This window comes from Phaenicophaeus curvirostris, chromosome 20 (assembly GCF_032191515.1).
Source record: "Phaenicophaeus curvirostris isolate KB17595 chromosome 20, BPBGC_Pcur_1.0, whole genome shotgun sequence".
Lineage (NCBI taxonomy): Eukaryota > Metazoa > Chordata > Aves > Cuculiformes > Cuculidae > Phaenicophaeus > Phaenicophaeus curvirostris.
In genome coordinates, this window is record NC_091411.1 from 5,591,456 (window position 1) to 5,735,634 (window position 144,179).

General features: G+C 43.2%; 1 protein-coding gene across 1 annotated transcript; it reads right to left on the reverse strand.

The window, feature by feature from the left end:
- Positions 1–13,333: 13,333 nt before the first annotated feature.
- On the reverse strand, positions 13,334–103,121 carry BRINP1 (BMP/retinoic acid inducible neural specific 1). Its single transcript, XM_069873277.1, has 8 exons — positions 102,897–103,121; positions 73,999–74,266; positions 41,111–41,301; positions 35,800–35,969; positions 34,407–34,512; positions 27,540–27,776; positions 21,469–21,691; positions 13,334–15,096 (listed from the first exon to the last, which is right to left on the reverse strand). The coding sequence occupies exons 2-8, from the start codon at positions 74,214–74,216 to the stop codon at positions 13,956–13,958; spliced, it is 2,286 nt and encodes a 761-aa protein (XP_069729378.1). The 5' UTR covers positions 74,217–74,266; positions 102,897–103,121; the 3' UTR covers positions 13,334–13,955.
- Positions 103,122–144,179: the final 41,058 nt, after the last annotated feature.

The following is a 144,179-nucleotide window of genomic DNA, read 5'->3' on the forward strand; positions in this document are numbered from 1 at the left end:
CCACTCCAGACTATGAGAGGCAAAAATTAACCAGTGTTGAAGAAGACACCAGACCAGCTATGCTGCTCAGGCATCTTGAGGTGCTGGCTCATGCATACAGCAAGGAAAAGCTATAAGTGGAATAAGGTGCAGCAGTTAATCCATATACAATGCAAGTTCTTGTGGTTTGCTGCTCTGTCTACTCTTCCCCCCCCCCCCCCCCCCAATCTGATGAGTCAGTCTTTCCCTGAACACACTTATTCCTCAGACTGTGGACCACAAGGCAAACCAAGCAGTTGCTCAAAAGAGAGCAGATAATATTTTAATCACCTGAAAGGTATTCAGGGACGGTGTACGAGGAGTGTTCATTCCTGTGAGAGATCAGACTGATGTCACACTAAACTGTAAACACAAAGCTCCCTTTTTAGTTCTTCATTTTCCACATGCATCCAATTGAACAGCTATATAACTTAATCAAATTACGCAGTAAAGGAAGAAAGAAAGATTGTTATTTTGTTTAAATACTTGGATGATGTTTGGGAATGGGAGGTCATGAAGGTAAAGAGGCAGGTCAATAAATAGAAAGGAGGAAATTATTTTTAACCGTTGTAGATAAGGTATTTTTAGAGCAATCACCTGAAAGCTCCCTGAACTGCACAGAATGATAAGCACTGCTCAACACAGCAGCAGTAAAGGGAGATGAGCTGCAGCCTGGCTCAGACTCATGCTCCTTGCTTCTTTCAAGTGAATTTTGAGTGTAATGAGTGTAATGACTATTTTTTTCCCCCCTTTTCCTTTTTCTCCCACCCCCTGTCCTTACTGCTATCACTGATTGTGCCTGAGAGGGTCTGGCTCTCATATGGACATTTGAGGAGGTTTCCTGTTGTTGTTAAGTGGGTATTTTTCCCCTTCTTTTGTTTGTTTTTCATCCTTGTCTTTTTGCCCAGTCTCTCACCTTTGCACTCAGTGAAAGAAATGAAGAGCCAGGCCTCCATGGGCAACCACGCATGAGAAGAAACTAGAGGTTGACTTCCAAAAGGGCTAGAGGACCCTGGGGCCAGATGGATACACCTCTAGCTGAAACATCATTGAGGGAGGCCACACACAGGGCAGGAATCAGGAGCATTGCCCCCATCCATCAGAGTCCTAAGCAAGAAAGCTCCATGCAGGAGGTAGCAGACACAGAAAAAGCTGCCTGAGAAGTCTCTGTGTGTTTGTCTGTGGTGAGAGAAGGACATCATTGGACTTTTAATTCCTCTTTTGGCCCTTTTTGCACACTCTCCAACCCAGTTTTACCAAGTACCTATATCACACACTGTCAGCAAGCAGATAGGTATCAACACCTTAATTTTTTTTCACATTCTGGACCATTTTTCAGGCAAATTTAGGTGCAGGAAAATATCTTTGGATCAGCATCAACTTAAACAAAAACAGGCCTCCTACATACATCTCCTACTAATGTTGAAGTCAAAAGAATGGGATGTACTGGCCACAACGGTTTGGTTCTTTTTAAATCTCTGCTCCTCTTAGAAAAGGCCATATCGTCAAGATGGTTCAGCAAAAATCAAGCTGTGCCACAATGCGTATGATATGAATTCAAAACAGGTGTTTTCAAAGGTAAGGGAAGATGTCGGAGTGTCTTTCTCAACCTGAATTAGTATTTTCCCCTCCCAGATGTCAGGCTTTTGAACGTGTCGATATGTTGCCACAGTCTGGAGAGAGCAACAGTTTTGGAACCACCTTCCTATCTGCTATCTTAAGCTTTTTGTCTTACTGTGTCTTCCCTGGCCACTCTATTGAAAATGATGGTGTCTCTGCCTTCGTGGTTTTCCAGAGCAAACATAATAAGAAGGAATTTTTCTTTCATTCAAGGATCAAAGCAAAATATCGAAGATGCCAAATGATAAATATTTGACTTTGAAACATGAAAAAGAAAGGAAGATCAGCATCAAGGGAATAAATCTCTCAGGATGTCCTGCAGTCTGAAAGTACATTTTGTATTGCTAAGACAGGAGTTGTGGATGCAGTGTGTAAAGATGTGGATTTTACAAGAAAACAGAATCAGCCAGGAGACCTCTGGGAAATCACAGATTGTGTGTATGCTTTATGGTTTGTATAACATTAAAAGACTTTTTTTCTTAGAGATATTGATTCTTGTTCTTTTAGTATTATTATTATTTATTTTTTTGCGCTCATTTCATTTTTCATATCTCTGTCTTTCAGGTTCCTTGTTTGAATTGGTCCTATTTATGTGAAACCGGTTGATAACTCATCTCTTCTCTCTCATGCTCTCAGTAATTACAGGTCTCTGAGGAAAGCTGGCCTTCTGTAGAAATTTTGTAAAGGTTTTGAAAGATTCTATTAGAAAAGATTTGGATCCTGCACAATTATCAGTTCTGAAGGGTGCTTTGCCCACCTCCTCCAGTGGAAGTGTTATTGATCATCTCACAAAAGGAAGGCATGTACTTACAGAGAGAAAAGTTGAGGTCTGGTTGTCTTTTCAACATCAATGAAAAAATTGCATCTAATGTTCACCTCATTCACCTCAACTCCACTGGTCTGCACTAATTAAGGTGGAGCAAGCCGTGCTGCTTAATAAAGAACACTGTAATTCAGCTTGTGCTGGCCAGTGATTGCAACAAGAGGAAAAACTCAATAAGTGATTCAAAAGACAGTCTTTGATTAACAGAAATATCTGGGGCTTTTGTTCACTGATTGTACAGCACACACTGCAAAACCCAGCCACTATCAATGCCTTAGATGTAAGACTCAAAATACCTTCTCTCCCTTTTAAGATGGGCTCTGCCTTCTAAAATATTGCAGATGACCATCATATTCTGCCTTATATTTTGTAAAAACACCTTTTTACTTGGCCATACATGCCACTGTCTTGCTCCAAGGTCCTGTCCCCAAGGCAATCACATTCCACACAATAGCTGACTCCTTTTGGAGCAATCACCTTGTTCCCTCCAAGTTAAACATAGTATAGTTACAGAATATTTTTCTTCCTAGGTCTATTTTTGATATCTGTATGTATACAAAGTTTGGATCCCTCTATCTAGGACAGTTCTTTGCCACCATCAGAACAGACTTTGCTCCTTTACATCTCTACCAGCAATCTTCAAGACGTGTCCTGAAATAAGTAGAATATCTTCTGTGCCACACTAGCAGGGCTGCAACACAACTCCTTTGTTACTTCCACCACTTCCAGGAGAAAAACTATAAACACAAAATAATATCCTGGAGCAGCTGGAAGCCATACAAGGGGAAGACCCAATCTGGTTGCTGTGTTATGTTCTGCCATCACGGCTGATTCCCTCTAAGGAGCATTAGGACACCAACTTTTGCAGACTGGCTGGAATATCAAGGTGGGAATTGTAAGCACATGGAGCAAACCCACAGGTTTTTCACCCCGCAGCCCTGTCTGGATCAGCACTTTACAGCTGTGTAGACAAGAGGCAGAGTAATTAAGGATCACTCCTTCTTCCAAGCCCCCCAGGAACAGTAAGGAAGGTCTACATGTACTCAGCAAGGCCAAATTTTCACACCCCATTAGCCCAGATGAGATGAACTTCACTTGTCATAACCAGATCTGCTTTTAAAGCTGACCAATTTTTTTCCCCCAGATGAACAGTTTTCTCTTACAGCAATGCAAATTCAGTAAAATATAATTTTTGTTGACATTTTTAATGGGAAGTTATTGAAACATTTCATTTTTTTTTTAGCATTTGGCCAGTTACGTCTCATCTGGAATGAAGTAATCAAAACCCAGCAAAGAAGCCCTTGCCTTTTTCAATTATTTGCAAGAGTTTCCCTTCAAGAAGACTGTCTTGAGATTCCTAAGCTGAAATATGATGGGATGTTGCTTTTAACTCTAAACTCTGAGAACAGCAATTTAATTTAACTTTAGATTTTCCTCCTCAGAATGAAAATATTCTTCCAGAATGCTGTGTTTCTAGGGAGGAAAGGTGTCGTGTACCAGCTGAATCATAGAAAAGATGATTTGACTCAAGCTTTTTAACAAATTAACAGTTCCTTCAACAGGACTCCCTCTTATGCAGTCAAGGCAGAGCAGAGAGGAGTTGGTACAGGGAGCCCTGCGTGGTTTAGGCTTTTTATAGTGTCAGATTTCTTCACATAATGCATTTTGGGTGAAGTTTCAGGTTTATTTTGTACTTATCTGATGTCAGAAAAGTATATATTAAGTCTTAAAAAAAGGGGGGGGGAGGTTTTTTAATCAGCTTATTACAACCTTCCATGTATAATAAAGCACTTACATGGCAGTAAACCTGAAATCCTACAGGAGTTCGTCGTAAAATGACAGATTCAGGTCAGAGCTGTTAATGAACAGCCAGATTGATGTGTGATGCATAATAATGGGAGAAATGGCATTCTTGTTTTACAGGAGAGTGCAGAGAGGCAGAATATGCCAGGTCCATTAGAACAACTGGATACCCTGGAGTTCAATGCTTTGCCTCTGGCCAATACCTTATCTTTCAGAGAAATTAGAGATATTCCACAACTGGTGAGTAAAGTATCTACACAGTACATGTGGTTTAGGCTCCTTAACTCCCTTCACCCTGGCAGCAAATCCCAAATTTCCCAGCTGACTCTTGCTTCTGTAGGTACAAACTTTGAAGACCACTGATATGGGCAGAGTATGACCAGAGAAGTGCTGCAAGAGATCCATTTATTTTCTTCCTTTGCTTCTGCCACTGAGCAACTATGTGACCATAAGCAACTCTCTCAACATCTACTTCTGGCTTCTTTCTTGTTTTAAACAAATATTTTTTGCAGTACAAGTTTCACATGCCCATGTTATCCAATTGGCTCTTATTCTATTTCTTGTTCTAAATTTGCTAGTCTTTATTTTCATTAACTGGATCCTATAATAAATGTACAAGCAATGCTGACCAGAAGGAAATGCTGCTCATACTATAAAGAATATAAAAGGTAAAAATCTCACTTTACAAATGGAATATGCAGAGTGGCAAAAGCAATGGCTCTTGCTCTACATTTCCTGGGAAGAGAGGGCAGCAAATAAACACCCTAAAACCAGATAAAGGACTGGTTCACCTTTATGGGACTGACCCTCGAAAGCCCATTGGGAACTTTAGCTGGTACCACATGCATCTTCCTCTTAATTAGCACTTTTCCAAGAAGGTTCTTAAAAATCAGATCTCCTTTTTCTTATGTTTCAGTAAAATGCCAGCTACTCTGGGGTCTTGGTGCATGACTGAGGTCCCCCAGTGCTACATCAGAGATATTAATTCTCATTAAGAAATGATGCAACTGATATTCACTTTGGGCATGCATTGTGCACTTCACTGGCTGCTCTAGGGTGCATTGTAAGTGTTCCTCTTGGTCTAAAAGTCTCTGTGTATGCTCCATCACAGCTGTCTAGTCTTATTGAACCCAACCCAGCACCTAAGATTAAAAAATGTAATTCAGGCTAGCAAGTTGTTTCTTGATCTTGGGACTCCTTGGCCTTTAGAGCCCTGAGATCTGGGATTCCCCCAGAGCTCAACACACATTTCCAGTTACTGAGAACTCCGAATTTCAACCAGAAAAATATATAGGCGTGATCTTAACTCATATGATTTTGAACAGTCCCTCTGACTTTCATGCACATGCCACACACGCAGATGCTCAGTACTGCAATCCATTGTGCTCAGCACCTTGCAGGACTGAGCCCTTCACTAATCCTTCTAAACCCAAGCCTATTGACTTTCAAAGTGATCCGTGAGGGTTTCTTATCTACATTTCCTGAACAAGCTGCTTGCTTAGGCTGAGCCTTTTTTGCATTAGTCTTCAACCAGAGTTGATTTTGAGCAATGAACATGATTAGATTTTCATATCAAGAGAGACTGAAAGTACAGAGATAGTTCCAAATATCCTACAGTAAATCATGAGTGAATTCCCTTCATCTAGTAGCTTGTAAAAACACAAGATATCAGAATTAGTACCTAAACCCAACCGAGGCAATATCTGCATTCTGCTTTCTCATCCTGGAAGGAATCCGAAAAAAACCCGAGTCGAAGTGTCTTAGAGAAGTTTGAAAACCAGATCTCAGTAGTTAGATGCATGACATTTGTATAATATGATCCTGTCATCACATTGCAGAACAAGATTCAGTCCTAAATTACACCACAGCCCAACTCAGAGGGAGATGCCACACACTGTCAAGAAGCCTGCCCCAGAAAACAGGCTGAAATAAGGATTGCTTATCTCTAGAATATTTCTATTACAGGCTTCTTTTTGCACCAAAATCAGGTAAAGGCATTTCTTTCAGGCTTGACTTAAACATTTGGGACGTCAGAAGTCTGAAACAAAATCCACATCATGGTAGCACATCATTATCCATCTTTCTCAAGGTCACTATTAAGCCATATGAGAATGGGGGACACAGATAGCACGAAACATCAATGGAAATAAAAGCATATCTCAAATAATAATTCCTGCCCTTCATACATAATAATCTCCTCCTCTTCAGACAATGGTCAGTCTTAACACTGAGACTCAAGACAGACTCTGGTCCCTGTTCTGTGCAGGTTTTGCCATAGCAAGCTAGTCTCTGTCTGTCTTGGGCTTCCCCTTCTCACCTCTAAAAATGAGATTAGCCTTAAAAACTGATTGCGTCTATTTAAATGACAAGCTTGTATTAATTCTTTGTATGCACAGGACCAGAGACAATGAGACTCAGCTTGTAACCGAGATCTCAAAATATAGATTAATTGATAAATTAATAGGTATCTATTAGTAAGTTTAAAGATAACTAATATAAATACATTAAAGGTTAACTAAAGACATACTTGTATCTAAAAATGCAAAAGTTCTAAGTTGTGTTTCTGTCTTCCTGATGTCACATGAAGTTTCTTGGCTTTCTCACTTGAATTTAGCAGCACCATAATCCAGAAGTTCTTTCCTCTGTTCCTGGCAGCATCTTTGAGAACTCTTGATCTTCAGCTTGTCCTTGGCACACCTTGTTCAAGGAGATCTGTGAGTACTTTGGAATATATCACAGTCGAACTTATTTTTCCTATTTAGACAAATCTATGCTCTAGCCAACATGACTGACAGTATTAAAAATAGGGGGGAAGGGAGCAGATCAGGAACTCAAAAAGTAGCATCTATCCCATGTGTTTCAATCAGAAAATCCTGACTTTAAATTTCTCTATTTTTACACCCCTTTAAAATTTCTGTCAAAATAATTCAGTTAGACATTTTCTACTGGAAGCTGTTATGTTGTTAAAAACAGAGGCAGCTCACAAAAAATTATCATTGGCAAAAGCATCTCTGAAAATCCAGAATGAGCCTGTGCACTTTCCCCATTCCTTGTTCCTTCCTTGTTCAGTCCAGTTTGGTTGACTTTTTTAGTGGCATTAAAATATTATTTTAAGCTGCACTTGCGTGACGTGTGTTATATACAATGGGGTAGTTTTGTTCATTACTGAGCCAAAAATTACAAGAGGAGATGATGAGGGACAGAAGGAGCTTGGGGAGTGAAAGGAGCTCTCCCTGAACAGTGAGGTCAGTAATCCAGTTTCTTCTCTGCCTGCTTGTATCTGTTCAGGTTCACCTAAGCAGATCTCGCTCCTCTACAGGTTCTACTGCTGTGATTATTTTTTTCTAGAAATACCTTTTGTAGTTCTCCTGGGGAGGGACCCATGGCCTATTTTTTCTAGGTCTCAACACAAGGTCAAATTTCCTTCTTGTCTGAAAAGTAAGTACTGGAGGCCAACAGGAACCACCTAGTGATTGCATTGCTGTAGAGATAAACACTTAAGATGGACACACAGAATGGTTTACCTGGGACTGTTCCTGTAGATGTCTTCAATAATGCTAAACACTGTTAAGATGTTTAGCTAGGTACACCCCACCTCATGTGTTCTGTTAAACTTAATCCAGCTCAGACAGAAAGATACTCTTATTCTAAGACCCTCTCTCACCACAGTGTCTGGTGGGATCTTTGTCAGAATTCATCTGACATCTGAGAAAGCACAGAATTCATAGAAAAATGGAATCATTTAAGTTGGGAAAGACCTCTAGGATCATCCCGCCCAACCCCACTGTACCTACTAAGCCATGTCCTGAAGCACCACATGTTCATACTTCTTGAACACTTCCAGGGATGGCGGCTCCACCAATTCTCTGGGCAGCCTGTGCCAATGCTTGAGTTGGTGGGCTGAGGAGCACCACTGCTCACCTATTTCTTGTGGTCAGGATTCATGTGGAGAGTCTTGCACGTGAGAAGGTTGTTTTGCACATTCAAGGGGCATAAAGTGATACTGTGTTTTTTCTTACTACGCAAAAAGAAAGTCATATTTGGTGGAACAATATATTTGTACAAAGCACGTCACTACTGTAAATTGAAAATTCAGGAGGAAGGACTGTAATTTCCAATAGACGGGGTTTTTTTAGAGTTTTTAGTCCTCACCATTTTCCATATTTATTTAATTTACAGAAGAAGATTGATCCTGATGACATTAAAGGTAAGATAGTTCTAGATTATGTAAAAAAAGACTACTGGAAGAAATCACCAAGAAAATGTGAAGGGGTGTTAATTGATAGATGGCTTTGAAAAAGTATCTTGGACTAGAAGGTCCATCAAGTCAAATGAATTATTTCAAACTTTCCAGGGTCCAAAGAACATGGAAATGTCTTCTTCATGACCTCCTTATGCCTCATGTCATTTGTCTCCTTTTTGCCTTTCTCTTAACATATTGCTGACCACCCTCCCATCTATTTTCCAACAAGAAACTGCCGCATCTAATCCTTGTGCCATTTTTTTCCCTTTCAAAAAGCACCAAGGTGGATTCATCAATGAAAGCTCTGTAGATGGAGAGAGAAGCACATAGTTTGGATTGCCAGTCATCATTTCTCCTCCAACACTGGCAAGTGAGCAGCCAGGCTGGGAAACCTGTTACACCCTGGTGCAGGAGATGCCATCTGCCAAATGTCCTCCCGAGTGGTGTTTTAGCAAGTGGGCTAAAAAGAACATCCTGTACATGGCAGCTGAAGTCCATCACAGCTGTCACAGGAACATACGCACACAGCCTAGCCTGGAGGTGGATTCTGGCTCTGGAAGATGGCTGGGCAAGTGGCCAATAAGCCTCCCTTACTTGCCCATGATTTCCTCTGGGGAAAGGGATTCCTGGCGTAGCACGGCCAGAGATGGCTCTTGGGAACAGGACAGCACCAGGGAGCACTGGCATTCAGTCATTGCAGCTGCAGCTCTCTCAGAAAGATGCTAACTCCATTAATTGAGTTTGCAAGGGCCTTGTGGCCAGTCTTGATTTCTTTGAGGTCACTGGCATTAGTTCTGCCAGCTCAAAACCAGCAGATCTCATGTTCTTTTATGCAACAGCAAACAGGCTTTCTGGGAAGGGGGAAATAAGTGGGGAAATAATCTCTTACTTATTTCCCTAGCTTCTGCCTACGTTACTCGCTCCCCCTCCAAGAAGACATTCGTCCAAGAAGACATCTATGCTCCAGGATGGTGGTTGTTGGGGTTGGAAAGGATGTCACTGGACCTAACTGCAGGGTCACTGGGGCTGTGCCCTTTGCCTCAGAGGAGGCCAAAGCTGCTGAGGTCCAGATTCTTTCTGATGATTTCATGCAGTAGTTAATTAATGCCCTCCCCATGTTTCCATGGCAACTCCATGCTGTGCTCTTAGCCCTGATCCAAATGGGCATTCTGTACACTTCTGAAGCTGTAGCATCAGCATATTAATAAGACTTGCTGACGTCCTTTGCTTTCTGCCACGACGGCTGGTTAAGTCTAAATTTGAATAACTTATAAAAAGCACATTTCTTAGTAAGCTCCCAATGCATTCTCCTATGTGACTTGTAGCAACTGATCCTAGAAGTCTTCTGCATTTGAAAGGAAGAAGCAGGTAGATCCTGCTGCATCTGCTGGTTTTTGCCATGTTTTGCCTTTGGGACATCTAGTATCTGGTTTTAATTGCAGCAAGGGTTAAGAAACTGCCATGATTTGGGAGGACCATCTCTGTGTTAGCTGGGCTGGACAGTCTTATGGATTGCTCCCTGACTACTTCTTGCACAGAGGAAGGAAGCTGAGTTTCATTCACATACAATCAAAGAATGGTTACTCTTATTTCAAAGAACGAGGGCCCCTTTTATCACTAAATTCTACAACAATACTTACTGATCGTGCACTTTACCAAACCTAGTTTTATGGGTGAAAGTATTCTCTGGACTTGACTTAATCTTCCTTTATCAATTACTCTCCATTCTAGTCATTGTATTGTAAAACAATTTTTTTTGTGACCAAGTGAAGATTTTGATATAATTACCTCAGAAGCCCATTAACACCACTGCTGTGGCCTCTCTAGGGGGATCTGAACTGCTCTTATTGAGACAGAAGTATGCCAGATGCCTCCATATCTTCTATTGCCCTACAGGACAACTAGCCTAAAACAAATCTGTGGGATCTGCTTCTGGATCTGGCTGTCACAGGTTATCCCATTCCCTGGAGAAGGACTTGTGGGACTGAGCAGTGAAAACAGAGCTTGTGCCCTGCTTGTAGCAGACATTTCTTTTCTAGCATCAAAAGCAGAGTCCAAGCCATATTTGATTGGGTTATTTGTTTTGGTTTTCCTTTTTCTCTCTCTGACATAAACTTGCAGCCCAAAATTGTGGCTGAGCAAGGTAGGTTTTCCCCTACCTTGGAGGGCAAGGAAACCTACTAGAGACAGTTTGGCTTCATTCCATCACAAAACATCATCTAGCCATGTTGCAACACGGATCCAGATTGCCATGTTGATGTGTGTTATGTTGATACCCTGGTGCCGTGTTGCACCACCAAGTACTCCCAAGTTAAGTTCCATACTCTGACAGCATATCCACACCAAATTTCCTTCCGTGTCCCTACACTGGTTTTCCATGCTCCAGCTTCTCCATTTGCATCACGGTAGAAGTGCTAGCTCCTGTTAGACAATGCCTCTCTAACTCCACAGCTGTCTACAATTGTTTGAGCTGGACAGGAGCAATTTAATATTCCATCAGTGCCCTATGTCTTGCTTAAGGTTTGTGGTGTTGCCCTCCTTGCTGAAGCCCAAAAACACTGAGGGATGATCATTCCAAAGCATCATTAAAGATACGTGAGAGCAATTTATTTGATCCCTAATTGTCCCACAAATACTGGGCAAGATTTTGCTAATATGTTGCTAGTTACCCACGAGATCTGAGATGTAATTGCAACTTCTTTGGCTTCTAGTCACTAGATCCAGATACTTATCCCACAGGAAAGCAATTTATCGAATTAATTTCAGTTTGTCTTAGTACGCTCACTATTCCCAGCCGTGAACAAATCCCATCATTGAATGCTGACTGTATCTCAGGCCATAGGTTGCTTATAACCAGTATTGAGTATTTTTAGAGCAATAACTACAGTTCTTTTGAGCATTAGCTCTTTGGGTCACACATGTAAATTAAACAGTACATTTCTATTCCCTGCTTGGATGGATGTAACTGTCTGGAACATTATTTTCACTCATAATTACAAATTTGACATTCATTTCCCATGAATCCTCTCTACTATTTGTTTAAAACTAACTTCCATGCATACTGTTGCTGGTGAATTTTCTCTTATCAGAAAGCTTGTGCAGGAATCTTGTAACTATAAAGAAACCTTGTTCAGTGGTGGGGTCTATAAGCATAAACTTCTGCTATACAGCAAAAAGATCAATCAAATGAAAAACAAACAAATGAAGAAACTGGGAAAAGTAGGCAGCCTTACAGACTCCTGCATGAACTGGCCAGTAGAGACAAAAAGAAATCACAGTGCAAGACAGGGAAAACACAATGTTATCACCAACAGAAATTGATGAGCATCCCTAGAATCATCTTTGTTGTTTAATTCAGCCAGGTCTTCCTCAGATACATGCACTTTCCCACTTTTTGTAGACAGAAAGGGAGTGATGCGTGCTTTTGTGGTTAGGATTCCTTTTTGCTTTCTTGCTTACTACCTAAATAGGATCGCATATTCCCCGAGTTGCTAGTTCAGCAGGAAAGATCAGTGAACATATATTTTCTCTAAGATATCTAATTCTTTCTCAGTTTGGATGTATCTCATCCAAACCCACACAAATTAAACTAAACCTGAAGCCAAATTTAATTGTCAAAGCCCCTGGTATCACATGAATAACAGCACAATGCATTTAGCTCTTTCTGGAAGAACTGATGTTATTCTCAGAATCTGAGCCAAAGTCTCCAAATAAGAAGGTCAATATTTCCACAAGACTAATTTGAACTTGACTGAATCAACACAGTAAATCTTGAGCCAGATTTGAATCTTGGACTTAGGATCAGGACTGTCCCTCCTGCTTAGGACTGTTTTCCCCCCAGATACTCCTCCAACTCTAGAAGGCAGCAGGATCAGAGGTTTATTTCTCCCTTCTAGGAGGGCAGAAATCATAGTCTTTCACTACCATTTCTTACAACCAACTTCAACTAAAAAGCAGGAAGATTAAAAGCAACACCCCACTACTCACCTCCCACTGTGTTCAGATTTCATCATCAAGCTCAGCTGATCCTGCATTTGTATACATCATTCAATATATTATTATTTTTAAATCTAATCACGCACTTCACAAAATTTTACCCACCTCTTAGTTATTTTAGTTGTTTTTTTGTTAACACAATCCTTTTTAATTTGGCTTCCTCCTTGCAAATTCAGAGTAGGTTTGGTTATTATTTTCTCCCCTCCCACCCCTCCCTTTTATTATTTTTGCAGATATTTTGATTTTTTTTGCAAAGAAAGTGTAAGTGAAACATGGATATCACTCACAGCCACAGAAAATTAATAAACTAAAAGAGATATATTTTTCCTTCCCCAAAGAACAAAAGTGACTTGTGTACCCTACTGTGTTTCCAAGCTTCCTTGGAAATGTATTTTCTTGCATTGTGCTTTGGTGTTTGTGGTCATGAGGGCTTCCCGCTGTTACTGGAAAACCCAGAACCTGAAGCATAAAGCCAGGTTTGTCTTTAAATCTAGGTTTATCAAAGTGACACATGATTTTGGTTTCTCTGTATAAGGGGCTCCAGTGAAGTACCTTAAAGTTGAGTGAAGATTTACAGGTGCTGATCCTCAAGGGGTTAAGCTCCAACATCACTGAAGACAACAGCAGTCTGAAGCAGGGCTTGAACTCCAGTTCAGCAAAGTAGCTGTAAGAACCTGACATCCCACTCTTCAGCAAGTTCTGAGACTCTCCCTCTGGTTAAAAGTCTTCCAAGGTGGAAATCCCAAAGTGAAGACACCTGAGACCTGCACCCACCCACCCATCCTCCACCTTTTACATGTTTTCTCATCAACAAGCTAGTTTTGCTCCCAAAGGACTGTCATCACCTTCTGGCATCCAGTAAAACTCAGTACAGGCTGTGTGAATAACTCAACATAAAGCTGGCATAAATCTCAACAGAAGAAATATCTTTTATCTTTAACCATTTACTCCCACTATAGGAATAATGGCAGTATATTTTACATTTACATAGAACTTTTGTCTGTTTGTTTGCTTTGATTTTTTTTTTTTGTCTTGTTGTCTTGGCACCTGCATAGCAGAAATCTTTACAGTTCATTACAGACGTTTGCCCCTCTCTCTGCTCCTCCCTTTATTTACTCTGTTGCCCCCGAGGACCAGCAAGCAACACCCCCAAGGTCAAGAGAGAGTAAGGTGTTACCCTTTTATGACGGATTATAGAAATAACAAACATGCCTGACAGTTTTATACAGCTGCTAGAACGGGTTTAGTTTTCAACAAATGAAGATTTTCCTCTTTAGTTTCTCTTTTGTATATTAATTACATCTTACAAATCTTATTTTTCTCCCCTTTCTTTACTTTCCCCCCACTTTTCTTTCTTTTTTTTTTACTTTTTTCTCTTTTTTTTTCTCTTTTATTTTTTTTTTTTTTACAGCAAAAGGATCAATCACCAATATGTCCACTGAAAAGTCCGGGTTAGCAGAGTTTGGCTGTCATCTGGTCTGACTGTTTGAGGATCTCGGTGTTGTACAGGTCTAGAGCGTGGTTCACACGGATGATCTCGCTGTTGGTGAGTTTCAGGCGGTGCTTGAGCATACAAGAGAACAGATCCAGCTGGGGCTTCCCTGGGGCCACAGGAGGCGCCAGTCTATTGATTCGGTCCCGAATATCCAGCAGCAAGAGCATGACGGAGGAAGAAGAATAGAACTGCCCACCTTGCGTGTACGACTGGTTGACCTGCTGCACAGCACTGCGCAGTAGGTCCGCATTAAAACGCAGGCTGTAGCCATACACCTGCACATCTGAGATCTTGATGTAGAATTGACGTTTGGTGGGGTCAGAAAGGTCCACGGGCCCTTGGCCAGTCTCATTACGCAGCAGGGAGGGCAGCCGAGTCCGGCTGCGTAGGTAGATGTGGACGGTCTCGAAAAAGGTTTTCCACCGGTTGCCCAGTAGCAGGGTCCAGTTGTAGCACTGGCTGTTTTGGAGGCGGATTTTCTCCCAGCGTGGGTAGCCGTATTCCCCAAAGGGCATGTTCCAGCCCTCGCTGTGACTCCCGCTGAACGGGTTGACGTAGACAAAGAACATAGGGTCCAGGCTGCTGTTGCGCATCTGGCAGATTCGCATTGAGATCCCAATCACCATGTGGATGAAGTCCATCCGGTTCTTGTTGCTCTTCAAGGTGAGGGACATGCGTTTGCGCCACCTGGGGTCAAAGAAGGTGTCCAGGCGGATCTCGTTGCTGATGAAGGTGGTGTGCACATACAGGCGAGAGTCCATTTTCTGCAGCAGGTACTTTAGCTCTAGGTCCTGGAAGTCCAAGTCTGTCTCAAAGCTAATGAACTGCTCGCTCCGCTCTGAGTCTACGTTCTGAGGCTCGCAGCGACCCCGGTAAAGCTTATAGCCCTTGTTGCATGAGCCACAGAGAGAGATGTTGGCAAGGCTGCACATGGCACAGCTGTTATTACCCCCGATGATGCAGGGGATGGGACGCTGGCACAGGCTGGTGCCACCATGGCAAACGCAGCTCCGTTGGCTTTCTAGAAAGGTCCCCCAGAACCCATTCTCATTGCAGTAGAGCAGGGACTGGACTCGGGTAAGCCACTCCTGTATTGTCCTGCAGGTAGGAAGAAGAAAGCATTAACATTGTAGAGCCTCACAAAGTCTTTGGTGTTGTCATCTTACCGGAGCCACAGTGTTTTCAGGATATATTGGAGGCAGAGCTCTCAGAACACTGATGCCCTGCTGTGGCATCTGGGAGCTACTGAGTCTATTTCTAGACTGAATCTTTCAGCTAATGTTTACTCCTTTAGTGAAGAACAAAAGCCCTCTAAGAAGTAATTATAAGTTGGGACTGGTTATCTGAAGTCTCTCTTTTCATGCTGCTCCAAGAGCTGAGACTGGCACAGTCTCCTACCAAGGACTGCATCAATGTCACTGTAACAAAGTTCAGTCATAGGAACAGAACGGATAAAGCTATGTCACAGGCTGAGGTGCTACCAGACTTGGCTGGTCAGCATAACTCCTAGGTTAGCAGGAGAAATCTCTCTGTATCATTGGCAATTCCCTACACACTCCAAAACCAGACCAGTAATGGGATGAGGCAAAGCTGGTAGTAACCTCTGTTCATGTTGCTGAGTACAATAACAGCAGAAAAGAGAGTGAAAATCAGGGTGCATAGAGACAAAACTGCTAGAGAATCTTCACCTTTAAAAAATCTAATGCTAATTAACCTCCTCTTATAGCCTCTCCCCTTAACAAGCAGCCACACTTGCCCATTCTGAAGCCCCACCACTCCTGTAATTGCTATATCAGCACCCTCACCTCCACGTCCTGCAGCCCTGGAATGACTCGTAATGAACGACACTGTAACCTATGTTTGTTTTTTGTACGCTTGCCATGTTGCCTTGCTGTGCCCATCTTCCCCCCTCCCCACCACCCTGGGAAATCTCAGCACAGCGACTCCTTTCTCAGCAGCCTTCAGCAGGATGCCTTGTTCAGCCGCCTGCTCCCTCCCCTCCGCCTTCCCCCCAGCTAATGAATACTTCATTGTCTCCTCTGGGCAAAAAGTTCTTGGTAGTGCTGCTGTGAGAGGACTGGCTAATGACAAATTAGAATTCAGTCCCTGTAGAATGGGAGGAGTGATTATGGACAGAGGCTCTCAGAGCTGGATTAGTGAAATTCATGGCACCTGCATCGCCTGACCTCCGAATAATCATTAAGCTGTAGGCTGTATCAAAGAAGGCATTAAATGATACAGCAGCAAAGAACAGCAAGATGATTAAGGGGAGGGAGCAAGTGAAGGGATGCGAGTGTGAAACCGAGGAAAGCGCTGGAAGGAAAGAAATCATCAAGCAGAAAGGGTAGGGGAAGAAAGAGGAGGAAAATGTTCAGGTAAAAGGAAAAAATGAGAGAGAAATGCAGTGGGCAGGAGGAATAAGGATGGAGAAAAGAGGAAAACTGAAGTAAAATCAACAACTGAAAGATGGGACAGGCAGGAATGAAAACGAGCAGGGAGAAACTGAGTCAAAGGGAAAAAAAATGAGACAGCGAGGAAAAAGGAAGTGCATTAGCAGGAAATTTCTGAAGCCTTGGATGTGGTGGAGAGACAATTTCCACACTCCTCCTGCGTACAGTGTTGCCAGGGTCTCTTTGCCTTATTCACAGCTAGCAGGAGTTCTACTGCTACTGGAAAAGACAAGGTTGGCTGGAGAGCTTGGGGGCAAAGCAGTGACCTCTATAAATATCTGCTGTAGAGGGAGACAGTGACAGCCCTGGACCCCAGAAAAAGTGCACAGGGCTTCTCCTGGTTTCTATGACAGTTCTGCTTCAAAGGGGAGGGGACGGCACAGCACAGCATGACTGCCAAACATGCTGCTGACAGCAACAAGCATTCTCAAACCATCTGTGGGGACCGAGTCTGTCTTCTGCTCATAGGTGAATTTTTGCTCACTTTTCGAGTAAAACAGATATTTTTTAGCCCATCTGAAGCCTCGCAGCTTCTGTTTGGAAAGCCAGCCAAATGCACTTGAATTTAGCAAGACACCCAGATTCCAAGTTTCAGTCTCCCTAAGGTGCCGTGAGTCCTTCTTGATTCCTCCACCTCCTTGAAAGATTCTTTCTTTGCTTCTAATCCCTAGTCTAAGCACAAAGATGAGGGATGATGAGTAAGTGGATGAACTAAAGCCAAAGCAACCCTCCAGTATACACTCACTGGCTGGCTGGGGTCAGTGAATGGTGAATTGCTTAAGAGAAGTGCAAGGTTCCTGCTTCTTCCCATGATTTGGCTTGATGATGATTGTAAAATCAGAGTTCAGTTTGCAGGGAGTATCACCTGCAGCCCCAAGCTGTGTCCCTAGCTCCCTCTGTAATTTCCACCTAGATAAAGAGAAGCCCAGTAGCATGAAGAATATGAAGGGCTGAGGCAGCAGGCTGGTGGCAGATAAATGCAGCTCCATCCTCTCAGCAGCCCTACCCCAGTCCCTCAGCGGAGGACAGTATTCCCCTGATTTCTGCAGCTCTTTCTACAGTCACATTTGTTGCTTTTTGTGATACCGGGCTCCCAGATGAGGTAGCAACAGTTGCTTATAGGACTAAATGTGGTTTCTGGGGTGGGTTTGATGAGTATCCAGCACTGTCAGAGATATGCCTGCGTTCGCATGCTGCCACCATTTCCATACAGCTGCCAAGAGCCTTGCACAGCTGCATATGCAAACAACAGCCAAACACACGCTGAGCAAGTACCGTGCAAAGATCTCGATTCCAGCTCTGTGCAAGCGAACATGACTCTCCTGCTTTCCTCATTCTTTCACTTGTGCATGGGATTCCCAGTGTACTTGTGGAAGACTGGCCTGATGCTTTACAGAGGTTTTACGTGTCGATAATACCATTGGGTTCATGGGGAAAGAACTGCCTGGCTATACAGTAGTGGACACAATAAAAGCTAGAGTCAGATGACCATACCCTGTTTGCCTTAGATGTGCACTGTCTTAGAGGAAAAAAAAATATATATGCTATCCTTCTCCTACACCAACACTCAGCAAAGCAAAAGAGGAATCCAAACTAGCAATTTTCCTGCTCCCCGGATCAACTTAGTAGAGGAAGGGTGAGAGGAGATCAGGAGAAAGAGGGTTTTCTTTAGTGGGGGGGTGTGTGTATATATTTGGTAGCATTCAGGAAAGACACAAGTAGGACAAAAAAAAAAGGCTCCCCACCATCTGCTGATGGCAGCAATAAAGGACGTAATTAAATGAAAACACAGAATCCTGGGCAGAGCTGGGCATCGGCTACTAACTTGACAAGGGGAAGTGGTATAAATCACCCCATTTTTTCTCACTAGTGGGACAGGATAAAAATATACGCAAGACCAGTCACAGCCCTTCAGCTGATGGGAGGTAACTTCTTCAACACACGCCTGTGATGGCTCAAACTCGTGTGAGCATAACCAAGAGATGTCAGGACACGAGGAAGCTGAAAAGAGCCACTGTTTAAAAGCTGAAAGCCAGTAGCAGAGTACCCATTTGTTTTCATTTTAATTATTTTCCCTTTCATTAAGGGGTCATCCATTTATCTTTCTCCCTCTTCATATCATCACAAAAGTTATTTTGCCTGATGTTTCCTGCGTCTGCCAATTCAAAGTATAAAGTACTACAGCATGTGAAATTAAAAAAAGGAAAACTATGTCTTCAAAGGTCACTTTCAAGCAATTTTACATTCAACTTTAATATCTTATATTCCAAACTAAAATAAAATTAAAAAAAAAAAGTGACATCCAGTCAAAGCTGTGAGTGAGAGTTATTTTGCAGGATTTTCTTGCTAATGCTTGCTGGAGACATGCAGACTCCTGGCAATGCTGGGAATTGGGAGCCAGGTAACCATGCAGAGCTGTTTCACCATTTAAAACCTATCTCGTGTGACAAAATAATGTTTTGCTTGGGCTTTCGGAGCAGAAACAGAGGTCAGGTTATAGAGAAAGGTGATGAAAAATTTTCATTCTTCCTGACTTTTCATCCTTCAGGATTAATCAGGTCTGGGGAGGGGAAGAGGCTGATGGGTGTCCCTTGAGATAAAGATGTGGCTTTGTTGTAGATGGTGTCTGAGATGATTAGAAAACCAAACCATCCCGAAACAAAACCAAAGGACATATGAACCAAACAAAACAATGACAAAAAATGATCAAAACCCCTATCCAGTAGGACAGATTCGGGTTTTTTTTTAATTGCAAGAAAAAACATAGGGATTTAACAAGTTTTCCTTTGCAAACTCACCTTTTGCTTCCCAACCAGCACTAGCTGCTGTGGAGCTACTTTTGGGCTTTCTGTATGGAACAGGGAAGCAAAAAATGCTACTTTTATTCTCAGCAGATGTGAGATATATTCCTAACTAATGACAATTTGGCTGGAGCCCAGAACATGTATCAACCCCCCTCCTCCTTTGGATGTTGTTTATATTTTACATCCAGAGTTTTAAAATGTAGCTATAGGTACTCATTCAGCCTTTCAGCTTTAACAACTAAGAATTTATATATATATACATATTATTTTTTTTAAATCAATAAACTCGCCTGCAAAGATGTGGGGTTTTTTGAGCAAAAGCAGTGTGGAGCAAATATATACATATATTTCCTTCTTAGCTGTTGCAAAAGGTCATGGGGAATCAGCCTAATTGCCAAAACCTCTATGTTTTCTTTCTTTTGGAAACATCACTTCTTCGTTTCCCTGAGGACAATCAATAGCAATCCTATTTCTTTTCTACTTTGCTTTTGAATTTATAAAGTAGGCTTACTATTATGTGTATTAAAGAGAGAGAGGCTTGCTCTTAATAGAACCTTTCTGTCTTTTCAAAACCACTGGTATGCTTGATAAGCATCTGTCGTTCTGTACAGTAACAATTAGAAAATTAGAGCAGTTCCAAGCCCTGTGAAAGGTACAATGAAATGCATACGTCTCCCGCTATCTTCCACTACATATCTGTCTGCCGAGACCCTCCCTTGCCTAGCTACAAATGCAGGATGACAAATAATAAAAGAAATTATAATATGCCTGGTGGTGTTGACTTAAACAGATCAAGCACATCAGTCAGTTAAAAACTCAGCTGCCATCATCCATTTTGTCCTCCTTCCCCCAGATTTTATAATCTTAGTTGGAGGCTCCCTTTCTGCATGGCTGAGTTTTTAAAATAGAAGAAAAATGCTGAAGACATTATTATCTGAAAGCTTTGCTGCAACATGGTTGGCTGGATATTTGCTCGCTGCTGCTTCACTTCGTTGTTGTTGTAGCAAAACTCAAAACACTGCCTGGTTGTGCTTGTGACTCCTCTACCAGTTGGCTTGTTCATGGCAACTCAGCCAACTGGCAGGAACAGGCCAATTCTAGGAAGTTCTCCAAAGACATTTTTTCATCATCTCTTAAACTTATTAGATATTTTTCCTCATCCCTAGTAAATCTATCAAGTCTTTGTCCAGAAACATGAGATTGTTTAGTACTTAAAGAGTTGTTAAGCCCTGGAAGAGTTATCTGAGCTGCACAGTGGTGAAATGAAAACTCAGTGTGCTTAGCAGCCAGCAGGCTCGATGATAACAGGAGATAGCAATCAATCAGTTAATTTGCTCTTGAGACTGAATATTTAGGTAATGAAGGAACTGAAAATCAGTTCCTCTACAAATGTTAACTTCACCTGACTCTTCCAAGAGAAATATGGCAGAAAAGGCATTTAGACTCATTTTCTCCAACATTTTCAGTGTTACTGCACTCCAGACAATGTAGAAAGAAACAGCACGAAATGTTTGTTAAAATCCACAGATGTAAGTCTTGAAAAGTGACTGGAAACAAACTTAAACTCTGAGGGCTGAGCCAGGTCAGGGCTGAAAGGAGCCAGCAGGAGGTGACTATTGGATATCAATAGTTGCTATAGCTGTAATGGAAAATCTACTCTCTCCATCTCTAATGACATTGCTAGGCTCCTGATCAGTGCAGGTTTGCAGATACACTCTGCATTTTGTAGAAGAGATGCAATCTATTCCAAGCGAAATTAAAGCTTCTCCTTCACTCTGGCAATATTCATTGAGAAGCACAACCCAAAAATGGTCTGGAGCATCTTGTGCTCCACTCATCCACTCTAACAGCAACTGGAGGCTTAAAGCACGGCTGTGGTACGTGATGCAAAACTGCTTAAGAAGTAGTTTAGGCTGCCTGGCTTTCTGATATCAGCCCTGTAATATTCTTGCAGAATACTACAGAATAAATGCATGCCCTTCACCTGGGTAGGTAAAACCACAAAAAAAGGATCTGAGTATGCTTAGGTATGTGGTGAAGGTTACTTACACTTCCAGCACTTCGATCCGCACCTAGACTTTACCATTTTCCCCAAAACCTTGACGTTAACACTACATATCCAAACACCTAGGCTGCTGGTTTTAGGTCCAAGCCCAGACTCAGTCCCATCAGTCACCCATCACACCGTACTCATTCACAACGAAGGGTGAAGGTACCTTTCTCTAGGCAGCTGGTGGTTAGGATTGTGCCGACACCGGACACTGAGGCCAAAGAGTTTGCGGGCAGTGCGCTGAATCTTCTGGCGCTGGGCTTCCAGGGAGCTCTGCAGCAGCTTGTAGCGGTTCTGCAGATCCCAGTCGTTCCCCCAGTGCTGGTGGATGCTCCCAATAGTCAGGAAATGGTTGCTAGGTAGCCTTTTCATGAAGGATTTAAACTCATCTGGAACACACAAAGATGTGGAGGAATACAGAGGCTTCTGAACTAGAACAAAGTTACAAAGATTTTCATTAACAGAATGGAGAAAGAGAAATAGCGTATGAGTGTTCTGCTAAAGGGAGGTGATGTCCGTTAACCTGGGAAGCCCACTAATTCCATGGTTGTTGCTGTTTCTAGATGCAAAATAAAAAATGGAGAGTATTAGGGTGAAACAATATGGGTAATGTGTACAAAACAGAGAAAAAGGGATCAGATTCCCTGAAGTATGGGAGTTATCTTAGGGGTTATGAACAAAAAGCAGGGAATTGCAACCACTGGCAGTTAAGGAGTTCTCATTTAAATTGTTTTTTAGCTGTTCCTAGAATGCTGTTTGTTGATGAAGTCAAGTCACTGAAAAAAAGAAAGCGAAAAAAAGAGGGAAAAAAAAAAAAGCTTTAAAAAATCCCCAGAGGAAGAGTTTGGGTTGTGTTAATATGTCCTGCTTTCTCATTTTTTAAAAAGAACATTCTGATTATGTTTTTCTCATTTAACTTCATTTGAAGTTAAAATGAGTTGCTTTATGTAACAATGAAATAACATAAAATTGTTTGCAGGGCTAAAGTCAGAACAAATGTGCCAATTTTAGCCAAAGGAAAAAATCTAATTGATCCAAAAATACATTGTTAAATGTTGTTTTGTGATCACTTCATTTCCATTTGATTTTGTTTGATAATGAAAAAAACATTATGTAGGGTTTTTTTGAGGGTTTTTTCATCACAAAACATCTGATAGTGTTCCTGTTTATGACCACCCCTTTCTTCCTAATGGAGAAGTATAGTTCACTTAGACTCTGATTACCAGGCTGGGACATCCTTGTAGGGAAAAGACAGATGGTTTCAACTTTCTCAGTGGAAAATAACATGATTTTTGATACCAGAAAACTATATTGGACATACTGTGACCTTGAGAAACATGAGGAGTGGGCCAGCAAGAACCATATAAAGTACAATAAAGATCAAAGCTCTTCACCAGGAGAAAACAACCCCACGTATCAATATATGCTTGGAAACAATCACCTAAATAGCAGCTGCTGGAAAGGTCCTGGGGGCTATGGTGGGCATCATGCTGAAGGTGAGTCAACACTGTGTTCTCACTGGAAATAACACAAACTGCATACCAGTACGGTGGGGGAAGTTAACATTCCCCTCTTCTTGGCACTACTAGGGCCACAGCTGCATTTCTCTGCCTAGCTTTAGGGATACCCAGTTAAAGACAGGCTTTGAGAAACTGGGGAGAGCACAGCTGAAGGCTACCAGGGCGGTCAGGGACCTGAAGCAGAAGTCCTGCAAGATCAGGTGGAGGGAGATGCACTTGTTTAATCTGGTGAAGGAGAGGCCAAGGGGCAATCTAATTACAGTCTACAACTGCTCAAAAGTTATGTACGAAGCAGAGAAACTCTTCCTATTAGAGGCAGATGATATTACAAGGAGTAACAGACAGTTTGCAGCTTGAGCATTTCAAATTATTTATTGGGAATCTTCCTCCCTTGGAGGTAATGCAACACTGGAACATACTGCCCAGAGATGCAGAAGAATCACTTGTAGACTCCACTAGACAAAACCATAACCAACCTGATCTAGAGCTGGTGGTAGTCCAGCTTCTAGACAGAGGTTGGACAAAAGCCCTGCCATAAACCCCACAAAGAATCCAATAAGAAAGGTAGCTGTCTTTTCCTGTAAATTATCTACACTATATTTCCTTCCTTCCAAATATTTTTTTTAAACAAAGCAAACAAAAAAAAATCAATCATCCCATTTTCAGAAGAAAAATATGACAATGGCCAAAATAAAGGTAAAAAATGCAAGCATGAAAAAACTGATAACTTTACAAAAAAAAGAAATAATCCCTAGAATTATTGAAGAAAATCAGACCAGATAATTTGCAGCCTATCATACAAAGCTCATATATATTTGCGAAGCAGAATTCCTGTTATTCACCAACTTGCTGTTCATGCTCAACTGCCTAATAAAGAATATCCATGCATTAGTCAGTACCATCATTACATAGACGGTAAATGGATGTTCATGTCCTACTCATCACATGGTGAAACTGAGCACCTCATAAAAATAATTATCATCTTTGCACTATCAAGATCGACAGGACTGCTGCTCATCTCCTTTCTTCCCTAAATGTAACTGTGATTTCCTTTTTTTTTAAAATCCATCTCTCAGGTTTTCCTTCTTGTAAAGCTGCTTTCAGTGCCCTTCTCCTCCCCAAAACTGATCCTCTCCTGTTCAGTGGTCCTCTGAAACTATCATCATGTATAATTGCTTCTGTTGACCATGCTGATTACTCCTGGTACCTTTCAGCAGTAAAAGCCTTGCATTTGCCTCCCGCCCCTTATAAATCAATTTCCTCAAAAGCCTGTTTGTGCAAAAGACCAAGCTCTTTTCCCTCTGATGATGAATGTGCTACATTTTTCATAGAGACGGGTAAGGGAGAAATTTCAGTGCAGTGTGCACATTTTGATACTGCGGTGCAATATTAGGGGAAAAACAAATGAACAAAGAAATCTGGCAAAATAACAGCTGAATGAGGTTGTTTTTTAAAAAAAGGGGGTGGAAAAAAAAATAAAATACTTTCTAAAACGAATAGTTTCTTCATTATTTATTGATAATTGGCCCTGGAGGCTGCAAACAAGACCGTGGCTGCATTGTGTTAAGCCTTGTAGCTTACAGGGAACAGCTAATTCTTAATCCACAGAATTTCTAATTAACTAATAAGGCACTGTTCATTTGGTTTTAATTTATTTGTACAGAAAATGTTGGTGGTGGCTAGAACTACATCTCCCATAATGCAAAACGTCCCCCTTTTTGCAGAGTCCCAAAGTCCCTGCAGGGAGTCCCATGGCAATGACTGATCATCACAGGTGGCACGGGGCACAGGGTCCAGCCTCTGGAGAAGAATGGTGGCATCATAGAGAAATGACTATGTCAAACACCTCTTTCAAAAATGAAGCTTTCATTTTTCCAGTGATTGCCTTTTCAGTTAAAAAAAAAATAATAAAAATTCACATTTTCATTAGAAGCAATAGTACGGAAAAAAAAAATGCAAAAAACCAAACAAACCACCCCATGACTTCTAATCAAAAAGCTGTTTTAAAATCCAGAATCACGATCCTGATGTAGATTTTTTTGCCAGTCATACTAAAATGCCAAGAACAAGGCGGTGTTATTTTTCTCAATTTACACATGAGCAATGAAGCACAGGACAGAGAAAGCTCGTGAGCTCGTTTCAAACAGCATCAATTCACTGCAGCCTCTTCAACTTTGAAGATACTATCCCAAATCACAGCAACTCTCGATTTGCCTCGCGTGATTTTTTTTTTTCAAATTGATGTAGGAATCCAACACAGATCAGAAACACAATATAGATCTTTTAGGCTATCAGCAGCTTCCTGTGCAAATGGTATTTGCTTTCAGAGCACTAGTGTGCCTTTCAGCCCACTTTATTGGAAAAGCCTTCAGATGTCATTAGAGATTTCTTTTCTGCTGCTCGTGATAAAGAAAATCCTCTAGTTATTGGGAATATTTATTAAAACAAAGCAGCAAAACACTAATACTACATTCTTTTGTGATAGCAACTTTCATCTCAAAGGATAAGTTCACGCATGATGCAGCAAAGTGATGAATGAGATGCAGCAGCTTTAAACATAAAGATAATCACTCTGTCTAGCCCTGAAAAGCCTCCAGCCCTGGGTGGAATATGGCTACAGCACAGCAGAGAATTGCACTGCAATGTGTCACTGGTATAGGAAATGAAAAACACCTTCCCCTGTTGAAATCTCAAGGGAAAAGAGACTGAATACAATTATCTACCACAGTCTTTGCTTAGATCAAGTGCAACAGGTACAGAATGTAACAGTAAAACAATCACTGTGGGACTGTAATTCTCTCTCTACAGGGCTCTCACCTTCTAGATGGCTGGGTTGGATCCACTGGGAATGTAAAGGGCTTTCATGAGTGGTGGCCAACATGCAGCTCTTGAGCACCTTGTGTGAAGATCTGATGCCAGAACGAGCAACTAACAACACTGAACTAGTGGCAGAGCTGTGCTGGCAATCCCAGTTTGTATAGAACTTAGCTAGCAGAAGCTTCTGAAATCCACATTTGGGATTTGCCCTAGCGTACCCACGGCATCCACGGAACTATAGAAAATCCAGAAAGCAACTGACTTCTTCTGGAGCTGCCCCAGCTTTGTGACTCCCTATAGTGTATGGGGGGCCTCTTGTCTAGATGGTCATCAGCATTGGACTACTAATTACTACTCTGCCTTTGCTCAGCTAAGCACGAAGTTGACAGTGTGAGTTGGACATAAGAATCTGTGCAACAGCAGACATCAACAAGGTCCACATACTGAAATATGAAGCAGTACTCAGCAGCCTGTTGAGGAAACATAAGCCACTTCATTTTGACCATTAAAGGGATTAAGGTGATTTTCAACGCAAAGAAAGAAGTTGCTGCTGGAAGACTTCTAAAGAATTCTTCGATGCCTTGAATGGAGCTAGATGTTCCCTTCCTATTAGTCTTCTTTCCTAACATGGAGACCTGGACAGTTATGAAAATAACCATTAAAGAATGTGTTGGAAAGTATCCAACTAACACTAATTGGTGAGAGGTAGCACAGGGATAAGAAGTCCTTGGTTAAATTGTACTTAGTGCCTGTGTGGCTACAGGGTAAGCAGACCACTTGCTAAAGGAAAGGATGCAGTTGCACTGATAACATTCCTTTCTTTCCTACCTCAAGCCTTTGAGAGTGATGTTGCACACCTATGGTGGGTGTTACCAGCATCAATGTGGAACTAATTCCACTGACGACCCTAGCATCACAGGGAGAAGAGACATGTTCACACCAGCAGACATCGTCACTGTAGGAGAGAGAAGTCATTTTCCCTTCTCCTCTCTATTTCAAATGAGGTGTCATCTGGCCTGTGCACGCTCTCTGTGAATTGCCTTTCACCAAAGCAGAATAAATCATTCATGCAAATCTGCAAAGCAATTTCTGCATCATTCATATTGTGGAAGTTTCTCTGTAGAACTGTTAAAGAGAGATTCTGAGCTGGTTTAGTATGAAAAACCAGATTTTTAATCAAACAAATTCTTCCATAGAAAATATCCTTTTATACACAAAATTAGGTGTGGTGCGTGTCTTTGTCTGTACATGCATAGAGAAAAAATACACTCCTTCAAGGCTCAGATCATGGTTTTGGGCTCAATATCCTCTATTTTTTATCCAAACTGGAACATTATATTAAGAGAAGAAAGGATTCTTAACTGGTATAATCCAATCATAGAATCACCAGGTTGGAAAAGACCCACTGGATCATTGAGTCAAACCATTCCCATCAAACACTAACCCATGTCCCTCAACACCTCGTCCACCCATCCCTTAAACACCACCAGGGAAGGTGACTCGACCCTCTCCCTGGGCAGCCTGTTCCAGTGACCAATGACCCTTTCCATGAAAATTTTTTTCCTAATGTTCAGCCTGAACCTCCCCTGGTGGAGCTTGAGGCCATTCCCTCTTGTCCTGTCCCCTGTCACTTGGGAGAAGAGCCCAGCTCCCTCCTCTCCACACCCTCCTTTCACGTAGTTGTAGAGGGCAATTAGGTCTCCCCTCAGCCTCCTCTTCTCCAGGCTAAACACCCCCAGCTCCCTCAGCCATTCTCATAAGGCCTGTTCTCCAGCCCCCTCACCAGCTTCGTCGCTTTTCTCTGGACTCGCTCCAGAGCCTCAACATCCTTCTTGAGGTGAGGGGCCAATACGGCTTTATTAAAAATAAATCAATCAGAAAGCGTGTTTTGCTGGGTTACCTGAATTCTCCAGATCTTTATAGGCTTCTGTCCAGGTCTTGGCCATGTTTGCTAGCGTGTACTCCATGATCTGGATGTCAGTGATGGGGCAGTTGCACTGCGGGAACTCCTCCGCGCACTGGCAGCCGCACTGGCTGTTCCGGCAGATGTACTCCCCCTCGCCATTGCACATGATGTAACTCAAGGCAGACTGGACAAACTTCTCCTGCAAATACTGAGGGAAGATGATCTGGAGACCTGGTATAGAAACAAGAGACAAGGATGTGAAAAAAAAAAACATCAAAAAAATTATGAATTCGTCATTTCAGATACCTGTTCTTCTTTTCAAAACCTGTTTCATTAACAGCTTGGGAATGTAATGCCGAGGAATTAAAAGCTGCCAGGATAGTTCTCTCAGAGCTGTCAGGAGTGAGGAAGGTAGAGGGTAAAAATTGCATGTCTCCAGTGCAAGTAGTTAGTTACGTGAAAGCAGAGCCCATCTGCTCTGTGACAGAAGGGTGACAAGTGACTTCCCCCTCCCAACGCCCAGCATACCCCATTCTTCCCAGTCCTGGATCCCAGTCCAGTACAAAGCATCAGAATGGAAAGTACACCGTTCTTCCCAGTCCTGGATCCCACTCCAGTACAAAGCATCTGAATGGAAAGCCTCCCTTACTCCCAGGTTGTGGAGGTTTTATACTTTGCAGTCAAGCGCTAGTTCTGAAGTGATGAGCATGGTGCTGTTCTGTCCTGTTTAGATAGAGACTAAATAGGCTTGGTACCACAGAAACAAGAAAACTACATACTGAAAAAGAAAAGAAAAGAAGGAAAATGGAAAAAAAAGGAAAATAATACAAGCTGAGACTTATAAAAGACCCTTGCAGAGTTAAGTGCCCAGCTCCCACAGTATAAATACAGGAACTGGGTACCTGAGTCTTTTCAGCTTGCTCCCTGCTAGGAAGGCTACTTGCCAAATCCTATAAAAGTGCAAATGGATTTAGTGCCAATGATTTCAGTAGCGTTCTGAAGATTTACATTAGCTGAGAGGATCTATCCCCATTCTTTTTCTCCATAGCAAGTGTTTGTGTATCCATCCGTCTGTGCAGGCACTGGTGTAGGTGCACACTTGCTTAGGCACCAGAGGACACGATAACAGTTTAAGCGTTTGTCTGGTGTACATATTTTTCCATCCTGTCCTTCTCCAGCCCCCGTCTCCAGGCTCCCTACAGATGTCCCTGAGGATTCACAGTTGTTTCCTTCTACCTGGGGAGTCCTGCTTGTCAGACGCTGACAGCATCTGCAGTGCACAGGCAGAGACAACAATAACTCTTTCACAGGAAGCCTGGCCTGATCGCCATCCTCGTAAAAGGCCTAGGGATTTTGGAGTGGCAGATAAAGGAGTTTATGGCCTGAACAGCAGCACTGAACTCTGGTGTAATGAAGGCACGAGGGTCAATTACCCATCTGTTTGTGTTTCTGTTGCACTGAATTACTGTATCCATAGCTGACAGCTCATTGGAGTGGAATGAAAATAAGACAATAATTCAGAGGATGAGAGTATGCAGGAAGAGCAGGAAGGGCTGTGACTCCTTTCAGGGGTTCAGGACCATCTCTCTAATGGGTCATGTCCACCTCAGGCAAGAAAAAAGCAGTGGGCAGTGTCCCTGGGGGCCCCATTAGCCTTTTGCTTTTTGTTCCAGAGACACCTCGGCCTTCATGAGGTCCCTCTGGAAGGCCAAGGTTGGGGGGATCAGGAAGCTGTTGAAGGCACAGGGACCTCTGTTTCCTCCCTCTTTCTGCTAGTGCCAGAGCATGGTCTCCAAGAGCACCATGCCCAGCGGCAGTGGCTGCTTTGTTGTCTGACCCAGCTCGCAGCCCAGAGTGAAGCAATGGCAGGGTGACCACACAGCAGCCTTTAGCTGGACAAGATATTTGTGATGCTTTTACAAGGGAAAGATTTCAAGCCTGGCAGTTGGAGGCACTCTGTGTAGATCCTGCTGCCTTTCTACAGCGCTGCTGCAGCCAAGGGAGGCAACCTGCAAGGAGCTGGTGACATTCTACAGCATCCCTGCAAACACCTCAAAACCAGTCTAACAGGGATCAGCATTTTGAGGTCCCTTTGGTTATTTTCAAGATCTTCCTACATAAAAAGCTCAGTTTTCTTCCTGCTGTCTTCAGGAAGGACTGAAATTCAGTCTCTTTCAGGGTATTTACCTGAAGCAGCCACCACAGAGGAATGGTCCCTTTTCAAACCTTCACACTGACATTAGGGATGGTCTCACCTGCCAGACTCCAAGACTTTTCTTCAGGACAGGAAGAAAGCACAGCACTATTGGAGAAGAAAGAGCTACAAATGGGGCTTGGAAAGCCTGAAGGCTGCTGTATTCACTGAGCTTGCAAGGTCACAGGAGAGGGGAGCTGGGCTTCCTAATGTTCACAGACTCTGTTTATTTGTGGTCCAAGTCGCATGAACAAATCTTTCCACTTTTTATTTCATGGAGGAGCAACCTGCCATGCCTGCGCCTCCAGCCTTTGAATGAGGCCCAAATGCCCACAGGCTCTTTAGCTCACCATATTTTCTCTTTGAACTTTTACTTGGATAAAAGCACTGACAGGCTGTCTGGTCCCAGCTACGAATGATACTGGCTTGGGAGCCATTGCTGGCGTGGAGAGGGGTGAATTTAAGCAATTAAAGTTCAGGGAAAACACTTCCCATCGCTGGGGGCATCCGTTGTGTATCTCAGCACATGCACAAACACTAATACCCTGTGACATCCAAAACACAACATGGTCCCATCTGATATCACAAAGTGCCTCACATGGATGCTTGCTTTTTTGTCCATAAAACTCACGGATTCTAAGAACCATCTCCAGGATAACCTTTCTCTTGTAATAAATAATTTCATGTTTAAGAGGTAATCAGCCCCCCTGCACACTTAGCACCAATTCAACAAAACACTTAACTTTAATCAGGCAAGCGGTTCTGTTGGCATCCATGCAGTTAATTGTAGCATTTAATTAGAAGCACATATTCAAATGTGTGCTCAGACCACAAACACAAGTGACACACGAATCCAGCTACTCATTGAAACACAAGTGTGCATACATCAAACACAGCGCCCTAACTTTGAAACTGCAGACCTGCTGCAGGAATTACATGTGACTCAGATCTTCCAACAGAAATTTCCTTGTGGGAGAAACCTGTTTTAGGGCTAACAAAATATAACCATGCCTGCTTTCAGATTTGTACTTTGACAGCTATATACAAACACCCACACATTTATTATACCCATACAATGGCAAATTCATACTAAAATTTTTAGTTCTGCATTGAACATCCTTGTGACCAGATCCTGTATTTAACAAGATTTGGGCCAATGGCATTTCACTCAGTCCTGGTATCCTCTTCCATCATTCAGATAGTTATTTACCATGCCCAGTGACTAAATATTGCTGAAACTGAGTTGATTAATCATGCTTGTGCTTTATCGATAGCTGTAATAATTTTTAAAGGTAATCTTCACAAATGTGAGATTGCAAGAAGTCCATGCTGATTGAGATCACTGCTCTGGGTGCTTCAGTTGCCACCTTTAAAGCAGCAAAGCTGTAGTCCCAAGGGCTGAAACAGCACATCAGGTTTACAGAGCAGCTTGCAGCCAGCCCTGCTAGCTGGAAGAGACCTTGATAAAACATGCCAAGGTGCTGTTTTGTTCTGCAAGAATTTCTTTGAATATTTCAAACATTAAAAAGAGTAATTTTTTTAGGCTTTCAGTGTTGTCTACTGATAAAGCAACCTCACATCAGCAACCAGGCAAGGGGGTAACTTGGTCTTAAGGGCTGAGATACCAGATCATTTTCATGGGGAAAACACCTTAAACTAAGCCAGGGTGTACAATAAATGGGTGTATCCTCCACAGCAGCCTCAATAGCTGCTAATACATGCAGAAGGCAAGTTTGCTGGTGGCAAATGCAAAGGAGAATATCTTAGTTTTGAAGGTAACTAATTGATCAGAAGGAGGAATTCTGTTACTCTGTAAAACATACGATTTTTCTTTAAAAATTAAAACAGCACAAATTTGCTATAGGTTTGTCTCAGAGAACTACAGGCAGAATATGAAGTGTCTGATAAGGGAACATGTCCTTAATTCACCTAGAAAAACTATTAGAGAAAAATGTTTGGCTTTGGACTGTATATAAAAGGCTTCCTGCATTAAAAGAGGTAAATTTCCCCAGCTCTAAATTAGAGCTATTTGAAACATTTTCCACAGAAGAGTTCTCTGTTGAAAATGCAGTTTCATTGAAGCATTTTCTGAGAGCATGTTGACTCCAAAAGCACTTTTGGAGAATACATTTAGACCTTTCCTTGTCATGCTTCCTCATTTTGTTTCACTGAAAAGCTGAAATGTTTTGTGTTGTCATTACTGCTCAGCCCATCTTGGCAAAGACTTTAATATTAATTGTAATGCAAATGTTAATACCCTCTTGCCATATTTGATGTAAGAAACTACCTAACATGCAATATTTCCTGTTTAATGTTGGAATGTTCAGAACAGCACAGAAGCATTTTACCTTATTGAAATAGTGCCATGTTGCAATATTGGCATATACCGTTACACTGTCCAAAAGGATTCTTGTCTGGAGTTTTACTATCCTGAAAATTTCCAAAGTTTTGCTTTTTCCACCCAAATTTTCAGCTTTCAGCCTAGGACACTTTTCTGGGGAACACAAATTCCTGCTCCCCACCAATCCACTGTGGAGATGTTAGCATCATTCCTTCCCATGCTCTGGTTCTTATTTTCCAGGCGACTCGTGCATCAGCTACACTGGAAGCGTATGCGAGTGATGGACTGGTCCACAATAGGATGCCCCCAATCCCATGAGGGAAGGCTCCCCATGCACAGGGGAGGGAGCCTGTCCCCACGTAGCACTAGGAAAAAGGGAAACCTCCTGAGCTAGTGTGATAAATGTACCTGCATGTATCTAGTGCAGGCATCTGACAAATGTACTAGGTCCACATGGATATTGGTTTATATATTAATGATGCTTTTTTGCCATGTAACCACTGGTGCAGAACGAGACACCTTACACTGTCTAGGTCCTCCCTAAATCTCCAGTCTGGCTGACCTTCCCAAACCCTATGCAGGCATGAAGGTAGCTTAGCTCTGGGTCCCATCCACTGTACCTCCTTAAGGGCATGTCTTTGAAACCACGACTCTCGGGGCTGGGCAGCAGCAAGCAATTTCAGAAACAGAAATTCTTCCTGTCACGAAGATGCTGCTCTTTTATTGAGCCAGCCTTGGAGCCAGAGTGACACAAAGGTAGTAACATGGATTTCTGTCAGCAGCTCATGCACTGCTGCTAATCAGATCAGAGGAGACTTGGTCATGATCCATTACCAACAACCCTGTGACTAATTCCTAATGAGGCCTCTCAGAGCAGAGGAAGGATCCAGGGTAATTATCCCAAGAACCACACTCCAGATTAGGTGCAAAACACTCAGGTACAGCTTTAAAGGTCACTTTGTTCTATTAGGAAGAGTTCTTATCTTCCCTGCTTCCCTTCCCTTGCTGTCTCCCTTGGCTTAGGGCTGTCCTCTCTCTGAGCTGGGTCATTCCATGACGCCCAGGAAACCCATGTGTGATTGACCCCTGAGGTCCTCTGCCTGTTTCCACCACAAATTCCAAACTCATCCATTTGCCCTCTCTCTCCTGATTTTTTTCCCCCTTTTCCTCCATGTCCTTCCCCCTCCCAGGCTTCTTTTTTTTCTCCTGTCTTGTGGGATCACATAGCCAATAGAGATCTATTGATTTACTTACTTACCAGTTTGCCTGCCTATAAATCAAGCTGTCTGCTTATTTAGCTGTTTACCTAGTTATACAATGTGTCATCCTTGGGTTTTCATTACCAGCAGCCACTATCACAGTATATAAAAAGCCTTAAATTGTTTATTGTTAATTAGGTAAGAAAGAGAACAGAACTCAGTGATTTAGATAATCACCTGAGTAGTGAAAACAACCTGCCTATTATTTTTAAGGGCAAATAATAACAACAATAATAATCTATCCACAACATGACTCAGTAAATGAAACCCAGATTCTGTGAAACCAAGATTAAAACAGCACTTGCCAAATTATACTCAAAGCGGAAGATATAATGTAGCCCATTCATCTGAAAAATTAAAATTTGTGCAAGTACAAGGATTCCAGAAATAAAACCATCTGGGCAAATGAGCAATTAAATCCCACATTTCCTTATTTTGTCAAAATCTTGGGAATAACCTTAGTAAATTACATGCCCAGTGAATTTCCTCCTTCTACTGAAGTTGACTTCTTGCTAACCAGCATGTATTTACTTATTAATTCAGTCATGACCTCTATCTGTTGACTTCTGGACTAGCTCCTCAACTGGGACTGAAGCCATAGCTTCTAGCATCCAAATAAAACCTCTGACTTTTCCCCAAGATTACGGTCATTAGAGAGGCCCAAAAGCTGATCTGCAAACCTCTTACAGAAATCAGCAATTTGGGAGGGACAGAGAGAAACGTGAATAGAATGTCTTTTCAACATTAATGGAAAAGGTCACATTTATTTGTACCAGTGTATATAATACAAAGAAGTCCATCAAAATTCAATGGCAGTGGGCACCTAGACACTCCTCTAGGGTCCAGTTCCTTGCACTTTTAGCACGGGCCCTGTCAAATCCCAGCTCTGCTGTGCTGAGCATCATATGATGGAACCAAAAGCTACCAGTCCTGCTTCGGGGAACTTAAAAGAAAAAAACATGATCACAGAGGAAGGAAAAAGGCTAGAAAAACCCCACCGCCCTTCTCTCATTTTGTCCCCCCATTTCATGCCCTGTGTTACCATCTCCCTCATTCCTCTGCCCTACCTTGCAGGTGGAGTTTGCTCTCAGTGCTTTGCAGAAGGACAGAACTCACAGAGTCCAGATTGTCGTAGCTGTTACAGCCCAGGGGGCCAGTCCGAGTTTCTGTTACCTATTGAGGATGTAGAAAAGAAGAGTGTTCTCTTTGACTGCATTATCACATCTTCCCCAGGCAGGTTCAGACCGTGTAATACAAAGACTTCTTGTCACCAGCTGAAGCAATTGAAAACAGAGCTTCCATAAATGGGAAAAATTGCCCCATGCTGGACAAACACAGAATGTTTGGCATTCTCACAAGCTGAAAAAATAGTGAATTGTATCTGCTTTCTCTATGGTACTGCATGTTATTCTGGGCTTGGCAATGAGGTCCTACAGACTGATGTTTCTCATAGAGGATCTCCATTGGAGAACATTAGAAACAAGGAAAGAAATTATTCCCTGGCTTCTCTTATTGGAAAGCAAGATAAAAAGATGGATTGCCAGCCCACAATGGTGCCTACTGCTCCTATAACATATGTGCACACCATCCTTGTGCTAAGGATAGATGGAGGCACAGATGACCTGTGGTGCTGTTGCTGTGGTTGTTGCTGTTGGTTTTCAGCCACACAGGAGAGCTGCCCTTCCTGAATTCACAAAGGGTGATTATCTGCTGTCACTGTTTCAATATCTCAATCCGATTTCCCATCCAGAAGGGAACAGACTCAGCCATGAGACACCACAGAACAATAACAGGAGCTGAAACCTTTCAGAAATGGCTAACAATGATGACTCCATCCTCATCGGCTTCCCTGGAGTGAACTCTGCAACAATAAAATCCCTCCCCAGTATAGGATGATTGCTTTCAGAGAAGGCAGCCTTTGTCTACAAAGCCATTTTCCCTGTTTTGTATGCTCTGAGCAGCTCCCTGTCCTTCCTGCTGCAACCCCCAAGCTGTCTCTCACTCTGTTTCATTCCAGATGCCTCAGTAATGCCGCACTGAGTTTTTCACCTTTTCTTGTAGTACATTCATTTGAGATGTTTGGCAGTCCAAGACCACAAGAGGAGGATACTTCTAGGGTGCACTGGGTTTCACAGACCTGCCTTTCCCTTGCACCTTCCATCATCTATGTAGACTATCCATTCCCTCTCTTCTTTCCAGAGGTCCCTGCCAAATATAGTGAAAGTATCCTATCTTACATAACCATCACACTGACTGCCCACCTCATTCCAGGTATTAATAATCCTGGGAAAATCAATTCTTCAGAAAGGGAACAATTTACCCTGGGAAATCAGCATGGGAACAAAACACCTCATGATCAAAAAAACTCATCACACTGGACTGACAAAGTCCTGCCCCAAATCCTTATAGTATTGGTATGGACACAAAATCAGCTTCTCTTCCCAAGGCAAGATACAGTACCTTGATTGCTCCGGTAGAGATCTGGATCTCATGGAGCCTCCTCATGGTGCCATCACGGTCTACAAAGTAGGAGGATGCAAGCTGGTGCAATGCTTCAACGCTCTGGGTAGCATTTCCCGACTTTCTGTCAAGGCGGCTCTTGTCCATGTACATGGTCAAAGCCTCCTCTCCTGCAGCAGAAAGAGAAGGAGATTTCAGTAAGGCCCAGGAGATTGCTGCGTAGGGTCATTTTAACAGGAACGTATGATGATTGCATGTTGCACCTAAAGGAAAGTATAACACCTAAAGCACTCTTAAACGAACCCACCCTTCCTCACCAGAACCTTAGTGTAGTATGTATGAACCACCTTCTCTAGTCAGTCAGAAAGACCAGATCCACTGTACTTGTAGATACAGTTCACTGTATTGAGTAGCTATCATTTTGGACATTTATTGGCCAGCACATCTTTACCACAGCTGTTGGAATGGATTCAGACCATTTGTCCCACTTAAGGAACTGTCTTCTCTGTAGGCAGTGCCTCTAGAACAACACACACCCAAGGGGAGAAAATGCTGCTTGCATGCAATTCTTTGGACTCATCTCAAGAAGGAAGAAATGATGATTTAAGTTGCAAAACCACCACCATGTTCTTGTTCTTGTTGGGTACAGAAGACAAAAAATTGCTAGTTCTACTTCTCTGACTGAAAGTGATCATGCAAAACAGTAAGGACTAGGGGCTTAGGGAAGGAGGACAATCAGAGAAAAGAGCAAATGAGAATGTTAAGTTAAATCAGTGACCCATTATGCTTTTTTTCCCTTCCCCTTGAGTCTCATTCACTGAATTTAAGCAGAGACAAAAAAATACTGGGCAAGAAAAGAGACAACAGGTGATTTTGAGTGATCAATCACAGAGAATCTGGGAGTGAAGCAGGTAAGTCTCGATGGCACCAAACATCATAAACAGTGACAGAAATCTGAATCTAACCAAAGGTACATGAAGAGGACATGAAGCTGAGAAGTAATATTTACCTAGAAGCTCAATTTGTGCTGTTTGAGCCAGATTAAAATCCAATTCATTCTTAACATAACACTGACATTACAGAAGTACAAAAGTAGAATAACATCCTGCATTCTTAAAGTCTGAAGTTCTGACTTTAATAAATTAAGAGAATATATACCTAGGGTAGGAATGTGCCACTTCTACATAGCTCTCTCCATGAGAGGAATGGTACTTGTTCTGATTTGATAGATGAACCACTGATGAATATATTGCCTCTGGAAATGATAGCATGGTCAAAAAAATGCAGTCCCATTTCTTTAGGCCAAGAAATATTCTGTTCATCATTTTTGCATTTCTAAGAGAACAAGCACTTTTCTTACGAATCCATATTAGCTGAAATAGTTGCATTTTTCCACTAATTTCTTTTCATGCATACACTTAAAAAAAATCCCAAACAACCTAACCCAGTAAGCCCTCCCCCTTGCTTTCTATGGAAACTGCCCAGCTTTTATTTGGAAGCCAAATGCCTGAAAACAAATTACAAATATTCTGGCTGAAAATCAAAATATTTTTATTAGATTTCAGTTTTTCAAGCAATTGATATGATAAGGATTAAGCCTCTGGCTTTGAGATGAAAAATATAAATTTTTGGTGGAAAGTAGATAATTTTTGTCAGAAGAATTTGTCAAAAATCTTTAAAATTAGCTTTATGGGAGCAGAGTAGAATTTGGCATGTAAAGCTTTCCCTCTATAATATTTGGTTAAAAACAACATACCATGATATAAGTCATGGTAATAAAGATATCATCATAGTTACTTCTTACAAAAACACTTTTCTTTGAAAAATGACCAATTTTGATTTTATTTATCATTATTACACACTGGGTGCTGTGCAAAGTTCTTGGCAGGGATTAAGGCTCTGTGACATCAGGCTTCATCCACAGAAACAAAAGAAAGTTGGTTCCTGTCCCAGAGGGTTTAAGACCCATGTTTCTGACAAGACACAAGAAGTGCACAGAGCAAACAGCCCGTAAAACACAAGGTAATAAGATGACTCTGATTAGCACAAGGAACAGTGGTCACTGCACACCAGCTGCCTGGCTGCTGCCAATGCTTTTTCAGGTTTCATCTTCGAGGACAATTTTACAGTTTATTTGAAGGAAGGTCAGACTTTGTGACTACTCATGAGACAATTTGTTTGCCACCAAAAGGACATCTGCACAGGAGTTAGACGAAAGGCTTGGGGAAGATAAGCTGGACTAGAGCAGAAGTATTTTGAGCCAAAAGTTTTGTATCTCTCGTGCAATGGAAACCTTTAACTTTATGGAGACCCAGAGGACATAAATGATGCTTTGCCACCATCTCCCAGTGTTGTGGCCAGAGAGGGAAGACCTAGGAAAATTCTCCCCTTAGCTGCAACTGTCAGATCCCAGCATCAACTCCTCTTCAATGCCACCAGGAACTGGTAAAAAACAGCTGTTTCTGGAAAAGTACCCTTTCCATTAATAGCCAAGGCACAAAAATTAGGACCTTTGCAGTCCACATTAGTTCATTTTAGCTAGAGGAATGCTCAGATTGGAGATGTCTTGGACAGGAAGCAACCAGAAAGCCTGGTCTGAATTGCATCAGGCAGTAACACTGGTTTCAGATCACTAGGAGATGCACCATTAGCTTTCCATCTCTAGACAACACAGAGCAAGCAACAAGCGACTGAGAAAGCTCCCAGGCATCAGAAAGAAGAAACCTATATCTTAGGGCAGTGGAGAGCAATTCCCCCACAAAAGCTGTCATTTTTCCTCCCTGAGGTGTTTGGACTCCTTCACTGGGAGAAAGAGGAAGGAAACAGGAAAGTAAAGCCCATTAGACGCGATGCTTTCCCTGACAGGCAAATACTGTAACCCTAGGAGTGAAAGGTGCTGAGGAGAAATATTGTTGCTGGAAACACATTTTGTGTACATGTGTGCAGACCTGGAAAAGCACAATAACCCCACAGAGTGCACGCATGAGAAAGCAACCTTTACATCAAGAGAGGTTAATAGACTTTTGTTGCATTATTAAGTCTTAATTTCTCGTTTATTAAGCGGATGCTATGTTCAAAGTTGTCTTTCCTTTAGGGCTTTCCCTGCAAATTGGCTCTCAGCTCTGTGTGTTCCATCCCAGTGCAAGGATGCCCTCAAAATGACCCTTCAACAATCCCTTTGACAGAACTAAACTGGAGCAGAGCTAGTTTTTTATTAGGCTCTGGGGGGACCTGGCTGCTCTGTAGGTTGAAAGGCATCAGAGCTACTCCTCAGGTGGCCAGGTGTGAAAATAGCTGCCATATTCAGCCTGACCTGATCCATCACCCAGCCTCCTGGGGTCCTTGCAACAGCTGGCATTTAAAAGCAAAACAATTTCCCATGTGTTTGTCACTCATCTGCAGCGTAATAAGACATCAAGCTAAGTTACAAACCACTGTAGTCCAAAATAGAATTCCTGTAAACTTCCTGAGGAGACCTGAGGTCTTGGGAGAGCAAGGCAGCCAGGACATGCCTGCTTTTATATCCCAGTGGTCTTGTTTAGCCCACAGACTGTGATTAGAGTGTGTCCTCCTTGCATAATGCATGCTCATCTACATTTTCTCTGGGACTGCCATTGCTAAGATAAATCCTTCTTTTCCCCCTCTACCACTGCTCACCGTGCTCCGGGCTGATGGAGCATTTAGCACTCCTCTCCAACACCAGTTCTCGTTACGGGTCTCTGCATATTTAAAATTGTTGTGTTGTAAAACCAAGAGAAGAAATAAGCTACTGTGAATTATTCACAACCTAACCCAGGCAAAATTAAAAATATATTTTACAATCAAAGGTCTTTCTTAGCCTGAGTTTCCACAGATGTGAGCAGCAAGAAGAAAAAAAATGGAAAGAAAAGTAAAACCATAAAAGCACTCTCAACGTTTTACTGGGTTCCTACTTGGCTGGCTTGGGCTCCATAAAATATAGTCCTGAACAGTGATTTCTTCAATAAAAAGGAGTTTATCTTTACACAGACTTCATTAAGGCCCAATGCAGGCAGGCAGTCATACTCTTCAGAGCATGGAAACTTGCTTTCTCTCACATTTCTTGCTGATGGAGCAGATGGTTTGAGTGCCTTGACTGGAAGAGCAGCCTGAGGTTCTTTGAAGGCTATTTGCCACACAAGAGGTCATTTGACTTCAATGGAACCACTCCAATTTACCTAGCACCTAATTTGTGCATGAATCCTGTGCACACATCTAATCTCATCTACGTCTCACCCAAGTGTCTGCAGAATGCTTTGGGGACAGACAGATGGCCAGAAATACCTCGAAGTTCACTACAAACTTTGCAATGTGGCAAGGCTGAAGGTCAGGTACATCAGAAGAAGCAAGAGCAATAAACTCTGTACTAAAATTAAGACCCTTTACCACTGCAGAATCCCTCTTACAGACAGTATTTCTCAAAAGAAAGGCATTTGAATGCACACTCCAAATGTAAAGAACGGTAAAGAATGGTAAAAATCTACAAGGGGGGATGGAGGAGAATGAGCAGTAGGTGTCAAGAGGAATTGTTGATTCTCACCCCTCCTGTTTTCAATAGTAAGTACTCAAGTTGTTTATGCAGCACCAAATCAGTGCAAGCACATGGATTAATGGCCCTATGGTACTCTGTCTCATGTCATCACTGACATTCTGCTTGCACACACAAGCCTCTCTGCCATCTTTGTGTATGCATCTTGAATTTTACTTAACTATTGTTTTTTTCAAACCTCTACTTTTATGTTAACGCTTTCACTTGTGCATTCAGCACAGACTATTCGGAACCATCCCTTCCCCTGCTGCACACATTCTCTGCCCAGGTTCTTGAACTCCCTTTTCCTAGAGCTCTTTAAAATTCTACCAGTTTCTGCAAGAAACGACGGGTTTTTTCCTCCTACATTTGGTTTCATTCTGAAAAAAAAAGAGGGATCAACACAATCTGTTGTCAAATTAAGGACAGGGGCATAGGAATGACAGACAGGCTCCCTAGCTAAACGAAGCATGTTTATCTTGACGCACACGGGTACACACACACCGTTGTCAGAGAAGCACAGGTGCACACCTACCACAGATGCCGAATTCACATGCATCACGTTATGAATTCATTTGCAAAGGCTATTCATACTCTGGGGATTTTCACACCATCTGATGATGAGAAGGGCTTTGGTTGGGGAGCCTGCAGCCTGGCTCTGTGCTACCAGCCAGCCTCCATGTGGCACAGACAAGGTTTGCAGGGCTATCCGGCGCCTTCACCACCCACCACCAACACAAGAAACCAGGCTGAGTTGCCACCTACCTCCCAGGGTGGCAGAGATGAGGATGTGGGTGCCGTATTTTTTGATGATGGTATCAATGAACTGCTGCGTGGTGGGTCTCCTGCCCAGGAGGCGGATGCTTCTCTGAAACTCAGGCATCAGGGGCAGTGGATTGTGGAGCAGGTCCCTCCGCTCGATGGCTGTGTTCCTCACCTTCCAACGGGCAAACTCCCTACGCGACAAGACAGGAACACAACAGGGGTGAGGCTTTGAGTCCAGAGGGGCAGGAAGATCCACTGAGGGCAGGGAAGGATGATGGTGAAGGGGACAATCCTGTTGGACACCCCCACATGGACACAAACGTGAGGCCACAAGGCTAGACAGAAGGGGAGAGGGAGGAGAAGAGGAAAAGCAAGACATTAATGTACAGTAATAACACACTTTGACGATTAGGGTCTGAGCTGATGAGGAGGCAGTCTCAGTCTCCAGAGACATCTGGCAGAGGGCTGCATTTCCCTACAAAGAAAGCAGCACAGTCCTTTCACCCTCACACATTTAGGGGGCCTTTCATCTCTCCATAAAGCATCAAATTCTGGTTTCTGTCACCAAAAGAGCTGGCCAGTTAGACTGTAGAACCAGATCAGTCTGATCGTGGCTGAGTCCATGTCCACAGCCCTTTCTTTTAGCTACTGCTTTTGTAAAGCAAGGCTGAAGGAAACACACTGTCTCCAAACATCTTAATCTTTCAGCACTGGGGAGTACAGCAAAAGATCACTTTGAAAAACAATATGCTTGATAAACCATCTAAAAGGATCGATTCAGATATAAACAGAGGCCAAGATGAAAAGGGAGGTTTTGTTTCTTTCTTTCTTTTTTTTTTTTTTTTAAAAAAAAACCAAACCAACAACATAAAGTGATTTTCAAATCCTTTTCTTTAAACCGATAGTGACTGGGAAAAAATAAAGCTAATATTTGCAAAAGCAGTGCTTTATTGCAGGTATCCATTTTTAAATGACTCAGAAGGGAATGCCTAGAGAAAACCTAGCACATCTGCGATCTAAAATCAGGCATCTGAAATACATCACCAGCTGAGCACCTAAAAGATGAGAAACTTATTAATGTCCTTCAAAAAATATTGAGCAAGGCTTTCTTAAAAGGAAAGTATATTATTTCTAACCACCCTCCTACAATGCACCTGCACTACCTTAAGCCATGTCCCAGATAATTGAGTCACAGGCTTCTCTTGTCACTTTCCATTCACTTATTCCTGTAACTCGGTTTTAAGACAAAAATTTCATTTCAATAATAGGAATGACAATACCTGGCACTGACATGGCACTTTCTATCAAAGTGTGTCAACTAGCACCAGTAATCCCACTTGGCTGGTAGAGAACTTGACATGCAGGCAGATTCAGGAGATGCTGTAAGTCTGTTGCAAAACCAGGATCACAAACCAATTCCTTTTAATCCCAGGTTAATTCTACACTCACTCCACTTTGTGTTAGGTTATTTTACTTAATGCAATTATGCATTTATTTATTTTGATTGTACCCCATCACAACCCCCCAGGGTGCCTAACAACATTTGCATTGATTAAAATAGCAAAGTGCCAGCTTTTTACTTCAAAGTTTCTCCTTATACCTGAGCTAACATCCTCTTTGTGTCTCCTAGGCTTTCACAAGCCAAGTAAACATACCAAAGCAAAACACCACATCTTACCACATCCTAAGTCTCATTAGTTTCAATCTTTGAAACCCACAGAAACACTGGTCTTCCCTAGACAAAACTCTGTCAAAAGGCAAAAAAAACACCCTAAATCCAACCCCAAAACCCCATTGACTAAGGTCTTAATACCACAAGTGGAGAAAACAGACCACTGGCTCTAAAATTGCCTGCAGATAACAAGCACATTAACAGTGTCTATGTATTCACTGTATGGAACACAACATATTTTTTCCCTGCTGTGCAATACTCAATATCTGTGAAAGACATATCTGAGGGGGGTGACACGGTTGCTTTTAATGATAGGCAGAACCTTAAAACTAAAGACAAATAACTTCTCTGACAAAACAGGGAGTTTGCTCTAATCATCCCTGATTAGAGTGGTGATCCCAAATTTGTCTATACAAGGAAAGCCTCTTTGCAAGAAAAAACGATCCCTTCAGGGATCAACAATTAACACTGTATGGGAAGGCACAGCTCTGGATGCTAAAAGACAAGCAAGGTTTTACAATAATAGAGATTCCCATGTTCTTATCATGAAGGTTATAACCAGTAAGCATAAGAAAAATGCCATCTGTGCTTCCTCTCTATAGAGACAATTATTGCTCCTGTAAAACTCAAGCAGGCTTACTCTCAGATTACTGCTTCCTGCAAGCATTATCAATAAAGACAGGAGGGATTGGAGCTCCCCAGAGCAAGCATGTTTTCAGAAAGTGCTGGGGGAATGCTTCATGCTCCCTAAGTTCAGAGAGTTTACTTTTGTTACTGTCAAGTTATCTATTGCAAAGCAAAGACCATGAAGTTGAAATTTGCAGCTGTTCAAGTAGGGCCCTATTGGTGTATCAATACTCAAACCCTAGGAGAGCCTCCATTCAATGTGTGGAGATGGAGAGAGCAAGCAAGATACAATGAGGACCATGCATGGGTAATAGAGGTGGGAGAAAGTAGGAACAGAGAGTGAGAAATTGGTAAACTTTGTTCAAAGGAAAACTGGGTTCGGTTTTTACTTCAGGGCCAACATCAGTTTTTGCATCCTCTCTAACACCACTGACAGGAGGCAAAAGGTGGAATTTAAAAGAAATTATTGCCAGACCAACCTTGCCTGCTGTCAAGGGACAATTCCAGTCACCATTCATGCAGCAGGCAAGCCCTTAGCAGAGTCCACATCTAAAACATCATAGTGAAGGAAACTTTTTCCACTCAGTTCTTATGCATCCCAACCCTCCCCAGGGCTTCCAGTTCCTAGGGCATATCATTGAGGTGAAAACCCAGTTCTATTATACTCTCCAAATGCCTGGATGTGTGGCATTCATAGCTGATGAGAAAAGCTGAGCAAATACGTTATGATGAATAATTTATGCAACTAACTTAGATGTTTATCTTCTGCTCATAGAATATCCATGAGCCAGTTGCAATTCCCTCTAATTTATGCATTATTTGAATTTACTTGGTGACATTTTTCAAGCCTTTTTTTTTTTAATGTGGTTTTGCACAGTGTTTGCCTGTGTTCTCTCTCTGTGTGCTGTTGATTGGTTGGGACTGGTCAAGCAAATGATATGGTATCGTTAAGCCTCCCAATTAACAACCACAAATATATTTTAAACTTCGCTTCCCAAGTTCCACAATATTTTACATTGAATATATTCCAGATGCTAGCAATCTTCCATGCAACCTACAGAACTCTCTGCCATACGATGCATCCAACATCAAGATTATGGTACAATTTTGGAAGATAGATTTCACATTAATGGATATGGCTAGTGAAATCACTTGGAACTGAGGTGATTAAAGAAAAATATATTTGCAGGGAACAGCACAGCTCTAGCCTTAGGGAATCATCCAACCTGTAACTCCTGGACTCTGTGAAGAAACACCTTCAAGAACAGACTTTCTGTTAGTTTTCAATATTGACTTCATTGTATTCTTTGCAGAAGTGGCTACTATCGGCCAAACCTGACTCTATGGCACTGGGCTAGGTAAGCGAACTCTTGTCTGGTTGTCACCACTGAATCCTTGGATCTGTGAATCTTTGGAGGACCTACCAAGGATGTGGATTCATGGATGATGTGTGCAAAATGACACTGAAACCTTTCCTCTCAGAAATTATTCTTGGATGCCATTTCTCTGGTCATTCCTTCTCCAGACCACCATGACAATCTCAATGCCACTGCCTAGAAAGAACAGGTGAGGCCTCTGCAGGTCTCAACACACTTTATAGAGAGAAATATCGCGTCACTGCTTGCTCATTTTGCAGATGAAGAAGTTGCAAAGACTGGACCAGGATTATGATGGCACCCCATGATGTGGTTAGCATTAGCACAGAATCCTCTGACCTTCAGGGAAAATCCCTAGCAAGGGCCTGAACTTCTGCCAGTGGGGAAGCTTTTAAGAGCTTCGGAAAGATAAACTTCTTAGAAAGGAGGAGGGAAAGTCTGTATCCCTGATGCAGATATAGGATAAGGAGAAACTATGACCTAACGTCTAAGTAGTAGGGGGGAGGATGTTGTTTATGCTCTGATGTCTTGCCTGTGTAGACAGCCCATGCTAATGGGGAATGTACCCAGGAAAACGCCTGTCAGGTCAGCAGAGGGGAGCCTGCTCTCTAATGTCTGGCAAAAGCATTGAAGAACTCATTCTTGTAATGGCTGGAAGGGGTAGGAAGTGCTAATGCCTGAAGCGGGAAGGGAGGTGAGATGAAATAGAGGGATGAAGTACTGTCTCAGGGAGGTAGATCTATTTCAGGCCTTCCTCCCTGTCACAGTAAGGGGATGCATTTTATTTGTATACAGCTATATCTGAGAAAACACTCATCCCTTCAGAGTTTGTGTTAATGAGCTCCCCATCAAGGCCATGCATGTCAAAGATAGAGGGAATCACTAGGGATGTCTCGACAATCATTAGTGATATGACCCCTCCAGGAAAACAGAAGAAAAAAAAGGATTAAAATGCTGAATAAGGAGAAAAAAAATTAAAAGCCAGGAATAGGTACATCACCCAGACCCCCACTGCACCAGCAGATAGGCTGGGAGAATCCAAGGGCATGAACTTTTCTACCCAGGAAGAGAAGTCTGAAAGAGAGAGACCGTCAGAGCAAGTTAAATTCCCCATCTTCAAACGGCCAAGACAACCAAAGGATGTAAGTGAAGAAACAAGTTCAGCATAGACCTTGGGGGCTGGCGCTTGCAACCACAATGAAATTAAATGCATTAAACAATCACTGAGACAGAACGTTTGAAAAGGGAAAAGGGCAAAAAAGGAGAGCACAAAGACACTGAACAAAGCGTACAACTGTCATGCTGAGCAGAACACCCCAACACCTCCGGCTGCTGGATATATCGCCCTCAGAGCCTACAGGCCAGTTTGTGCATCCCACTCACAGTGCACATTCAGCAAACAGGACCAGTCCCATCACTCCCTGGAAGCTGGGAGAGAAGGCGGATCAAACTTCTTTGTTTGGCAGTTCTTTATCTTTTTTAGAGATCATAGCTCAAAAGGCATCAACTGATTTGGTGATGAGCAGAAAGAGGCTTTCCAAAGACAACACCCTCTTCAGCAACAGCGAGACACAAACATTTCTTTACATCCTCTACCTGGCATACTGCATACAGCAACTCTGTGATGTCATTAGGATCCCTAGTCAGAAACAGGGAACTTCTAGAGCCTTCTTGCTCTCTTAGATTTTTCATGCATGTATAGTGGCATCTGCCTAGACAGCTCCCTGGCCCTTGTTTTCATCCAAACACTTCATAGTCATTAAGACAGGAATTTTGGACACCTCTATATATGTTGCAGACAAGTGTTATTAGCTCTGAGAACGAGTCTGAACTAAAACAGGTGTATTTTAGACCTTGCCCAGGTAAAAAACAAGTTGTTAGCATCAAGCGCTTAGCCCAGAATCTTCCTAGATACTACTACAACAGAGTTGTTAGTTCGGCAGTTTTGTTTTGTCTTTATTTTTCTCAGTCTAATTGTCCCAGGCACAGGCTGCACAAAGTAATAGTTATCTTCAGTCCTCAGGGTGATAGCTCTTCCAGCTTACTGTGAGCCCTTGACTCCACAAACAATGCCAAGGGGGCAGGATAGGAGCATGACAACAGCACTATAATGCTTATCTTTTACTGCCAGATCTGACTTAATGTGAGTCTGTACAGGATATCTGTGATTGTGGCGGGGTCAGTGATGTTTTATTTCTAGTCTGTGCCCTCAAAATGCCAGACAGCCCCAGGCTGAGCAGTGCAATATTCCTTTAGCAGTTTCCTCTGCAGCTTGGCCTCTTCTCTATCTAGGCCAGCATGAAGAAGTCAGTCTTCAAAGCTCAGCTTTTCAAAGGACCTACAAGAATTAGTTTCCTGTGAGGGTTTGGCACTCGTCCCCCCTAATCTGTTTAAGAAAACTCCAGTCCATCGATTCAAACTAGTTCCAAATTAGACAGAGGATGAAACTCTGCCATAAAAGAGAGAAAAAAATACAAAAATCTAATTCCAGAGCAGTATGAAAAAGAAATCACTAAACCTGAAAGTCTGACAGCATTTTGCATAACAACCAGGCAAGCAGACAGGCTGGCATATGACAGGCGACTAAGATAAATAAATTGACTATTGATCTATTGATAAATACTGTGCTGCCTGCAGCAGTTTTATTCTTACAAGGGCATTTACCTGGGTAGGGCTGAACCCAAGGAGAAGATCCATCAGCATCTGGAACGTTCAAGAGAATCTTATGGAAGAAATAACACAACGCTGTTGGACTGCTCACTCTTTCATCTGTCTCCATAGAAGAATGGAAGAACCTCCCGTTCTTTCCTTAGTCTCTGCTTTGGCCGTATGCTTGGTGTTGCTGAGGTGTCTGAAAACTCAGCTACTCCCCCTTTTCCAAGCAACGATTTCAGCCTGTAGGATTTTCCTGTTACAAGCAGAGCTTTGTTTTCATCTCTGATTTTTTTCTTAAAAACCTTAAATTGTTCCAGGGTTGAAAATGTGGAGGATTATTTGAAGGAGAGGGAGGTAAATAATAGGTCCAGAAAAACATGAAATTAGCAAGAAGTAAAAGGAAAGAAGATTACTTTGAAGTTAGTTGGCTTTCCAGTGACCTTGAAAGCACCTTAGTAAACAGATTGTTCCAGCACTCAATCAAAAACCAATCAGATAGACATGACTGACTCTTGTGTTCTTTCTTAAGATGGGACTATACTCGGGATCTTTTAGAAGGCAACATGTAATTGTTGGGTGCTGAAAAGATCAATGTGTGTGGAAAAAAAAAAAGGAAGCTGGAATAAATTTCGTACTAGAAAATTCAAGCAGGTTGATTCGACACAGGTAAGAACAAGCTAGAAGTTATGTCGTTAAATTTGATCACTACTAAGTTCATTTATTATTGAATTTGATCACAGCCAGGACACGGCTATGATTCCTAGCTCTGACCTCAGATCTAAACATAGTTACCATTAAAACCAGCAATCACAAGCAAGCATAGCAGAGTAGGTTGGTATCCCTTCAGCTGAATGGAGTCACCTCCAAGTTACATGTTTATGTAGATAACACACAGTAATTTCTAAACTTCTTCCACACAGAGCAAACTCACCAGCTACCTTCACCTGTTATCTATTGATCTGTTCCCATATTTCACCCAAGTCAGTTGCTACAAGTCCCTTTCATCACATCCATCAGGTTACACTGCAAAGTCCTTGTGGGACATTTGTTCCACTCAGCTCTCCCCATACAGTTCTTTGTGCAGACTACGTTGCAAACAGCACGCACCTCAGGCACTCGAGATACCCTTTCCAACACCAGCCTACTTAAGCCTTATCTACCCTGGAGACTCGTTTGTAAGTAGTTCCCATTACTGTTAACACCATTTCAGCCGTTTTCAGCATTGGGCTGACAGCGCTTCTTCTAAGCCACTACAATTTACATAGTGGGTGATGCCAGCTGCTAGAAACCAGAGTGACATTCCTACAAGAGCTCCCAGCATTGTTAGAGCCACTGCAGCTTAACTAACATTATCAACAATAGGAAATGTTCTATTCCATTGTTGTTTTCTTCTTAAAAGGTTGCCTAAACCAGACATGGTTTATTAAGCCACTGAAGAAACTATTCTAATAGGCTGCAGGGTCCTGTGCCCCAAGCACCGGAATGGACAGTGGAGACACCTATTCCTTCACTGTGAATTATGATAAAAACCACAAGAGATGCAGCCAGAACAATTCTCCAATAAAATACCTGAGGTAGCCTAGAGAAAATCATCTACAAAACAGGCATTTTGAGTTCTACAGTTATGACTACAACACTGATTTTTTTTTATTTTTTTTTTCATAGCAAGGCCTCCTGGATTTCTGTTTGGTACAATTTTAGGTTCTCTTCTCCACCCTTCTTCCTGTTCCCTTCTTGTACATTCCTTAGCTCAACACAGGATCCCTTTCCAGAGAGCTGATGGCATACATCAACCAATTAGACCTAGTCAGCAACAGGTTGGAAAGGAAACTAAGACACAGAAAGGTGAGACAGTTGACTGAGGCTGTATAGAAGCATGGGGCAGAGATAGGAAAAGGCCCCAGACTGTTCAGTCTTGCACTGTAGCTGCTGAAAATAAGACAACCACCAAGAAACAAAAGAAAGATGTTTTCACATTGAAGTGTTCGTTCAGACTCTAGTAGGTTAGAGGATTAAACTCTTGATGAATTCTCTCACCGTATGGCTGAATAGTACATGAAAATATTTAAATTTGCTACTTTTGAGAGCAAATTTTAAATGGAAGACAGGCAGACATCTTAATTCATAGAGCAGATAACAGATCACCCAAGGGAAGACTGGCCCACACTAAGTCATGGTGAGCTCTTTACCCCATGTAGCCTCAGCCTGATAGACCAGCCCTGCCCCAAAATTCACCAACTAGACTGAGTCAAAATTGCCCACTGGTGTTCCTAAGAGCACAACAGCACAAATCAAAAGCTGTAACAAAAACATAGTTTGGAACAAGTCATTTCATTAAATTGCACTTGCTTCATTTCCTGGAGATACAGGTGCGGGGATTACAGGGGTTTTTTTTCCTAATTTTAGCTGTAGCAAGCTGATAACCTTAGCCCGTGACATCACAGCCCCAAGCTTTGCTCTTCACTTATCATGATTCACAGTTAACTTGGATGAAAAAACTGTGAGAAATGTGGACATGAACCTTAATTTCCCACTCTACAACCTAAGATACCTGGCTACTGCAATACTGGCAACTTAAGCACACCATTTGCCAATACTGGAAAAGCATCAGAAATTCAGTGTTGATGTCCTCTTTTTCTAAAAAAGCCCTTTTTTTTTTTTCCAACACAGCATGCAATCATGTTACACAACTAGAACTCTTAGAAGATGAAGCCATTAACCCCCTCTGGTCAGTTATTCTACTTGCTTGGCAAAAGCTCAAAAAAAAAAGTACCATTTAAATACAAAGTCCCTTCTGCCTCCTACACCCAGCTGTGCTCTGGAGGCATTCTTGGCAGAGCCACCTGGGCACAGCTACCATGCTTGGCTTGCAGGCTCAGCAACAGCAGGCAGTGATGGGAAAGTTGTCCCCTCTCACCCACCCCCTCGCCCCTGAGTCATTCTCAGCTGATGGAAATACTAACTATCATGTAAAGTAGGTGCTGGTGGGCGGCTTGGATGCCTAAAGATGGTCAGTTGGCAAAGACGCCAGTTTACATCAGGGATCTCTTGCTGCAGGCCAGTTGAGATGTTTTTGTCCAGGTTAAGTGAAGTGAATAGGGTCCATACCCTACCCTGCCAGAGAATATCCTTCAGATGGAAGAGAATGCTCCAGGCTGCATGTAGAGAATATGTCAGGAAACCATGACTTGCAGAGATCCAATAGGACAGAGAGACGAAGCACTGTCTGCACCTAAAGGCATACCCAGATCCAACACATTGTCATCAGCTCAGAATAACCCAGGAGATGTGATGAGGGCTGGCATCCTTCATTACCCATGCTGTTGCAAGGGATCTTGCAGAAAGCGTTCACAAGCACATGGAGGAGGTACAAGAGTGCAAGTGAACAAAATTTGTTTTGTCATCATAAAATAAAACCACTCTTCCCTCCCACACTGATCCTTGCTACTTTATTCCTATAGTGTTGTGACATTATTTCCTCCAAAGCTGGTGTAGGAGAAAACACTGGCTCTTTCGCGCAGTTCCTTAGTACACCCATCTCTGTGCCTTCACAGCAAGAGCTGTGGCTCAGCATCCCTTTGGTTTTCAAGCTGTGCTGTTGCGTTCAGGCCACTCGCCAAGGGCTGCTATTTTAATGGTAATATCCATACAAGGTGGCTACATGCCAAGACTTCCCTTTCAACATAGGATTCAGATGTTATCTGGGCATGAAATTACTCGCAAAAACCATAAGGTGAGAGGTGAAGGGCTGAAAACATTAGGCTGCAGACTATAGATGCAGCAAAATTCAAGTCATCCATAATCAGAGACATTTGTGCTTTGTTCAAGATTAAAAAAACTGTCCCCAAAAGGCTGTGACATTTCAGAATTACAGTGAAATTGAAGAAATTTTCTCTAGGAAAAAGGTGACCCATTTCCTCAGACTACATCCCTCTTTAGCAAAAAAAACCCTGAATACAAGCAGTGAGAAAGCCTTGAACATTCCCTGGTTGCTCCAAAATCTCATTTCAAGAAAAATCAGTTTTGATGTATGTAATTTTCATTCCTAGTCATGCCATTTCAAACTCAGACATGTTTTGATGGAGGAAATAAAAAGACTACAATAAAATAAAAATTCACAAAGTCTTGAAGAAAGGCAATCATTTTGCATGCTGCAAAGTGGCCAGAAATAAAAAGACAACCATGCTTTTTATGCAACACATTTCATAAAGGAAAAACTTTATTTTTGTCCTGTCCTATGCAGGGAACAGAGACTGGTGAATGCAAATGTTTTTGTTTCCTTGGATCCGTTTGTGAAGCTTTGAAGTACTTGGTTAATCAGGCACATGCTTAGCAATTTCCCAATCATGAGTCATGTTTCCTTTAGCTGTTATTTGTGACTTTGATACATGGATCTCAAAGCACTTTTAAATAAATGTCTTGCTGTAGAGAGAAAAGCTCAAGCACCAAGAGATGAACAACTTTTCCAAGGAAGACATCTAGTATATAGCACAGCCATGAAGAAAATCAACCCAGATCTGAACAAAGCATTTCAAAGCATGCAGCAATGTAGCAGGCAGCTCATCAGTGCAGAACACATCATCTGAAACCCCTCTTCCTCCCAAGCTCCTCTCTATGTAGGCAATTTATAGGGAAGCTAGCTCAGTTGCTGTATTCAGGAATGGATTCTCTTCAGTAAAGGCTTTAGGTCCCTACCCAGAACTACCTGGCTCTTGCTTCACTCCAGTGCCTTCCTCACCCAGGAAAGCAGCGGTCTCCCTGCCACCCACTGCCTCCATCAGCGGGACTTGTCCTTCCATTGTTCTTTCAACATCACATGCTTAGAAAAGAGCATCTGAACTGCTATAGCTTTAAATTGGAGAGGGGAAGATTTAGATCAGACATTAGGAGGAAATTCTTCACAGTGAGGATGGGGAGGCTCTGGCCCAGGTTGCCCAGAGAAGTGGTGGCTGGCCCATCCCTGGAAGTGTTCAAGAAGAGATTGGGTGGGGCTTGGAGCAGCCTAGTCCAATAGGAGGTGTCCCTGTCCATGATAGAATTAGATGATATTTAAGGTCCCTTCCAACCCAAACCATTCTATGATTCTATGATTTCACAAGCAAGAACTAAAGCAAGTAGAAACAGAACCATTTAGGTTGGAAAAGACCCTTAAAATCACCAAGTCCAACTGTTAACATAACACTATCAGACAGAGGATGTCATGAACAAACTTGCTGCTCTCAGCAGGTGCCCATTATGCCTGTGACAATAAACACTCCTGCCCACTGTCTGCTGCCTGCTCAGGGCTTGGCTCTGCAGGGTACACCACTTCCCACATTCGACTCAATAAGGCTAAGGGTAGCAGCGGCAACATGCAAACACAACCCCACGCTGGCCAGAGGCAGAAGTACATGTCTTATATTCACAATGGCACACAATTTCCCAAATTCTAACCCTTCTGGGAAGAAACAAAAGCCATGCGCTTCAATATATGGAGTGAGCTGGAGTCATACCATGAGGGTGGTGGACCTGTTCTATAGCAAGAGTGATAAGGATCAAATACACGCTCAGGGCATTTATCTTCTACAAAGTAATAGGACCGCAAAGGCTATGAAATCAATCTAATGAAATGCAAACCACTTCCTTCAGGAAGGTTATGTTGATTGCCAACTCTGTTAATGTTCAATTCAGCAAAGAAGAATGTGTTGGACGGTCTAGGGAAGAAGGTTGAAGATCTCTAAGGCTTCCAGCGGTGTTAGTCTGTACCACTTCAGGTTGCGTGTGTCTGTATGCCTGCAATTTTATGACTATACCATAGCCAGCTGGTACAGGAGACAGTTTGAATATAAAAAGGACCACCAGAGTGCTTCCTTAACTCACTGAGCTTCAAGCACACTTAAAATAGCTGAGAGGGGTTGTTATACGCATGCCGTGGGCATAAAATCTGCAGCATGGTGGATGGAAAGAGTTCAGCGAAAGGGCAGTACATGCAAACTGCTAACTGCCCTGCAATGCGCACAGAGCCTCATGACCACCTGTCCACACGAACCATTTAATCCAGCTACAAAGCAGAATCCACTCGCATGCTAAGGTCCAGATGTGAAATTCAGGTCCTGAAGAAGTTAAGAGCAAAATCTCTTTGACTTCAGTATCCAACATCATATGCAAAGGTAGTCTCAAGGCCCAGCACATCTCTGGGCTGTCAGCAACACAATTCAGGGTTTGGAACAGAAGGCTGGTGTTGAGCCTTGCTGCTAAGCAAAGAGCACAATCCCCTTCCCTAAATACAGGGCACTCTCCTGTAGGGCAGTGTAAGGCCAGCTGCAAAGATTTATAGCCTTACCATTCAGGGGCTCTTTAGGGAAAAAGAGAGGTCAGCTGTGCAGGGAGGATTGGGGTTTTCTTGTTTTCAGGAGGAGTGGTTTGGGATTTTTAAAGTTTAATAGGAAGTGAAATACAGAGTGAAAGGGGTTGTTCTTTAGGAAAGCCTCTTAGATCTCATTTTCATTTTGGCTTGGCAGGTATATGATTTGTGCTTTTATTGTGGCTCAGGGATCCTTTGCTGAGTCTGGATGGGAGCTTCTCTGAGACTGGTTCTCCCTCTTTTGCCAGTACCATTTTCTTTCAGGATAGGCTTTTTTTTTGTTTGTGCTAAGTTAAAGTTAGGATCTCTCTGAGGAAACCTAGTCTGGAAGTATCAGATACCACAGAGAAGCAAAAAAGACCTCCCCTCATGGCTGTTTCAGAGGGTGAAGACTGGACCAAGTTAAAGCACATGGTACGCTTGCTAAAACCATACATATGGCTGAATAAGGGATTATGTGCTATTGCACATCTGAGACTCTGCTCAGGAATAATGAACTGGACCCCAGAATTTTGAGGCACATGCATATTTATATATTTATCTGCTGAACAAAACAACAAGATCTGCAATGCTTTTTATTTGCCTTCTGGGTTTTGAGATTTAAAGACTCATATTTTCTGGCTTTTGTTTGCAATCCTTAAAGACAGCATCTTCTTATTTTTTTAAATGGAAGTTAGGAGTTATACCATAACATGACTGAAGCCTGGAGTACTTAAAGAAGACAGGGGGAAAAAGCTTGTATGAGTCCCTCAACTCTTAAAAAACTGGAGGACAAAAATATCTGTGCATTGTGGTAGCGAGCTGGTCCCAAGGTCTCCTACTACTCACTAGAAACCTCACAATTCCCAGTGCCCAAGCACTGGGAAGTAATAAGAGGGATCAAAGTCTCCCTCCTTGACATGAGCTAGGTAGTTATCCCTTAGGGTACAGCTTGACCTGCTCCTGGACTCAGACAAACTGCTGCTCAGTCCAGCAGGATGCTTTTTATCACTCCTTTCCACAATGTGGCACTCGGATTTCTTCTTCCTCCTGCTCTTTGATGGAATTGCTTCCCCTCTTCATGCTTCCCAGCCTCCCTTCTTTGTTTCTCTCCCCCAGCTGCTGCATTGTGCTGGGCAGTACAGATGCAGGGTCCTTCAAACTATATTCCTGTGGCAGGATGGAGAACCTGATTGATGTAAGTTCAGAGCAACGGCTGCTGCAAGCGTGACGGGGGGAGAGGGCAGTCCTGGAACTGCCTACAGTGGGAGGAATCAACGACAGGGCCCTGTGCAAGAGCATCACCCAGAGGCCTCCACAATAAGTGCATGTTTATCTCACTCAATATTGCCTCTGCAGCAGACCTGGTTGTCCCTGCTCCTCTCACTGTTGCTTGCAAAGCCCAGCTGCCTGCGACTTTGCTGATCTCCGCCTATAAGAAGCAGCGACTCCAGATTAAAGTGTCTTTTCACAGCTCTGATATTGCTCCTCTTAAAGCCTGTGTTCAGTTCTGGGCCGCTCACCACAAGAAGGATGTTGAGGCTCTGGAACGAGTCCAGAGAAGAGCAACGAAGCTGGTGAGGGGGCTGGAGAACAGGCCTTATGAGGAACGGCTGAGAGAGCTGGGGGTGTTTAGCCTGGAGAAGAGGAGGCTGAGGGGAGACCTCATTGCTCTCTATAACTACCTGAAAGGAGGTTGTGGAGAGGAGGGAGCTGGGCTCTTCTCCCAAGGGACAGGGGACAGGACGAGAGGGAATGGCCTCAAGCTCCACCAGGGAAGCTTCAGGCTGAACATTAGGAAAAAATTTTCACAGAAAGGGTCATTGGGCACTGTCAGAGGCTGCCCAGGGAGGGGGTTGATTCACCTTCCCTGGAGGGGTTTAAGGCACAGGTGGATGAGGTGCTAAGGGGCATGGTTTAGTGATTGATAGGAATGGTTGGACTCAATGATCTGGTGGGTCTCTTCCAACCTGGTGATTCTATGATTCTATGATTCAGAAGGAGATGCCCTGGGTATTCTCGCTTCCCTGAGCCTCACCCTGCTGCCTGCCCATCTCCCCTTGCCCCCACTCATCCCTGTGTTTGGAAGGGCAGGTGGTGGCTGTATTTAAAGCCTCAGTCTCCCTGGGCGCTGGACCTTTACAAGCAGCGCCCTCATCAACAGTGCTGAGTTTCACCGACTGATTGTTTTCTGATGCTGTTTGGCATTTATACTGGCTGCATAGAAAACTTATTATAAAATCATGTTTGTGTTCCATACATTATATCTGTGTCTCACTGCGGCAGGAGAACGAAGCATGACAGAGTCAGAGGGGCATGGCTGATGAAAGCCTCTGCCAAGGTGACAGGGGCCAAGCTGCAGTGCGGTCGCAGTCTTTGCAGAGATGAAAATAGGAGCCCCTTGATCAGCCCCAGGTTAACCCGAGGGTAGTTTAGCTGTTGCAGTTCTCCTGACCAGATCTGTGCCACACGCCACAAATAAATGTTCTAAACTCAGATTAGTTTTATATCAGATGGCTGCAATGGTCCCTGCTGCTATTAAAAATCTGTTAGTCTTTCCCCTGGATAGCCCCAGGCTAGTGTCTGCCATCAAGTCACACCTGTATCAAATCCAACAGCCTGTGGTAGAACAAGAGAGAATTATTATTTAGGTTTTCAGCTGTTACTTGGGTTCTGGGAGCAGCCAAGGGCTGGGCGATGCGGCCTCATAGAGACCACCTGTACTATCCCAGAGATTCAGGACTGGAATTCTTCAAATGGTAAAACACTGTGTCTAGCTGAGTGGGAGAAGGGAGGCTGTGAACATGGAGGGTCTTTTTAGTCCAACATTCCTTGGGTTGTGGTACCAGGTGCTAAATCCCCCTCTGTCTTTCCATCATCTTCCATGTAAACAAACAAAAAAAAAAAAGGTGTCCTACGTGTCCTAGGTATGGCAGCAGCAGAAGAGACACACTACATTGCATATGCCACAAAAATAAAGCAAATCCTTTTCTAACCATGCTTTTTCCATCATCTACCTAGCTACATTTCCTGAATGCCTCCCAGCAAGGCACAGATCAGTATGCCTGGTGGCATTCAACCTTCCTTCCCTAGGCATCTCTCCTGGGGAGAACTAAACACATTTAGTAGTGTTTTGTCAACTACTTGACACAAACATTCCCAAAACAGGAAAGTTGTCACAGGAAAAGGTCAAGTAGGAAAACAGAGAAAGCATCACCTCTGGAGAAACAGCTAGACATGGTTGGTTGGAATTATAGCCTTCGTCTCTCCAGAGTTGTTTCTGGTATTAAAGAAATGCATTTCAGGAGGGGGCAGTCCTCTCTCAACCCCGTCTCTGAGCACAGACAGATCTGCTGGATTCTCCCACCCACTTCTATTGCTTATTTAAGAGCAAGTGGTCCCCGCTTATTCACGTGTTGTGGATGCTGGTGGTGCAAGAGGCTTCACATCAGTGGGGCTGGCCATCTGTAACAATCTTCATGTATCTCTCCAACTCATCAACTCTGTTCCATTTCAGTCTCAGCTGAAGTTCTATCTTTTTTCTCTCCTCCCTTGCCTGTGACTCTCTCATTTTCTCCCTCTATCTTTGCTGCTATTTATGATTTATTCTCTGTAACTGTCCTATTTAATGCTGCAAAATGGTTGGCAAGATGGTTTCTGTGGATGACGCTGTAGAAAGCAAAGGGATCCTGTCATTTACCCATCACAACGGAGCTAATTAAACACATCCCAGCATCGTGGGAGATGGAAATCTCACACCAGCACCCTGGTTACCAATATAGTCAGGAGGACAGTGTGAAATGGCCATAAAGCGTTGGAGAAGCTGCCAGGGAGGTGCTTACAGGGACTTCCGACTAAAGCAAGCAACCTTCAGGATCACACTTGGGGCTTGTCTCCTCGCAGTGAGCTTGGAGCATCACCTTGCTCCAAAAGGACAGAATGCCCTTTCCTGGAGGAGCAGCTTGGGATGTTACACATGCCATTCATCCAGGGTGCAGCATGCTCTTGAGAGCCCATGAGTCCTACAGCCTCACCGTTCCTGGAAACCCTGGGATCTGCAGGAGTCGGATCAGCAAAACATGATGAGTCTGTGAGGCTTCTTCCTACATTGGGATTTTTTATCACGCAAACACCACTGTGCAGCTGGTTCTGGGAAGGCCTCTGCCCACACACTAAATAAATTCTGGTGCGGCGCACTGCTTCTCTATGGAAACCGTACCCTGCATTTCTCTCTATAGGATTTTTCTCATTTCAGGCTCCATAATAAATTAACGAGAAGATGTTTTCTTTACACCAACCATAGGAGAGACTCTTTTCTGTACTCGATTAATCTTTAGTGATCTATATTAAATATTTATCTGAAGAAACGAGGCCTGTATTGCAGCAACATTTTCTATTATGAGACTTTATCATATCAAAAGATATTTTCCTGGCGCTGACACTTTCGTACATACCCACCCAGAATTTCTGATGCAAGGGCACCCTTTTTTTTTTTTTTCCTTTCTTTCTCTCCCAGTGACCTTTTCCCTTCATAACAAGCTGATGATATGTTAGAATTTACTGGGTTATAAACATTTTTTATCGAGTAGGAGGAAGCTGGGTGATTTGGCATCAGGTTCCCTAATAAAACCCAGGGGAGAGGCTGTGATGTTTGACACCAATAAAGGCATGGAAGAAGTTGCAGCCTTCTGGGATGCTGGTCACGATGACAAAGGGAGTCAGTGAGTGTCAGTCATGTAGTTTTGCTCTGCTGAAGCACTTTTGGAAGGAGGCCAGCTTGCTGGCATGGGAGAGAGAGCTGGGAGGGACCTGGTAAAGAGCCGTTCTGTTCTTTCCCAGTGTTACTGAAATTGTGTGATTTGCTGCATGGAACAGGGAGCTGGGATTCCTAAACCCTCTTTTCCTGCAACCGTGAGGTGAAGAGATGTCAAAAAGTTCAGGTATCTAAGAAGGGATGAGGACCTAGGTATTGAGTTCAGACATTGGTCCTACAAGAACATGGAGAATGCAGATCGTAGTTTGATCTTGAATCAGTGGATGAATTTTCCTGCCTCAGACAGACCTGGCATTGCCTATGGATAAACAGAATTATAACTATTTTTATTGTGGTAGTGTTAAAAGGAACCCAGACACAGGACTCTGCTCGTGGTGCCAGGTGCTGAACAATAATGCAGAAAAAGAGATGGTACAAATTCATCAAGAGCTCGCAACCTAATACGTCTCTGCCTCTCAAGGGAGCACTGATTTAAACTGGTCAATAACTAACTCATTCCACAAAAGCCTGAGTAAATCATCTGATGACTAGATATGCACACATTATAAATGTTTAGTTCTGATAATATACGATGGAGATGTTATTTCGACAAATAGCTGGTGAATAATATATTTGATGAACTGCATAATATTTTACTAATGATTAATTGATTCATTTGAAACAAACAAACAAAACCCAGCCTTTTCCTCAGCTATCACAAGAAACCCTAAGTAATAGCTGCAAAGAGCTTTGAGATCCCTGGATGAGCTGTGTCTGCTATTCCTCCTTTTATCATTGTATATTTCTAGTGATTTATTACCTGGGGTAATAAATCCATGGCTTATGTTACAGACAGCCTCATTTAAGATTGCAACAGATCCTGTTCAAATGATCCTAACTTGATAATGCCTGCTGAAATCTATAGAATTTGCAACTCAGGCAGTTAAGTATCCAAACAAATTGTTAAATAGCTTTTTTAAGTCTGGACTAAGCTTATCTGAAACATCATCTGCTTTTCCTTTCTGGAGCCAGAAGCATTGTGGTTGGGGATAGTTTCATCTGGGCCAGTTATTACAGGGCAGTGGTCTAGAAGATTCAGTTGAGGATTGCCCTGGCTGCAGTTCTCCCTCTCCTTCATCCCATTCAGAAATATAATTTCTGTGAGTTCACAGGGAAGATAAAGGACCAAAGAGCAAGAGCGCTTCCTCAGAGCTTTTCTGCAAAGGCGGACTGATTGATTACAGATTGGATGCTGCTCCAACTTCCTTTCCTAGATGAAAAATTGAGAGCTCTTAAAAATTGAATAAAATATGCCGTTCTAAGAAGGATTTCCACTGGCACGAGCACAATAGGAGGTAGTAGTGAGTTGTTCAATATTTCTGCGTGTACTGGATAATCCTTCACTACTCAGTCCCTTTGCACTCTCCCTGTGGCACCTGATGATAACTCATCTGTAATTGGTAAGGGCTTCAGTTTTGTGTCTCCAGAAAAAGCTTAAATCGCTCATGTTTGGGAGAGCTCCAACTTCAGTTGCAGCTGGAGCCGTCCAGGAGATTATTCCTTTTTGTAGCTATTTTCAGGGCTGCAGAATCTGGCTTTGTTCCATACTGGAAGAATCTGGAACAGCTTGTAATGTTTTCACTAGGCAAAATTTTGTCAAAATAGCTCATTTCTTAGTTCTCTCTCTTTTGCCATAGTCACTAGTAACCAGAGAGAAAAAGGACATCAAACTGTGTTCAATCCAATTCATCAGCCTGAAACACTGTACTACTAAACAAAATAAAGCATTTTGACAAAGCCTTGCTTTGACGAAAATATTTTTATACCTTACTGAGACAATTTTATTACACCTGAAAAACAAGACTTTACCATCCTGTCATTTACCTTCCACCATCCTTGTAGAACTACCACAGGTCTGCTCTACTTTTGGTGCACAAACCCCATGCTATGAGTGAAAATCCCACCCCAGTAGTACGAAGACTTGCCAGACTGACAGAGAGCTGAGCTGCTTCTATTCCAGTTAGCAGACAGCAGTTGTGAATATAAAGCCTTTACTTCTGGATGTTCATCCATGGTTGTACAGAAACAGTCACCAAGGGAGCTGATATGGTCAAGCAGGGAGATAAAGCACAGCCTTTCTAAAAAGATGCGATATAAATATCTCAGTCCCCAGCAGGGAAAACAATAAACTTATTTGTATAACTCTTCTGCAGAAGAAAATTAAGTCCAAATACAGTCTGCAGTTATCCTGTAAGCTTATTATATAGTAGCATTCAGCCTCTTCCACATTCTTGGTTCCTCCTTTGTTATACACTAGAAGAGCTGGTAGGAATTTTTCTGTCCCCTACTATAGAGCCAATTCACAGAGAGGTATTCTTAGGTTTCCTTTAACCCACCATGGACCACACAAGATGCTTCAGCCACCCCAATATCTGTGTGCACCTCAAACATCAATGCTCTTGACTGCACAGAAGCTTTTTGAACAGCTACAAGCATGGTACGCTCTGCTATCTCCTTGCCTCTTTCAGTATGTATGATTCTTATACTGTATGTGGACAGCCTGAGTGAACATCTATGTGGAAGGCAATCCTCCTTCATCTTATCACACCTGCTTCTCTGTCTTTGTGTGTGTGCAAATATTCCAGGAATAAAGTGCTCCTGGGTGGTGCATACATCTGATAGAAATATTGGAACAAGTTGCTTCAACATCTGCAGCCTTTTCTCCCCTTTCAAATCAATTAAGCTCATCTGAGATTATCCAAGGATTAGCAAAACGCCAGTTCTGGCATTGCTGACTTATTCACACGTGTCTGTTCGGTGTGCAATCTTGTGGTGGGATGGAAGACTCTGGAATATATTTCTCTCTGGGTTTGCAATGCTATTGCTCTGTGGCTTGCTTTCCCTGCTTATGCATGCTGACGAGATTTACTATTATGAATTGCCCCACAAAACTACCTTCAAACTCAAATTTAATAACCTAAGTATTATGAAGATCAATATTATGGCTATTCTCATTCATATGATTAGCACTAATATAATTTTGGGAGATATTTATGCTGCAGTAGTGACTAGAGACCTGGATTAAGAGGAGATCCTCAGCATCTATACAGAAAAAAAGACACTGTTCTCTCCAGCTGCGTACTGAAGTGCAATACTCAATCTCTGAGTCTCCATGGGTTTGGATATTTTATGTAAGTTATCTAATAAGATAAAAAAACAGCCTGACAATCCCTACAGCCATATTGGTAACTGTTTGAAAATCATGAGTCAGGCTCCAAAAAAGAATTAAGAGATTGGTTTTAAAATTCATGAGACTTTTAAAATCTGATAAACTTCAGGATTTTTTTCTTATTCTTTTTTGCCTTCTGCTTTCTGAGTATGTAGGAGTCGTATTATCAAGTTTCCCTCTGCAATTATGAGGGCTGTAAACTTACTTTAAAAATTGAGTTGAGACTCTTACACAATCACAGGACTCTAAAAGTGTGGGCTTTGAAGAGACACGAAATAGTCTTGAGATGCAGTTCATCATGTGACTCGGCAACACTCGCCTGCTGAATCGACACAGCACAGATTTCCAATATCAAATATTTCCAAGAAAGAGTCAGAAATCTTTTACTGGTGGGAGGGAGGAACCTGAGACTTTCACAGTCTGCACATGAATGATGGGAAATGAGAGGAAAACAGGAGGAAGAAAGCAAAAAATACAAGGAGGAGAAGAAGACAAAATGTGAAGGTGGTGAGGCCACACCTTGAATCCCGTGTTCAGTTTTGGGTCCCCCCTATACAGGAAAGACATTGAGGTGCTGGAGCATGTCCAGAGGAAGGAAATGGAGCTGGTGAAGGGTATAAAGAATAAGTCTTATGAAAAGTGGCTGAGGGAACTGAAAATGTTTAGCCTGGAGAAGAGGAGGCTGAGGGGAGACCTCATCACCCTCTACAGTTACCTGAAAGGAGGTTGTAGCGAGGTGGTTGCTAGTCTTTTCTCCTAAGTAACAAGCGATAGGATGAGAGGAGATGGCCTCAAGTTGTGCCAGGGGCGGTTTAAATAGTACATTAGGAAAGAATTATATACCAAAAGAGTGGTCAAGCACTGGCAGATGCTGCCCAAGGGCAGCAGTGGTGGAGTCACCATCCCTGGAGGTGTTTGAAACACGTGTAGATGTGATACTTTGTGACATGGTTTAGTAGGCACAGTGGTGTTAGACAAGTGGACAGGGTGATATTATAGGTCTATTCCAACTTTAATAATTCTGTGGTCCTATGAGAAGATATTAGTCTGATGGGAACTATTCATTGAGCTTTAAGCAGGGATGAAGCTGAGAACCTTCTTCTCTTATTCCTGTCTCTCTTGCTTGCTCTTAAATATGCAACATGCAGTTCTCCCTGTGTTACCAAACTCTCTTACTAGCCTTACCCAGGCTATGTGCCTGCACGCCCCAGGGAAAGCCTCAGACATTTTGGAGGGGCATAAAAGGTAATTTTCTTTCTGGGTTTTTGCTCAAGACCTGGAAGCTAATACTGAAATACTTAATGCTGAACACTCAATAGGCAGGTTTCCCTTTGCAGGGAGGAAAACAACCAGTAAAGGGGAAGAAAAGCAAAATGAGGTTGGGTAGGGGTGCACAGATAGCAAAAATATTTTTGCCCTCTTGACAAAATGCTCAGTTTCACCTTGTCCTATCTTTCACACCTCTAGGTAGCTGTGGGGAGGCAGCGTCCCTCACTGGTTAGCATTTGCATGCTCTTCCAAGCTTGAATCCCCCAAGTGCACCATGATGGTCAGCTACCAAAATCAGTGCTTGAATGCAGTTTGTGCTCCAGCAGACCTGCCAGTTGCTGCCAGTCCACAAAACCTTTGTTTGCAGCTTGCAAAGGGGGCACTTTCATTGCAGAAATAACAAGACCTCTAGCTACATCAGCAGGGGGATCAGTGTCAGGATGATTCTATGAGTTATCACCAAGTCACTCAGAGTCCAGAAACTGTGCCCAGCTACAAGTTACAGAGGAACAGCTCTTCCACTGGCTTTTCACAATACTCACTCATGGGAATGAGAGGCGGTTGCAATATCAGACACATTTGAGCCTTGAGACCCTAGTGTGCTGACTGAAAGCATAACCTTAAAATAAGGTTCTTCTTCAATGAACCTTGTCAAAGTTCTGGGAGATGGAGAGCGTCCATAGGCTTCTCCTTAACTGGTCTCTAAAACATCTTGTTTCTCCCTACCCTTACTAAAACTTATGGCAGGAGAAAGAACAGCATGAGATTTCAGGCCAGCTGGTTGCACACCACACAGGCATCACAAAGGAGTTCTCTCAATCTGGGCTAACGAACTCCAGGAGGCACAAAACCTCCTGCTATAATCCCAGATCATTTCCATGTTTCTGCTTAAAAAGTACTGTGCACCATCAGCACAATTCAGCCTGTGGGAACACAGTGGCAGCTCGCTGGCGTTTGCCACCTCTGGATGCTGGCTGGGCACAGGCAGAGGCTGCGTCAGTGTAAAATCTAGCTCTGCCAGGCTGCATGGGAGCGATCTCCAACAACGAAGGGCACGCTGCTGTAATTCTGCCACAGCACAGCTTTTATGGAAACAACCCCTTTCGCCAAGGAAGCACTTTCATTGTGAGCAGAAGCACAAGCAGGACTGACCTGATTGGGAATTTGATGTAATGACTTCCTCTCCCGGCTGCTCACCCCTGTGCTGGGAGCCGTCTGCACATTAAAGCAGATGTTGGTTGCACTTGGGTCATGTTTCCAAGCTTTCTTTTGCAGCCAGAAGAGCTGGAGACTCTTCCCTCCCTCCCCGCACTCGTTTCTTAATTAAAGCTTAAATTCTGATGTCATCACATGACTGTAGGAGCAGAGCCCCAGGCAGGCATTTAGTGCTCTGTGTTGTCAGCGGGACTTTGATTTAGAAGCATAGCAGATACTTTAGAGAATCCCATCCCTTTGCTATGCCCCAGCCTGGCCCTGCTTGCAGCTGCCATTGTCAGACCTCAAGGTTTGCCTTTCAGAGCAGGTCGGAGGTTTTCCCACACCTCAGTATAGGTATATATAGGGAGTAGAGTATAGGGACGATGGGGAGGATCTGTTGGAACAGAGTGGCTGGAGGGCTAGGCAGCTGCAAGAAGTCTGGCAGGGAGGGAGGAGGAGGAGGAGGAGGAGGAGGAGGAGGAGGCAGCATCTGAGAGAGCCTCCAGGCCAGACAGCTCAGCGGATTCCGCTGTTAGCTGCAGTTCCCATTGCTACACCTCTTCTCCCTTCCCTCTCAGTATTTCTCACCTGATGGGATGCACTTAACCAGCAAAAATGACTCCTTGGTGAGGGGAATTTCATTACAGCTTCCTGTAAATCCTCCGTGGTCACTATGGCAGTAGCAGAATGCTGTGAATTACTGAGGATGTGACATTAGGTCTGATCACCTGAAACACAGAACTTCCAGGTTTGGTCACCAGCAAACAGCATCCCTAGAACACAGACCTGGCAGCCTAAATACTGCCTCCACCCCACTCCAAGGAGCAGATCAGGTACCACCTGCCCAGGGCTCTCTGTAGGGGAAGCCAAGGCTGCATCAAGCCACCTGGATGCTGTGTTAGCTCCTTAACCAGATCCATGTGTGCCAACCCAAGCCCTTCTCCTTCCCTGCTAGAGTCAAAGCCAATTCCTATGTTTCTTTTCAGATGTGTCCTTGTGGTTTGCACCTGCACTTAGTAGTTTAACACAGGAAACCATCCTGGATGGCTCCAGCTGCCCCGGTGGGACACATCTTGTTCCATTTACAGAGATTGGTGGGTGGCACTCAGCAAAAAAAAAAAAAAAGTGGAAAAAAAAAACTTTCTGGAACCCAAGGGAAACATTAGAGGGATCCAGAAATAGAAAAACTCCTATAATGGGTACAGTCATGCCATTTCCCAGTGCTACTGGTGCCAGAACAAAATTATTCCATGTATCTAACAGGATGACTTCTTTTTTTTTTTTTTAATGTAACCGCTTCTCTGTTGAAATAAGCATCTGTCTGGTTTAAAAGCAGAATTAATAATCTGCTCAGAAAAAGAGTGAAGTCTTCTCCTTGGCTTGTTAGCCTTTAAAATATGCTCCCAAGCCACTGGACCATGGTCTACTGGTCTGAAGAAATCTGAGATGGACGTGCAGAATCATTGCTTTGCATCATGCTGTGGAGCAGTGTTGGGAAGCCTGCTGGCCAAAGGCCTCTGCTTCTCATGCTGAGGGGAAACGTTCCCCCCAGCCAAGCAAGGTCTCAGAGGGGACTGTGTAGACAGCTCCCTCCTAGCCCAGGAGGATGCAGATCTCTTTGGAAAGGTTCAATGACTAAAAATATTTGTCTCTGCTGCTTCTGGGATTTATTGGGAGCACAGTTAAATATTTCATTCTGGATTTAGGCAGGGAATTTTTGTGCTTGAGCATGCAACCCTGCAGAACTGTGCTAATGCTCAGCTGATCCAGCTAAGAGCTTACCCGGGTCAGCAAGCAGGGCAACCAGTTAGTGATACGCCTTTCTAGGCACACAGTTCACGCGCACGCTTTTCTCCAGAGGAAGTGGCCTGTCCTAACCACAAGCGCCCTATCAGAAGATGAACTTATCAACTGCATTGCTTCTGTGCCATTCCCTACACCCTGCGCATGCGCTGCCACGTCAAGATGAGTGTCTGCCCTTCCCCAAAGCTTGGCCAGATGTTCTGTTTTCATATCTTAGCAGCTAAGAGCATATCAAAGGCTGGTGCCGTTTATATTTCTGTTTGCCCTCTCTTCTCAAGAATATCAAAGAGAAGGAGAGGTGTGTCCTTCTGTCAAGTCCTGCAGCTGCCAGTGATGTTCGCAAACCCTCGCCATCTGAATCCAAACGCAGCCAGAGCAGCTGCTCCTCCAGCCCTGACAAGGGCCAAATTCCTTGTCTGCTCAGCCCAGCACTCCTAGGAGTAAGCACTGCACAGCTCAGCCCAAGCCATTCCCTGCCATCCCCCGCTCCTGCCTTTATTCTGCTTATGCAAATATATTAAAAGCTTCTCATGTGCAGGGAGACACATTATGCAGGGAATGTAACAACACTAGTCCCTGAACTGCATCAGGAATGAAGGTTGTGGCTAAAGGAGAGGCTACGTGATGGAATTGGCTGGTTTATGTCCATCACTGAATGGCTCGTATTTGCCAGGCTGCTCTGTTAGAGCTGGTGAGACAGGAATGTAAATTGTGGCTCTCTTGTAAAGTTGCATAAACTTGTAGTAATGTCATTTTTAGATTAACATTTACATTGAAGAGAACACTAGAAGTCTTCATTGTTTACATGCACTATGGAAATAGATTTAAATTTTTGGTTTACACACATTTATTTACAAGGCATTTCCTGATTACAAACCAATGTACATCACTCGTTTACATGCATAATGTAAACTATGGAGATTTCATATTTTTTGCCATGCAATGCTGTACGGATTTCCATTGCTCATTCCACACAGAGGCAAGAGCCTCCTTTCATCTCAGCTCCCTCTGTCCTTCAATTGCTGCGTTGCCTCTCCTAAACCAGCCTTGCCTCTGACTGGAAAACATAAAAGTTGATGTCCCCTTTAAACAGATAGCATAAAAACCTAATAGGAAAAGCTTGTCAGCAGAACTTCAGCATGACTAAAAAAGCCAAAGCAAAGATTAAAAGCCTACCAGTGCCTATCAATTTGTACCAGTGCAAAACATCACCTTAATGCTGTTTGAAAAGAACCTTCACGGTGCTTTTCTTGGATGCTTCAGGCATCCAAACAACTGGAACAGGACTGAAAACTTGCCAGGATATGTGTGTGAGAAAGGAACTATGACTGCGCTCATGTTGTACAGTTTGGCTCAGCCAGTTGCACCGAAGTCTCAGCATCCAGCTTTGTTTTGAACAAGAATGAACCTTCCCACAGCAAAGCTGCAATCCTACTGCTTGTCTTGGTCGTACCTCTGTTGCCCAGCAGCGCTGGGGAAATTATATTATTTTTCCTTACCCAAAGATGCTAAAAGCTGAACTCAAGTAAAGTCAAAGCTGAACCCTGGGGAAAACTTAGCATGCATTTTCACAACCACTTGAATACAACTTTAATCCATATTGCTGCTGAAAACAGCAGTCTCACCAGTCCCCCTCCTGCCTCTATCCACACTGTCCTGTCCCTCTACTGTCACCTGACCATGCAATGAATGAGACCAGAAGAATTATGTAGTTGAAAATTAGGGGTTTTTTTTTAATTTCTTTTTCCATTATCTTTTGTCTTGCCAGATTATTTTTCTGCCAGATGAGTTCCTCGGTTGTAGAAATCACAGGTCTGTGTGAAACTTGCCTGGAAGGTCTGGTCAGGAAAGGCAAAACTTCCATAGTAGAAGCTGCTAAAAATAGTGAAAGTAACCTCGTATTCATGAGCCAAATTGTCCAAGTCCTGCGCCTGAATGTAGGAGTTGTATTCTGCTTTTGCTGAGAAATAATAAAAGCTCAATGGGGAGGCCCTGGCCCTGGTTTCCCAGAGAAGCTGTGGCTGCCCCATCCCTGGAGATGTTCAAGGCCAGGCTGGATGGAGCTTGGAGCCCCTAATCCAGTGGGGGGTGTCCCTGCCCGTGGCAGGGGGATTGTAACAGGGTGACCTTTAAGGCATCTTCCAACCTAAAACTTTCTATGATTCTGTGATTCATAATGCTCCCAGACAGGGCAGGCAGCTGCATAGATGCCGGTGCTGTGTATGCAGGTCCTGGGGCAGCGGGAGATGCTGGATATGCTTGAACAGGTTCTCCAGCCAATAAATAGGTGAATTTTCCTTGAAGTCAACAGCTTCCCATATTTATGTCACGGAGAATCTGGCTCATTGTTTTTAATTTGTGGCACTATAAAACTTAGGAAGTTTTGTGAGGCAGTTTTGTGAGACCAAATCTTTTTCTCCTTCTTTTATTTTTTTTCCCTCTAAGGGAAAATTTAAGGAGCGAACAGCATATGCATTTCTAAGTCAATTGTAGCCTGTGCTACGTGCACAGCAAAGATCTTCACTTCATGGTAATTCTCTTCCTCCTCACCAAGGGAATGACACATTTAGAGAGCACATAGCCTCTCAGATTTGTGGGTTTTCTAGGACTAAATAAAAACCTCTAGTGCGGCCAAATGCATTCAGCAGTGTGAATCCCTTTATGAGCACCCAGTTTAGTGTCCACTTTGAATTGCAGAAAAAGGGTAATCACAGAAATGTGGGTTAGATGGGACCCTTGGGGTCCCTAAGCCAACCTCTCACTTGAAGCTATCACCAGCTCTTGAGCACATTAGCTGTGGCTTTGTCCAGCCATGCCTTGAAAACCACCAAGGATGGAGCAAAAAAACCCACATCTGTTCTTTTCCCCAGGCACCATCCCAACCAATTTATGGCTAGCTTGTGCAGCCAGTTACTCACAACCTTTCCTGTCTCAAGAGCTATATTTCCTTTTTATATATCCAGGGACCTTACTGTAATAAGCATACATAAGAATCAGTTTTGTCCTGTCACTCTGCAGGCAGTGGGAGAGGACAGGACTGGCTGGTTTGTTGTCACATCCCCCACTAAGTTTTGAATCTGTTGGTGCGTTTTGAGCAGCCTTGGCAGAAGTCTCAGAAGTATTGTGTATTTGCAGGTTTCACGAAATTAGGCATCCTCTAAATGGTCCCACTGCTGGAGAAGTTGCAAGGCGAGCAGATCTCCTTTTTATACCCCAGGGTTTCCTTGCTTTCTTACACAGAGAGCCAGATTTTCTTGTCCCTCCTGTCATTTCAGAAAATGGAATTAAACTCCCACATGTGGAAAATCCACATTTCTCCTTGCACATGCACATTTCCCTTCTAGCCCCGTGTGATCATCCGCTTTATATTGCTGCTGTCCCTTACGTCCAAACACCTTGCAGCATTTAATTAAGTCTGCCCAGCAACGCAGAGCAAACAAACGCCGTCATCTCCCATTCTCAGAGTGGTGGGGAGGGAACTGAGGTACTGAGAAGTGAGCTTACCCACAGCCACATCATGACCCTGGGGCAAAAATACAGATGTTGCCTGCATTACCTCTCTGCCAGTCTAACTCTGAGCCCCTCTTGGCAGAGCAGCATGTCCTGTCCTTGCCTTGCTGTAGGAAAGTTGGCAGTCGTAGCCTGTCCACCTGGCTGGACAAGACCATCTCACAACTTGCCTTTCCTGCCTCCTGTGTCTCACCTCTGATATTGAACAACAAAGCCTCATTATTTTCTAGAAAACATGTGTTTTTCTAGAATTTGCTTAAACTGAGCAGCATCATTAGCACAATGCCTTTGTTTCAGTGCTTCTGCCTGGCTATTTACATAGCGTATCCAAGTGCTCAGTCTACTGTTTCTTTTGCTTTGCCTTGTAGCTAAATAATCAGTTTCTGGGAGAAGAAAAAAAGGACAACACAATAATTTACTTCAAAGACTTGGTCTGAAGCTGCTAAATACTGTCTTCTGGTAACCGGAATGTTTTCTGGTCTGAGCAGTGCCCTAGTCCCAAAGCCAAGCTGAGCTTCATCTGTTTTCCAGCTTTCGTGCAGTACCCAGTACCCAAGGCTCTCATGACTAGGAACAACAACAAGGATAGTGATAATGAATATTCAGACATCCCACAAACCACTCTCAGCATCTGCCATCCTATCTGCATTAGCATCAGAGTGCACAGATAATGATCAAAGCAGCATTTTCCTGCCAGAGGCCCCCCTAAACCAACCTTATTAGTATGAATCAATGATGATTAATGTGCTTCCTTAATGCAATTGTATCTACCCCTACTGTCCATGATTTAATATAAAACATCTCCCCCTGTGCATGCCTTCTTACTAATACCACATGCAAGGTGCAAACCTCAAGTGAGCGTACCAGGAAAACCAGTGGCCCAAGCTTTGTGAGAAAGAGACCTAAGATCTGCTAAAATGTCATAGATAGAAGGAGAGAATAAGTCTTTGGAGACTGCAGTGGTGAACTGCCTTTCTGTGCTAGGATGCCACATCTGGATCCAGGGATCCTATGAAGAGATAGCAGCAGATATGCTGTTCTACAGTAATTCTGCTTATGCAGCACATAAAATAGCATGGCTAACTGGAATGGGTTCTTTGCTTGCTGCTGACAGACTTCTGAACTTCAGCTGTGATGGAAGGAGGAGCATTGCATGTTTTAGTTTGGTGGTGCTTCCTTTGAAAGTCACCTATAAACATGAGAAAATGCTTCATTTCACCTTATACTGCTACATGGCATAGACAGAGGCTTTATCTCTGAGGGTTTTCAATGTAAATGACATGGTCATAAATGTGCTGTGTCCATGCTCCCACACATCAAGGCACTGGGGAAATCACGACTAAATAGGCAACAGTGTTTTAATTAGGGGTGGTGAGGTCCTCTTGCCTGATTTCTACATCCACTCCAAATCCTTCATCACTGTGGCTGGTTTGAGGAGCGCTGGTATGGGCCTCAGGAGAAAGAAAAGTGGTCAGGTGAAACCTCACTCAACAAAATCACAAGCACCCAAAGGAACTGTCTGACTGAGGGACAAAGGACAAACCAGCCAACCAAAAAAATTGTGGGAGAAAGGAAAACTGAAAGAGAAGACTACACAGTAAATTCCCATGCTCCAAATCATCTGCTTTTCTAAGGAAAGGAGTGATATCCTTAATGTAGAATAAGTGCCTCCCTTGGGCTAGTCTAGTGCAAAGAGCAATTGAGAGACATCATTTGGGAGGAAAGAAGCTTCTATGTTGGAATTAAACAGTTGACAAAATCCCAACAGCTTCACAGATTCTCACAGTCAATTTAAGGAGCCCACAAAATGAGATTTTACCCCTGTGGGTTTCAGTAAAATGATATGTTCTGGAGGGTGTGTGTGCTCAGAGTCCACTCTTAACTGGTAGAATTGGCTGTGGTTCTACTAATTCCTCATTGCTAGACTGATTTTGACAATGCTTAGCAAATACATGAGCCCAATTTTTAAGCGACCATTTCTGTCAACAGGGCCAGATATTAAAAATAAACATCCCTTCAGCCATCTAGTAAGTCTCCTATCTAACAGCTTCACCTGCTTTGCTGAAGCACATGAGGATTTCTTCTCCTCCTCAGCTGACATCAAATGGAGTAAAAGTCAGTCCCAGAGAGTGTTTCTAAAGCTCTCAACTCCCAGTGGCCCGTGTCTGGGTTCCCCCAAGCCCCCAGCTTTGTCCTTCAACTTAGTGTATGGTCTCTGGCAATGAGATGCCTCCTTATGGGGCATTTCAGTCTTTCTACATCATCTACGTTCCTACTTCCACTGGACCCTGCTTCACCTCCAGTTTCTTTTGTGAATAACGACTTCTCCAGCATTATGACCAGCTGGCAAGACCCTTCTTAGACACCTCCCCACACTCACGAGCCTCCTGTGCATGCAGAGTGCTGCTGTCCATTTTCTGTCGTGGTGGAAGAAAGAGAACCTTGTGTCCTCCCCTTGCTAGAAGTGTCATTCATAAATACTTCAGCAATATGCAGCAGAAATGGAGAAAAACAAATCCCTTTCTACTTCCCGTGTATACAGTTCATCCTGAACTGAGATAAGCCTCCAAATCCTTAGCAGTTTCCTACAAACCAAATGGGAATTTCTTCCTTACGGCATAGGAGATAAAACTAGAAATTGCTGGCTTCACATACAAGCAAGATTTTAGCCCTGTTACGAAGGTGAGGAAAGCAGAGCTGTGGCACAGGCTGCCTGCTCTGGGTGTGAATTCTCTGTCACGGGAAACTTTTCAGGAAAGGTTATCCACAAACCTCTGTCAAATGTGACACAGGTATGGCTGAGTCTGCCTTGGGGAAGAAGCATGGATTAAATGACCTCTCAAGGTCCTTCCAGACCCATTTCTCTATGATTCTTAGAGACAGGATCCCCGGCTTGATGAATCTCTGGCCTGACCTACAGTGACAGTTCTTAGATGTGTCTGAACACATACATTGCATGCATTTCTCTGCCAGTACAGCCCCTGTAGAGTGCTGCGGTGGCATTCAGGGCTGAATAGCTCTTTAGCAAAGGGCAGAGCCACTGCCAGAGGCATTGCATGGGGCTGAGATCTGCACTCTGGATCAAAGTGTGCATTGTCAGCCAGGGCAGAAGGAGAATTGGGGATATTCATAACCAGGAAGAAAGTCTTATTGAAAAAGGCTTGTTTTCTCCACTCCTCTATGCAAGCAAAGACAGTGAGACATCCTTAGTGGAAGTGTGACAGCATAATTTCTAGTTTTGGGGGTTCTCTTCTCCCTGAGCTGTTTTGAATTGAGAGGACAAGCCAGGACAATATTTTCACCCATGCTAACCTGCCCTTGCTCTGCAGGCTGGTGGAGGGGGGTGGATGCTGCACTCCCTGGAGGCCATGGGACAGGCACAACTCATTTTTCTTCCCCATACATAGATGGTGTCTCGCACATCTCTGTTACTCTGCAAGAGCTTTTGGCTTTTTGCCCATGGGAGAACACCGAACGTTGCCCATCCCCCCATCATCATGTATTTGTATCTGTGTGCATGTTGCCAACAGGCTATTCACTAACCCTTCCCTACCTACTAGTTTGCATAGTTGTGTTTGCAAGTGTCTTTCTGAAACACAACAGGACTATATAATTATGTAAATGCGCACATGTCTGTGAGAGTTTTGCAGTCTCTTTGGGTTTTAGCACAAATCTCATGACATTTGCTGGCTTATTCCCCTTTACTCCGAAGTGATTGCTGCTTTAATAGGAGGCTTATATGAGCACTCCAGCTTTTCATGTTAAAATAAAAAAGGAAGTGTGTTTCTGGATATCACAGCTGGCAAGAAGAGCTTGAAACAAGCAACAGCAAAGGCTTCAAAACCTAGAAGGCAAGGGAAAATTCAGATTCTGCCTATTCTCTGTAATTTTTTAATTAGAAAACTTTTAAACCAAGATCATGGTTCTGGAGACAAGTCCAACTCCTACATGGAGATGATAATCTGCAAAGGTCTGAGGTAGGCAGCACATCATTAAGGCGCACGCACAGCAGTGTGAGAACTGACATACTGATGTGTGTTTTGATATTCTTATATCTATTCTTGCCCGTGTGAACCTTAAGCTATTGGCAATTCACATGAGTTTGGTACAGAAGCTTGGTCTGCCCATAGGTACATTGATTTGAAAAATATGCTCATGAACCTGCGTATGAACTTATCTGTCACCACAGGTGAAGTACACCCACACCCTTGGTTCCTTTTTATCTTGATCTATGTTGTGCACATTGCTCTGGTATCACAGTGCCTTCATATCCCTATCAGAGCATTACATCTCAGTCTTTGAAGCAATTTGCATTGCCAGCTTAGGACCATGAAGAACCAAAGAAGCGTTTCCAGGTGGAACAGGGACAATGATGCATCTCCTGTTGACTACAAGCCTTGAGCCCATGGAAACTGGCTGAGTACCCACCACCTACAACTCATCCAAGCTACAAGTGCTGTAGGAAACCAACGTACCTGTATATTTTATATCTGGTTGTAAATCCTTGACGATGTCTTTCCACAAAGGATAAGTAGCTCCGTGAGTGATGGAAAGGCCCCCTGTCTGAAATAAGCCAATCAAATTCTTTGGAGACATGTTGATTGGTAGCAGCTGGGTCCTGGTGGGAGGGCTGTACTAGTATATGGTCCCATATAAACAGGAGGTAGAGGAACTCAACAAGCCTCCAGTTCATGCTTTTCTGTCTGCCTTTTTCCTCTCATTCTTGCTCCATTCTGTGGAGTCCTGTTGAAAAAGAGAGGGAAGAGGAGGAAGGAAAGAGAGAGAGAGAGAAATGAAGGGGAGGAGAGGGAGAATGGAGAGAAAGACAGAGTTTAAAAATGGGAATCACTTTGATCCTTAGACAACTGTCTGTCAGGGTTAAAATAGATATGAAAAAAACAAGTTTTAAAAGACTCAGTCTGCCTGTGTTACAGCTTAGAGTATTTGGCACTGTTTTATTCATGTACCTAAGTGGTTCCTTTAACCTCCTGAACATATATCACCTTTGAAATAACCAGGTCCTGACCTGAGACATCCTCACCCCAGCTTTTCCATCATTTCCTTCATGAAGTTCTCTGCAGTGCCACAAAGGCGAGTGAAGCTGGGTGCAGAAGGTGGCTGCACTCTAGGCTACAATTACCCCTTTATTTTCCCTTTAATGCTGTGCCAGAGAAATGTGTCTTCTGCTTTCATGTCTCTCTGATGATCTGTAATTCATGCTCCACACAACCTGAGCAATCTATAAAGACCCAGGTCTTACTTTAAAGTGTTGCCAAAAATGAAACAAAACAAAATAATTACCCGGGCTTCAGTGACCAGCACATGCACACACACAGGGACACACACGACTATGAAATCCTGCCAAATGAAAGGAAAAAATCACCTCAGCCTTTCCTGCTGAGGTGTTTGGGAGGGGTGTGCCTGGTGGAGGGAGATGCAGTCTGTTGTGGTAGGACCTCAGGGCTCTTCCCAGGATCAAGGCTCTACAGGGTGACATACTGAACATGTCTAATCAGTACAGGAGATTCACTAAGGGGCTTTAAGGGGTGCTTCACACCACGTGGTGCAGGACACACTGTCACCCACGTGATGGGAGAACGGCTGCCCCACTGCACTCCTCCATCAAATCATGGCTGTGGACAGCCCTGCTATGAGCCAGCTCCTCTCCCCGATGTGTTTAACAGCTAAACAGACAAGACATATGATGAGTGGGAAGGGAAACGGAGGGGTGAAATGCCTTGCCAAAGGTTAGGCAACAAGCCATGGATACAGCTGGAAGAGAGCCCTCATCTCCTGACTCCCATTTCCAGCGTTTCAGCCATTAGATCATCTGCCTCCGCAGTCATACTGTTGGCGAGATGCCCCTCTCTGAACGAAGCCATGTGCTCCGTTGGTGGAAGGTGAGTGGCTCGCTTAGCTGGCATCCTGCACCTGGTGTGCACCCCCTCCCTTTCTGCTTCCTAACTGCAACAGCAGCCCAGCGTGTTGCATTGCGCTCCTCATCGCTGGGAGTTGCTCGTACTGCTCTGGAAAAGTCCTCTGTACGCAGGATGATTTCCTCCTCCCGCTAACCTCCTGTCCATCTGGCTGCCTTGCTGAGTTTTGTGGAAGATGTGCCAACAGGGTGGGTATGCCTAGGCAGGCAGAGTGTTCTTGAGGTTACATCCCCCACCCTGGGAGCACAAACTGGTCCAAAAGTTGTCCTCAGGACAAGTGATACCCACCTGTTTCTGCAGAACACAGTGCAGAGAGACTATAGCTACTGTTCAAAGCAGGAGAAATTAAGCTATGCAGAGCTCTGCTACAGTGAGTTTTAGTGTCAAGGCTTATTTGTACATCTCCAGAATCCTTTCTGGTTTTGAATCTGAGTCCATCATAAACTCACTGACAGTCTGCAGTTCCCAGAGAGAAAAGGTTTTGCTAAAAGAAAGGCCAAACTGAGGTGTGCTAGAGGTGCCAGGCACATACACAGCCCTGTGTGTGAACAGGAGGCTTTGGCTGCTGTGAGCAGCGTAGTATAGACCAGGGGCCATCAGCATTTATGGTCAGCGTGGCCACCTCCATGAGCTTGTCCCAGGAGCACAAAGCTGCAAACCCACAGCAGCAAGCATGCACGTCTTTTTGTGTGGGTGGATTGGACCCAGGAGTGCAATGGGGAGCACAAGTGTCGAGTGCGTGTGCGCGCCGGAGCATGTGGGAGTCTGCACGTGTGCACAGCATGTGTTTGTGGAGCTGCAGTGAGCTCAGCAGCACTTGACAAAGCAGAGTTGTGTAAATCTGGTTAAAAACAACAGTCAGCTGTTGTATTACATGAAGAAATGAAAAAAATTAAGTATGGGCAAGTAAATGTTCACTTTTTCTGTTGGGCACATATAAACTTCTTGCCAATTGTGGACAGAATATTACTGTTATTAAACCTAATGGTACCTGTAGCTGCTGACTGAGGAGGTTGTTCCTGTTTTGTAGGTATATGTTTAGTATTAATTTTTTCCACCGACTCCTACTTCATCCATAAACACGGCAGTTCTTGATACTTCGGTTCCTTGCCCCTCAGAAAGAGATATTTCTACTTTACCTTACAAAACCAGGATTCAGGGTGTTTCCAGCCCCACACTGAGTATATCCCAAGTGGGCTACGGCACAGCTCTGCTTCCGCTCACAGTGGTCATGAACCCAAGGTGACTTCTGGGAAACATTCCCAGCTACATCCCACCCTTGGCATTTCCAAATTCCAGTTTGGGAGTTTATTTCTCCTGCTTCTCCATCCAGGCTACTTCTCTGCCTTGCTGCTCTTTGCAATCTACACCGTTCCATCACAGTAAGCAGCTGCAAACTCAGCATATTTGCCATTAGGAGAGTATGCAGATTTGCTGCTAATAATGATCACTTGTTCTGTACACATTGTCCAAACTCGCTTGGTTGTCTGTTCATTAAACTCATCCATAACTGCTTCCTTCATCAGCCAGTCTGGATCAGTTTTCCTTTAAACATTTCACTTCCTATTGAATTTCTATTGCAAAGAGAGAAAGGAGGCTTTTATGTACCAAAGTGGAGTGGCAGCTCATCTCCAGTGCCCAGAACAGTGCAAGTGCAAACTTAAATATGAGAAGTGCCAAAAGAAATGGGTTTCAGAGAAACCCCAGTGTGTCCTCCCACATGCGAGTGTTGTACATTGGGGAAATATCAGCTTATAAAAGAGATGAGATATTCCTTAATTCCTCCCATGCACCTCTTCATCCATCCTTCCTTTCCTTTTAGGTCAAAGTTAGAGTCAGGATGATTAGACTTGTGATGGTTCTCAACCAAAGGTGAAGACATGGGGAGAACATGCCTTGAGATCACTAGAAGAAATAGGCACATCTCCAATCTGGAAGCTGGCTGTGAGTACCTGTGCTGAGAGCAGGGAATGGTGCCTGAGGCAACAGAGGATGGTAGAATGCATTTGGGTCTAGACAACTATCACACCATCAACTTTAATTTTTTAGTAGTATCTTTTTTCCCCCTGCAGCTGCTGTAGAGATGTTGTTTCACATTAAAGATTAATACACACCACAGGGCTGGTCCCCATGGAAGCTATAAAGCTTACTAAAGTGGGATCATTTTGTGTCTAAGGCAATATTGTGAGGTGCATTCTATCTAACTCCTAACAAGTTTGAATCTGAAATTAATTTGTTGGGTGTCTTTATGGGGATCCATTGATGTGAGGTATGTTCTGAGGATTTTGCAAAAGGTCAGCAGAAGAAAAGGCAGGGAGGTGATGTCTTCATGTACACAGCCCTTGGGTAGGAGACTCCAGGCTAATTAAAAGCTACATCTGGCACAGAAGCCATCTCTGCACTAAAGGGAAAACTTGGGGGAGTCAGACACTGGGTTTTGATTCAGGAATCCGCATTCTGCTCAGTTCTGCCCCAGATACCCTTCATGATCTTGGGCATTGACCTTAAATGCTTTTTTTGCCTCACTTTCCAATTATCAGCATAGAGACACAACAGCATTTGTTTGACTGCTTGAACCAGGAACTTGTTGGAGAGGTCATCGTCTGGGTATAGCACCCAGCAAAATACTGTCCTCACATGTCTCACTAGGTGTTCCTATCCTATGAGAAACTAATGACAACCACCTCAAGATGCCAGCAAATTCTATAATGTAGCAGTTCAAAAAATCCAGACTACAAAGCCCATTGCCACTCAGGAGCACTTCAGAACAACATAGTGATCGGGTCCTTCTGATTCGTGTCAACAAACATGATCATGTCATTGTCACATCTGTTAATAAAGCTGATTGGTGGGTGAGCTAGGAGATAGGTTAGCGTTCACAGTAAGTAAGCACTGGGAGAAGAAATGTGTGATTCTGAGTCGGTTTATAGTCTGTTTCCAGCATTGTCCATCATGAAGGCACATCCATCAGTGCAAATGGAGACTTTGGTTACAATGCCTTTTAGTTTGCTGGGCAGTTTAAGATGGCCTTATTCTAAGCTGCATTGAGCTTGGAATATTAAATGTTCCTTGTCTTATGAGCCTTTAGGATTCTTGGAGGAAAAATAGGCAAGTACTTTCTGAAAAGTGCAAGTTGTATTTGAATGTACACTTAATTTCATCGTGATTGATATCTGTGTGTTAATTATATTCTATTTTAGGCAATACCTTTGCTGTCACAAGGCAGCGCCTTTTATCCAAGGAGTTCAAATTGAATTAGAGACATTAATTAAAGCTCTCAGCACTCTAGTAAGGCAGGCAAGTGCTGTTACTCCCATTGTTTCTTGAAATAAGAAGAAAGGAATAAAGCTCTGTGTCTACTTAGCCACTTAAAATGTAATTTTTATACAGTGAGATAGCTCAGAATGATAGATTTTGCACAAAATGATATTGCAAGGCCTGCTTCCTATAAGGGGGGCTGCACAGCCCTAGATCACTGCAATAAATGGGAAAGCAGAATGCAAGAGCTCTGGTGCTCCATCGCTTGCTATAAACACACCACTACTCCTCTGCCTCCTGGGATTTTCTACCTTTCTTCTAACCCCTGCACCTTTTGTTTATCCTAGCTATTAGATTTAAATTGATTTTGCACACATCCCTTCTGTTTTCTTATGCTCATTGTTGTAAACTATTGCCATCAGAAATGCAGACTCAGGAAGGAGAAATTACTGAACACATTATTTGCAGTAAAGAAATAAGTCCCCTATCTCTTTAAGCTTCATGCACCAATAATTCTTTCTTGTGTCCCACATTTGGTTCTTGGCAGTTTGAGAGAGGTTTCTGCCTGCTGCCATTTACCAGAGGGAAGAGGCTAACAATTGCTGTTTGTATCTGAAACACTTCTGTTCTGCAGCAACTTCACACGCTGCTTTGGGATGCTGATAAATTAGTAAAAGACTAAAGTGTCAAGGGAGAGATGAAACAGCTTATGTTAGTTTAGAGCTCGACCCTGTAAAGTGACAAACGTCTGACCTCATTTCAGCAAATGATTTAAGCATATCCTTAATTTTAAGCACAGGAGACACTCTCTTAGATATTATTCAGCTATCCTCTACAGCCACATACCTGTTAGACAGGTAACTACTGCACTACACCTTTAAGATTAACTCACTTTAGGTCACTGTGTGCAACTGGAGCAATATCATTTATGTCCTGCACCTAATTCAGAGATGGCCCATGAGAGTGCTGGGAGGCAGTTACTGCCTGTGAAGCAGCTTTAACTGGCCTCAGGAAAAGCTGGCCAGCAAGACAACCAAGCTGAAGACATCTTTTGCATGTTAAGGTCAGGGGAAAACAGGGAACGTGGATGGAAAGGTATGGGAGATCCAACCTGTCATGGTTTGTTAAGTCATATGAACTTCTATGGATAAATCTGAGCTCCAGGAAAACAGAATCTGGTCATTTCTGCCTTAGATATCTTTGTAGCTCAAGCTACAGAGGCTGATATCTGACTGGAGTCAGGTATGGAGCTGCAACTCAGCAGTGGCTGTGTCTTTTTGGACGACTATGACATGCAAAGTTGTAAAATCCCCAATTATTGTGAAGCTATTGCTTTAGGGAGATGAGATTTCTCTATTTCAGGCAGCAATGCCTGAAGCCCGCCCCAAATCTTGGCAATTCGGTGCTGATCAATATAAAAATTTGCATTTATCCCTTAACCATTTCAGTTTAAAATATGTATGAATGGTTAGATCTGAGGGACAGCCATCAGCTGAAACAGTTTTGGATGAGGAAAGGCAAAGAGCGAGGTTAAGAAATACCTCTCCAAAAATGCAAACACATTCCACGAATTCACTTCACTTTTGCCAAACTGTTGATGCTGAAAAAAATAATGATTGGGAGATGTCAGTGTTTTGGTTGAGGGATCATCAAGGGGAAATATTTCCAAATCCCCATTTGAAACCCCTAGATCTTTTTCTTTTTCTGCTTTTGATTTGCCTTCCCAGCCCCTTAAGAGAGAACAGTGATAAAAATATCCTGTTTGACCCCAAATGACTTAGAGGAGGAGAGGTTTTCTCCTCTTCAGTTTGTCAACACTTTGTTTACAACTTGTCAGAATATTCAGTGAACCAAAAACACCCCACAAATCCGTTTTTTATTACTGCAGTTCAACCAGCAGCCTAAAGGGAGCAGGTTTTCTGCAGAGAGTCTAATAACTCCCTGCCTATAGAGAGGTGAGAATCACACGGGTAACAACTAGGTATCTGTTTTCAGCTTATTTGTCCCCGCACTTCATCTAATTATAAACTACTAGTTTTAATATGTTGAGGATGAGAGGTGGCTGGTGAGGGGGCTGGAGAACAGGCCTTATGAGGAGCGGCTGAGAGAGCTGGGGGTGTTTAGCCTGGAGAAGAGGAGGCTGAGGGGAGACCTCATTGCTCTCTCCAACTACCTGAAAGGAGGTTGTGGAGAGGAGGGAGCTGGGCTCTTCTCCCAGGTGACAGGGGACAGGACGAGAGGGAATGGCCTCAAGCTCCACCAGAGGAGGTTCAGGCTGAACATTAGGAAAAAAATTTTCACAGAAAGGGTCATTGGGCACTGTCAGAGGCTGCCCAGGGAGGGGGTTGATTCACCTTCCCTGGAGGGGTTTAAGAGACAGGTGGACGAGGCGCTGAGGGACATGGTTTAGTGTTTGATAGGAATGGTTGGACTAGATCCGGTGAGTCTTTTCCAACCCGGTGATTCTATGATTCTATGATACTGAAGAACTTTGGCAGACATACAGCCTCCACCATTCACTATCAGGTGATGCTGGACAGAAGGAATTGAATGTTGCTAGTCCTTATCATAGATCTACTAGCCAAGGTGCCAAAGCCACCGCTCTGTAACCCAGAATCCACAGACACTTGATTCAAGGCTCTGCTTAGAAAGAGGATCCACCTAGCAATGCACAGTAGATTGGGAATTGAATTAAAAGAATCTTCTGCATGTGCACGCAGATAAGTGATGAAGACCTATATTTTGAAGATAGTCATGAAGAATTTGATATCGGAACAATATCGTGCTAGGTGCTGTATAAAAGGAAACCAGCAAGGCGGTCCATGCCCCAAAAAGCTTGCAATCTAATTAGAAGACCAAGGACACCAGATGGCCAGGGACAGATCAGAGAACGCAAGGGAACAGTGAGATAATACCGCTCAGCAGGCTGTGGAGCAGTGGTGTCAGCACACCAGCAGCCCTACTGTTGGCAAGATTTTGATAGCTATTGTCATAAATGAGAGTTATAAATAGGGAGGCTGGATAATGAGCTAGCTTTGTAGATGTTTGTGAGGAACTCCTCTCATTTGTGAAGTGGCAGAGAGAATGAATATAGATGGTAATAATAATGATAAATTGCACGTTTCTGGGCTGCTTATTAAAAAAAAAAAAAAATATGGTGGGTGGTGAGAAGTGATTTCTATTAAACGCCGCCCTGAACCTGAAATTATTCCTACTATTATTAAATTATTGTCCAAGCTAGTCCAGTTCTCCATAATTTCATTCTAAGTTACACAAAAATGCAACTCTGTCTTCTGTCTTCCTCAGTATTTATACACCTCATACCAAAGTCCAGTAATCTCATAAGTGTTTATAGGTCTTTATCCTTGCAGCAGCTTTAGGAGATTGTGAAATGCTACATTTCCCATTCTGCAGAATGGGAATTGAGACACGGGATAGAATAATGCCTTGTCCCAGATCAATTTATAACTGCTTCAGGAATTCAACCCAAATATCTTAAGTCTCAGCTCAATGCTACGTCTCCTTGCAGTACCCTTCCTACGCACCTTCATGCTTCTGTTCCAGAATTAGCTAAGACTTGTCACAGAGCTGTTTAGGATTTTTTTGGATTGCTCATTTTATCTCAGAAAAATGCCAATTCATCAGAAGCAAAACGCTTTGTAGAAATTTGTTGATTTAAGGGGGAAAAAAACAGCATTTTCATAAAGTCAGCTTTTCTTTGGAACAGAATGTGTTGAGTGTTCTGTTTGGAAAGGATCAGTTCAAGATTGTGTTTTGTTTTTCATTACATGTTGAGTAATATACATTAAAAATCAAAATGAAGTGTTTTCTTAAACAGCGTGTTTTGACTGAGCCAAAACAGCTTTTGTAATTTATGCGTAAAAGGAAATGTCCAAATTCATTTTAATACTTTTCTTGCATTTTGGAAGGAGAAGCACCTGCAAACCATACACAATAAACTGAACAAAAATTGTACTATTCGCTACAGATATTACTGGTAGTTTAGGAGAGCGAGTAATCTGAAAACTAAGTTCAAAGAGGCCCATATCAGAGTCCAGAAACCCAGTCCATTCTGTGCTGCCTTTCTAATATATCCCATTGCAACAATTCAGACCTGTAAGTAGACCTTGTAGGAAGCAAAATCAGTGCCAAAATGGTCCTAAAGAGCATTAATGTAACATTCAGTCCAAACAGTCAACAGTTATCCCACACTTGATGCTCTTTGCCATGTTTTTGTTGTTCTGAAGCTCGCTCCTGCACAGGGACGTTACCACCACAGCCACACAGAATGATCCTGCTCCATACAAACTGGGAGAAGTCTGTCTAGAAAGCTGCCTGGAGGAGAGGGACCTGGGGGTGTTGGTTGACAGCGACTGAACATGAGCCAGCAGTGGCCAGGTGGCCAAGAAGGCCAATGGCATCTTGGCTTGGATCAGAAACGGCGTGACCAGCAGGTCCAGGGAGGTTCTTCTCCCTCTGTACTCGGCACTGGGGAGACTGCTCCTCGAATCCTGTGTTCAGTTCTGGGCCCCTCACCACAAGAAGGATGTTGAGGCTCTGGAGCGAGTCCAGAGAAGAGCAACAAAGCTGGTGAAGGGGCTGGAGAACAGGCCTTATGAGGAACGGCTGAGAGAGCTGGGGGTGTTTAGCCTGGAGAAGAGGAGGCTGAGGGGTGACCTCATTGCTCTCTACAACTACCTGAAAGGAGGTTGTGGAGAGGAGGGAGCTGGGCTCTTCTCCCAAGTGACAGGGGACAGGACAAGAGGGAATGGCCTCAAGCTCCGCCAGGGGAGGTTTAGGCTAGACGTTAGGAAAAAATTCTTTACAGAAAGGGTCATTGGGCACTGGCAGAGGCTGCCCAGCAAGGTGGTTGAGTCCCCTTCCCTGGAGGTGTTTAAGGCACGGGTGGACGAGGTGCTGAGGGACATGGTTTAGTGTTTGATGGGAACGGTTGGACTCGATGATCCGGTGGATCTCTTCCAACCTGGTTATTCTGTGATTCTGTGATTCTGTGATTCTGTGATAGGGTTTGGGAAATGCAAGCTAATACTGCATATTTTGGTATGCTAGGAAGCTGAGGTTACCTTATGATCTTTGCAGATAATATATCTTCCTGTTTTTCTTGTCCGTCAGAAAGAAGCTTAGCTTTTGGCCAAGATCTCTTCTGCTCCTCAGCCCTTAGTGAAGGAGCAGAGCGGGTTAAAATCCACAGGCCATTGCCTCTTTGGGTTACAGCTCCTGCTGCTTAGATAATGACAGACCTGCCTGCCAGGACGAAAAGCACCATTTAACTCAGCCTTTCCTATGGGCATCAGGTTCTGCCACCATTCACACTGTTTGAAGCCAAGAGAACCAGGGGCAGCTGAAGAGGGGAGGGAAAAGGGACCCCAAGTCTTGGCAGCTGCAAATTCTGGCTCCAGGCAGATCCTCCTCCATAAAAATCTCCCTGTGGATTCAACCACGCCAGCTCCTGCAGCCACTGCCTTAGAGATGCTCCAAAGACAGGGTGAGACCTCACAAGGATGGCACAGCTCAGGCTTCCGCAGAGGAACAGAGCTGGAACTGGAGCTAGCGTGAGGATAACTGGACGCTGACATGAGTTTGACACCCCTGCCACTGCCTGGTGGATGCACATTGCAAGAGGTGTGTTAAACAAATTCCTGATTTAAATATTTAGGATAGATTCCTTTAGTGCATAAGACACTGGTCTGAGGCTGAAAACGCTCAGGTTCAATTCCTTCTACTGCTCCACCTGCCCACATAGAGGAAATTATATGCACATGAATGCACAGGAGCTTAAATTCAGGCTAGAAGCATGAGCTAGAACATATAATAGCCCAAGATAACACTATTTCATTGACAGCTTCTCAAAGAGAAGCCAGAAATCTTGAGAGTAGGTCTTCTGCTGTTAGCATGCATCTACGCAGGCTCTGCAGTTGCAGGTTGTGCTGGAAGGTCTACTGAAGTCAGTGAGCCTTGGGGTAGATCTCAGTGCAAAAAATATAATCAAATATCATATTAACTCTTAATTTGGAACAGCATATTAAATTAGAGGCTCAAATTAACCTGAAACTGTATTCATATAATAAGAAGATTTAAAATCTGTGCATTAGGAAGGTGGGAGAACTCCTAGCTAAAGCCGTTCTTACCAGGCTTGAATCCCAGAGACAATCTACCTGCAGTGCTGCATTTCAGCCTGTTCCCTAAGCCTGGGATTTCCACTGAAACAGGAGGATGTTTGGAAGATAAAGCCATCTCATATTTAGCAGTATTTATCTGTCAAACACAGAGGGCTGTTACTAGCTAGACCCCAGCCAGTGCCAACTAAAAAATCCCAGAGGATATTGAGAATCTGCACTGACATCTCACCATCACAAATAGCCTCTTCCATCAGTGCACTGATCCTTCAATACAGATTTGCTAAAAACTGAAGGAATTCAGTCCTTTCAAGGATTAAAGTCCGAAACCACTCAGGTCTGAGCATCTCAAACATTAAAGCAGTTTGGTATCCAAGTTTAAGACCACTGCTAGCTGTGAGTTTTATTTATTTCCTTCTTTGAGACTGTTCTGCTCTGTGCTAAATCCATCTTCTGACCACCTGGAGCGTTTGAGAGTCTTGGCTGTGATGCTTGTCTGTTTAGATAGACTGTAAGTAGAGCTGGTCAAAAAATTTTGACAGAACAGTTTTTCACAGGAAAACGCAGTTCTCTTGAAATTGCATGGGAACGTGTCAATTTTGACAAACTTTTTTATGTTTAAAATGTCAAAACAAATCATTTTGATTTTCTCTCTTCATTTCAGTTATACCGAAATGCTTCATTTTGAGGAAATAAACACATTATTTTTGTGTTGTTTCAATTAATTTGTTTTGACATTTTTACCTATTCTGTATTGTATTGATATATGTTTAGAATATACCATATATCACAGCAAATATTTGATGTTGGTCTGTTTATTACATGTGTTATCATAATACAATACTAAATACTTCCCTAGCATTTCAGTGCTTCAGCACCACAGAAACAGAAGATATTGATGCTCTCAAATTATTATTGCTTTCGAATTTTCAGGCTGTAAGAGCTTTGTGGGATCATGATTCTCATTCAAACAGGAGTTTTTTTTAAAAAAAAACAAACAAAACACAACCACAAATCAAAAGGTGAAAATTTCCCAAGGAAACAGTGTGTCCATTTCCCAAGCAGCTCTGTCAGCTCAACAGCTGCAGAGCACAGCTCCGCTCCTCTCTGCAGCAAGAAAACCAACTTCTTTGCTTGCTAAGAAAAAAAAAAAAAAAAGAAAATACAGATTTTCCTGGGTGGAATTTGTGTGTAATGTTTTCATGAGCATCAGGGACTTAAAAATCTGAATACCATTGACCTCCTGGGGCCTTTGGCTTCCATATCACCTATGTATTTTTAAAAGATATATTCCACCTCATTCTTGGAAGTCTACCTGATTTTATTTTTTTTTCTCCTTTTAAACAGTATTTTTGCTCCTCCGTGCACGGCAGGGGGGATTTGCTACCGGTGAATTTGCACCATCAAGTCTGTGTAGGTGGTGGTAACAGTGGATTGAATAAAAAAGGGCAAGGTGAGTGGCAAGAGGGAAGGAGAGAACGGCAGCGCGGAGCAGAGCCTGTAATGAGGCAACTCTATTGATTCTTCATTTCATGGATGAAAATGTCCCCAACGGCTCCTGCGAATTCACTGCAGTTCAATAAGAGATTGAGGGCAGCGGGTCCCAGCTCCGAGGGCTGCGCTCTAGTGCTGCCAGCGCCTGCGTGCGGGGCTGAGCGGCGAGAGGACCGAGAGCCCATTTGAACTGGACGCACAGAGAATAATATAGACAAAGGCAGGACCATAATACGAACCAGGGCACGATGGTGGAAGGAGCATCGCTTTGCACAAACACTCTCATTTCCCTTCTCTTCCTTTTCATTAGACTGAAAAGAAAGTTTAAAAGGTAGGAAGGGCTGATGCTTCCCATTACAAGGCTGCCAGCATTCCTCAGAGCAGGGGGTTGGTCCCCATCACCACGCAGGGGCAACCACGGTGTTTTGTGCAAGGGAAATAAAAAGGAGACGCACCCCTACTCTTTGGAAATTTATTAAAAGTAGAGGGAAGGGGCTTTTCCATCTGCTTTTCCACTTCCAGGGACATGCTTCTACCGCCATGCACTGCAGTTTGAAATCTGAATTCCTGCACACAGCTGCTTGGCGTGTACCTCTGCATGCAGATGCGCCTGGTTGTCTACTGTGGCTCCGGCTGGCCTGTCACTACAGATTACAGCTTTCTGCTAACAGCGAGTACTGCTGCAGTCTGAGACTTCCATTAAAGGCTGATGTTTCTTCCTCCCCGCCCCACAAATGGCTCCATCCCAGCCAGCATTTCAGTACGTGTGGTCTCATCTCCGGGTTGGGAAAGGAGCAAAGTGCCTCAATTTGTTCCCACGTTAGGCAACAATGGAACAAGTTGAAGGTAGAAAAAGATGTAAAAATGTTTGAGGATGATAGATTTTGAAAGTTGTGCATTATTTACTTGAAAGTTGATCTTATCCCTTGTCATCAGCACATCCATAATATTGTAGCCCCATACCTCTGATAGTAGCAGTACAACTGAGCACTGAATTACCCCCTGGAAGAGTCCTTGAGGGACATGCTTCATTACTCCAAGCCACACTGTGGAGTTCCTTTGGAAAGGAGGAATGCTCCTGCAGGGAGAGTTTGCCCATCCATGCCAGACACTGCAAATCATTAGCCCTTCATTGCCAGAGGATTTGAAGGCTGCTGACAGATCAAAAAGAATTGGCGTGGACGCTTGACCTTTCTCCATTGCCAGGAGGAAATCATTGACCAGGAAGAATAGCACATGCTCTACTAGGCTCTGCAAAGGGAAGGAAGAGGGTCTGGAAGAATTCAGGGCTATTTGTAAAGAAAAAAACTTCACTGGTGCTTTCAGCACAACCTGTGCAGTTGGCCAGCATTGCTACCACTGATGGGCATGCCGAAGGGGTGAATTCCAGTTTGGCACATGCCAGGTGCCATCACAACTCCTCCTGCTCCGAAGGGGACATTGAGAATGGGGCTCTGCCCAAAAGATGCTGGAAGATTCCCACCTTTGCTGGCTGGGAACAGGACAGAACACACTAAACTCTAGTTTAGTTTAGTGTCCTGCCAACGGGAGACAGAAGTTCCCTCCACCAGCATGCACACAGATTACTGCTGCTAGATTTTTCCCCGCTGCTTGATAGATACCACACGCCTCCCAAACTGATTCTGTCTGAAAGCAATCCAGAGCAGGCGTCACATTTTGTTTCTTCAACAGCCTGACTCCCCAAAAGACCCCATGTGATCAGCTGGCCAAATCCAAATCTGAAAAAACACCTCCATGACTGGTCATGATTAATTAATTCTACTTCGACATTCCCCAGGGCACCTAGCAGCTAGTCAGAGTTGCTGGAGAAAGAGACACTACTGTGGAAAAGGAACAAGGAGACTTTCCTCAACTGCAGCCATGGAATTAGATAATAAATAGGTAGACAGATAAATAATTTTCCATGAGTGGTAAATCAAATACAGAACAGAAATAGAGTTGGTTGCCTTATCCCTGTGAAATCAAAGGTGTTTGGAAGGAGTTTCCAAAGAAAGAAGAGTATTTGGAGCCTACTGTGCTTATGACAACATAGCCTGAAGTTATCTATCATGTCTAATATGACTTTTTACACTAACAAACAATTCTTAGACATTTTTTTCTTAGTATAATATTCTTGGACCAAAGCAGTTCAAGGAAGCTTTCCCCTAATTTACATTTCTTTTTTTCTCCCTCCTCCTGCCTGAATTGCAGGCTAGACAACATCTTTGTTCCCATAGCATCAACATCATTTTCCCACACCAGCTGTTGTGTGTTTGGCCTGCATCCCTCAGGGAGCTATAGGTATCAGCCTAACGTATGCATTCTTCAACAGCTTCTCCTATCTGTCCCTTAAATGCCTCTCCTCCCTAAATCCATACGTGCTGACAATATTTGTCCACTAACCACACAACAGACTCTCCAGTGGCAAAAATGTTATTCTGCAGGACTTGTGGAAATCGGCAGGAGATCCAGCAGCATCCCAGGTTCAGGTAGGACCCTGTGATGTGCAGATCACCACCAAGCAGATGGCAGTCTAATCCCTGCCAGCACGCGAAGCCCAGTGTGCAAAGAGCACCCGTAACCCCTGTCTGATTGAATATGCATGTTCACATCTGATTTTACTCGAGCATTAGAAGTCCCTGTGCACGAACTCATTGAGATGAATAAAGTGCGAAACACCGAGCTTTGGGGTCCTGTGACAGCAAAGAAGAGAAACCTGCTGATCTCCCTTTGCTGACACATTTCCCAGTCGGTAAGTCTTTGATCTCCATTTGGTCTCTATATTCCTGAAGATAACAGGTGCCACCTTCAGATACTTTTATGCTTTCCTCCTTAGACCTTCAGTTTGGACCCTGTTCCCACCGCAGTGAGGGTTTCGGAGCTTGCAGCTGGTTCTTCTGCCTTCCTGCACACCCTCACCTGGAGTGTGAAATCAGTTCAGATCGTTCCTTTCCCTCCCTCTTTGCTACTCTCCTCCTGCACCCACCTTGCTCCTTCTTTATCCATCACAGCGGGGACAGTCAAGACACATTATTAACACTTGCCACTTTGTCAGTAATCTACGGGAGAAGCAGAGGAGGAGAAAAGAGGAAAGTGTGCAAAAAATGGAGAGTAAGAAAAGTCGAATTAAAGGAAGAGTAACAAAGAATTGAAGGTGTGAATGAGAAAGTGCAGGAGTAGAAGATGTATGAGAAAAATCTAATGGGTGAGAAAGAGATTTATAATTAATCTGCAGTCTAGTGAGAGGGCAGGGGAATGCAAGTCAAGACCATAAGCTTCCCTATATGCTCTGCTACTGATCTACTCTGTGACTTCAGACAAATCCTTTTATTTCCTCTTTTTATCTCCCACTGCTCTGTACCCTTTGAGTATAAGTTATTTGAGGTATGAATTGTCTTTAACTGTGTGTAGCATAAAGGAACTGCAATCACAGGCCCTAAAGAACCAAGACATTATTTTTAACACATACTAAAATTATGCACAAAAAAGTGCTTGGGGATTGACTGACAATGTTTATTAATTCAGGCTGAATCCATTAGATAGTTACTGCAAAAAAAATGGGAAGGGAAAAATTTAAAAGAATCAAAGTAGATGGCTGCATTATTTTGTAACTTAAATGCTTCATATTGAAATGTTTACAAAGTGGAACTAGAAGGAAATGGAAAAAAAAACTAACAAAAGTGAAATAATGCAGTTGTGAAAAAAAAAACCAAAATGATGCATTTCTGTAAAATTTAAAGTTTTGAAGTGATTTTCCATTTTCATTTTCTTCTTGTCCCACATATAAAAAAAAGGATTTTCAGTCTTCCTCCCACCCCAATTATATTTGAATTGCTAAAATTATAATAATTTTTGCTTCATTTTTTGTTTTAGATACAAACTGAAACACACACAAAAATCATTATTGACCTATCCCTACAAGGAATTACAATAATTGTCTGCCAGATTTTCATAACAACATCAGGGATCCCAGCAAGGCTGAGTTTCTCCTAGTTTCTTAAGCTGATGACTTTCATAGTCTTTTGCTCACTTCTAGCCTAAACCTGCATTCAGCAGGGAACTTGGTGAAATAATTAGATATACAGAGAAACAAATGAGCAAAACCTTGTATCAAAAACAAGAGAAAATTTCCCAAGAAATAATATGAGAGAGACTAGATTTACTTTTTTCTATTACAACTTGCTGCCTAATGATGTTTTCTTTTAAGACATTCACAATATCTTTTTTCCCTTCTATTTCTCTCAATTCTTTCTTTTCACTTCTCTTGGTCCTCCTTTTTTTTTTTTTTATTTAAGCACCACTATCTCTAACATGCAACCAAATAGACGTGAGGCCCCTACAGAAAACCAGAACGTGCAATGTCCAAGCGCATCTGACATCAAGAACCAAACATAGCTCTCTACAATCAGCCATCCCTGATTCAAACCACCGAAGTGCACTCAGAATGAGATACAGAGACGCAGGAACGAGAACAGCACATAGTGGGGATCCTGCTCCTCAGGAATCACCTGGCATCCTATGTCTGATCTCTCAAGCATAGGACCCTGCTCACAGCCACCCACTGCAATCTCAGTCCTAGAGGTATATAGGGAAGCATGACCTGCTTAGATTTCTGCATCCCATGGATTTTTTTTTTTTTTAAAAAAGGCATGTATATAGGAGCTAGGCATCTGAATATCTATGTTTCTACAACATCACAAACTGTGTTCCTGAGCCACAGACACTGCATTTGTATTAGTTTGCTCTGGGAGTTTCTTCAGGAGGAAACAAGCTTCCACTTCCACTAAGAAGAAACATAGTTTGGGGTATATTTTGCTTTATTGACATTAGTTGTGGGCAATATGAGCAACAAACCCTCCAACAGCTTATTGTCCTTCAGCACTGTCCCAGAAGACACAGCACGCTCAAACACTCTGTACATGGACATGCAAAATGCATTCTGAGCATCTTGCAGCAAAAATACTGCAATATTGAGCTGGAAATCAGCCTTCATATCCTTTCAAAAGCCTGGAATTTTAAAACCACACATAAAAATAAAATCCAGAGTGTATCTCATCTCTCTTATTTGATTTCCTCAGCTCCAAATCTTATTTACGGAGGTCTGCAGACAAGTAGCAATACTGCACAAGGGCAGCAGAGTCCCCAGCCCTTCTGTCCACCCCTATTGTGGCACCCAAGGGAGGGTCACGCCCCCAGCACCAAAGCAGTGTCCCTGTTCTCTAAGACATGAAGGGTTTGGGGACTGTACATCACCATCTCATGCTCTATCCAAGAGTTCCCTTGGAGGAGCAGCAGCGAGATAAATATATGCCACGGACAAAATTTCCATCTTCAAACTTGAAAACAAAGTAATGAGAAGCACTGCAGGAGAAGCCACGGGTAGGAAGGACTTATCAGCCTCTTCTGCTCTTCTTTTCAATGTAAGCAGCTTTATCATTAATTGCTATTTACGGCAAATGCTGAAGTTGGTAAAAGGACTAATAGGCTGCACTGAAACAGCAGTTTTGATCCAAGCTTATTAAAGGACAATGCACATACACACGTGCATGTGTTCGTGTATGTGTGCTCACACACACTTGCACACTTCATTGTGCATATTGTATAAGTAAAAGCCCCATATCTGCATGCAAGGGAGAGAAAGAGATACAGTTAGCGTATTCTTGCCTTCTATATTCCAGTAAAAGGCCAACTTCATTAGTAGTCTTAGGAAATAAGAGAAATTAGTTCAGATCAGACTTCTACACACTGAGCCATTTTGCTGGGGTGAACAGCAGTTTGATGCAAACCAAAGCTGCTTTTTCCAAGCACTGGAAATGTAAAGATTCACTACTGCTGAATATCAGTTTTCGGGGGGCCTACATTTCCTGGGGACACAGGTTGCTGAATTCTTAAAACAGTGAAGAGTTTTCCTCATGTCAAATTTGGAGCCGAGTTCCCCGAGTGGTTCACATTCATGGTGTGAGCTGGAGGGCTCAGAACCGCAGCACCGACTATAAGAAATTCAGCTCCTGTGCATGGAAACACATGAATTTAAAAAGGTTTTCTGAGATATCAGCCTAAAGTGACCTGCCCAAGGTCATATATAACACGTCAGTGACAGCATCAGGATTGAACTATCTTGCTACAGTGCTGCTTTATTCACACAGTGCTGTTACATCCCAAAACAGCCACTGCTCCCAGTCCGCTGCTACCTTCCACTCCTTATCGCAGTCTCCTTAGAGACACATCTGTCCTATGTTCTGTAAACCATAATATACCTATAGTCTTTTATTCACTATCCATCACCATGCAATTTTATTGCAGATGCCTGAATTATCCAGCCTAGTAACCTATCTGCTTATTCCTGCCAGCCAGTCTCCCTTTCAATCCTTGCCTCACCTTTCAGCCTTGTCAGTGTTTTTAAGTCTTCCAGGTACTTGAAATTCAGGGACAATTCTGATTCCCCAGGAGAAATCCAGCAGAATTTCACTGAGGCCAGGCTGCTGGTCTCTCTCTAGCTCTCTCTTTTTTAAATGCGTATGGTTGGAAATCAGAAACTAGCTCTGGTCTCTGCAGTTTGAACTAATCCTTCAAGAATACTAACTCACAACTGCCATTTTAAAGCTCTGATCTCCATTCTTGTCATCTATAAAATTTTATTCCCCTCCCTTCTCTGCTCCTTTCATCAGAAATCAATCTTCCAATAATGCAGGTAAACTGCAATCCTACCTCACAGCTAATTTTTTGCACGCACCTTTCTCATGCATTTTGCAAAGCGAAAGCTCCCTTGTCCATCCTTCTCCTTTCCAGCCAAGCCTACAAGCACAGTAATCATCACACCTACACAACATCTTGTCGGCAGATTTGCACTTGCCCATCACATCCCTCTCTTGTTTGCAGTCCGGAAAGCAAAGGAATCATTCGCCCCAATGTGGTGATATTTCTCAGCATTCATACTTGCCTTGTCAGTGAACTTGGTGTTCCTACCCGCCAGCTCTTTCCTCCCTCCCTCTCAACCCCAGTCACACATATCTCTAGGAGCTTTATTTCATCTCGAGTACACACCTTTCCTCACAGCCACCAGCTTTTCATCCTTCCCACCTTCCTCAAGGAAACACAGTTTTCTCACCCATCTCAGCCCCAGCACAGCTGACCGTGGAAGAGCAGTTTCCTCTCTGCTCGCTTAGTGATGCTTATGGCAACTGGCCCTCAGTGTCACCAGCTGAAGCTGAACGTCCCTATCTATTTGTATATGACAGCTTGTTCTTTCTCCACCTAAGCGTCTGTCTTCAGCAACAGGAAAATACGGCTGATACGAGAGGAAGAGTATGGGGAAAGGCAGGTTCCTCCTTCCTCTCACCAGCATGACCTCAGTGAGGGTGCAGAACCATCTCCAGGAGGTAGGATTGAGTCCAGCGTGTGGCAGTCAAGGTGGACAGTCATGTAGGGGAGGCACAATCATAGAATAACCAGGTTGGAAGAGACCCACCAGATCATTGAGTCCAACCCTTCAACCTTCAGACCCTCTGGAGCATGGGGCTGTGAGGAGAGGAAATGGGACACTAATGGGTTCCTTAACTAATCTCTCTCCACTCCGTCCCTCCTACCCAGCTAACTTGGTTAAATCTCTAGATTTAATGCACCCAGGCATTTCCTCTTCTGCATCCTTCCAGCATAAGCCCTTTATGGCACATTCTTTAAGGTAACATTTTACAAACACCTGGGAGGCTGATTTTCTGAGTGTTCAGCATATCCCACTGTGATATTTAAGGTCCTGCTTTCCAAAATGTTCTGTTACCTTGCAACTGACTACTTGTCAAGGCCAAGCTTTAGCTCCTATCCCTGCAAACTGAAATGCTTCCACTGCCTCTAATAGGATTTGAATTGATTCCTGAGCCCTGTGCTGCACTTCCTCTGGCGCAGAGCAGAGGTGACAGCATTCCCTGTTTATTTTCCTCCTCCTCTGCCTGGACTGCAGGCCCTCGAGGGCAGGGAGCTTGCATCTGTACAGTACCTAGCACTGAGAGACTCCAGGCTCATCTGAGCTCTGCACCATCCTGCAGATAACAGTAGTGATAGAGGAAACTGAAATGTGCAGCTCAGGGTCGTTGTCGCTGCTTATAACCATCCATTTTATGTCCTACTTCAATATCTACTGTAATCAGTGAAATTACTTTTGTAGGAGTTGACACAGAAGAAGAGATTGTTGGATTGATATTCTATCTGGCATTGATGAAAACCTTTTTATAATACCTTAATCCAGCACCCACAGAAGCAATTTGCTAATCTCTTGCTGACTTAGCTTCTAGCAGGCTCGACCATATCCAGTCATATTACCTGGCCAACCATATTATGTTCTTTCTATGCAGAGAGAAAATGTCCTTCCTGACCCCAGAAGATGGTCAGCTTTTGCTTTGAAGCATGAGATCTGATTACCATTGTCCCAGATTGCAGAGCTGCAAATGCTATTAATTGCTACAAAGTTATGTAGCCTTTTACACTTCAAATCCATCCAGACTTTCATCTCAGCAACATCCTGCAGCAGGGAATTGTGTAGCTTCACTATACACTGAAGAAAGGACTATTTCCTTTTAATTTACTTTAAAAGTTGTGCCCTTTAATTTTGATGTGCACCCTTGTTCTTGGACCATCAAAGCATTAAAATGTTTCTGATCGCTTTTCATTCTAACCTTCATATACTTTTGTACTGGAACCTGAACATCCCTTCTTAATCCTAGCTTTCCCAGACTAAATAAACTATTATTTCCAGGCCTTCTTTATTTAACTTGTAAATATTTGTAAAGCAATATAAAATATATTAATATGGTTCAATTATAACATCATTTCTATTTTCCATCCTCCTTTTTAATGTCTTAAGTATCCATCTAATTTGCCATCAATCTCCATTGATTCTCCCTCTGATGATATGTTAGTCTTTATAATATCCTGGGGAATATTTCTTCTGCCTTCCTGACCAGCATTTTGGAACAAAGAAGCTGAAATCCAGCAGATCATAAACATGATTCACTCTACACTCAGCATGTGTATGGATTTGCAGTTGCTCGGGCTTTGATCCTGGAAATACATTTCGTTATGTCTGTGGGACTCTAATTAAGAATTTGTCTATGTGATTCAGTTCGCAGGATCAGGCCCTCGGCAGACATGATCATTCAGGGTGAACAAAACTTGAGTAAGTCTTTGAAAGCGAGCCTATATTTGGTATTCTTTGAGCAATATCTAAGCACTTGTTCGCGTATCCTGCAGAAGAAGGGGCTGCATGGTGTTTAGACAGGGGGTAGGACGTGATGTCTGTGCATTCACAAAAAGGGGAGAGATGGACGATAGGACGTGGTTACTTGCTCCTTCTCTTTCCCATAGAAAGCTGGGAACACCAAAGGAAGTTAGGAGATACCAGCTCTAAAAAATCCCAAACAAAATACTTTTGCACCCAACTCATAACTAATTCCATTACTGCAACATTATGAAAGTCAAAAGCACAAAAGTCTCAATAAACAAATAGCCATACCCACAAGAGCCAGGCTTTCTGGTGACATTGCACATGGCAATCCCAAGACAACTACTGGCATTGCACGTCCCACAACAGCTAAAAAGGCTTTTTGCAGAAGCAAAGGCATCCATGCCTTTCTAGCATCCTACTGTTTTGGCTACCCCACTTTTCGCATTTTTGTACTTAATAAGGTCCAATCCAGCCCCATCACCAGAACACTCCCTTCTCCACATCACTAGCAGATACCTCAAAAAACAGATCGAGTTCCAATCACCGTATATATCATTAACTCTTCTTTCCTGAAGAAGCAAACAAGGATTGCTACATATGTATCTCCAAATGCACAAAAAGGATTTTATCAAAATACTTGTGAGAACTCAAATTACCGCTGTTTGGTTACTTAAGCTGGTACCGTATAAATCTTGTGGGAGAATCCTAACTGATGTCTCTTCCCTGACTGATGAGGTCTGCCAATTCGCTGGCTTAAAATATGGTAGCGCAAACCACCATCATCTTCAAATACTTTGTAGTTCTGTTTTAGGAGTGTGGAAATGGCAGATAAACACATTATTAGCATTCTCAGGCATAAAACAGTGAAGCCTGGAGTTGTTTTGCAGAAATAACTCCGACTTTGGATGACATGACATAAGCAATTCTAGGAATAGCTGCTGGTCTTAAGGCTACATTACATGTGTCTTCGGTGCTGGTTTTTTATCTCCATCCACAATTTTAGCACAAACACTATGCTGTCTTTGTTAGCCCTTTCCCTTCAACTTTCTCAGCATTTCTCAAGCATTCTTCAGTCTCACCGTGTACCACCTAAGCTCGCCCTGAAACCGCACCTTCAGTTTTGACTGCAAATCTCCTCCAGCACAGAACAGTGCCAGAATTGCCTGGAACAACTCTAGCATCCTCATATTGTATGCCAGGAGGTGGTCTTAACCAGGAGGGACCCATAGCCACATATGTACCCCAGCATATGTCTAAGGGCTTTGCTTACCCGCTCACCATCTGCACCTGCTTGAAGAGCAGTCACATGCAGAAAGCAGCCAGGCTGCTCCAGCAGGCATTGCCTGCCTCACTGATGTTTATTCCAGTGATCCCAGAAGTCCAGCTAAAGATTCGCACCTGCTCGTCATGGTTTTCCTGCCTGCCTTGAACCATCAGCCTCCACCCTAGGGTCGCAGTTCATTTTCTTCCATTCTTCCTTGGTCAGTTTTAGTTTAGTTGTAATTTTCTAAATATTGCTTCAAATTATTGCACAAAGTTCTTTTATTTATTCTTCTGATCCTGGCAGCTATGCCTAGAATGTACTGCCTACATAAGGCAATGGTTTTAAAGCTTGCCCTCCCTGTCTTCCACCCTGCTTAGCAAGTCAGCATCCACAACTGCAAGGATAAATTACGACAAAGGCCTCCAACGTTAGCAGTGTATCTGACAACCTCATCCACAGCTCCAGCACAATAAAGAGATGGCTTAATGGGATCAGTTGTGCCGACTCAGAACTTCTGGCCAAAACTGCATCCAACTTCATGATGGACACGGCAGAGTCTAGAGCACAGGCCAGGTTCTAAATCACACTCTAAATCAAACCCTAAGAAAGAGATTCTGGCTTCAATAGGCTGTGATGATTTACAGCAAGAGGTTCCAAGCTTTTCACAGGTACTGTATGGCATAGATATAAAAATCCAAGCTATAAGAGGACCTGTTGTAAGGCTTCAGCCTTCATCTTCTTTAAAAGCAAGGTGAAAGAGTGCACTTTCTATCAGGATAGCCATGAGACAGGTCCCAAGCACGAAGAGACTGCAAGAACAAGAGCTACCCAGCTGGAGATGGGGCAGTACAGAAGAAGAGATGGGAGCATGACAGCTCCCACGCTCCTATACTCCATTTTGATTTCCAGTGAGAAGTGCTGGAGCAAAATGTTTTTTCTGGAGCTTCTCTTATGTGCAAGAACCTCTTATAGCTTGGTTTGCAACCATTTGTGTTATTGCTTGGTATGGGCGAGCCCAGAGCTGGCTTTGCTCTAGTTTGTAAACCTCTGAGAGGAAAGATATCACTCGTGATGGCAACACTCCATTGAACAGCGTCCATTGCTAACACACAGAGAGAATTTGTTGTAGGGCTTGAAACCTATATTGGTGCTCCTGGCACCTGAGTTTCTCTTTCTGCCCAGCATTGGTGTCACCAGTTTAAGCAGTGAACAATAACAATGGTATGTGTCGGGCAAAGACTATGAGGACAGGCTGAGAGAGTTGGAGTTGTTCAGCCGGGAGAAGAGAAGGCTGTGGGGAGACCATAGAGCAGCTCCCACTACCTGAAGAGGGCCTCCAAAAAGCCGGGGAGGGACCTTATACAAGGGCATGTAGGGATAAGATAAGGGAGAATGGCTTTAAATTGGTAGAGGGAAGAAGATTTACATTAGACATTAGGAAAAAATTCCTCACTATGAGGGTGCTAAGACACTGGCCCAGGTTGCCCAGAGAAGCTGTGGCTGCCCCATCCCTGGAGGTGTCCCAGGCCAGGTTGGATGGGCCTTGAGCAACCTGATCCAGTGGGAGGTGTCCCTGCCCATGGCAGGGGCATTGGAGCTAGATGATTGTTAAGGTCCTTTCCAACCCAAACGATGTTATGATTCTATGATTCTCCATCCTCCTCTGGAGGCCACCATTTGAAGCTGGTTTAGATGATTTGCTCCGATCAGCTGCTGCTGCTGCACTGACTTACTATTATTTCTATTGCCAGTGTAAGAGGCGATCCGTCAGCAGCACAACCAGTTGTTTTTCTGAAATAGGAGCAGGGAATCATGTGTATAAGAGCTCAAGCACTGGGGAATGCTCTGTCAATACCTAGAGCTGTGTCATCACCAGAGCCGCAGGGGCAATGGTGCTGCAGTGGGTACCACTCTCACCCCTCACTGCGCTCTGCACGGGTCAAGCAGCAGGCACAGCAACAGCCTGGTGCTCAGCTAAGCTCTGCCAGCTGCACCTTGTAGGCTACAATAAAATGGATGTAGAGCACATGACTTCAGAAGAACAAATAGCAAAAATAAATTAACGTCTTTCTCCTGTGATGCTGCTTGCAGGTCCTGCCTCAAGGCTACAAGAAAACTGCTCACTGAGTTGGGGGCTGCAAAGCTGTAGACATGTTGTATTAAACTCGCCAAATGAGGCAGAGGGATTCCTGAGCCTGAATCTTCACTCCTTTTCAAAACAACATGTTTATGCCACCTTCACTTAGGCTCTGACCCAGCATCCCTGAAGTAAACTCGAGTCCTTCAATTGTCTTCAGCTCCATCTAAATCAGCTACTCCTTCGATTTCTGCTCTTGCACCCATTCCTCACTCCCACAAGTCCCACCACTTTTTCTTCCCTGAAACACTACAGCTTAGCCCACCAAGTTAGCAACATCTATCCTACGCCTACTCTCGAACCCTGGGGAACATCACTTCATTTGCGTGCTCCTGCTCTGTGCTGAGAGTATTGAGACTGAGAGTATTTGACTCTCTCCAGGCAGAAGAGCCCAGCAGATACATCCAGTTTCCTTCCCCAGGCCTCTCTGGTCAGTGATGTTTCCCTTTTCTGCACCAATTCCAAGCTGCAGCCCCATCCAACCGAGCTCCGGTCCCAGCAGCAGGGGCACAGGGAAAAAGTCCCCTGGCATCCAAGAAAACTCTTGGGTATCACATATAACTGGGAGGAGATGCTCTGCTCTCCCTCAGCTCAGCATCCTTCAGTAACTCAGCATCCTGCTCCAGGCAGCCATTTTCCAGGCAAGAAGAGCCACCGCAGGATCAGCCCACGGCCCGTGGTTCTCTTTAGAAGCCAGACATCCCTGTGCATGGACGTTCTCCCTTTCTGGGAAGCCACCCTGTGCGGCCTGGAAGGAAACGTGCCAAGGTCCTTACGGTTGTTAAAAACCTCGTGATACTTTTGCAAGAGGGATGGTGTAAATCAAGCCACAGGGCACGAGCTCCCTAACTCCGCGTAATTTATATTCTGCCTCGCTAAGTTCATCTCTGCGCTTTCAATGCATGAAGTGATTTTTCACTTCCCCTGTAGTATTTGCTGGCACGGAAAAGCTGCTGGGCTCTGTCCCAGAAGGAGCTGCATTTCATCACCGGGTAAAAAAAATAAAAAAATAATAAAAAATAAAAAAGATTCCTGCAGGGATCGGGTCAGATCCTCAGCAGAACTCCCTCACGCTCCAGGATCCGGTCCAAACCCTTTCAGCTGCACCTGAAATCCTTGGAGAAGAGAGCCCTGTTGTTTATTAACCCCCGTGCTGCGCGGGGCAGGGGATGGAGGGGATGGAGGAGGAGGAGGAGGAGGAAGTGGGAGCAGCGGGCGCTGCGCCCCGAGCCGCGTGGAGCCACAGCGCCCCCTCCTGGCGCAGCGCGGAGCGGCCGCGGGGGATGCGCGGAGGCAGGATGCGCGCAGGATGCTGCTTCACCGCCCTCCGCATCCCTCTACCCTCGATTTTTCGAACGGGGTGTAAATATCGTGGCTCTTCGCCTTAGTTTCTGATCGCCGGCGATGTGTCTTTAAATTATTTTTTCTCGAATTTTTTTTTCTTGCCTTCTTTTTTTTTTTCCCCTCTGCATCGAGCTACAAATACTGCACTGACAGAGCCCTGCGTAAAGTCTAGAAATGCACATCTATTTCTGGAGGTGGGCACGGACGCGCCAGTTCTCAATTTGAGTCGGTTTCTGCAGTGCGATGCACTCAAAGCAGGCAGTGGGACTTCTGACTGAGCAAAAGACGGAAGGATTTGGCTTTGAACTATTTCTGTTACACAGACAGCGATGATTATTGTTGGCTGGCAGACCCATTCCCACGTAGTGCTTTGCATCGGCCTTACGCAATGGAGTAAGCAGTGGAGGTGAGGAGAGAACACAGATACACTCTCCGTCATCTCTTTTGGGATACCTTTTACCTACAGCAAACCAATTCACCATACGTTCTTCCTCTCCAAAGTTTTAACACGGACTTTAGTCAGCCTCCTTATATTCCTGCAACTGGAGGGTTGCATAGTTGCCTTGCTGGGCCTTATGGAAAGACAGAAGAAGAGGAAGGTGGGGGGCAGAGGGGAGATGTTGATCAAATATCAAACCCCAGTGACATCATCTCCCCTGCGTATACTATGCTGTTTCTGATCCAAGGGGCTTGCAAAGTCGCAGGAGTATTTCTGCTGTACGGATGGGAGGGTTTTGCTCCAAACCAGGACAAGACTGAAGTGCAGCCTTGCGCTGTGTGTATTTCCGTTATAGATGCATATGTGGGCTTGCTCACATACACACGCAGAAAAAAGCAACGCTAACTCTAGAGGAACACTTCCCACACTCACAGACTCCAGCTCTTGATCAGAGAAGGCATGATGGGTATGGGCTGGCCACTGCTCCCCCCCAGCCATTCCCCCAGTCCCCTGTCTGCTGCTCCCCTGCCTTTCCAGTAGTGAAATAATTACTGAGCCCCAGGAGCACAGAAAGAGCAGTAAAACAAACGCAGACACACAAAATGTAGCGAGCTTTTTCTGCTGAGTCGCGAAGGGCTTTGGAGTCAGATAAACCCCAAATCAATGCCTGGAACTAACTACAAGAGAGAAGGCGATGCTGGAGGAACAAACCACCTACTGAGAGATCTGCAAAGAGGGCAGCATGTCTGTGCTCATGTGAATGTCTGAGTGTTTGATTCACGTAATGAGAATATCAATGCAGTTATTTCTGCATGTTACGATGTGTGTTTGTGTGTGGATCAAGTCTCCATGCCTGAGTGCCGGGGAACTGCGGGGCTGCAAAGCTGGAACAGGCACTCGCACCCGTGTGAGAACGAGACCGAGATGCTGTATTTAAGCATGGGGTGGACTGTGCCAGTTCGACAGCATGTGTTTTGTGTGCTTAGCATGTACAGGCATGCGAGGGAAACCACAACTGCATGTGTATGTGGTGCGTGGGAGGGAGACAGCCCGAGTTTGTCTGTCACTCACAAGCAGATCTGATCAATCTTTTTCCTTTCTAAGGAATTACAAAATATCTTTTCATATTTCTTACATCAAAGACTTATCTCCTCTTTACTTTCTACCCTCTTCCTCTCACCATCCCCCAAATACTTCTGTACAACTCTTGGGAAAGCAGCTTTACTGCCAATAACAAATTGTTATTATGCACCCAGATGAGCAGCCAGAGTAAAGCATGAAGGACCTTTCTGTCCTACCTAGTGCGAATGCCAATCACAAGGCTAAATTCATACACGAAGACTGCCAGCATTTCATCTGCTGCTTGTTTCTCTCCATGAAGAAGAGAATGCATTTAGGAAGCAACACCCCACTCCCATGTAAAAGCACAAGGAGACTTTCCAAAGGCAAAATACACACTCACAGCTACAGCCACCCACTCTTTGGATCATCGTGCGGTCTTTAGACCCAAGCCGTGATGGACCTTGGGGATGATGTAATGGCGTGGAGATAATCTCTGCCCCCCTATTCCCCACGGACTGGAAAAGGCAAAGTTATGCTCCGCACCAACCTCACAAGCAGCGCTGAGAGCTGAGCCAGGGGAAAAACCAACCTCCTGCGCTGTAGGATGCAGCCCCCACACTATCGCTGCCCTCCCTCCGCTCTGCCGCTGTCTCCCAGATCCCACTAGAAGTGGAGGCAATCAGCCCAGTGTGGGATTCGAGGCGACAGACTTTCCTTTTCCTCCGCGATTTGCTTGTCACTTGCATAAACAGAGCAGGGGATTAAGTGGAGATGACACCACCTCCTCGGGGACGGTTTCCCTCCTCCCTCGATGTATCGATACTCCGGAATATAGAAGGAGTCTGGGGCTGAGCCCCTAGAGCATCCTCCAGGGGCTGCGCCTTTGCCCAGTAGGAACCAGTCTCCCCAGTCCCGACAAATCTCGGCCGCATCCACACTAAAGGGGCTGCAGGACTTCTGCCACCCAGTTTTCGCTCCCTCAGCAACTCGGGGCTGCGACACCGAGGGGAAGGAGAAAAGCCGCGGGCGCGTTACACAACGCGGCCGCGGAGGGACCGGGGCATCGCTGCGGCTGCTCGCCTTACCTGCTGCTAATGTCCCTCTCTGGCGGAGATGTGGTCGCCCGCGGGTTTTATTCGGCTCGGTAGGAACTTGTGGGAGAGCTTCTCTGTCCAGCTCGCATACTGAGTGCTGGGCTGAGAGTGCAGGCGTGAAAATCCTGGGTCTCTAGCAGTCCTTTTCATGCTCAGACAGAAAATCCTCTTCCTTGATCCAGATCGCGGGCATTAAGGGCAGAGGCAAAAAAAAAAAAAAAATCCTTTTTTTCCCCCCTCTCTTTTTTTCTTGCTTTCTTTCCCCCTCTTCCCTTATTCCTGTGACCCCCTCTCTTCTGCTGCTCAGTTCGTAGCCATCAGGGAAAGGAGCAGAGGCAGCAGGGAGAATGGAGAGGGGGTTAGAAATAAAAATGAAAAGGGCTCCAGGAGAGAAGCGAGAGGCTGGGCTTGCCACCGGGGCGGAGCTTGGAGCAGTCTGGAGAGGATGAATGGGGAAGAGGAAAGCAGGGAGGAGCCCCAGCCTGGCCATTTTATTCTAAGAAGTGTTTTGTACATAATTAGAGAAGGGGGAGGGGCGGGTGGGAGCAGAAAGGAGGGACTTAAGCTCCGGCCAAACGGAGCCTGGGCCGTGGGAAGGGAGAATGAGACGGAGGGTCGCTGTGGGGGGAATCTAAACTTGTTTGCCCTTCGGATTTGGATAGGAAGCTGCAGCGGGACCGGTTGCGATTCCAGACAGCTCCCACCCCTTTAATATATATATAGTATATATTATTTTTTACTCTCCCACGGGATTTTTCTCCTCGTCGGAACCAGTCAGCACAAGGAGGGAGGCACGGGCAGGCGGGGGCGAGCAGGCTGCCCCCCAGTTCAACTCCACACTGGGTTGGGGGGAGAGGGGGTTCCCATCCTTCCCTAGGGAAGGCACCGCCCCCCCCCACCCCTCCGCCTCGCCGCTCGGGCGCGGTTCAGCACCACGGACAGCGCCGGGGGCTCCGCGAGCAGCCGGACCCGACACCACCCAGCCTGATATTTCATAGAACCACAGAACCACTAGGTTGGAAAGGACCCACTGGATCATCGAATCAAAACATTCCCATCAATCACTAAATATTTCACATCCCTGTGAAGAGGCAATGAGAGAAAGCAAGTGAGATGATACCCTTCAGGCATCCGAATGTCTTATAGACCTAGAGAAAAAACTCAAATATTCCCTGCAATTAACACCTGGCACCTCCCAGCCTGGCTGCATAAGCAAAAAGTCCTGCTGCTGGGTGCAGGGAAGGTTTGGGATAGGGAATGGAGATGCCCCAAAGGGCATGATCCACCAAGGCTCATCTCACCAGCATAGGAAGTACTTTTAAAAATTCCTGCTGTCGTATAAGGTTTCTGGACCTCTCAGAACAGTAAGTCACTACCTATGCTCAGCTGACAGAAAAAAAAAAAAAAAAAAAAAAAAAAGATCAGCTCCCTCATGCAGGGTATGTGGCACAAGAAGGGAGATGCCCTCCTTCCATCCCTCTTGTCCGGCCTGCAAGGACACTCTGTCCTTCTCTCATCTATCCCCTGTGGCAATAGAACATTGTCTTAAACTAAATCTTAAGCAAATCTTTCCTACACAGAATTAGAAGCTGTTTGGTTAAACTCCAGGCTGTTCTGATAGGGCTGAAGCTTAGCTTATCTCAGTTATTGTGTACCCAAAGCTGCTGAGTTTTACTTTTTTTTGCAAGTGACTGTTCAGCAGCAAAGCAAACCTCCTGGTGAGCCACCCCTGACTCTGTCACACTGCCTCAAACAAAAGGCTGAAATAATTCTCACAGATTCCCCTGGTAAAAGGCCATAGAGGAATGGCTCGCATGACAGCAGAGAAGACTGAAGGATCAGGTTTTATACAGAACACAAACAAGTGCTTTGCACTTGTTTAAACAAATGTTTGGGGTTATCACTAGTATGTTCTTTCATTGGTGCTCTTAGAATTTACCAGAAATGGAAGATAAATCCTTCTGTCGTACATGAGGTTCTTTGAAATCAAAGCAAAGTCTCCATGAAGAAGTTCTGTAGTCACAAGGGATTTATCAATTCAACTAATGCAACAGTACTAGGTGTCTTTCCTCACTACATCTAGAAAGGCTATGGTACGTTTGGATCCAGCAGGACCCGACACAACCCAGTCTGCTATTTTATATTCCTGTGAAGAGGCAGGGAGAGAAAACAAGTTACATGATACCCTCCAGGCACCCAAAGGTGCCTAGAGGACAACTCCCATATCCCCTGCAATGTAACACCTACTTCCAGAAAGTCAGGGTCAACAAACTCTTGGGATCAGAGTCCTGCCTGAAAATGAGAATTGTTGTCAATATCATAAAAATATAATAAGAGGAAAACATAAAACAAAGTGAAGAGAGTTCTTTTGCTCATAATTTTCACGTCCTAGAATATTTTCTTTCCCCCCAATCCATATACACACAACTGCTCCCTCTTCCCCAAATCTTTTACTGTCTCTGTATCAAAAGAGGATTATTTGGTGCATTGAGTATTCAACATGTTCTCTTACAGTATTGTTGTGTTCAATGAGCTTTGCTCATCTGAATGGACACTCACTGCATAGTCCACTGGTTTAATTTGCTGCTTTGGAAACCCAAGCAGGTTACAGCATATTTAGCTACGTGTCTGTTCTTATGTGTCAAAGATAAGGTTTCTGGATGCCATTTTTAAAAACAAAATTATTTCACTTCAGTAGCTTTCTCTTCTCAGTGGTCTCTTTTTCAGTCTTGGATATTTCAACTCACCTTCTCCCTGCAATGAACAAAGCTTGGATCTTCACCCTAAATCAGCAAAGCTCCATTGAACAGTAATTTTTATTTCTTCTTCCAGTAAGTTTTTTTTTGAGCCATTAACAATAGCATGTCCAATCCTCACCGGGGTTTTTTTGCCCTTCTTCCATGAGTTATCTTTAAAGCAACATTTAGATTTTATTTTTTTAACTCTAATATTCAGCCCATGAAGAAAATAGAAGCTAGTCAATCAAAGGAGAACAGAAATCCAAAACACGCAGTATAAAAAGTCTCCCATTTGCAAATGTTAACTAGGCAAAAAAAAGAAAGAAATATGGCAGTGGTGAGAATGGGGAGCCAATAATTTGAACTGTCTATTAGAAATTCAGGAAGATTTTACATGAAACAGACCTACAAAGCAGAGAGAAGTGTCCATGTTGATCACATAACAGCTGTCACAAAAATAGGCAGATAGGTTTACACCGTGTGCTCCTAGTATGTTGTGGGTTAACTACAACGTTCAACTAAACACTGCACAGCCGCTCATGCACTTCCCTCCATCTCCTAGTTCTAGTGGGTTGGGGTAAGAGGAAAGGACAAGTAAAAGAAAGAAAACTTTGGGGTCAAGAGAAAAACTGTTAATAATTGAAGGAGCGGTTGAAGATGAGGAAACAAAACAAAACATATGAGACAAAGGCAATTAATTGCTCACCACCTCTCACAGGCAGAACTATACCCAGTTGGTTCCCATGTAAAAGATGGCTAACCTAACTAAAATCCCACTTTGTACTATTGAGCATATTATATGGCATGGAATATCTCTCCACTTATCTCAAGTCATCCACCTCACTGTGTCCCTTCCTAGCACATACGCCCACCCCAATCCACATACCAGGGGAGCAGAGTGAGAAGCAGAGGTCTTCATGCTGTGTGAAGGCTTTTCTGCAATAGCTAAAAGGTCAATGGGTTAACAGAATTGTTTTGGTTACAAATCTAACATACAGAACCATATCAGCTGCTATAAAGGAAATTAACTCCATCTCAGACAGGCCAGTACAAAGTGCCATTATCTGGTTGCAAAAGGAACTGGACGTGCCAACTGCACATCGTGTTTACTTCATTTATATTTGTGATTCTACAGCAAAAACTCACTTCAGAGACCCATGAGCTGGCAGAGATAATCAGACCCTACACCAATTTCTTCTCACACTACCAGTAAACTTTTTTCTTTCCACATATCCTGTTGTGCTGCTTTCCTTGAGGATGCAGAAGGTATTCTTTTCAAGGTTTTGCAGAATTCGTTGTTTATTACAGGCTAAAAATGGATTAAACTTGCTTTGTGAGCATTGTTTTGATATTCTGGTGCTCTCCTAGTCTCTTGTGAAATGTATTTCCTCTTTCTCCTCCGCAAACAATATCACAGTAAGCAGTGATCTCATTTAGACTGTGCTTTGTGTTGGTTGCATTGATATCCAGCTCCAAAGCACCAAATATATACATTTGCTTTTGATATCCCTTAAACATATAGGTGGGTATTTCACTGTTCACATAGTAGGATGGGTGATATGTAGAGCTGTGTGGCCAGACAAATACCAGGCTGTTTTGATAGGAACAGGAGGAAGTTTTCGGGAGGAAGCCTGAGATTGGGTTCGGTGGCCAGGGCTAAGAGACAAGGACCCAGCAGAGTCCGTTTCCACCATCCCTAATGCATAATTAAAGGTTTACAGTCAAGGCTTGAGCAGAGGTTGGGGAGAAGGCTGGAATTCCCTGCAGAGCTAAGAAAATAGGTTGACAGGTCCCAGCAGAGTGGGAAAACACTGTTGGGAATTGGTTTTATTTCAAGAGGAGCTTCTGACAGCTGGTTCCTCTGCATTAAACCAGAGATGCTCCATCTTTGTACTGCCCCCAAGTTAACATATCCCAAGTATGTCTTTTGAGATAAATCCCTTTCCAGCATCAAACTAAAAAGGAAGAAATGCCACAGCATCAGAATTGAACTTCATCAGTCCTAGACACTCATCTTTCAGGATACTTGTTCTGTGTACCATGAGGTTGCAAAATGAGATTTTCAGTCTCCTAAGATCGAACTTTCTGATGACCTTGCTTAGTATTTTTCCTACTGGTCTTGGGTAGGAAGCAAATGTCTTGTGAAAAAGAAATAATAATGGTTTGTCTCAGTGAAGATTAAAATTAGACAGCAACCACTATAAGCTCAGCTCTAGGAAAATGCAGTGGGCAGAAAGAAATGTGAGAACTGGTTGTTTTCCAGCTCACAAGATTATTTCCCAGCTGCCATTGATATGAAGGTTCCTGGCCAAGGCTAAGTGATGCAAAATTAACGTTGAGATCCATTGAATTCATGGAGAAATAGAACAGGCCAAGCATTTGGCTTCCAGTATTTGTCTAAACATTCTCTCCATTTAACAGAAAGGGGTAATTTTAACTCTAAGGATGTAATCTTCCTGTTATCTTAGACATTATCTTCGACATGGGATGAATTTCATTCTGGAATTTGTGCACTTTATGCTGACTCTAAAGGGAACAAAATCAGCAGCTTAGACTGAATTTCTAAATTTTAGAAGGATGAAACTAGAGGAGTTGAATGCTTTCTTCTAGAGCTTGCTGAGGTGCAGAGAAGAGCAAGCAAATGAACCCATACCTGCTGATTTTCCCACCTTAGTCACAAATCCATCCTCTTTATTAGCATTCTTTCATATTCACTATTGTTACTATTGTCTGGTACCAAGTATAAGTCATCAGTATTCATCACCTGCAGCTTAGTTTTCTTCTGAACTTGGACTAAGGCTTTCAAAAGGGAACTGCTTGTAACACCCAACCCCTCATGGGCTGCACACTGCACAGAAGGCTTTAAGCCTCACTCTGCCTCTATCCGCAGTCATTCAGCACTTCAGACTCAAAAAAACACTGGCAGATGAAATCTGCATGCAGTCAAATGCAGAGATTAGAATGTTCAATTGAGGTTTTTTCCTTATTCCTTGCTCCAACATATCTATATTCTTGCATCTATTTCACTACTCTCAGAACCCCAAAACCATTCACTGCAAAGGAGATTGCAGAGCAGTAGGCACTGATATCTCAATGCTTATAGAGTTTAGGTATAAGAAAGATATCTTTGTTTGATGAGCAGGGTTTGCAGGAGGAGGTGGACAGCCACTGTCATTTGTGGAGTTTCTAAGCTAATCCTGAAGCATGTCAATGAGTTATAAAGAGTCAGTTCTTCTTTCTGTTTTACCCAAGAAAAGCCAGTGCCCATCCAGCAGTGCTGTGCTAAGGTCATAAGTTCGGATGTTGGTACAGAATGATGGTACTATGCACAGTATAAAATTAAGTCATAACATGTATACACATCGAACTGTAAGACTATTAAATTTATACTCATGTATTGTCACTGTATGGGTAACTTTTCAGCTTCTGAAAGAGATGGCCACCTATCACAAAAATGGGATAAATTACACTTTCTGGAAGCTAAGGGTCTAAAACGCCACTGCAGGGTGTCTAGAATCTTAAAATAATTTCATGAAAACAAACTTTTCATCAACAGTAGTCAAGGTCATAATGGACTGTCACCACTATCTTTGCACAAACCAATATACCTGGCAAGTATTGAATCTAGGAAGAGGAATAAGAAGTAATCTTCATGTTTTTTTTCCTCCAAGTATCATTATTTGGGAGAAAATCTGAATCACTACAGAACAACATCTTTTAGAGTGTGCTGCTACTCTGAGCTAACTGCACCTTGTCTGAGGTGTGTGGAAAGTCACCGAGGTCAATAGGAGGTTCATACTCAGCACCCTAGAAATGGAGTTATTGTTACTATACAGTAACCACATGCCTTGAGCAGTTATTTCTCATATATAATAAGAACTTCTCATCTGGTTAAGAAAAAGTTGAAATGATCAATTTTTGGGAACTAAGTTGACATGCACAGACTAAGTGCTTTACAAAAAAAAGACCCTGCATAAATATAGCCTCTCAGGTTATTCTGGTTAGTGGTCAGAGCAGGAAAGGACAAATCAAAATACTCAGGACTGTTTCCAGAAACAGATTCAAGTAAATCAAGAATGAGCCATAGCATACCCTGTCCAGGTGTCTAGGACACAGATCTTCATGTGCAGTGTGAAGCACAGCTGCCAGACTGTTTAGATGTAGCTTTTACACAACAGTTTCCCAAGCAGCATGTTAAAGAGTGTGTATAAAAACTCCACCTTGTTTATTTTGTTTGGATGCTTCCCAAAGCAAAGACTGCTACTTATTCTGTGTATGCACACCCCTCCCTGAGCAGTCCTGAACTCAGCTGCTACCTTTCCCTGCTAATGGTAGCATTACTAACAATGAGCTTTGCCTACATGCTTCTTCACCTCCTGCTGTCCAGACACGCTCTAGTACCAGCATGTTTCAGCTTTCCATACTAAACACTTAATTCACTGTATTTCTTCAGGAGTAAGTTGAATATTAGACAGAAATTCAGTCCAGAGGCTCCTGCAGGTTCTTATTTTGTATCTTTTCCCTTCTTGGTATCCATTTGTCAGTGGCAGCTCTGAACCAGCCTAGATGTCTCCCCTAGAGCACTGTCACCTCCAGCATCCCAGTGCTGTTCTAGTGGATTCATACTCTAGGTTCACTCTTTAGAGCTGACACTTTCTTAGTTGCCAGCAATGAACTCTGCATGAAGACATTCAAGACAACGTAAAGGGCTGCAGCTGTCAAGTGTTTCTTTATGTAGCGTTCAGTTCTTGTTTTCAAGATTTCTTTTGCTTGTGATGCCTTCTCCAGAAACAAACATTTCTTTCTCTGCTATTTTTAGATCATTTCCCTCCAAGCCAGTCATTGAACTCCTTCCATGTCTCTTGAGTAAAATCATTCAGTTCACCTCTGGAAGGAGTGATCTATTGCGTAAAATGTTTAGAACCAAGCTAGACACCTGGTTTCTATTTTTGGCTTGGCTGCTTGAAGGCAACATAATCAAAGGGTCACTTTACTCTTTGTTGCTTCTGCTTCCACGTAGGCAATACAAGTGATAATACACCGATCTAATGGTCTTGTCCTGTCAAGACTATTGTTGTTTGTGTAGCTTTCACCTAGATGCCAGAGCTGAGCTAACTGTGGTTACCCACCCAGTTTTTTGTCCACTCAGCAGCACAAAGGTCTGAGGTGGCATCTAGGAAGCGTTAGTATTGACAACACCTTAGTTTGCACTCCTGGAGTGACCCATACCAGCAAGATTAAGGCATCACACAAACGCTAACACGCTCTACCAAACTCTCACTTGTCTTTGTAGGTCACCCTGAGGGAAGTTGCAGCCTGCCTTGCAAACCTCAGTATTGCAACAGGTGAAATCAAACAGAATCAGTAGTCACCCAGTTGTTCAGCCAGTTGTTTATGAGAGAGAGGGATGCAGAAGAAGTATGTTTTACACAAAACCAGAGGCAGAACTGGGAGAAACCTGGACATTCTGAGCCTCAGTTAAACATCTTTAATCTCCAAATCGTCCATCCTTACACATGCGCAGACAAAAGCCACTATATAGGGGCAAAGTAATTATTTTTATTCTCTTTCTTTCCTTGCTACTTTGCCAACAGTCAATCAATACTGTCATTAAAGCTCTGAGAATAGGTTCAGTTGGTTAATCTGCACCTTAAGTACAACAGAGAGAAAGGAAAACAAAAACCTCTCAGCCATGTAGTTCTTCCACTGCCATCACCTGTACCTTTGTCTGGAAAAGCACGTGCATCCATGGATGTCTTGCAAACAAGGCACACAGGCCTGGGTTTTCAATAGGTATTTAGAGCTTAGGAGATATTTTCACCAGTGACAATTTGTAGGTAGGTCAGATTTAGAGGATGAACTGTCTGAGGTATCCTTTAAATAGCTGGCTTATTGTATACTTAGCGTATTCCTTTAACAGGCTTATGCCATCATTAAGTGTTCTATGGAAGAAGGGAACTATTGTGCCAGTGTAACACCAACCTAATTAGCTTTGCTGAGGATTTATTTAACAGGTTTATTCTAACAAGTTTATTCTTTAAATGTCTGATAACTGATTTGTTGTAACTCTTTTTAATGAGTCTGTCTTCTCTGTTGGGCTTAATTCTTTTTGCAGCTGCTTGGTAAGGTTTTACATCTACACAGAAAGCTGATTGTACCATGTTTAGGCTTTGATAAGCTTTATTCTTATAGAGGATATTCATTTCAGCATACTGAAGCAGGTGGATGGACCTATATTCACGTGAACAGGAACATGTGGAAGAAGGAACTTTTTTTGTATTAAATTTCAGTACAGTGCCTTTCATCCCAGTGACACCTAAGCAGTCTTACAACTATCACGTTCAAATCCTATTCTGAAAGGAAAGGCACCTGTTGAACTCAAGTTTCTAATCAGACCCACAGACAAAGCTCCTGATTGGAGCCAAAAAAATGGTAGAGGGCAGATAAAGGATTGTGGACAACATAACCCCAAGCATGGTGTGATCCTGCATGTGGCCACAGCAGCCTGATGTTCCCTGGGTGACAGAGCAGGATGCTCCCTAGACTTCTACAAGAACAGTATGTTAGGACATAGGGTTGTTCTGACCATGCTGAAGGTGAGATAGAATTAAATCATCTGACAGCATGAAGTATTCTGTGACAGCCTTCTCCTGCAAAAGGCTGAAGTGTGTCAGAATGTGTATAGATGCATTCTCTCTGCTTTGTTTAGTTCCAAACATCCCTGTTCTGAAGATGCTTTGGAAACAGAAATTTAGTTTCACTCTAACAAGACACTGCTTCTGTATTCCTTCTAGAGGTAGGAAAACTCAAGAGCTGTCAGAGCATTCATCAGAACTGCCCCATGGATCACTAATAGATTTTAGCTTTCCCAGCCCAGTTTTATAAGCTCAGGCTTTGTGTTCTCACACAGGAAGAGGCATCAGCTTTTTATAGACTAAAAGAGGAAAAAAAGCGTTTATGTTTTGTCCAAAATATATCATCATTCTTCAGACTCAAATAGTAGGAATTGCAATTAATAATACATAATTTGATTAATTTTTGAGCATTACCCATGTATTATACATAACTAACTAGGAAATATGTTTAATGGGGTTTGACCCACATTGTTAGACTATGTATCACTTGACTCAGATCTTAGTGGACAAACTTCTATTCTGATGAGCCTTTTCCCCAGTCACATTCAACCAGAATGTGCCTCAGCTACAGAGAGCACCATAAAATTGATGTCTGGTGGCAGAAATGTGTGTCATCTTTGGAATGTTATTTTGCACAGCAAAGAGAAAAGAAGGTTCAGGGACAAGGCAACACTTCTGCCTCTCAGAAGCTGTGAATCTGCAGTAAGAATGAAGTAATGTCTGTGCAGAAAGGTAAGACTGAGCACAGGTATGTGCCTGTGTGCACACAGGGAGACAGAAAGCCTCAATCTTCTAGATTTATTTTGTAACACATGTAGGATAAGGTGGAAATATTCTTATCATTTTTATATATGAGAATCTGACACTGAGGAGACTTATCTGTAAGGTAACATAGAAAAGATGCGTCCAGACAGCAAATTTAACTGTTGCTTCCAAAATCACTGGGCTGTTTCCTAACCCCTGGATCAACCTTCTTCTAATGGAAGCGGTCAGTTCACAGTGCCTCAAACCCCACAACTCCATATCCTCAGAAATAAGTGAAGAATTACCTAACATGGCTTTGTGTATAAATGACATCCAGAGGCCCTGAGCACTACCAGTTGTTCCCTTTCTTACCACCTCAGCTCTGGCTGAGTTTCTTTTGAGGATCTGCTAGACTTTACAGCTTAAGAGAAAAAGGAAAATAGAAGATTTAAAATTACCCTCCACTGAATTTTTCAAGAGTTCTCAGCATGAAGGGAAATATTTTCACTACATGACAATATATCCATTTCCTGCTCTTATATTTAAGATTTTCTACCCTTTAGTCCAAATGGGGAAACATCTTTAATACCAGAGGGCTCCAAGAGCAATCCATCAAAACCATAGCTTCCCCAAACAGGCCTTATTCACAGGAGAAAAGAAATGTTCCTTCTCAGCACTTGATGTAAACACACGAACCAACCAACAGCTACAGAATAGAGACAGATGTACAGTCTCTGACAAAACGGTTTTTCATTCAACAATGTCAGCCTTTTGACAACAAGTTCTGCAGAGAAAAGGTTGCTTCAACAAAACCTCTCAGTCACAGAATTTTACTAACAGTAAAAACAAAGAAAGAAACATCTGCTCTGGCACCATGGAATGTACAGATGAGTCCAAGAGGTCAGAGTCTGGGACTCCCCCTTAGTTTTTACCTAGCTCTCACCTGGTCTCCATGGGGTATTTGCCCAAGCACTGAAAGAGCACTCCTTGAAGCAGAGTCTGTAGAAAAGGACATTGTGGATCAGCCTTGTGGGTTCAGTACCATGTGGTACTGAAGGGAGGTACAGAGATGGAAATAATCACAGTTCCCATGCCCTTTGACACTGAGCAATGCATATAGTGTGACTGCAGTGTGATTTCTGTCCCTCTCCTCTCTGTAAACCCCAGGTGAGGGCCAGCATTGAGGAACAGCCACATTTTACCTCTGGAGTACGTTTATATCTATAGCCATAGCCCTTTCCCTTGCAGATGTATTACAGAAGCAATTTGAGGCAGGCTGAGGAGAGGGGATCTGAGGACCATAGTCCCACACCACCAGCTCACTCAGTGCTCTCTAGTCCTGTTATGACAAAAAAAGTCACTCAATTTTAACCATACTGACTTCAGTTAGTAATAGTACCATTTGTGCAGAGTGTTGACTGAGGTTTTGTTTTAATCTTTCTAATTGAGTAAGGGAGCAACCTCATCTTCATAGTCTATAAGTCAAGCTGGACAGCTATAAGTATATTATATAAAAAACTCACATAAGTGAAAATAATAAAAAACAGCAACAAAACCCTCTTCCACCACACCTCCTAAAATTTCAGCATTTTTTTACCACCCCTTCACCTGCAGTTGTGTGACTGAGCAGTAAACGATGACTGTCCAAGCTGACCTCTATAAGCTTAGATCTTATCTATCCATAGCAGCAAGGCCAGCTTCTTCCAATCAGCTTCAGTTCTGTTTGCAAGGATAATAAAAGAAAGATATACCTTCACTTCTTACCAATTTAACACTGTTGTTTAATACAGTAATTCTGTGAGTATGTGTGTTGTGACTTACTTAGTGTTATTACATACTTTTAGGGCAGCCTAGAGATTCAAAAACAGAGATAAAAATGCTGTTATCCAAAGGACCCCCTTGCCCACAAAAATGTTTATGAAAATCGTTTTGTTTTCCAGTAATTTGATTTTCCTTTTTATTAAACGGCAAGGTATTTTATAAGGAAAGTAGAAACATATTTGCATGCAAGGACCACCTCAACCAGATGAGGAGAGAGTATGGAATAACTTTTCTGCTGCTTTATGAGAATAAACATGGTCTTGGAAATAAAGCAGTGGGACTCATCTATTTTTTGCCTAATGGTGATCAGGTACCAGAGAGGCTTAGAATCCAGGCTGTGAGGGTGGGGACAGATGTTTGAACACAGGTACCAATTTCAATTTTCACAGCTCTACCACCTGAGCAACCCCAAGCATGACTTCAGTTATCTCCACTTTTGCAAAGCAAGAGACTGCAAAAAACGCCTCCCTTTATTTTTTCCACCTGTTTTAGAGAAGGGGCTTTTAATATTGCCTGAATTGACACTATAAGCTCCATGAGGTGAAGCTCTGTGTTGTCAAGACTTTGTCCACTTGCTTCATTTTGATTACATGAGAACAGCTTCCTTCATTTCAAAAAGAAGAAATCACCCATTCATACCTCCTTACACCAGTAGAAAAAAAAAACCAAAACAACAAAGCTTGCTTAACAAAAGAGAGGGCACGCTCCATCACTCCAAATCCGTTTGTTATTGCTGGGTTTAAAAGCCATATATTCTTAAGTCATCATTGTTGAATAGCCTCTTCGTTTGAGAATATTTTAGATTCAAAAAATTCTGACTATTCACACAAAAAGCTCCTCCAATGTCTGAACATCCCCCAGTACAAGAAAGCACCAATCCTTGAAAGATTTCTGAATTGCTCTCATATTGCAATTAATGAAAACGTTTTTCCTGATATTTTACATGAGTAATTTTATCTGTTTCTGCATGAAACCTTGAGAATGTTCCTAAGGCTTCTCAATGGCTGTTCTTTCTGCCTTTTGAAGGTTAGTCAGAGCAGGTAAAAACATCAATATCGCCCCACCTGGTGAACTGGACCTTGTCAAACTTCCCAGCATTAGAAGGATGAGGTGTGCAGAAATGCTTACAGAAGCGTAGAAGTAACAATTGTATTGTTATTCTTTTAATTAATGATTAGTTAATGTTGGACTCCAACTTCTGCATAACTTCTCTGACCACTGCACTTTCAGTGACAGACCAAAAGGAGTTGAAAGGGAAACGCTGTGTACTTAGATTGGAAAATAGTACAGAAAAGTTACTAGAGGTAGCTAGAAATACTCTATCCTACTAGAAAAATAATGGTTATACAGCAAGTCTGTTCAGCTTTCTAAAGAGAAAGCTCCAGAAGGAAATCCATGCATTGACATCAGTTCCATGTTGCTCAGTTCTGGTAAGTTCAAACATTTCAACAACTACAACACTTCTCCACAATCTGTGAGAAGTACTTTTGGAAAAATACAAAACTAACTTCAACAGAACAGAATATTTTAGACTTCAAACTTCCAATTCTTCAGAACAGCTACAGAAGATATTATTTAAACTATTCCATTATGAAAACTTACTTAAATAATCAAGTTGCTAAAAGATGAACTATTCAACTAATAATCACAGAATCATAAAATAGTTTGGGTAGGAAGGGACCTTAAAGCCCATCCAGTTCCAGCACTTCTGCCATGGGCAGGGGCACCTCCCACTGGATCAGGCTGCCCAAGGACCATCCAACCTGGCCTTGAACACCTCCCAGGATGGGGCAGCCACAACTTCCCTAGGCAACCTGGGCCAGGGCCTCACCACTCCCATCATGAAGAAATTCTTCCTTATGTCTAGCTTATATCTGCCCCTCTCCAGTTTATACCCATTGCTCCTCATCTTATCACTAGAAGCCTTTGTAAACAGTCCCTCCCCAGCTTTCTTGTAGCCCCTTCAGGCACTGGAAGGTCTCTATAAGGTTTCCCCAGAGCCTTCTCTCCTCCAGGCTGAAGAACTCCAGCTTTCTCAGCCTGTCCTCATATGGGAGGTGCTCCTGCCCCTTGATCTTCTCTGTAGCCCTTCTCTGGATTGATACCTGGATTTAGATCTTTCAGAAAGTAGTTGGTGTTATTTTGATTGGGTTATTATAAACCTCATAGCAGTGCACACTGCTGATTAAGTCCTTCCTTCCCACCCCTATGTTTTGTCAGAATGTCTTTGACAAGCTTTGCGCTTTTCATTATTTTGTAAATACAAAATCTCAGATTTTCCCTAGCAGATGCTCCATCCTCCTTTCTGACTCCATTCTTGGGCTCTAAACACTGCTGAAATGTCTCAGGGATTGCCTCATTTCAGAGGTGACAATTTCCTTTTCTGTAAAGTTCGTTGAAGGTCCTTTAATAATTACCGTCATGAGATAAACTTTGTGCTGCATTCTTGGGGGTATGGAATTGCCAATATCCAGAGATCTTGAATTGCTTTAAAGTGTTGCCAGAGATTCCTTTTCCAACACACAAACCTTTCAGTCAGAACCAATTCCAGGGAGTATCTTTGTAGCATTAATTTGTTCACAATTCTATGTCATTTCAGTAGTGGGTAAGGAAAACTGTGCTCCTTGCCTCAGAATTAAAGCATCACAGGGCAGGATGATCTTTCAGCTAAGAAACAAGGCATGTGACAGTGAAGATTGTCCTCCCACCAACCTGTAAAAGGGAAAGTGACATTAACTCCTGTCTGAGGAAGTTGCATGGATTCTGGAGAGAACCCTCCCATGGATTCAGCTGTAGAAGAACAATCCAGCCCAACTGGCTTTTCCACCCATTGTACTTCCTAAGTGCTGATTAGATTCTGCAATCACAGATCGATTGATAATTTCATAAAACTAAGTGAATGGTTGTCAACACTGTAATCAGCCCAGTATGATGTGTATATATTGACCTTCAATACTCTACACCCTAGATCATGTGTCAAAGATAAAATGCCATTTCAAAATGCCTCTCCCTCCCACACTCCCCAGGCTATTGCTCTTTATGGACCAAGTAAGCTTTTGTTTAATTGGTTACAGCAAACAGAAATGAATTCTAACAATCCTCAGCCTAACTCTAGCAACTCCCAGATGGCTGCAACGAGGAGGTTTTGCTCTGCAGGTAGCCCTCAGGAAAAGTTTACTGTAAGTCTGCCGTAAGGGAAAATATACTCAGCCTTCTCACTCTGCCACTGAGGATTGCATTTTCCTTGTGCTTTAGCAATGGGAATAAAGTGAGAATCATGGGAAAATGTCTCCATGCCTTTTCCACTCACACTCTGGAGCTGGCTAGTTTTTTATTCTCCAGTTCCTCAGCATGCATTATGATGACACGACAGACACAAAGCTATTTCCCTTCCCCCTCTCTTCCCATCCCACCCCTAGGACCTATGCCCGTACTTGACTGAGTATCAATATTAGCCAAGAAATGGGAAATGAGGTAGGTAATTAAATTACAAACAACCACTCAGAATAACTGAAGTCTTTCAAAAGTATTGATATTTTCCTTATCTGTTTCCATTTTATCAACATTTCACCCCAAACAAATTCAAGGATTTCTAATTACTCATCTGTCTACATATGCACTTCCAGGAACCTTGTGTTGCACAACTGCTCCACAATTACCTCTCTGCTTTACTTTCCAACCACTTGGACTTTGGCATAAACACAGCATGAAGTGTGAAATTAACCCATGTTGTACATCATTTGGGATGAAGAGTCTAAGTAATCAGCAAGATAATTAATAACCTGCTAAATAATTTGCACACATAATTAAGTATAGACAATACGTAAGCATGCATGCTTCTTATGGTTTGTGTTGTATAGAGCAAGATCAGAACGTAAACTGTGTTTTAAGCCCATCATTGTACAATTTGCCTACTGTGGCTCTTAGATAACCATTGTAATGATCTAATGTAGTTCCCTATATTATTCAGATAAAATTGTTCCATTAATATAAGGGAATATCTTCTGACTTTTGTTATAGAGCCACATGCACAGAGGACATGCCCCATTGTTGTCATCATAACATTTCCCTCCCTAGAATCATATATCCAGGCCTGTATTTCCTTAACAGAGTTGTCTTTGTGGATTTATCATCATTGAAGCTACTTCAGAGGACATTTTCCACCTCACGGTTGCTGTGGGAGAGGACAAAGGAAGAGTTATTACAGGGTGACCTGGGACTTTCTACAGCAGGAAAGTATAGACTACCTGAAGGAATGTTTTTTTTTGACTTCACTTCTGAGAAAGTTGCACAAGAAAATGCTCATTCACCAAAATAAGGAGGAGGTATTCATCTCCATGACCAAGACCAGCAGTGCTAGGTACACAAGGTAAAGCTGCAAGAATCCAGAAGGCTTCTTCCAGATGTCAGTGAGGATGGCCACCTGGTAGAAGGGCATTAAGTATATATACACCTCACCTCAAAAACTGCAATGGATAAACAGGGGCCTTACATGATTCCTTCTAGCCTTCCAGCAAAACATTTATCACTGGAGGCAGGGCAGCAGACAAGGTGGCTAAGTGGCACAATAAGCAAATCCAGTCTCTCAAGAGGAGCATTCCGTGCAGTTTCTAGCACACTTGCAGGTCTCCATCTGCGGTTGTGCTGAGCCAGGGTTCCCTTAGGTGGGTGTGGGGAAAAAGAGCTTTGGCTACATTTTTCTCCCCCGAGGCTGATGTGATATATTAAGTGCAGGTGACACTTGGGTCAAGTGAGCACCTGTTCTCCTGAGGCCTCAGGGGAGTCTTACTAACATGGGAAGAATTTATTTTAACAGCTAGAAACTGGGGGAAGATTATCACAGCACATTCTCTCCCTGGGAGTTGTAAGCTGCTGGAATTCACTTCTCCCCTTTGGGATGCTGCAAAGAATAGAGGAAGGGTCTCTACCAAGAAAGGCAGAAAAAGTTAGAGCCACTTTGCTTGTTTTATCTGAGCTCACCAAGTCAGGGTGGGTTCCTACACCATCACCTACCCAGTCAATCAAGAAAAATACCTGCATTATATGGAGGAGTCTAGCAAAGAGTCCTAAAGGTCAGTCTGGGTTCCAAGGGATGCTATAGCCTCTGTTTGTGACCAGCTGGTGGTATTATAATAGTTTGTGTAAAATAAATTGTTTTTCTTAGCCCAGCATGGACATGCAGTGAACAAACCCAGCCTGGGTTTAGCAGCATTACAAAGAGTGCAAGGTCTAGGCTTACATAGTCATGGAGATCGGAGAATACAGCTGGATGTAACCCCCAGGGAAGGGGAGTATTTGGTCACATCAGAACCCTGCACAGATTTTCTAATCTCTTTGTAGGAAAAGGGGACTTGAGGAAAGGGAAACAAGAATGGGGGAAACTAACTCTTTTCCCACTTGTCTTTGAAATGTTGATTTTTAGCACTTGTCTGAAAATTATTTTCCTTGAATTTCCCTTTAATGTTGTTTTTGTACTCAAAACAGTTTTAATAGTGAAAAAAAAATCACAAAACAAAATACAGTACTTCATCTAACCCTAAATGGAAGTAATTTTGCTGTTCTGGTTTGCTTTTTTACTTTTCAATTTGCTAAAAAAGCTGTTATTCACCAGCCCTGCTGGAATCACTGCTCTTCTCTCACTCCTAGTGCTGGTACTACTGGCATCAATTCAGTAGATGAACAGAGGATTTCTGTCTTCTAAAGCTGCCAATCCTGCACCTTTCAAAAATGCCAACTGCACTTTCTATGATAGCAACAAATTACTGTGCTAGCGCCAGCGAAGCCTGCAAGCCCACAGACAGAGCCAGAAGCAGAATCCAGGGTGAGAAGCCTGAGCAGCTCCATGGAGATCAATCATGTGCATCTTGCTTTCCACAGGAGTCAGTGGAATGCATCCCAGTCTCTCCTGATCCCTAGATGTAAGTAAGAGCTACAAAACCAGCACTTTCTCCTCAAGAAGTGCATTCAGGATTTGGCCAAAGGACTTTGCTAAACAGGAGACTGGTTTATCCAGCTGTTAGAGAAAGCTTGCAGCAGCACGTCCCTCCTCTGCGTGCTCAAAGACAGGGAGGAGGAAGGAGCAAAGTTTCTCATGGTGACTTGTGCCAGATGAACTCCTGCAGCACTGGTGAGAACGCTCCTTGAATCCTGTGTTCAGTTCTGGACCCTTCACCACAAGAAGGATGTTGAGGCTCTGGAGTGAGTCCAGAGAAGAGCAACGAAGCTAGGGAAGGGGCTGGAGAACAAGAGGAGCACTGAGAGAGCTGGGGTTGTTTAGCCTGGAGAAGAGGAGGCTGAGGGGAGACCTCATTGCTCTCTACAACTCCCTGAAAGGAGGTTGTGGAGAGGAGGGAGCTGGGCTCTTCTCCCAAGTGACAGGGGACAGGACAAGAGGGAATGGCCTCAAGCTGCGCCAGGGGAGGTTTAGGCTGAAGATTAGGAAAAAAAATTTCACAGAAAGGGTCATTGGGCACTGGCAGAGGCTGCCCAGGGAGGGGGTTGAGTCACCTTCCCTGGAGGTGTTGAAGACACGGGTGGACGAGGTGCTGAGGGACATGGTTTAGTGATTGATGGGAATGGTTGGACTCGATGATCCGGTGGGTCTCTTCTAACCTGGTGATTCTATGATTCTTCCTTGCCAAAGGTTCCCACTTCAAAGGAGCAGCACCCTTCTAACAGCTGTGGCTGCTTTTTCTTCAGCAGAATGCCACTCAGAAATGGCTGGCTTCCACAACAGAAAATAAATCACTTCCAGTGACAGACTCATGCAGGAAGAGTCACTATAAACAGAGGAAAGACAACTTTCCATCCCTGAGATTCCCTCAAGAGCCCACCAGCACTCAAGGCCAGGAGGGATGGGCCTTGGGCAGCCTGATCTAGTGCGACATGTCCGTGCCCATGGTAAAAGGGCTGAAACTGGATTGGCTTTAAGGTCCTTTCCTACCCAAACTATTCTATAATCCTTCTACTTTGTAAGGTCCCGACTGGTCAGGAAGAAATTCCCTACACGCCTCCAGAGATTTTCCCTCAAGGCAATGTGATTCCCCTCTCCACTCCCATGCACACACCCAACCATTCCACAGATACTGAGAAGGGATAGCCGTGGTAATTAAAAGGTAGCAAAGCTCTGTGTCTGCATGAATAGGGGACAAGTCAATACAGTTCAATCTGCTGCTGAATTGACTGCAATCAATTTCTCTTTCTGCCTGTCCAAGGCTGCAGCTGTAAAGTACTCACAATCTGATCAATGGTGACCTTGAGAGCAAGGAAGGGAGACAAAGCCACACTACAAACAGAGGGAGGGATGGAAAGGAGCCTTCAGAACAAGCAGAAATGAAAGAGAAGACAGAATTTAACCCTCTTCTAAAGCAAGGCAGAGGTGCTGTTTGGACAATTGTGGCACACTCCTGCTGGCTGATGTGTGCATGTGTTCATCAGCCCTCTAAAAAGAGCAGTAATCACCAATCCCACTATTGGCTGTGTCAGGAGAAAGAGGAGGATAAACCAAAGAGTAGGATGGTTCTTGCTCAAAAGATTTTAGAAGTGATACTCATGAGATACTACTATTCCTTGTCATAGAATCACCAGGTTGGAAGAGACCCACCGGATCATTGAGTCCAACCATTCATGTCTACTACTTCCATCCTGCAGGGAGGTCAGGGTGAGGAAATTCTCAGAAACAGGCCACTGCCAGACATCCACAGCAGCCTAGCATCTCTGCTTTAACTTTAGGACATCTGTATACCTCAGGTGCAAAGTTGTCCAAAGAAATAAAACAAGACTCTATCTTGTATTTCTCCCTCACTCTCTCTCACACACGCTTCTGACCAGCTCTAACCCAACCCAATCACCAGTAATGAATTAATAATTAATCAATCACTACCTGATTTCATTTTCAGCCTGCAAGTTGAGAAAAAAAATGAGATCTTAAAATAATACTCTGCAATGGGTTGTGTCTGTCTCTGGCAAATGCAATTTAACTGCCTTAATGAAATGCTAATCGGTAGAATATATATATAAAAAACCACGCTGACTACTACTCTAATTAAATTTCCTTTCTCCAGATCTACAAGGCTCATTGCAGAAAAAAAAAAAACAATAAACAGACTTAAAGGCTGTCCTTTTCAAGAAGGGGTAAAATTACAAAGAGCTGCAAAAGGGTTCATTGTGAATAACACCATAGTTGCTCCTGGTCGTGTGTGTGTTGTGTGTGGTGTGTGGCATAGCTAAATAAAAAATTATGCTTATAGAAAGCTGCCTGCTCCTTTGCTGATGGACTGGAGGCGCTGATCCGACAATTAAAGCATCGTCTCAGTAATAGCCATAAATAAACAGACTCACATTAGAACAGACTCGCAATAAAGATTATATTAAAAGCAGAACAAAATGAGAGGCAGCACTGAATGGGAAAGGGTGAAGTGTAAGTCACATTGATCTGCTCTGTCTTTCTTTCCGAGGACAAGGAAACAATGAGATGTCCTTACTGTGGACCCCCTATGCTCAGCAAAGCTGTCACAACAGAAATGAAGGACAGGTCTCTAACAAGAAGCGATGGGTTTGTAAGTGGATTTTAGTCAGAAAAAGTGAAAAAGGGGAGTAAAGTGGACACAACCAGAACCAATTAGAAATTTTCCCTGGGGACTTGTACAGGGAAGCACCGATTGGTCAAAATCCAGCTTTTGCCAGGCCAGGGTCAGTTCTAACTCATCTTCTACAATTCATAGAAGTTTTGAGTTGTCAGAAGCGCGACACTGTCAAAGTGCCAAGATGCCAATTTTCAATTGCAATAGGTTTTCATATAGAAATTGTAGCTCAGGGCACTAAAAGGGCTTAAGGGAAAGTGGGAGAGGGGAGGAACAAAATAAAAAACACAAACCACTCATTTACAAACATAAAATACCAGCTGACCTGACACATATATTGGCCACTCCCCACAAATTACTGACCAGGGAATGTTTCTAAAGTTAAAAGCCTTTGTACTCTTTTGGAGATAGGAAAGTGCTGACACTCTGAATATTCTCCCAAGCTGAGAGAGCAGTATCCTCTCCATAACAGACCCACTTCAGCACAAACTCATCCTTGACATTGCCATTGGCAAAGCATCACCTACCTCTCATACAGCACCAGGTTCTTCAAGCAAAACACAAGTAACATTGGTAGCTTGAGTCCAGGGGTCCACACAGACAGCAGATTTCACACACTCCCCCACTACTGCTACCTTTAAAGCCAGTTTGTCAGCACAGCACCTTCCTACAGCCTCTAAATGCCTTTGTAAATAGCCTTTCCAGCTGAGTATAATTACCTTAATTAAACCCCCACCTCATCTTTCTGACTGGAAAGGTTCATGTGTTTGTCTTAATGATCTCGTTAGCAGCAGGCTCAGAAAGTCCTTTGACTTCTCTGCCAGTGGGCTGAGAGCTGAATACTCGTCATGGGGGAGGTCACACAGGTGTCTCTGCTTCTCTGGTTGGGGGGATGAGTGATAGGTGTCTCTTTCTCTTCTTTTCTCCTTTGCTTCCTCCTCCTTCTTCCCTTTCTCTCATCACTGATTTCTAGCCAAGTCTTTCCTCAGTGGGATAAGAACCTCCCAGACCTCCAAAGACAGGCCATGGGTGTGTCTTGATGCCAAGGCAGGTGGATATATCGGCTATTATCTATGCCTGGTTGAGGAACAGATAGGAAGATACTCTGGAGCAGCCAGACATCTCTTCACCTCTGGCCTAAATAAAAAAATTCAGTTTTGTCTCTGCTTCCCAAGAAACCCCTGTTGGTTCATAGAAAGCAGAAAATAGCAACATTTGATATGCATCCTACTTACCTTCTATCCACTTTGCATGACTGCAGGTATGAGAAGCTAATCACTGTCCTCCTCAAATCTTTGTCACCAGCCTCATGAAGTCCAGAAATAGGTTTGTTCATTTAAATTTGCTTTGTGTTAGCTAATGTGACTCCTGGGCAGCAGTTTATTCTAAAAAGGCCATTTTTGCTGCCCACTCCCTAATCCTTGTTCCACTGCTGGACAAAATCTAATTGTCAAGCAGAAAGGGTGCTTCAGTTTTGGGGCTGTAGGCTGGTAGGAGCTAAAATGAGGTAGCAGCATGGTCTGGCTTGAGTGAGTCTGGGAGATGAGATCCTGGCTGTTTCTTTCTCCTTTCAGGGTGTACAGACACCAGCACTGCTTCTTTTTCCTTGCTGCCATGAAAATTGCCTTATTGAATTTTTAAATAAACTGTGCTGGTTGGAATATCTAAAGAGCCTTCGCACAGACCCTGACGGGATTTTTTTTTCTTAAATTAAAAATCTTGGCCTCAGGCAAAATGGAAATGTCTTCAGATTTGCAATCAGTGCTCATGTAACATATCTGAAATGCAGTTTATAAACTGGTGATTTGATGGGATTTGTTCCTGGGGGCCGTAATTAATGGATTTGCAATTCTCGGAAGCCAGGGCGCTATGACACAAATTGCCACCAATGACCATTACAAGGCACGAGGGTGTGGGGAATGGGAAAGAACAAGAAGAGAGCAACCCAGTTCTAATTGCTGAATTGGCCATGGGAGTCATTTTGTTGTCTCCTTCCAACCTCCTCATCATCTTTGTGTTTAACCCACCAAGATTTTTAGTTTGTGCCAAGGGCAACACCTTAAAATTGTTCCCAAGTGGAAAAGTTCTATGAACCCCAAAACTAACCATCCCTATGCACCATCTACTTGATGGAGATGGGAGATGAATAGCTAAACAACCGCTGCTAAAGGCTGAATGGGAATTGTCACAAAGAAGCTGTTGAGGAGAAAAAGGAGAAAAACTTTGTCTGGAGGTAGGTCTCCTCACTCACTGAGCTGGATCATCTGATTAACTAAAGCCAAAGGGAAATCCTCCTAGAGGAAGGAGGAAAAGTAGTGAGGAAAAGTGATGAGACCTTGCATGCTCTTTCCTCTCTTAAGGATAAACTCCAATGGCCTTAGCTAAGGATTAAATAGATGACCCAGTCACCAATATCCTTGGATTAAATAGGGAGAGAATAGTAGAGGAAGGAGGCAGTAAGTTAAGGCTGGGGACTGCATGTGAAACAGAAGAGGAGAAGAGGTGACTAGAGAGACGCAGTGAAGCCAGAGCTGTGTGCAGGAGAAGCAGATGATTGAAGTAATTTGCTGAGGCCTCATCCAGAGCATGCAAAGACAAGTGGTGCAGAGATTCATCAGTCATTGCAAATGCAAGGCTAATGCAAGCTGGGAAAGCCATACATCATTGTGCAGAGCTGGGTCAGAATCAGACACTTCGGGAATATTAACTCTGGGAATGAACCCCTTGACTGCAGCTCTTCCTCCTCTGCACTTCCACACCAAACTCAGTTGTCTCCTTATCCTGGTGGGATCATCTCACCTGGAATGAGCATAAAGGGAACGTTCACTGTCCCCATGGGCCACATAGGTCCCAAGGCATGAAGCACTTGGAAACTGCACCATGCTACAAAGAATGTGCTGCGATCAAACACTTATAATTCACACACAGATATGTCCTAAACACATGACCTTATTTTTTTCTTAACATGGATAATCCAAAGGTACCACTGATCTCTCCCAGCCCACACTAGTTCAGTGCCAAACTTCTTTTCTCATCCCACAATATTATGATAAATTTACACATCACCTTTATGACAAATACCAGCATCCAGCAGGATGTGTGCTAGGAACTGCATCACACCCAAAACCAGGAAGAGTAAGAGAAGTGGAGCAAGTAGGTATAAGTGCCTGTTGGACCTGGTAGAGTCTGCACGGGTATCTGAAAAGGTTTGCAGCCTCAAGGCATAGTCAGTTATTCATAGTTGAGTTTCCCTAAGGCTGATGCTGCTTCATTGAGATGAAGCAGGAGGAACAGGCTCATAGGCAGATTGTGCAATGCTTGTGAGGTCAAAAGCAAAGGAGCTGCTGGGATATCAGAACTAAGCTGCAGGGCAGGGAGAAGAATGTGCTTTTGGGTTGAGAAGTTGCACACTGCTCTGGGAAAGGGGGCAGGTCGGTGCAGAGCCAGGCTCCACAGTTTAGGGCAGGCCTGGGAAATGTTGATATTTGCTCTGCCTCTCCCCCAAAATGGTAAATGATTCTTATCCATCATTATTATGTCACTGTGCATGGAGCCTAAGGGTTCTGCAGGGTCAACAGGTTGATCCACCCAAAGATGAGCTGATTTCTTTCTCACAAAAACCAAGCTGTTGGGATGTTTAAATCTCTGGAGTCAGAAACAGTTTGGAGTCTTGGTAGCCTGAGAGTCCAGTTTTCAGTATCCATCATTTTTCTAACTGCTTCTCAGCATGTGAATACCTAAAGCTCCTCTCAACCCAAACTGAAAATTCACTGAGAACTTTTTTAAATGGCCCAATTTCAATATCATTTTCCACTCAAAGATTTAGGGCAGGGGGAGGTTGCTGGAAACTGCCCAAAGGTTATATCCTGTGCAATGAAAAAAATGATAGTTTGCAACGTCTTTCTTACTCTATAGCTTAGCAAATTATGGGATCGAAGGGCTTTTACTTTGCTTTGTCAGTACATGGCAAAATGAAAGAAAAAGGTTTATTCTCAGCCTAAAGAGAAAGTTTCACTTGACCAAAAGATTTTGCGTTTATGCATTTAATTTACTTACTCTGAATTTGCAGAGGACTTGAAGTTTCAGGTTTGCAACTTGCTTCAGGACATGAACGCTTTTTAAACTTACAGAAATGTTCACAGATAACCCAATGCAGCCGTAGGACGCCAGAAGATCCTAGGCTGTTTCTGTTGCATTGTATCTCCCAAAAATGTTGTGACAAACTGGCAAAAGGTCCCTATGGGCACTTTGCCACTGCCTCTCAAAGCCTCTTTTGCTTTGGCTAAAGTGCTTTTCCAGTGGCTTGCACTGGGTGCATGCAACTGGCTTCATTTCACACTGCCAAGATGTATTTCAGGGCAGTTTAATGCCTCCCTATGATATGTCCTTAGGAAATATTTCATCTCTTCATTGAATCCTGAAGAAGGTTGTGTTTGGTTGGCAATGCAGTAGCAAAATCCATTGTGACTCATTTAAAGCCACCATAAACTGAAGAATCCCTTTTCCTTGTGGTAAAATGACCCTAAAGTATCAACATCATTCCCAATGGGACAAGATCCCATGAACCTGTGGCTGCAGGACCATCCCAAAGTCCATCCCCATGAGATGCTGAACAGCAGACACCTCCCTGACTTCCAAGAGAACCGAGGGTACCCAGCACCAGCCTGGATAGGTCTTTTTCTGGAGGGAGGGACAGAAGAAACGTAAATACATGTGCGAGAGAGAGAGAGCACGAATGAAAGGGAGAGAGACTCTTGGAGGGCTTCATCATTCTCCTGTCTAGAAGATATTTCTCTATTGACTCTATTTAAAGTCAGCCTCAGGCTTGCGAGCTTGGAGAGCTTTTAGGAGATGAAAGAACTCACTCATCAGGCAGAGTTTTTTTTGATTACTTTTTTTTCCTCTCTCCCCAGCTCTCACAGGTCTGTTTTAAAGCCATTTCAGCAATTGTTGAAAACTGTCAGACGCCTTTGACAGATCAGTACTTTACCATGGAATTTGCATGGCCTGTTAGCCAATCAAAATGCAAATTGGGGATACATTTAAAACACAAGTCCCCAATTTGTCTTCAAAACATTGCTGGAAAGCCATGAAAGCAATCTAGATGTTCCTAGGACTGCGTCATGTCTTCAGTCTCAGTTCTGGCAAAGCTGCTGGTTTTTGCCGGATGGGAATGTGTGTGCGTGTAAATGTGTGTGTGTGTGTGTGTGTGTGTGTGTGTGTGTGTGTCTGCTACAGGCGTTGTTTCCAATCTGTGAGTATAAATCTTCCTCTCTGACTGAGTGAGATTTATAGCTCAGCTACAGGGTTCCTGGCACCTTCCAGCGCAGCATCTCTCTTTCAGATCAGAGCGAGCTTGGGGACAGGGCGTGGAAAGAAGATTGGACACTCAGGCTCTTCTTTTGCCCTGCTTCCCTTCTCTTCCTTTTCCAGATGGCATTAGGGTTTAGTGACAGAGCAGAAGCTTGTGCCAACAGCTCACACTGCGGCAATAATGAGAGCCATTTAATGAAGGTTGAGTCAACAAAAACATGCTTCCCTTTTCAACAAATAAACACTTTTATTCCCCCTCCTTCTTTTTCCCACTAGGAGCTTTCTGCTAAGGGAAATTGCCAGATCAACACTGCAACAGATGAACAACTGTGATTTACCTCCAGAACAGGTACAGTCGGCATCATGGTGACACAAGCCATTGTGTAGTTGGCTGTTCCTGTCTCTCAGCTCGGGCAAGCAAACCTGCCTCTGAGCTCTTGTCAGAAGGTTATCCATCCATGCTGGTCTGAGAACCCAGTCTGAGCCTGCTTAACTGGTTTTCTCAAATTTTCCAGTAGAAAACTATTTTTTCCTACTCCTTTTAACCCTTCTGAAAGAAAAGATCTACTTTGAATGCAAAACAATTTATTTCCTCTGAAAATACCTCTTCCCCCATAATAACCCTCCAGTTATGATTTAGAGCCACCTTGCAAAGGTGGTGTGAGTGGTTTTGTTTTTAATGAGAACTTGAAATGCTGTACATAAGACAAAAAGCTTGATCAACCCATTCTTCAACTGGAAATGACGTTGTTCCATGAAGACTCATGCACGAAAATTTACCTATATTCTTTTCTAAGTGGGTCTGGGAGAAAAATGCCCTGTCATCTGTTATCTAGCCATGGAGTTATCTATTTGATCAGTTGTACTGGGATCTGCTGGCATTCTTTATGAACCATTTCTTACCTGCAGAGGCCTAGACATGAGAATTTGCAGATTCTGCTGCATGGGTCACCTTCTGGTATTACTCAAAGCATGAATGTTAAGCTGGAAATGATCTTCCAGTGCAGTGAGTTCATGCCAAAGAAAAATTCTTTTACACTGATTACATTTGGTTAATAAAATAAAATAAGTAAACCTTTGCTGCAAGATTATTTAGAGTGATTTTTAAGCATTCCTCCTCCACAAATGGTTAGTTTTACGTTCCACTCCTCCCTTTAATGCCTGGATTCCCCCTTTCCCTGCAGTCTGCTTCTTGTCTGGCTCACTGAGGCAGCCAGATGGTGTAATTTGCAGGTACCTCCACAGCACTTACTTGTCTGACATGCCTGAACTGATCGAAACATGCACAGAAACATTTGAAACCTCATTTAAGGGATCTGGATCAAGTCCTGGAATGTGATAGATCCAGGAGACAGACCAGGTACAGTCACCCCTGAAGCCTGCACAGCACAAAAATCCAGAGGAAAGAGTCTGTGCATGCACATCTGCACTCAGAGCTGAGATTATGGTTGACCAATTACTGTAGATCTTTATAGGACTACTTTCCAGTAAATAAATGCAGTGTGGTTGTTCATGTACGGTGTCTCACAGCGTTCCTGTGTGTGCTTGTGTGTATACTAGTGAGCATGCATGACCCCCCTCCCATTCACGTATGTCTCCATGCTATATATGTGTGTGTTTGATGTGTATACATCTCCTATTGAAATGTCTAGTAAATGCAGCAGGGATAGCAGGACGTGTCTGGCATTCATAGACCATACCGGGTTTTGAAGCCAGAGTGCCTGCAGAGAACATGTAAGCAGCAAAAAGCAAATGCCCATGTGTATAGAGGAGGACTCTGACTGCACGTACAACATTGTTTAGCCCTCACAGCCCATGGGTAACTGTAGGGAGCTGAGCTGTACGATTGATGACAAAAATATCTGATGTTGGCTAGTTCCTCCAGTTTGAAGACAGGCACCTGCAAGAAAAGACATGTTTCAGCCCTCTTGGAGAGTGCACACAGGTGCCCATGAGAGGAAGGTGACCTGCATGTCTTAAGGTCAACAGTATTCAAACACCAGGATTCAACAATTTCACTGTTTCTTTTATGCCTTTGTGCCCTCAGTGACCTGAGCACCATGGAAGTGTGTCAGGAGAGGTGTTTATAGAAAACGCACCTCTACAAATGAAGATTTGAAAATATTTTCTCTCTTCTTGGTCTTCTCCTGCTTCTTTCTCTAGGAATATGTAGTAAGATGTCGGACAACTCTGGTGTGGGGTCAGTGTGCATGATACCAGGTCAGCATTGAGGGGACTGGGTGAGTGGTTAGGCTTCTGGGAAGAGCTGCCACAGAAACTGGGAGTGAAACTTGCTGGAGACTCTTATGAGGAACAGGTGATAGAGTCCTGGGCTAAAATGCCTCCTAACATACAAGAACAGTTGGCACTCAATTTCTGCATCAGTACTTTCCAGGGGAAGGTATCTGCTGCTGCTGAATAAAATCTACTCTGGAAATTTGTCTGTGAACAACAATATCTTTGCAGTTAGGGATACAAGAAAATAAATGAACACCTGGCAAGAACAGAATTAAATCAAACACCAATTTAAATATGATAGAAAGACCATCAGGGATAAAATTGTATTTTAATGCTGGACTTTAGAAAAAAAAAAACAAAACAAAAAACCTTCTCATGCTTCAGCTGGGGACAGGAGGATCTGAGCAAGGGGACAAGACTCTTGTGATGAAAGAGAAGAGGCCAGCTCGTGCATGGTGCCCTGTTGTTGTGCTGGTTCATGGTGGCACCCTGTCAGCACTTTGCAAGAAGGAGCTCAATCTTTCTTTTTTACGTGGCCTGACAGCTTTTCAGAAGAGATTTATACAGGGACAGATCAGAATATCTGTCATAGCAAACCACCACGCTCAAGAGAAATGAGGCACTGCGAGCCTCCAAGCTGGGACCTCACACTTCTGAGGGGAGAGGAGATCTCGTTTCAGGAAAGGGCACAACCATGGGTGCTGTTGACACCCCAGACCATGGGGTCCCTGGGCGACATCGGTACAAGGAATGTACTCTGGGATTTATCTGGCTGTGTACTGATATCAAGAAGTTACAATTCTGCATCCCTGCAGGTTAGCGAGCCTCCCTTTATGATCAAGGCAGAGCAACTGTCACTTCTAGGGCCTAATTAATCTCTTTCTAAGGCAGATGTCTAAAACAAGTCAGATGAATTGTGCTGTGGAATTGCTTATTTCTCTTTCCCAACAATGAGGGGAGCTTAGACAGCTAGCTTGGCTGAAGACGATTGTGCTGGAGCTGCTGGAAGTCAGAAGAGATGAACCCCAGCCCTGGTGTGCAAATGGGCCACCCCATAGTGGTGAGGCTGCCCACAGCCCCATGAGCCTGTTGCTGGTTCCATCCCTGCAGTATTTCTCAGCTAAGGCACACGCAGCAGCGGAGCCCCGGGAGCAGCAGAGCATGCATCTCATGGGAAACAGGTGGCATAAAGGGCTGCAAGGAGTTGAGATACAGCCGTGCTATGAATAGCTTTAAATGTGCTCAGAGGAACAAAACGGAGAACTTTTCCCTGATAGGTTTAAAGGAAAAAGTCGTGCAACATATCACCATCAGCATTAGGCAGCAAGTCTGCTTGGCTCGCCCCCTGAGCCACTCTGCTGTGACAAAGCTATGGGAGCATTTTACAAGGACAAAGGTTGCTGGCTGGTGAACAGCAGCGTATTAACATGGAAATGACAGCAATCCATGTCAGAGCACGTTGCCCATGCAAATCTTTCTTAGGCTATTAGCAATATGTGGAACGTGTCCTCAGATGAGGGATGCTCCTGCAGGCACTGGGTGACTGGTTCGTGGCCTCACAATGCTGTGTTGCCAGTCTCACTGGAGCATACGTACTATGTGAAATAACTGGGAGGGAAAAAAAGAGGGGGGAAAAAAGCAGATTGCAATTCAGACCCCTGCTTTCTCAGTGAAGCTCCTCTGGACCCCAGCTGTGGTGTAAATTGAGATTCCGCATGAATGCTGTTGCCTGCTTTCACTGCTCGTTGGGTGCAATTTACTTGTCTTATCCGATTTACACTATGCACTCAGGTTTGGAGCATAAATATACAAGCTCATATAACTATGCAAGCATCTTTCCTCTGTCTCCCATCTCTCACACTGACTCAGATCCATTCCATTCAGGAGAAGTGATTTTAATCTCAGCAATCCTCCTTTTCTCACCCACAGCCCTAATGATTTCTGCACTGAGGTCTTCTAACCACAGCAGTAGAGTTTTCCATTGGATTTCATTTTATTCTCTGATTTGAAGGGTTTAAGTGTGAATTAAGTGATACCAAGGCTTCGAGCACAACCCCCCTTCCTAGGGGTGAATTTCAGCCTAAATGAAAAGTGCGTGCATTAGGAATGCACTCCCCAAGCATGAATAAATATTCTCAGGGAGCTCCTTAACAACATACAATCTTCCAAGCAACAGGTTGCTTTACTAGGATTAACAACCTGGAGGAGAAGGATTAATATAATTGCTACTCCTAACCAGAGCTGCGGAAAATAATCACAATGAAGTTAAATAAAACCTTTGAAACCTGTCAGATTTTTTTTTCCTTTTAAAAATTTTATTATTTATTTGTGCAAATCTTGCAGGAACTTCCCCAGTGTCAAACAGGATGTGCAAGCGTTCAATTTCTCTTCCCTATTTGTCAGACAGCTTTTTAAGCTCAAGTCAAAACACAGGGCACTTTTAGAAAGTGACATCCTAAGCAACCTTCCCTCAGCTCTGTTTCACATTTCATTCCATAAGAATAAAAGAAGAGCTTTGTCAGATGAAAGTCCAAGCTCAGTACCCTAAGTTCAACACTGGCAAAAAAATTGCCACTAGGAAAGACTGTATAAACAGGGCAAGTGAGTGGCAATATTCCTCTCCTATTATTCCTCAGCCTCCAGTGATCAGCAGCGCAGAGACTCCCTGAACCAGAGATGTTATCTTTGGGTTTAATGCCCTTGATGGATTTTCTTTTTCCACGGAATATCTAATAGCTTCACAAAATGCACAGTCAAGCTGTAGAACTCCGAGTTTTGTGGATGCCAGAAGTATACATGGGTTCAAAAAGTAAAGCGTGAAACCACATTACATTTTCACCTTTTGAATGTGCTGTCAAGCAAACACACTTTGACAAGGAAATGTCTTCTCAGGAGACATCATGACTTTGATATGGGTTGTTTGGTTTGGGTTTTTTTTAAATCGGTTACTGGAATAAACATGTTCCACAGCAAATCCTGCAAGAAAAATGTTTTTCTGCAATGAATAGCCCTGCTGAAAACAGCTTGCAGCGCTCTTCCAACCTATCCATGAGAGGGCTGTTGTCAGGGCTGGTACCTTATTAGAGTCACATCAGATGTACTACATGGTATTTGTTCTGCTGCCCAGAAGTGGAACATCAGGAGCCGCTGGACTGTGACCAGTTGAATAATTTTCAACAAATACATGGAAATAAACATAATCATCTTTATCACATTAATCACAGTCTCACAGGAAACCTTCACCTGGATTTCAATGAATTCAGAGCCAGTTTATTCATTATCCCCAATTCCCTTGAGGTCCTGGGCAGCCAGAGCAAAACTCACCCTTGTGTAAGAGCCAGTGCAAAGCCAAAGCATCGCCTGAATGCATAGATCTGCAGTCTGTGCTCTTTGTATTTCTTCTCTGTAAGGTTACGTGGTGATGAGGTCTTGTAGGATCTGAGGAGCCAGACACTGCTAAGGCCAAGCAGCAGAGCACCAGATCTGCGTTTCTTAAGCCTTTTGTACCCTATAGTTATTTTTCTTCCCTGTCAGGCTGCCAGGACCCTCTACACGTTACATAGGAGCTAAGGAATAACCCCTTCACTTATATAGGAAGGTTTCCAACTCCCACCAAACCTTCCCACACCAGGAAACTTGTTTTAACATCCGCTTTTGCTGGTACAGAAACGGCAGTGGGAAGTCAAGCCTGCTGGCTTCAAGAGGAAACGTAAGCCCCCAATTATGCAGCGAACACCGTGGGCTCTTTATAGCCTTCCAAGTCTCTCTCTCTTTCTCTCTTGTTCCTTGCATATTTTTGTGCACGTTTTCCAAGACTCTGCACTTCTAGTCTGAATTGCTTTTGAAACTGAACCTGTTACAAGCCTCTCCAGGTCAAATCCCTATCTGTCCCCATCACCGTTGTTTGGAGCTTGTGCTGCTGACAGTGGCCACCCTCCCTCTGGGGCAAACACACGGGCAGTCCTTCCCTTCCAGCCCCACCACATATTTCAGATCCATGTAAACAGACCTTCTGTACAAGTAGCTGAAACCTTTCCAGCCTTGTACTTGCAGAGAAGAGACAGAGATGCCCCCTCAGGCAGAGTGAAAAGGGCCCAACCGACGCTTTGATGACAGCACAGTAAAATTCCCTGGGCCCTAAATATTTTATCATCATAAAATAAACATAGATCTTCACATCATGAAATATACATTAAAAATGTTTAAACATGTTAATTATTAAACCAATATTGATTCATATTGGATGAAGCATTAACGGGTGGAGTTTGGAGGAGGAAAATTGGCAAATGTATTTAATGTTGAAAGAGTGCTTGCCACATATCAATATTCATCAGGTCTAACCACTAATAATCATAAAAGTGACAGGCCAGATTTATGCCTCCTGTGCATGAAGGCAAGTCTGCACAAAAGGACAAACTAAAATATTAAGATGGGAGGCACAAAAATTCAAATTTCTTTCCCCAGCTCATCCTTGTGATTTTATGGATAAACTGGGAGTTTGCGTATAAGGGTCTGAGCAAACAGTAGGAAGACCCTGGTGGGTTTAATTCAAAGCAGGTTATTGGAAAGATATCATCAAATGCTCGTAATCATCACTGCTGTAAGGCTGTCTTCTGATACAAGGGCCATCACAGTGCACAAGAAGTTAATCGTTGCTCATGTGCCCTCTCTTTGGATATTTATTCAGAGAATCTTGGATGGATTTTCTGAAAGTGGGAGAGTGGGAAATGCATCATGTGCCACCTTTAGCATTTGCAGGGTTGAAGGTGAAGCTTGAGTTGAGGAGTTTTATGGTGCAAGCCAGTTATTTTGATTTGGGATAGTAAATATTTTCCCCAAAGAATACCTTGCTGTGGAGTCTGCAGGAATTCCTTTGCAGCATTTCTTCCAGTGGAAGCTGCAATAATACCTTAGGATCACAGCACAGATAGAAAAGGAAGGTATTTGGGGACTGAAATTTCCAGTAGTATGGAAGACCTGCCAAAGGTCCTTAGTTCAGTTTATCTTTAAATGCAAATGTCCACCAAAAACACTCCAGGAGAAGGATGTGAATGATGTGAATACAGTCTGTCTCAGGACTTTCCTGGCACTGCTGTGTGGGTCTTTTTTATTTCACTCCCCACCAAGACTTTTTTTCTTGATTTTCCTCCAAGTGAAGTTATAGCAATACCTGGCTCCTCAATCTCGAATACTGTGGGACTAGCTGAATTTAACAGTACTTTTGCAAATGCTAGTGTCTGAAAGAACTGTAGGATTGCAGAGAGTTCATTGTATTTAAAACATTTTCTTGAGAACAGTGTCTCCTTTTTTTGGTCTTTAAACAAAAAGCACAGTGAGGTTCAGTGACTGTGTTCAAGGACTCCAGTTTAAATTTGTTCAGTCTACAAATCAAAAAAGAAATTTGTTTTCTTAACAGCCACCTCTGCAAACGTGGTATTGTACCACAGAGTTAACAGGTGCTCTCTGCCTTGCATGCCAAATTAATTTAATGCTTTTTATCACTGTGTTGCTTTGCAGGACTAACACAAGTTAGAAGCAGCAAGTGCATAGAAACCTTTTCTTCTGAGGTGATTGTTGAGGTCTTATGACTACTAACGGACAGAGTCATGCCAAAGGAAGTTAAATAAATCTTTCTTTTCCTTGCTGCAACTGGGTCTCAATGTCAGGACTGCAGCCTGCCTGAGCTGCTAGCATAATTTACTGCATATGAGTGTGCAAGCTGTTGCACAGAAGACAAGGGTGGGGAAAAAAGAGAGGTGATGAACACAAGATGGCCACTCAATTGACCAACTACAGTCCTGGAAAGAAGGATCTTTTAAGCCTTTTAGGTCCTCTCCTTTACCCACTAGCCCTTATTGCCTTCAGAATAGAACTATAATTCCTTTTACTACAGAATATATGCCAGTATAAAAGCAAATGTCAACCTTCTTCTTTGGGACAACATGTTCAAAGGCCAAAACCTTTAACATCTGGCAGCTGTAGTATTCTGTTGAACAACAGCTTTATTGTGAATGTTTATTCGCCGGAGAAATGCTTCTGAGCCTATGCATAGAGATTATACACTAAATTGTCCATTTAATTTCCACTTACTGTGAGATTCGGCATACATTAAATACTATTTGATCATTAAAAGCATGTTTATGGACTCTAATATTGCTATCAGTGATATGTGACTAATACATAGTAAAGTGCATTTTGTCATGATCGGTTGATTTCAGAGCAATTTGTCAACGACAATTGTTAATCTGGGGGCTCTCTTCTGCTCTCTCCTAATGCAGCTCCGAAAGATGCATCTGGAGGGAGTCCTGATATGATTGTGTCCTTGTATAACGTCCTTGTTTAAAACAAGGAGTGGAGTGATCTGGTCATGGGGAGACCCACATTATGGGATGGTCAATGGCACTGATTTCCTGAATATCACTTGGTTCACCAGGGACTAAGGGAGTTTTCTTGCTTGAAGATTGTTCATGTCTCCATTGTCCAGCTAGAAGACATGACATGCCTCAATCAAAGCCAAGCAAAACCTTTAAAAAGTGCATTATTGCCCTAATTTCCTAACATAATCACGCTGTGTTTGGATATGCAGATGTGTGAGAATACCTCTATGTACTCCACTACACAGTTCCATCTAATAACTTTTAATGTAACTGAACAGGTTTAATCAAATATGATATAGAGATTAAAAGCCTCCAAAATATTAAGTTCTCACAAGTTTCATCAAAAAACTGATTCTGTTGGAGTTCCTAATTAACTACACACCCAGGAATTCAACCACAGGATACATATTCATGGAAAACAAGCTTCATTTCCACCGATTACAGAAGTAGCTGGCATCTTGATGGGATGTTCTCCCACTGGAAAACATCAATTTGTCAAAATCAAAACACACTACAGGAACAAACACTGATTTCAGTATAATTTCAATTTAAAACAGCTGTTTAGTCTGTGGTAACAGAATATTTCAATTTTTTTCAATCTTAAAGAACTGTCCTTCACTTAAATATGTGTGATCCTTCTCATACACAGGAAAAAAAAAGCATGTGTATTTGATGGGGGTGGAACTGTTGGAGATTTGTAAAACAATATTTTTTCAGGATTTTCCCATTTTAGGTAATGGGAAGATGTTGACTTTTCAGTACACCTTAGGAAAAAAAGGTTAAAAAGATGGAATATGCACTGAAAGAGAAATTCCAAGTTTTGACCACAATATTGAAAATCCCTTCTGAGTGAATGACCAGCTTATCAGTGGCCATATCCAGGGAAACTTCCTCTCAGAGAAGCTCTCCCGTACTCAGCTACGCCATACAGAGCAATGAGCAACTAAATCTTCATCAATTATTTACCCACGTCATCCACATGATATCAACATCTAAGAAAAGAAATCAGAATTCAAGCAGAAATCAGAGGTGAGTTCTACACCTCTCTTTGTCTTTGTCTTTGGTTACCTGATAGTCACATTCCACTGCCAAGATTTTAGTCTCTTGAAGCAACGTCCCTCTAGCTGATGGGTGGTGGCAAGGGAATGCAGACCTCTTGCTTCACGGTGGTCTTCCTCTAATCCCTTCTATATGTCACTGCAGTTCAGTGTTTCCTCTCCCTTAGACCATTCTCATCCAAGAAAACCAAACTACCTGTCTCCGTGACCTGCACATCAGAAAAGACTCACCCAGGACTGCTCTGGGTGCATGGAAAATGTTCAGAGGTGGGGTCAATAATGAGGAAGCCCAAGCCATGTGCCTGTCTATTATTTAGGCAATCTGCAGTGAAACAGGTCAATGGTCTGTAAAGAAAAAAGAGGCAGGTTTGTTTAGCTTGGGGTTACCTAGAGGATGGGGATCCCTATGTGCCAGCTTCCTCTGGCCATCCAGTTTGGTGACGATCTCTCTTTTTGCGTGGTTTCCCTATTGAGACTGTAGTTTTTAGGTCCAGACTGTGTTGGAGCCTGAGCAGCAGTTAGCTTACTGACAGCTTGATCTCAGCTGGAATCGGTTGATATTGCAAAAATAAGCTCTAACAGGCACCATTCGGCGTGGCATGCTCACTCGTGAGCTGGGATACAATGACATGGGACACGCTTTGCAAATGTATCTGTCTTCTGGGCCTAACAGCAGCCACATTGTTTGGGGTGTAATTAGGAGGTCACAGAAATGCTGTCACTGATGGCTTTCTGGCTGCCTTTGGAAAATGTTCTCAACACACAGCTAATAAGCAGGTTTCTTTTATACCACTTTGATAGTTAGGGACAGCAGGAGGAAGACAAGAAGAAGGCCCAGCTCAGCACTATTATTCCTTTAAACTTTGCTTAGCAAATGATTCTGAAGTGCTCAACACAATAACTCCCCCTTTTAAGCATAGGTTTTCCACTCCTCTTCCTTTTCTAGGCTCTAATTTTAAGGGAGCACTTTGGGATTTTAATAACAGAATTATACACTTTGCCCACAGGTCTTTAATCTCTCGATGTTTATCCCATCAGTTGCATCTCTGGTGAGCCTTTATCCTAGGATGTTGGTCTATTAAATTAACAGTATTTCAGAAGAAGAGAAGCCATTTGCAAGCAGTAAATCACAAGGCAGTAGCATTCACTTAGCTATCTTGCCGTTACATCACTCAGTGTATTATACACTGTTCTATACACTCAGTATATTACCGAGTTCTTCATCTTCCCTGCCACCCCCGCCCTCCGCCTCCATGCTGTCTGCAAAATGCACAAACCTTTCAGAGGCAGGCGAATCAAAAGAGAAAGAGACAGATGAGATTCACGCAAGCAGAGAACTGGGAAGGTTTCGAGGGTTTGGATGGCACTGCTGGATTTTGGCTGGGGTTCCTATTGAGAAGAAGGTAGAGCAGAGCCCTGCACATCAGAGTATGTCGAAATGTGCCAAAAGCAGCGACTAACAATGCCCAGCAAAACCTCAGTGTTAGAGTGAACACAGCAAACACGGTGCTTCCCACCTACTGTTGAAGAGAAACCATCCTGGGGTGGAGACAGCCCACGCTGAACCATGTATAGAGGAGCACCATGGTGCAGCAGGATCAGAGAGAGATGCATATCCTGTATGGTGAAGGAATAAAATTAGTTGGAAGGGGGCTAACAAAATGGAAATAATAATTATGTTTATGTACAAAACCCAAATGCCTGTGTGTACCTGGAGTGGCTTCAGAAGTCTTATATCTTGGTCTTAACTGAAGGGGATCTTCCTCAAGAAAGCAACATGCAGTGGATGTTTAGAGATATTTTCAGAGCTCAATGCACTGTAACAGAACTGCCAGCACAGAGAAATGTTCATTTTCGCTCCTTGGATTCTACCCATCCGACAAATGGAGTGGGTTCATTTTCATTGAAACATTGAGAACTGCCAGGTCCCTAGCAGAAAGCAAGCCTGGTGCATCTGCAAGCAGATGGGAAACATCTCCATGCAAGCATTTATGAGATACCTAACATAGTTTTTCTCTCACAAAAAGGAGCAAACAGATGAAAATCTAAATGTTAAGGGCAGTGTGAACCAATAATTTTCAGAAAAAAATTTGTACACAGCAATCTGTTGCAATGACTTCAGTTTTATTTCCCTGTTGACTTCTTGCTTCCTACCCTTCTTGCTATCACCTTTTACAAAATATTCACTCAGAAATCCCATTTTCTAAATCAAAACTCTCGTTAATCCAAACCAGCTTAGAAACACAAATTCTGGTCACAAAATCCACAACATAACATTCTGGAAAAATTGTCTTCCTGCCCTTTATGAATTATCACCTAAAAAAATACAAGCTCCTGGTTCCCCTACTGGAACATGCCTTTTTCTCTGCATCCAGCTGCCACACCTTGACTAGCCACTCTCCTGATTATGTAGATTTTAAAGCCCAAAGACTTCAGCAAGGTGTTTGGTCCCCCTCCTCCCCTGGGTAGACCGTTTAGGTTCCTGTATTTATCTACATGTTAAGCAAGGTGACTGAGGTTGTGCTAATCCCTTCCAGCTCCCTGAAGAATGGGCTGTTGCACGCTGTATGCAATGGATAATAGAGATTGAGGTGATGCCCTAGCTGAAGTTGAACACAGGTTATGAAAAGTGATAAGACTAGACAGATAATTTATCCTGGCTGGGGAGGGAATACAACATGCAGAGCATACTTACATTTTTGCTCCAACGTGGAGCAAAACCAATACCGTTCAGCATTGCCTGAAGCTGCTTCAAGTGAGGGAACCCCAGCTTCACACTGGAGATTGAGCCTTGTTCTCCATGCCTCAAGTCTATTCTCTAAACACCGGCATTTAAAATTGTCCTCTCTCACTTGGTTTGTTTGTTTGTTTATTTGTCTCTCTCTCTCTGCTGCTTTTTGAAATTTCTCTTTGGATCTCATAAATCTTCCTTATGGAAATATTTTTGCACTTGGTCTATTTCCAAGAAATGTTTAGATTTTGATAAAGCGGGCTTTTTTCCATGGGGAGATATTTGTCATGATTTTTCTGAATGGCTTTCCTCCATGAATCTTGGCAGCTTAGGAGTCCCCTCCAGTAGGATATAATTGGAAGTAGCTGCTCTGCGTGATAGCCTGGTTTTCAGAGTGGCCTCCAGTTTAGTCGCTGCAAATAACTGTGGGCAATTTTGCCTATGCTTAATTGCAGCAAGATTTTTTCCTCCAATTTTTAAGTCTTTCATTTTTAGGCAAAAGCAGAGCTCAATTCTTAGATGTCCTCCTCTAAAAACCCTTCTTACAAAGTGTAAAGATGATATTCTCTGCCACTGACAACAATTTTTTTGCTCACAGAATGGAGATCCAGATAACGCTGGGATTGTGAGGCAATATGATCAGCAGAAGAAAGACTATCTCTTCGTTAGGCTGACTGATAAATGTCTGGCGCTGCCACAGAGCAAATGCATAACTAATTTCTTAGTCACTCTTTTTCTTGGTAAATTTAGCAGTTTTTCAAGCTGAATTAGTTTCAGTATTACAAAATGTAAGACTAAAGAGTACCACAACCAGCATTTCAAGGCAATGCCACGTGTCCAAAAGAGAATCAACCCTGCTGGTGTTGTAACCAAAGAGTGTTCTCCAGTCTGTCCCCCAAACTCTTTAGTCATAATGATTCCACTATCTTCCTAAGCTACTTTTTTTCCTAGCACTTCACTCTCAACAGTGTCAGAAAGCTAATCTAAAATATCCTTTATAATGTAAGACCATATCTGAACCACTCCAAAGTTAAACTGCCTGATTTCTAGAAGAGCACAGATGAACCTCAAATACCAGATCTCATGGTAGTACCAGTTGTCAGCCCATAGGAACCTTTGCAGGAATAGGAATAGCCTTAATGCTGTTCCAAAATTCCTAGGAGAAGACTTTCCCAGGAAACTGAGCTACAGCTTTTCTGTGCTCTACCATCTGCCCTTGCTGGAGATCTGCTCAGTTACTGGCGTCCTACGAATACATCAATAGGAGACAAAACCATTAAGAAACCAGCAGAGATCACTTTAAAATGCAAACAAAGCAGAGAAGTGAGACACTTCATGCCACATCCTGGACTGCTGTAAATTAGTGGAACTCATGTATTTCAAGCGAACTATGCCAATTTGCTCCATCTGAGGACTCGGTTCTTCATCATTAACTCCTCCAGCATTACACAGACAGGTTTCAGAGGCTTTGAACGACTTCCTGATTTGAGTTTACAGCTGTTTCAGTAAGGCTTTTGGTTTATCCCATTCATTTATAATTAGCCTGTGTAAACAAAAAGAACAAAACAAAAATGGCTGAAAAAAAAAGGAAGACCAAACAGATGCACTCACCTTTCCTCCACTTCAGACAGACTTTAAGTAAGAAGCATTGCTGAAGTGGAGACCTGTTGGGATGTGTTTCCTAGTTAGGCTAAAGATGGTGGTTGAGATCTAAGGCTTGAAGAATCTAGGTTCAAATTAATGGAAAAAAATAAAATAATCCTCCAACTCCTACACAAGTGTTTTCTTTTTCATTAAATAAATATTTCATTCTTCATTTCAACATTTTTCAGTCATTCTGAAATCCGACACAGATGTCCTGAAATACCATCAAGAAAGGTAATTCTGACCATAGTTCTGAGCATGTAAAGAAAGAAAATGACAAAAATATCAGGAAGAAAACCTGCTCACCTACCATTGCTCATCCATTTTCACCAATGTATCCAGATCAGGACAAAATTACCCTAGAAATCTCACTGTAGAAAAACAAACTTCGTTTATGACTTTTCTATCTTTCTAACTGTTAAATATATTTAAAACATGACATCAGAGAGGGTCATCTCATAATATTTTTCTGCTTTCTTTCAGTCATGAAAGAATGACAGAAGTTAGGAACAAGCATGAAACTGTAAATCAAAGATTACCACTAGTAGCAATAATATTCCTGTTAATCATTGTAATATAACTCCATTTAGGAACCCTGCCAAGGACTTCGGTTTAGGTCCTGCTCAAGGTGAGGAAGCAGGTGGCAAAATCATTTTCCATCTCAACAAATTTCCCCATTCCCTGTTTGCAGCACACATCAACCTGGCCCTTTGATCTCGTACATGATACTCTGCTTCCCTGGAGAATTTGGGGCCAGATGCTCTAACACAAAGTAGCTCCGTTAAATCTCTATTGCCTTCCACAGGGTATCGCAAATTCAAATTGCCTGAAGACTTCGCTCTTGAGAGTCGTTGGAGTGAAGTAGGGAAAAGGTACGAGTTTTATCAGGTTTTGCAACAAAATGCCAAACAGGAGTGGAAATAACAGTGGGCTTTCCCTAGGAATGAACATGGTGCTTCAGCGGATAACAAAAACAGCTGAGGTATAAGAGCTTATGAAAGTTCAACCACTTGCAGGGGAGGAAATATCAACCTGTTAATTATAATGTTCATTCTTGTCCAAAAGGGAGCTTTAAGATGAAAGGTGAGATCCAAGGCTTTTTACCTCATGTTTGACACTGCTGGACTCAGTGCAATACCAGCACCATCAGCATTACTGGTCTTCCCAGGAGATGGAGCCACAGGGAGACGGAGATTTCAAGGGAGAAAACACAGGGTGATTTCCCCTCTGAAGGTGTGAGGGACGCATTTCACAGTGTCTACTGTCTCCATAACCATCAGAAAAGGCAGTAACACGCTGGCAGTTGTGACTCACTGTTGAGCATCCCAGGGGAGGGACATGGTTTCTCAGCCCACCTGAAGGTTTCTTTAGTGTGATTTCTCATCACCTCCTC

Coding starts and splice junctions, on each gene's coding strand:
- BRINP1 (XM_069873277.1), bottom strand. CDS start 74,216: ATGAACTGGAGGCTTGTTGAGTTCCTCTACCTCCTGTTTATATGGGAC. Junction 41,302..73,998: donor ACCAGATATAAAATATACAG/GTACGTTGGTTT, acceptor CTTGTCGCGTAG/GGAGTTTGCCCGTTGGAAGG. Junction 35,970..41,110: donor CATCTCTGCCACCCTGGGAG/GTAGGTGGCAAC, acceptor TTTCTGCTGCAG/GAGAGGAGGCTTTGACCATG.